General features: G+C 36.9%; 3 protein-coding genes across 4 annotated transcripts in view; 2 read left to right on the plus strand and 1 right to left on the minus strand.

Annotated features, from left to right (window-relative positions):
- The window catches only part of slc39a1 (solute carrier family 39 member 1), an 8,077-nt gene extending 1,152 nt beyond the window's left edge, over window positions 1–6,925 (minus strand). The window contains exons 1-4 of the mRNA XM_056461047.1: window positions 6,579–6,925; window positions 3,907–4,037; window positions 1,610–1,918; window positions 1–42 (exon numbers count right to left, since the gene is read on the minus strand). The exon at window positions 1–42 is cut by the window's left edge and continues 1,152 nt beyond it. Coding sequence (XP_056317022.1) covers window positions 1–42; window positions 1,610–1,918; window positions 3,907–4,037; window positions 6,579–6,693 — 597 coding nt within the window. The 5' untranslated portion in view covers window positions 6,694–6,925. The remainder of the gene's footprint in view (window positions 43–1,609; window positions 1,919–3,906; window positions 4,038–6,578) is intronic.
- Window positions 6,926–18,786: 11,861 nt separating this feature from the next.
- LOC130231677 (stereocilin) lies at window positions 18,787–84,868 on the plus strand. Of its 2 annotated transcripts, XM_056461048.1 has the most exons (29): window positions 18,787–19,305; window positions 22,067–23,179; window positions 27,433–27,457; window positions 27,541–28,033; window positions 32,262–33,137; window positions 37,027–37,089; window positions 39,435–39,560; window positions 42,246–42,412; window positions 43,017–43,203; window positions 43,470–43,585; window positions 43,660–43,792; window positions 43,869–44,051; window positions 45,955–45,993; window positions 47,412–47,582; window positions 47,653–47,802; window positions 48,903–48,961; window positions 53,908–54,031; window positions 60,595–60,677; window positions 60,769–60,904; window positions 64,112–64,308; window positions 64,465–64,555; window positions 67,484–67,643; window positions 71,132–71,301; window positions 71,381–71,536; window positions 74,195–74,337; window positions 74,424–74,572; window positions 74,679–74,776; window positions 82,001–82,148; window positions 84,758–84,868. In XM_056461048.1, exons 1-29 carry the CDS (start codon window positions 19,242–19,244, stop codon window positions 84,844–84,846), a joined length of 5,709 nt encoding a protein of 1,902 aa, XP_056317023.1. In that variant the 5' UTR covers window positions 18,787–19,241; the 3' UTR covers window positions 84,847–84,868. The 2 variants fall into 2 exon arrangements, with proteins under 2 accessions (XP_056317023.1, XP_056317024.1); XM_056461049.1 differs by lacking the exon at window positions 84,758–84,868 and having other exon boundaries at window positions 82,005–82,120.
- A 10,845-nt stretch (window positions 84,869–95,713) lies between these two features.
- Window positions 95,714–144,179, plus strand: part of furina (furin (paired basic amino acid cleaving enzyme) a) — a 194,600-nt gene continuing 146,134 nt past the window's right edge. The window contains exons 1-2 of the mRNA XM_056461050.1: window positions 95,714–96,160; window positions 104,926–105,248. Of these exons, the coding sequence (XP_056317025.1) occupies window positions 105,072–105,248 (177 nt within the window). The 5' untranslated portion in view covers window positions 95,714–96,160; window positions 104,926–105,071. The remainder of the gene's footprint in view (window positions 96,161–104,925; window positions 105,249–144,179) is intronic.

Here is a 144,179-nt window from a genome sequence, read left to right on the forward strand (position 1 = left end):
GATGCTCTTGTGGACCAGGATGGCGATGCAGATCTCCAGTACCTGCGCAGGAACATCAGCAGAAGAAGTCAAACTCATGCTGTAGGTCAGTTGTAATACATTTTTGTCACTGTTTTCTTAATCCTTCATTTAAGCCTTGTGTATTGTTCAAATTGACTACCCGTTTGTTATGTTTGGGGCTGTTTTTGCCCTATTCACTTCCATTATAACCATTTTTTTTTTTTTTTTGAGTCTTAATTTGGCCACAATGTTCTCTGTGTTTCAGCAAATGCAATGATTTTTGGGTCACAAATCTTATTTTGACATATTTTGGGAAAATGCTCTGAAATTTTACAAAAATTTGACAATACACACGCAAATTTACTACCCTTTCGTTATGCTCCGGATGTTTTTGCCCCATTGACTTCCATTAAGTGACATTTTTTTATTGCAAAGCCATGACACCATATAATGATGCATTCTTGTTTGTTGATGGTTTTTCCTGTTGGGTAGAGGTCAAATGTGTCATTTCTACTGTTGATCATCAGTTGGCACCATTAACCCTATAGATAGGCCAGTGCAAAAAAAGTTTCTGGCTTTTATATGGAGTTCTGTGGAGTAAAACAACAGATTATAGTGTGTGTGCATAAATTCTAGCCCATTTTAAATAAGTAGTTTGAACAAACATTATTTTTTGAGTGTATAGCTGTGTCTCATTTCAGATGCTGCATCCTCCGAATGATTCATTTGAAGTGCACTGCGTCATCACGGCATGAAAGTGCGTCCTTCTTTCCCAGGTAATAAAGGATACCGGTGCATCCTTCACAGCGTCGAACATCCCAAGATTAATTGTGAGCTTATAACGGCAGGACGTTTAAAAAAAAAACTCCAGATTAAATGTATGAATTAGGTTTTATTTTACTTGGATATCTAAACACATGTTAAAAACAAAAAGACTATAACATGTCTTACTATAAAGTGATAAATCACGTGGTTGTTTGTGGCTTCGGCCACTGTTTAAACTCGTCTTTCTCCAACCAGGAGTACGCGTTTTCCTTTTTTACCGTCTGTTTCGCTCTATGGTTTAGCTACATGTGGAGAGCGTCACATTACCTTCTCGCGGTTGTCACAAATCACCTGGACAGAGGAGCTTGGCCATACACGCCCCGGCCCAAACCAATTGCATGGATCGAGCACGCCGTTGTTAATATTAAGAAGAAAATAAATATATTTATGCTTTTTTGGGGTGAAACACTTTGGACAATAATTAAACAAAATTTAGGACATCGTAAAAACGCGATTAAGACTTTTTAATAAGTTTTAAGGGCTTTAATTTCCTCATAATTGATTTATCAACTTTTAAGACCCCGTGAACACCCTGTTAATGGAAATGCTAAGATGTGCACAAAAAAAAAAATACTTATGCACACAACTGAGTAGGATACACCTTTTCCCAATAAGAAAAAAATCCTACTGACATCACAGGACAAAACCCTACAAAAACATCATGACTTAGTCACAATGCGACCTGTAAACCTTTGAACCCAAAACATCATCAGTTTTCTAACTGTGTCAGTGGAGTGACTCAACGTAGAGCTGTGTCAAACAAAATCAAAACTCAATAAATCACCTTGGCGTTCGTCGTCTGCAAGCCAATAGCCAAACCCTCGAAAACAGAGTGAAGAGAGAGAGACAGGAAGAGCATGAAGGAGCGGAAGGATGAGTGTGCATGAAAATCCACATGAACGTGATGTCCACTCCCCTCCAGATCATTGACGGAGTGATGTCCATGTGCGTGTCCATTAGGCACCTCTGGTGCGAGAAGAGGAGCCGTCTCCTCATTTCTGTGGCCCTCGGTGCAACTTAGAACTAATTTTTCCAAGATTAACACCATAAAGAAGCCGCAAGCCATGATAAACTCTGCAAGTGGGAAGCCATCCTGGAAGATAAGGAGAATATTCAATGCAAGCTTATTTGTGTAGTGCTTTTACAATAATTATTATTCCAAAGCAGCTTTAAAAAATGTGCACGTTATTACATTACAGTCAAAATAGGAAATGTTGTGTAAAGAAAGTATTTGTACATCCCTCCCTCAAAAATCTCTTTTAAATTCATATTTTCTATAGGATGCTTTACATTAATAATATATTTGTCTATATACAATATATTAATCAGTACCAAAATAACTGAAGGTCTCAGTCTAAAAATTTGTACACACAAATTAATATGTTAGGGAAAAATACCAAACTAAATTTTAATAAACAGGAAAAAAACAATCAAGAGAAACATAAAAAATATAATTAAAAATAAATAAATTTACATATAAAAAATATAATTTTAAATATAAAAATACTAATTTTCTAGACAAGCAAAACAGTCTTGTTTTAAGAAATAATATGCCAATATTAAGTGAGTTATTCCTTAAAACAAGCAAAAGACAATGGGGTAAGCAAAATAATCTTATTTCAAAAGCAAAACAAGATTATTTTGTTTACATCATTGGCAGATTATTATGCTTGTTTTATGGAATAAAACTAAGAAATAGACAAAACTATTCATTTTATTTATGCTACACGCTGTACATTAGTTAACCTGCAGTTATACAATGCACAGTTCCCTTTTCAAAAGAAACGTGCTGGAAATGTGGCAAATATGGAGTTTAGTTTATCAAAAACATTAAAAGAAACATAAAAAATATCAACTTTAGTTGACATTTTGTAGTTCGTAAATATATATTTTAAATGTATTATCTTTCTATTCCTAAAGATGTAAGGTGAAAACTCTTATTTTAATGGATGTAACTGTTTACACGGCAAAAAAAAAATGCTTGATTTTTTTTTTTTTATCTGTTTTCTAGTCCAAATATCTAAAATATCTTTTTAAAAAACATAGTCTTGTTTTAAGGAATAATATGCCAAAGTTAAGTGAGTTTTTTCCTTAATCTGCCAATGGGGTAAGCAAAATAATCTTACATCAAAAGCAAAAACAAGATTATTTGCTTACCCCGTTGGCAGATTATGTTGCTTTTTTAAGGAAAAACTCACTTAATATTGGCCTATTATTTCTTAAAACAAGACAATATGTTTTGCTTGTCTACAAAATGTTTCTTTGTTTAAGAATTTTTAGATATTTGGACTAGAAACAAGTTAAAAAAATTTTTTTAACAGAGTAATAAAACTGATTTGTTTCAATGTACTAAAATGTATGGTCTAGTCACCAAAAATGGGTAAAAAAATATGCATTTTGCAAAAGCAGGTGTACTTATGCTAAACACTGTACATAGTTAGCCTGCAGTTACACAATGCACAGTGTCCTTTTCAAAAAATGTGTTGAAAATGTGGCAAATATGGAGTTTAGTTTTTCAAAAATAATCAATTAAATCTTAATAAACACAAAAAAATTAAGAGAAACATAAAAAATATAAAATTTAGTCGACATTTTGTAGTAAATATTTTTAGTTTGAACTTAAATTGAACTTATTCCTAAAGATGTTAGGTGACCAAACTCTTATTTTAATGGATGTAACTGTTTACACAGCAAAAAAATGCTTTTTTTTGTCTTGTTTCTAGTCCAAATATAAAGCAAAATATATTGTCTTGTTTTAAGAAAGACAATGCCAAAATTAAGTGAGTTTTTCCTTAAAAAGCAACATATTGTTAAATTTTTGGCAAAAAATCTAAGTAAGAAAATAATTTTTTACAGAGTAATAAAACTGATTTGTTTAAATGCACCAAAATATATTGTCTATATTGAATGAAAAATGGACAAAAATATTCATTTTCAAAAGAGGGTGTACTTATTTATGCTGAGCACTGTACATAATTAAACTGCAATTATACGATACACAGTTTCCTTTTTAAAAAAGATGTTGGAAATAATAGTGAATATAGAGTTTAAACAGGGAAAAGCACATTTCCTTGAACTTACATCGAGGTCTCGTTTTTGTAGTTCACCGTGTATGTCAGACAGGTAGTCTGGGATGATGTCTAATAAACAGGCAGACAGAAAGACGCCTCCTGCGAAACAGCTCACAAAACTCAGCACGACCTTGTGGAGCTCTGCAGATAAAGAAACACACAAATCAATGCCACGTTAAATTGATCAAAGGTGCTGATGATTAGTGTAAATGGTGCAAACTTACTTTAATCAGCTTATCAGACAAAGTTAAACAGGTTCTGCTCTAAAAGGGGCTTTGACCCAAGAGAAATAATCATCATTACTAAGCAACTGATTAGTTTACTCACAACCTTAAGTATTACTGTGAAGTCATTCTAAACTAACGGCTTAAAAAGAAACTAACCAAAGTGCTGACGATGATGCTTATTCAGCTAAACTCTGATAACGCCAAACCACATCCTATTCTGGTTTCACAAGCAATTATTTGTGACATCTGTGTCTATAGTTAATAAATACTGAATACGGCGTGATCAAATAAATACACTTATTTAATATTTTACACATTTGAGTAGCCATAGACCACTATGTAGATATAATTCAACTTCAGCATCAGTATTTTTATTTGCTTGTTTAAGCATGTTTAAACACCAGTTTCACTTCCACCCTCATATCCATCTGTTATCTATGAGCGGAAAACCTGTTGTAGACTAAAACTCTTTCTTTATCATGACTTTTTTTTACCCGTTTATAAACTTATGATTTATTATTGGAGTAAGGAGGGTTTTATATTCGCACATTCGTTCGATAACAAGCTCCCTATATTGTTTACCATAGTACTTTGAATATTCGGTCTGAAATCACATGTAAATATGACTTCAAAACAACATTAGCACTATTTATTTGATTGTGAACTATGTTTTACTTTAATAGTCATTGGCTGCTAATATGATTTCACTAATTATTAATTAGCAAAGAATACTTTTCTGAAATTATATTATTAAGGAGAAAGTCAAAATGTGTAAAAATGAAACCAACTTTACCTCAACTGATGTATTATGGTGGTGGTACACAAAGTCATACACAACACACATATACACACACGTGTACAGCTATCTTTATGGGGACTTCCATACACTGCCTGACAAAGGTCTTGTCGTCAATCCCAATTGTAAGAGCAACAAATAATAACTTGACTTCTAGTTAATCATTTGAAAAAGAGGCAGAAGGCAAATTTTTCTGATGAATCATCTGTTGATCTGCCTCCCAATCATCACACACACTGCAGAAGACCTATTGGAACCCGCATGGACCCAAGATTCTCATATAAATCAGTCAAGTTTTGTGAAGGAAAAATCATGGTTTGGGGTTACATTCAGTATGGGGGTGTGCGAGAGATCTGCAGAGTGGATGGCAACATCAACAGCTTAAGGTATCAAGACATTTGTGCTGCCCATTACATTGCAAACCACAGGAGAGGGCAAATTCTTCAGCAGGATAGCGCTCCTTATATTTCAGCCTCAACATCAAAGTTCCTGAAAGCAAAGAAGGTCAATGTGCTCCAGGATTGGCCAGCCCAGTCACCACACATAAACATTATTGAGCATATGAGGGGTAAGATGAAGGGTGAGGCATTGAAGATGAATCCAAAGAATCTTGATGAGCCCTGGGAGTCCTGCAAGAACACTTTCTTTGCCATTCCAGATGACTTTATTAATAAGTTATTTGAGTCATTGCAGAGATGTATGGATGCAGTCCTTCAAGCTCATGGGAGTCATACACAATATTAACTCTTTTTCCTGTTCATTATTTCTGTTAAGTGACAAGACTTCTGTCTAAGCAAAGTCTGACCTTACTGTCCTAATTAAATATCAAGGCATGATCATATTTTATTTTGGTAAAATAGGTGTAATCTAGAGGCCTTTGCCTTTCATATAAGCCACTTCTGATACCAAATGATCAAGTTATTATTTAGAAGTCAAGTTATTATTTGTTGTTCCTAACACTTGGATAGGCAACGTAATGACTTTTACAATGTACAGACTGTATGTTCTGTCCTCCTTCCCCTTAAACCCAAACCTCTCCAGAAACATTCTGCAATTTTACAGTTTTAAAATACTTAAATGTGTATGATTTATAGCGGATTTTCCTTATGGGGACCAAGAAAATGTCTCCACAAGGTCAAAAATGTACTAATTGTGCTATATTTGTGGGGACATTTGGTCAGGAATACACACACACAAACAGGATCATAAAATAACAAACACAACACAAAGTGTAAAAATAAGTACACAAATACTTGGTTTTTAGGTTGTGAGAAGTCGACAAATGAAAGAAAACACAGAGGCAAAGTTGAGATAAAGTTTATATTTGCACATTTTGACTTTCTCCTTGATAATATCATTTCAGAAAAATATTGTTTGCTAATTCTAAATAGTGAAATCATATTAGCAGCCAATGACTATCAACGTACAAGATTGTTCATAATCAAATAAATAGTGCTAATGTTTTGAAGTCATATTTACATGAGATTTCAGACCGAATATTGACAGTACCATGGTAAACAATATAGGGAGCATGTCACAAGTTGTCACTGATCGAATGTGCGAATATAAAACCAATTTTACCTCAATTATACCTCAGTAAAATCGACAACAGCAACAACTACTAAGTTACACCTCAAAAATAATAAACTCTTAATTTACCTGTTCCCCCAGTGACATGAAACCATTTCATCCGCGCAGGAATGAACCCAAAAAACAGGGTTAAAAGCAGCAGGCCGACCAGAGCTCCAACTTTCACCTGAAGCAGGTAATCCATCGTGACTAATACAACTTACTCATATAAAAATAAAATTACGTGTAAATAAACAGCAGACAGAGAAGACTGGTGCCTCTGTCAGAGACTATCTAATATAATACTCATAAATACTTCCATGTAGAGCGCTGTTTGTGAGTGTTAAGCCACATAATTGTGTAGTTTATGTTAGTTTAGCGGTTCATTCTATCAGATTTAACATCTGACTGCTCGACACTTCATGTTTATCAGTCGTTCGCTCCGCCCTTTACGTCATGACGTAAATTTCCGGTTTCAGTCACGTACTTGTACGTATCATCTAACGCTGCGGAATAATCCACATAATTTGTGATTTATTTAAAATTTTTGATGTTATGTTAGATGTATTTAAACAAACGTATCATCTTTACACTATATACGTCTTATGAATATATATTTGTGTATATTTAAAGATCAATTGTAGTTGTTATGAGCCGCCGAGCGCCCTCTCTGGGATTAACTGGCATTTCAACGACAGTGTGTTTATTTCTACTGCTTCTAGTTCAGTGTTTTGACTGCATGGCATGGATCTGCAGTTCCTGGTATGACTAAAACCGCACATGACTGCCTTGTGACAGAAGAAAAAAAGTTCTAGTCATATCAGCATTGTTCTAAAAATGGTGGTTTGTGGTTGTGCGTCGTGGTTTATATTACATTTATTTATTTTACAGTGAGATCTAGAATGGATAAGGGCTTTCAAGTAGTCTACTTTAATATTGTGCTTACACTTTACAACAATGTTCAAATAGTTAATGTATTTAGTAATGAAAACTAAGGATGACAAGCCTTGTAGAGCATATAATAATAATCATAGTTCCACATTTAGTAATGCATTAAAGTTGTGCTGTCTAACAACTAACCGGGTGTCCAGACATTTTTTTCCAACCCATCAGATTATGCTACCAACGCTGTATTTGAATGGTTCTGAGGTTGGGGTTAGGGATTAGGTAGGTTAGGGCGATATTACAGCTTCATACCACACTACTCCCCATTAAAACTTACACTGGTTGCAAAATTTGATGGGTAGCGGATTGCGTCATCAAAATGTGCTACCTACTTTTTGAATGGAAGGTAGGACAACTTCATGAACTAACATTATGTTCATAAATACATTGAATAACACAATACCGTTTCTGTTATCACAGTTTAATTAATGCACCAATGATGTTTGTGTTTATTATTTCTCCAGTCATGTCTCCGATTCCTTCAGCTGTAGAAAAGTGAAGCCAGTTGTCTCAGGTATGGCGGTTGCCATCTTGCACCGATGATGTCAAATGGAGCCAAAGTGTATGTAAATAATCCAGTCTGATCTCATGAGAAACACAACTATATTATGTTTTGTCAGTTTAGTGGCTAATTTGTATAAATTCATTCAGTTTAGTTGTTTGAAAATACAGTGGTCCCTTCGCTATAACGCGGTTCACGTTTCGCTGCCTCACAGTTTCACAAATTTTTTAGTGCAATTTGACAAGCTTTTGTTCTACAGCACATTGAGTTCTGCACCCTGATTAGAGCATTGTGTTCTGTGTCCTGATTGGCTGTACACCACTGTCAATCAATCTCCTCTGTGCCGTGTCTCCTGTACAGTATAGAATGTGTTCAGCTTGCCAAATTTACATAAATCTTCAATCACCAGCAGTGTAACAATGAAGTACTGTACTGTTACTGTATGTTTGCAAGTTTTCTCCCCAACAAACCCCACAATGTTGACGAAACTTTCTGCACCGCCAAAGACACCAGCGGTAGCAGCCAAATGCCAGAGGAAGATGCTAACCATCACACAAAAACGTAGACTTCCGGACATGCTATTGATGGTAGAAGTTACGTGGCTGTAGGGCGCCGCTACGAAATAAATTAATCATCTCAAACAAACGTTTAGACCTGAAAACAGGTTTTGATCTTTGGTTTCATTCTAAATACTTATTTTTCTATGAATGTTTGAACTTTGGGAGTGTTTAAACAACAGAGAAAAGTGTGAAAATGTCAAGGCCTGTCTGAGAAGAGTGCATAAAGTTTGTAGTGAGGAGTTTGAAAGCCTTAAAACATCTATAATCATTGTAAAAAATAAAGCGAACTACTTTATGGATTTGACCTATTTCGGGTTACTTTTAGAACTTAAGTCCTGTGATTAATGAGAGACCACTGTATATGATTTTTAAAAGGAGGCATGGCACCAAACTACACCCCTAAACCGAACCATCATTGGGGGGATAAGCTAATTTTACTAAAACATATGAATAAGATTGTGCAAATTCATGTGAAATAGCCACTAAATCAAAAAGTTAGGAATTGCTGTGAGATATTGTTGAATTGTTATGGCTAATGGTGTCTTCAAGTTAAGTTGGATAGATTGTACAGTTTTTATGAACTGATAACACATGAATGGCAGTATAAAGTCGTATAATTGAGTATAAGAGACTTAAGATTTACTTTAAATATCAGATGCAATAGATCATGCATCTGTTTATTTAGATTTATACTATATTAAGTTTTTTTTGTTATATTACAATAATCCGAAGTTGCATCTCCAAAATTCAACATTTTGAGTAGTTTCTATAGAAAATATGACAATTTGTTTTATTGACCTTATTCTTCGCGTACGAGCAGGTGTAAAAACACTATTTTCTCGCTTTCTCTGTATAGTCATGGACACCCTTGTTTGTAGAGCAAGTAGTTTGACTGTTTTCTGTCATTTATTATTCCTAGTCATTTCTGCCATAGGAAACTGAATTGGAAATTCTGAAACAAGCGCAAAAGCAAGCGCACTTCCACATTTAAGGTCAATAGCACATTTATAGACTGAATATAAACAGAAAAACTCAGTGATGCACCATGCTTATTGATATTATTGTACATTGAAGAGTTGATTTTTTAAACATTTTAAATTTCTTGTATGAAATTCCACCGTGGGCGACACCGTGGCTCAGTGGTTAGCACTGTCGCCTCACAGCAAAAAGGTTGCTCGAGTCCCAGCTGAGCCAGTTGGCATTTCTGTGTGGAGTTTGCATGTTCTCCCCTCCGGGTGCTCCGGTTTCCCCCACAGTCCAAAGACATGTGCTATAGGTGAACTGACCCAGCCGAGGCTCGAACCAGTGACCTTCTTGCTGTGAGACGATCGTGCTACCCACTGCGCCACCGTGACGCCCTTGTTAAACAGACACTGAGGAAAATATAAACAGGGCAGCTAAAAATGAGGGAGAGCTGTTAATTCATCTGTATGTGTGTATATGTATATATATATACACACACAGTTGAAGTCCCCTTTGAAATTTTTTTCTTTTTTAAATATTTCCTAAATGATGTTTAACAGAGCAAAGAAATTTTCACAGTATGTCTGATAATATTTTTTCTTCTGGAGAAAGTCTTATTTGTTTTATTTCGGCTAAAATAAAAGCAGTTTTAATTTTTTTAAAAGCCATTTCAAGGTCAATATTATTAGCCCCTTTAAGCTATATAATTTTTCGATAGTCTACAGAACAAACCATCATTATACTATAACGTGCCTAATTACCCTAACCTGCCTAGTTAACCTAATTAACTTAGTAAAGCCTTTAAATGTCACTTTAAGCTGTATAGAAGTGTCTTGAAAAATATCTGGTAAAATATTATGTACTGCCATCATGGCAAAGATAAAATAAATGAGTTATTAAAACTATTATGTTCAGAAATGAGTTGAAAAAATCTCTCCGTTAAACAGAAATTGGGGAAAAAAATAAACAGGGTGGCTAATAATTCTAACTTCAACTATATATATACGATATCACCTTGGAATTATAAGGTCATATCTGCAATCTGAATGATTTTGAGATATTGAGCTTCAAAGTTTTTGCATTCCATAGCAAACAGTATGTGTGTAACATATGCTTTTTAAATAAAAAGTCTTAAAATGTAAACAACTTATAAAAAACATCCCATAATGTAAATAAGTTTTCATTTATTAAGAATATGTCAATAAAATTTTGACCAAAATGTCAGATAGAACCTTATAATTATTAGGTGACAATATATATATATATATATATATATATATATATATATATATATATATATATATATATATATATATATATATATATATATATATATATATATATATATATATATATATATATATATATATATATATATATATATATATATATATATGGAACAAAAGTGTGTAAGCTAAGCTATATATATACGCTTCTAAGTCTGGATTCACACTTTTTTCCCACTAGACAAGAACCTTTAGTTTGGAACAAATGGTGAATAGGCCTTTTCATTGATATTATTTTAGGTCAGCAGGAATTAATTGTCCCAGCCAGACTGAGAAGTATGATTCAGCAACACTCAGCAAGATGCCTTTTGGTATAGAATGGAGATCAAAATGACAGAATAAAATACAATATCCTACATTTTGAAGTCACTGTTTAGTTCTATCTGAAGTTAGTCTCATAGTATTATTAAAAAGCATAGGGTTTAAAGCATATTTCATGAGTTACAAATATTCTGAAGCACAGTATAATAAACCTAAATCAAGGCAAGTGTATTTATATAGCGTATTTCATACACCACGGTAATTCAAAGTGCTAAACAATAATTAAAAGAATCATTAAAAAACAAGCATGAGAAATAAAAATACAGATAAAAATGTGCTCAAATCAGATGTTTGAACACTGATCAAAATGAGAAAACATCCTGATCTGGCAACTGGTGTTAATTTGCTTTATTATCTGACAAATCCTGTTTGACCGACAGCCGTACTTTTTCAGATTTCACTGTTTATTATTTTATTATCTCTTTACTTAAACTTAACCCTTAAATTTGGTCTCATTTTAGAGAATACAGATGTAAGATTGTAGCTAAAGTGAAAAAACTCTCAAAAAGTTTTAAAGTTCCAAAAGTTAATTAAACAAACGTTACCTGCCTTTATGTTTATGAAAAGATTAAATTGATGAATCCATTTTAATATAATGAATTAAATATATATTTTCCAAAACATGTTTTAGCCTAAAATTGACAGAAAAAATATCAAAGTATATTCCAAATTTAAATATCTCAGAATGAGCTTTCAGTAATATTTTGTTTACCCGCAGTACCAGACATGACCATCAGGTGACCTCCAGTTTCCATTAGTGAACATACAAAGGCGCCCCCTATGTTTTGAGGAATATGAACTATATTTTTTCATACTTTTGGCAATATTTGTAAAGTAGACATCAAATTCTAGAGTAGTGTAGGCAGTTTGGTGGTATCTGATTTCAGTTTAGCCTCTAAAAAACATGACTCAAAGACAAATGCACAAGAGGACAGGAATCTAAATGGTCAATCAGTTGAAATTAATCATCAGCTCTGATATCTATATAGATCTATATGGATCTCTACATTTAGGGGAATTTGGACTGAAAGCCCTGCAGTGACCAAACATTCATCAGCAGAAAGAATCAAAAGAGCAGATTAACCTCTGCTGAGGACAGAGAACCAGTCCAAAGATCACTTTAGTGATGAAAGCACATTTTGGGTGTGATGGTATCACATGATACATTGTAAAAAAATATCCGTACATTAGCAATTTTCTGTATTTTGTGTTTTATTAATTTGTTTTTACCCATTTATGTATGTTTTTGAATTGCATTATGGGACATTGATTATCGTTCCAACGACTTTTAACCTTGAAAAGTTTGAAAATGTGACTTTTATGAAATTTTTTAATGAAGTGATATACTCTCTGGGTTGGTGGTGTATATTACGCTACAAAATCCTTACGCTACAAACTGCCAGTATATTTTCTGTTATTTTACACTTATTTCTCTCTATATATTACTTCTTACACATTATTTCACATTCAAACTTAAAAAATGTCAATAAAAGTCATTTTGTTAAACTGTAGAGCTGAATTTTGATAGAATTGTTGATGAGAGTTGAAAACAAATACTATGGCAGTGAATTGATACTGGTTAAATAAATAAAAAATAACAGAAGAAAGAAACTCAAACAGGTTTGGAACAACAGGGTGAGCAAATGATGACAAAATTGACATTTTTGTGATAGTGAATGGTTACCACTTTAAACATCACAGTTTAGTCATATGCAGAGCAAACAAAGCTGACCGGCCTGTGCCCATTTCAGTGGAGTTAGTCAGAAACTGGTAACCATTGACATCCATAGTAGGAAAACAAATGCCATGATAGTGAATGGTTACCACTTTAAACATCACAGTTTAGTCATATGCACATCAAAACAAGCAAACAAACAAGCTGACTGGCATGTGTGATTTGAGTGTGATTGTAGTCAGAAACAAATCGGTAACCATTGACATCCATAGTAGGAAAACAAATACTATGATAGTGAATGGTTACCACTTTAAACATCACTGTTTAGTCGTATGCACATCAATACAAACAAACTGATTGGCACGTGCAATTTGAGTCAGAAACCGGTAACCATTGACATCCATAGTAGGAAAAACAAATACTATGGCAGTGAATGGTTACCGGTTTCCAAACATTTAAAAGAAACTCAAACAGGTTTGGAACAGTTGAGTATAGGGGAGTAAATGATAACAAAATGTAAATTTTTGCGTGAACTAACCCCTTTAATAAGTTACATGCATTTTTTCTTCATCGGATGTCCTTCCTGCGATTTGAGTGGAGTTAGTCAGAGGCAGGTGGGGTAAAGTTTCTCATTTAATATTCCTGCGGCCAAACTGAGCTCCAGTGACCGCCGCTCCCTCGAGCATCAATAATACAAGAGGAAGTTATTGTTCCGCTGCAGGCGACAGCTACACAGAATTAAAAGGCTTGTGGGGAGGCTCTGCTGGTGCTTTCACTAAAGCCACTCGGGTTTCAGGCTTTAGACAAGAGAGAGATGATTTTGAGCATCAGTGAAGAGCCTGATTGTGTGCTGGCCGTGGCAGAGGGACACTTTTAGTTTTATGACAGCTGTAGGCGAGCTGCCGGCTGACACTGAAGTACTTTCCCATCTACAGATATTGAATTGTTACTAAACTAATTGTTTATTGCACGCCAAACAATATTAAAAAAACGAACACTTTTAAAATCAAAATAGAATGTTTCATCTTTAAAAGAAAACCAAACAAAATGAAATGTCACACAAAATCATAATAAACACACAAATTTAAATGAAAGATTGGGAAATGTATTTTTTATGATCGTTCCCATCTAAAGATATTGAGTTGGTATTAAATTAAAATTTATTTAAAATCATAATAAACACATAATAGAAACACAAAATTGTCACACTAATTATCATTATCACCATATAGAATGTAAATATAAATATTTTGGGATCATTCCTATCAAAATATTCTGAATTGTTATTAAATTGAATTAGTCCACACCAAACAATAGTAAAAAAAAAAATCACTACTGAGATGGACATCAAATTGGGTCGTCTCATCTTTAATCATTTATTAAAAAAAGAAATCAGAAAGAAAACCAAACTAAATGAAACGTCACTCAAAATCATAATAAATACTTGGGGTAAAAAATCAAGACAACAAACATTTTTATGTTGATTCAACAAAGTTTTTTAAAGGTTTTACAACGTTTAACTTGATATTATTTGGTCAGTTTTAATAATGTAAGCTTAACGACTAAAAAAGTTTGATTCACAAAAAAATTCAGCAAGAATTTGTTTACAGTGTATATTTTCTTGGGCTCGTTCCCATCAAAAGAAAATGAACTGTTATTCATTATAATAACTTATTCTTAGATATTCTAATAATACTATATAACTTATTAGTTATTCATTATAATAAATGCGTATTGTAAACACAAAATCATAATAAGCACACAAATTCTCACTATCACCATAAAGATTGAGCTATAGATTTTTTTATTTCCATCTAAAAATATTGAAATATTATTAAATTATTTGTTTATTACACACCAAACAATATATTAAAAAATTATTTTTGACTTCAAAATGGGATGTCTCATCTTTAACAGAAAACCAAACAAAATGAAACGTCATTCAAATTCATAATAAACACACAAAATCATAATAAACACATATTATAAAGTCAAAATCATAATAAACACGTAATATAAACACAAAATTATGATGAACACACAAATTGTCATTATCACCATAAAAATTGGGCATTCCCATCGAAAGATATTGAATTGTTATTAACTAATTGTTTTAACTAATTATTTTAACTAGTTATTAACTAATTTTAGAAAAAATGCCTCAGAAGTGAAACCAATGTATTTTAACGGAAAACAAGTTGAAAGGGTACAGGAATATAAGTATCTTGGTACAATATTTGATACCACATTAAAGTTCCAGCAGAATTCAGAAGCTGTTGCTAAGAAAGTGCACCAGAGAATGTATGTTCTTAGAAAACTGAACTCTTTCTGTGTAGAAAAACGCATTCTGAGAACTTTTTATACCACTTATATCGAGAGTTTATTAAGCTTTTCCTTTTTATGCTGGTTCTCTTCACTTTCCGTTAGAGAGAAAAATCGACTGCAAAATTTAGTCAAGACTTGCTCCAAGATTATTGGTCTACCTCTGAGGAGTCTAGCAAAGTTACATGAACAGCGAGTATTAAGGAAAACTCAAAGTGTGATAAGAGATGACTCCCATCCTATGAAGCCTTTTTTTTGTTCTGTTGCCCTCTGGAAGAAGGTTAAGAAGCATTAAATGCTCTTCCAACAGATATAAATTTACATTTGTTCCAGAGGCAGTCAGGCTTTACAACATTACATTTTAGCAAGTTTTAAATTTACATTTCTAATACATGTGTTTTTCCAAGGTTTTCTTTTTTTATAACTATTTATGAAGTTATACATGAAGCATGCTGGATTGTTATTGTTTTTGTTTTGTTTTTTAACACTGTTTGTAAGCGATTTGTCTGTGTTTGTTGAATCATGAAAAGCTATTACCCTAATCTAATTGCCCCTGGTGGGATTAATAAAGTTCTTAAACTTAAACTTAACACACAAAACAATATTTTAAAAATAATATATAACAAATAAGACTTTCTCCAGGGTGACATGGTGGCTCAGTGGTTAGCGCTGTCACCTCACAGCAAGAAGGTTGCTGGTTTGAGTCCCGGCTGGCTCAGTTGCCATTTCTATGTGGAGTTTGCATGTTCTCTCAGTGTTTGTGTGGGTCTCCTCCGGGTGCTCCGGTTTCCCCACAGTCCAAAGAAATGCGCTTTAGGTGAATCGAAAAAACTAAATTGGCTATAGAGTATGTATGGGTGTTTCCCAGTACTGGGTTGCAGCTGGAAGGGCATCCGCTGTGTAAAACATATGCTTGATAAATTAGCGGTTCACCGCTGTGGCGACCCCTGATGAATAAAGGGACTAAGCCGAAGGAAAATGAATGAATGAGACTTTCTCCAGAAGAAAAAATATTATAGGAAATACTGTGAAAAATTCCTTGCTTTGTTAAACATCAGTTGGGAAAACATGCGCATTATCTATAGTATATCTACAGTGGCCTGTTTTAGCCCCAGTCGAATCGATGACCTTCCTGTGCGACTCCTTTAATCTTAATTACTATGAAATTGCCTTGTGATACACGAGTACACCCTCTTAAAGTTTCTTGGCCTTTCTCTTTTCTCAAATAACATCTCTGTCTCTCTCTCTCTCAGCACACAGTCAGCTGGCACATGACGGGACCGTGCCGCTGAAACATGAAGCTTTGGCTTTTCAGGATCCAATTGAATCTCAAAGAGCGGGGAGGGGGAGCGGATCAAAAAGTGACAAATGCTGACAGAGAAGGATGTAGAGAGAAAGAGTGAGAAATAATTCGCAATCCTAGACACATCCAATCTGTTTTTCACAAATACAAACGGGATTAAATAAGCAGAGCGGCTTGTAGGTAAGTGCATAACATCATTTGAATGAATGTATTTTGATGTATCTTGAAGACAAAATGCAGGTAAGTGTATTTTAAGTCTAATTTGAATTATTTATATGCATGTCATTTTCATTTTCAGGACAAAACTGGCAAAGAACAAATTAATATTTATATATTTGCTAGTTTTACATTTGTTTTAAATAAATGTGTTTTATTTTAAAGGGACAGTTCACCCAAAAATGAAAACTCTGTCATCCTTTACTCACCCTTAACACTTTTTTTTTTGTATTATTATTTTATGAGTAGTTCAAAGCAATATTAACTGAAATTCAGATACATAGAATTGAATAATATCCTTGAGTAATAGGTAGGGCCAGACAGAATCTGCAGATATTTTTTGCTATTTCTGCGCAGAATTTTGTTAAAAATCTGCAGATTTATGCGGACTGATTTTAGGAGTATCATAACTAAAACCTTAATATATAAAATAAAAAATAATACCTTTTTAACTTGTATTTAATGTTTACAATGCAAATTCAATTAGATCCACTTTATTTGGTAAACAAAGCAAGTCTTCTATATATTATATCTACTAAAAGACAGAATATATTACTGTACAAACTGTATTGTAAATAAATCATATGAATAGTTTCATGTTAGTCAATAATATTACTGAAATTAATTTAAAAACAGAATAAATTTAAATTTACACACATTTACACAAGTAAATAAACAGAATCAATGATGGGTTAAAAATCATCAAATAATAACTTGACTTCTAGTTAATCATTTGGACAAGTGGCAGAAGCTCTATTTTTCTGATGAATCATCTGTTGAGCTGCATCCCAATCATCACAAATACTGCTGAAGACCTATTGGAACCTGCAAGGACCCAAGATTTTCACAGAAATCAGTCAAGCTTGGTGAAGGAAAAATCATGGTTTGGGGTTACATTGAGTATGGGGGCATGTAAGAGATCTGCAGAGTGGATGGCAACATCAACAGCCTGAGGTATTAAGACATTTGTGCTGCCCATTACATTGTAACCCACAGGAGAGGGCAAATTCTTCAGCAGGATAGCTCTCCTTCTCATACTTCAGCCTCCACATCAAAGCTCCTGAAAGCAAAGAAAGTCAAAGTGCTCCATCATTGGCCGGCCCAGTCACCAATTTCCCCCACAGTCCAAAGACATGCACTATAGGTGAATTGTATATGAACTAAATTGGCAGTAGCATAAGAGTGTATGCGGGAATGTGAGTGTGTATGGGTGTTTACCAGTGTTGGGTTGTGGCTAGAAGGGCATCCACTGCATAAAAAAGATGCCGGAATAGTTGACGATTCATTCTCTATGGCGACCTCTGAAATAGAGACTAATCCATAGGAAAATGAATGAATGAATGTAGTCATTATATAGTCATGTACATGTAGTCATTATATAAACTGGGTAATAACTAGGCCCACACTGAATCTGCGCGTGCAGATTTCCGCAGATTTTTAGCCCATCATTGATTCTGTTTATTTACTTGTGTAAATGTGTGTACATTTATATTTAATCAGTTTTTAAATTAATTACAGTAATATTATTGACTAATATGAAAATGTTCATTTGATTTATTTACAATACAGTTTGTACAGTAATATTTTCTGTATTATATAGAAGACTTGCTTTGTTTACCAAGCAAAGTGGATCTAATTAGATTTGCATTGTAAACATTAAATACAAGGTAAAAAGGTATTACTTTTTATTTCATATATAGGTTTTTCATATAAGGTTTTAGTTATGATACTCCCAAAACGTATTCCGCATAATCCGCAGATTTTTAACACAATTCTGCACAGAAATAGCAAAAAATATCCGCAGATTGTGTGTGGCCCTAGTAATAACTAATTATTGTCCCTAAACCTACACCCTGAACTGTAGTTACCTTGTACACTGTAAAAAAACCTTCAAGTTATGGTAAAAAAAAACACCCAAAGAATTTTATCATTAAAAATAAATGTAAAATACTGTAAAAATAAACAACATAAAATACTGATAAATAAAAAATGTCATTCAAAAAATACCATTAAATAATTGTCTAAATATATGGTAAACTACCAAAGGTCATATATTTGTTAATACAGTGTTAAGTTAATCTAACAATGAATATTTACTCACTAGTGATTCCAAAACCTTTAGGAGTTTCTTTATTTGGTTGAACACAAAAGAAGATATTTTAAAGAAAGTTGGAAACCACTGACATCTATAGCAGGAAAAATGAATACTATGGAAGTCAATGGTTACATGTTTCCAACATTCTTCAAAATATCTTATTTAGTGTTCAACAACAAAAGGTTGATGCCAGAATGATGCCAGCATTTTTATTTTGTGGTGAACTGCAGTATCTCTTTAACTGCTCCCAGATCAATCTTGCATATCACTCTTCTGTTTTCACCACAACAATTTTGTAGTCAACATGTTGTCTTTGTAATTTCAAGATGAGTAAGGAATTGATCGGATTTGATGGCAGAACTATCCCTTTAAGCTCTTTCAAACTTTTTCTTTGTGAAAGTTTAGCCAAGTGACAGTGGATAGTCATTAAGATTTCATGCGCACTCCACAGCCTGACACTTTACTCTCTGAATGTCTCCGTCAGCTCCTAAAGGAACGCAAATGCACTCTTACCCGCACGACAAAATGATTTTATCCCTGCTACCTTGAGGCGATTGAAGTTAGGATGGGCAAGCTGGGAATTGTTGTGATTTTGCTTATACTGGATCAAGCATCAGCCACTGCTGGAGGTAAGACAATGGATCTTTTTCACAAGACTGTTATGACTAGTGGTGTAAAGAGTACAGAAAAATCATACTGAGGTAAAAGTAGCATCACTTGCTTAAATATGTAGTGCAAGTAGAGTAAACGTATCTGTTGTGAATATTACTCAAAGTATGAGTAAAAAGTAGACCGTTCAAATGTACTCGTGAGTAGTGAGTATTACGCTGTAAAAAGTTGATGCATTTACATGTAATTTGTGTATGTGTGCAAACGAAACATTCTGTAGTGCATCTAGTTATTGCCTAGCAGGCACACAACGTCATGAGACCTTAATATTAGATTAGATTTAGGTCGCAACGTCAGGTTCGTCAAAATTCAGTGTCTAGCCAACTTTAATTTGGTCACCAATAACAACGTCAAATGACATTGATATTTGGTTGATTTTAGGTTGTTAGAAAATGACCAAGATCCAACATCGAGCCAACAACCTAAATCATACTGACGTCAAATACTGACATTTATTTATCAGGTATGGTAACCAAAATCCAATATCTGATAAACGTCATAGTGGTAACGTCCACACAACGTCAAGCTGTAACATCATTAGACGTTGATACTTGGTTGATTTTAGGTTGGACATTGACGTCGGCCTGACGTTGAGTTCTGATATCAACCCAATTTTCATTTCCAAACAAAACGTAAAGTGTCCACGACGTTGAGGTACAACGTCAATCTGATGCTATGTTGATATCTTGTGCCTGCTGGGTGTTTAAGGCCATTTCGGTCATCATATAGTAAACAATCTGTCATCTTCACATCAGTGACATGAATCTAAACAGTCTCTGGGTCAATGTGTGTAAAGATTTTAAACATCTTCTTATACACTTTTAATGCTTCTTAACAGTTTGCTGCCATTTTAAAGCGCCCATGTTTTGAAGTAATTCATGATGCTGCGATTTACCTTCTATGTGGGATTTGATTGGACTCACATGACTGATTTTTCTAATCCCCATAGAGAGGAAATAATAAAGTAGTGACTGCAGGTTGAAGGAAAGTAGTGGAGTAAAAGTACCAACACTGTAGTAAAAATGTACTCAAGGGAAAGTAAAAGTACATATTTTTAAAACTCCTTAATAAATTACAAATCCTGAGACAAATTACTCAACTACAGTAATTTAAGTATTTGTAATTAGTTACTTTGCACCACTGGTTATGATGCATTTAACGATCATCAACATCTTAAATCTTTCAAAGTTTCTTATATTTTGATTTTTAAATTAAAAAGTATGAACATTTATATGTATTTACATATGTATTATATCATCTTTGCATCAAATAACAAAGAAAGAATTACCGCTTGGTGTTTTTAATGCAGTGTCTATGGTTGCAGGACAGTAAATTTGACATTGTTCTCTCTTCTGGCTGCCGTTATCAGTCTCACACAATTTTTGAAAGTCTTGATAACACTCTCGTGGAGTTTTTCTTTTATTATTTCAGCAAATGGGATTGTAAAAAAAAATATTTGTTGTACTCTCCCATTCACTGTGCTCTAAGACCCCGTTTACACTAATACATTTTAGCTTTAAAACTGCGTTTTAGAACGAAAACAATCCACGTCCACGCTGGCGTTTCACCTAGCATTTCTAAAAAGATCTCCGTCCACACTATACCGCTGAAAACGCACATCACGTGACCACACACACTCTGGCATGCACTGCAGCGAATGTGCACATCTGAGCTCCAGGCAGTCAGCGGGTGCTTTGAGCACAGCTCCCCAGGTAAGAGCAGCGCACGTCAGACAGTTCATCAAGGATATACCGCTGGATCTCATCTCAATATAGTTCTTAAACATGATATTTAATTCATCTTGTTTGTATCTGACAACTCTTTGGTCTTTTGAATCGATTACTTGTTCTCAGGTAATGTGTTTTGGCTGAGCGCAAAGTTGTAATATAATAATTTATCTAACCGCGTACACTGATTCTGCACATTTGACTGATTGCTTGACTATATTGTATAAACTTATTGTACGTTATACCTTAATAATGACCATTATTGATTATTAAAACTGATATGCAGCAAAAGAGAGGGTGTTTTGTAATTTTCGAAGAAAGTTAAAGGAGGCAGTAATCTTATAGGCTTCGTTTTGTTATAAATATACAGTGAAGGTGACGGTCATTTAAATATGTAGCTACACAATGCCTCAACATTTTTGATGTCTGTTAAGTTGCTAATATCAAAATGAAAATAGCCAGTTCCTTATATCAGGTTTTCATCTTATTGTTAAGATATTAAAACAACGTAGCCAGGGTGATGCGAATAAGGTTATAAAGTACACTGTTCCCTTTGAAGATTTACCCGAAGTGTCCTCTGGAGTTTGTTTTTCATATCAAATTGTGAAGTCTGAACTTATAAGAAAGGACTGAACTTTGTGCACTTAATACTGAGGGGAAAGGCCCAATCAGATAGGTGAATGTCGTCAGCCACGCCTCCATTTTCAGATGTCTCTGTTTTTTCCCCATCCACACAGAGCAGCAGCGTTTTAAAATGAAAACGGCCTCTTTAGTGTTTCCAAATCGCTCTGTTTTCAGGGCTCAAACTCCGGGGTAGTGTGGACGGAAGGAGTAATCGTAGCTAATGTATGCGTTTTTAAACTAAAACGTAATAGTGTAAACAGGGCCTAAATTTACCCAACTGTGACGATGTCCGCTACTGAGAAACTCGGAAATGTAAAAAAGGGTCCATACAGGCTGTTTGGCAACTCAATTTGTTTGTTTGTCTGTACAGGAAGCAAAAAAGAAGACCAAAGGGAGGCTATTTTAAAAGAGCTTGTCGAGATTTGGAGGAAAGGTGGAGGATGGAACCCACACCGAGTACAACCGCCAGCAGAAAGACGGAAAGATCAACAAATCCAATCCATCGTGAAGAGCATCATGGGAGGTCTCAAATCCCTCGGAGTCCTGCCAAAGAAAAAAACCGTCCCATCTATAAACAAATCCATTGATAGGAATAGACTCTCAGGATTTCTGTACAACATCTCCATGTACTTACAGGAGATGAGCGCCGAGTTAGATGATGGCCAGGGTTTTAGTGACGACCAGTTTTGGGAGAACTTGCTCTATTCCCTTCTCCAAACCGGAAGGGAAGCCTCGCTTGGGATGTGGGATGGGAAAAGTCCTCCGCGGCCCACTTTTAGGCTTCAGGATCTGTTCCTGTCTCTTAGGGGAAGCCAACACTGGGATGGACTTCTAGGTTTGGTGCAAAGCCTTTTAACCCTCTCCGAAAAGCAGCCCCAGAAGCCCATTTTAACCTTTATTTCGCAGAATTGGAAAACCATCAGTGCTTTGCTGGAAACGGTTCTCCAGGCGGTGGTCAGCGGGACGTACGGCCAAGCAGTTGCAGGTCTCCAGGGTTTTATATGTGTCTTGAAAGGACGAAATGATTGCTCCTTTAACCTGAGCTGGCTTGAGCAGCTCATAAGCTTCATGGAGACCAGGAACTGGAAACCTGTAGTCAGTCTTCATCCTGTGAACGTGGAGAGCCATCAGAGAGATGGCACCACCTCTACAGGACGATTTAAACCCTTCCTTGTCCCACCTGAAGTGCTTGAGGAGCAGCTCTTGTTGAATCAGTCTGAGAGTTTTGCTTCAATGCAAACGCTGCTGCTTCAGGCTTTGTCAAGGTCAAACACTGGAGAAAGGGCAGTACAGTTCGCCGAGCGTAATCCTGCCCTCCTGAAGGGCTTGGATAACCTCAGACGGGGATTTCTGCACAATGTGGGCCGCAGCGTCTATGGTAATCTGAGGAGGAAGGTGTCACATATGACCAAGGCACTGCTGGAGGATGTGAGCAGCATGGTTGGAGAACCACAGTACAGTCGACATGGAAGATGTTCTGTAGGCAAGTATGCACACTTTCAATTTGATAACGAATGCATTTTAGCACATGTTTACTTTGGCTGTAACGTTGTAACAAGTTGTCTAAAGAGATTTATTATCTATTATTCTAAAATCATGACTTTGCAAGAATCGAATTTAACCAAATAGTCTCCCTCTTAATTTAAATTCGATCGGAATATGCCACAAATTCAGCCCGATTGATACATACTAGGAAATTGTGTGTTCTTTCTTAAAAGGCAACATAGGCTCATTCTGAAAACGTAGCCCTATATACATTTCTGCAGATGGCGAATTATGTAGGCAGAAGTACGTATAGCTGCATTTCGTCTTTAAAACGAATGCTACGGGGTGCTTACCAGCTGCCCGCTTACCTCCGTATGGATGGTATTCCTGCTGTTACCAGTTTGTCCAGTAGCTCGCCATGTACATCAGCGACCTTGAGCTGCAGAGAGGAGTTGACCACGACGACAGGGTTTGAGTCTGACAAATAACGGTTCCAGAAAGCGTGTAAGACAAAAACAGAAGCCAAAAAATAAAATAAACAAATAAATAGGGTGAGAATGTGGTGAAATCTGAAAACGTGGTAAAAATCACATGAGGGCTTTTCTTTTTCTGGATTGCTTTTTAAAACTGTGGGTTGGGTTTAGAGAAGGGGGTGGGCGGGTCAATCTGTGCTTTTGAAAACACTATTGGTTGGGTTTAGGGAAGAAGGAGGGTGGGCCAGTCGATCAGTCAGTCCGTCAGATAGTCGACAGTGGCCTTTGGTGGATTTATGTGAAAACAGCAGGCGCAATGGCACTCGCGAGACAAATTTGAGATCTCAAAAAGCATACACAGCAGCCTCTGGTGGATTTACAAAAACTGTGAAAAAATTTTTTACCTCTTGGAGCGCATTTGGTGCTCTCCAGAAATGTATATAGGGGTACGTTTTCAGAATGAGCCTGTGTTGTAAAATGAAGGTTACAATACCACTTTGGTTCCTCTAGATCTAAAATATCCATTTTCACTATAAACAAATTTGTGGATTCACATCTTCATTAGAACACGGTGGCGCAGTAGGTAGTGCTGTCACCTCACAGAAAGAAAGACGCTGGTTCGAGCCTTGGCTGGGTCAGTTGGCATTTCTGTGTGGAGTTTGCATGTTCTCCCCGTGTTCGTGTGGGTTTCCTCCCGAAAAGCAAAAATTGTCCATAGTATATGTGTGTGAATGAGAGTGTATGGATGTTTCCCAGTGATGGGTTGCAGTTGGAAGGGCATCTGCTGCGTAGAACATATGCTGGATAAGTTGGCGGTTCATACCGCTGTGGCGATCCCGGATTAATAAAGGGACCAAGCCGAAAAGAAAATGAATGAAGAATAGTCATTAGAACACTGATAGCAATAAATAATCTTATAGTTTTAGGAATGTTCAAACATCTCTCCCTTCATGCATCTCTCTCTGGAAACACTTTCATCTCTCTGTCTCGTTTTCAGTCTGTAATGGGCCGTTTCCACTGACTGGTACAGTACGGTACGGTATGGGTCGGTACGGGTCACCTTCATCAGGCTTGCGTTTCCACTACCAAGGGTACACTTTTAGTGGGTGTCGTGTACGACAGAAAGTTTCAGTCGCTGTTATTCTCGTTCAAATAAATGTCTACAGTAAATCTGTACAGGTCGCTTTATACACATAAATACTTGTGTATAAATGTTTATTACTAACTTTTCTATGAACATATAATTTGATTATAACTGCAGATCAATGACAGTGCGAAATAGCCTACTGTAACGTCTGCAATTATATACATTAATTAAATAAATGCAACATCTATGAACACATACAGACCATTACAGTCTACGATATGTTGCTAATGGCAGACAAACTACACACAGCATACATTTAGTCCTTATTTGGGTTTAAAAACAACACGAAATATAGCCCATAGTCAGTGCAAACCTCTCATCTGTGTCTGTAATCTTCACCAGCACATGTAACCTCCATTAGACAGTAATTCCGTCATTCTGAGTTCATAATTGTCCAAAAGGAGATGATAAACATGGCAGTTTGTTAGTGATTCAGGTTGCTGAAACAATTTGCTCCTGTGTTTTGTCAGGCTTCTCCTTGGTTTGTTTGCGCTTCACTCTCGCGTTTGTCCTTTTGTTTCTGAAAGGATCAGATGACAGAGACACTTCAATTATCAAGCACACGTTATTATCATCAGCTCAAGAAGTTCGTTATATCAAATATAGACGCGATCACGAGCTCCCCCCATTGTGTAAAGCGCTTTGAGTGTCTAGAAAAGCGCTTTATAAAATGTAAGGAATTATTATTATTCATAGGTTCAGCTGTCCGGCTAGTTGGTTTGGTGTGTTCCACACATCAGGTTAATGTCAGAGCTCAGTGGCCCGATTCAGCATGTCGAATAGGCGTCTAAGCGTCTGCTGAAGAGAGCACTCTGACTGGTTATTTAGCAATGAATCAGAGCGTGAGTAAAGTGACGTAGCAAGTAAACAATTCAAGCCAAGAAGAAACACAAACATACCAGCTGTAGTTTTGCTACATTTCTCATATATTTGCAAACAATATGAATTATTAGATTATCAGACAAATTTGCCTGAATACACCAGCTGCAACGACAGCGTGACTGCACACGGAAGTAAGGAGATCCACAAATTAGTATGTTTTTGTCATTATTACGAATTTTTACGACAAACAAGCTCATGTTTTAATATATTCATAACCCCATTCGTGTTTTTCCGTTATGCTTTTTTTTAAAAAGGCCAAAGTAATTTAACCAGTCAGAGTGCTCTCTTTTCTTACCGCTTGGTTTCGAGTGTGGTCCTGAAAAATCTCTGTTCGAAAGGCTATCTACCCCTACCCCTTAGCACTACGGCTTCAAGCTAAAGAGAATTGGGACACCCCTACTAAAGGGAAGGGCTAAGGGGTAGAATTAGGATTGGGCCTAAATCTTTGTTTATGCTTTGTCTGTGCGTGTCGAAAGTTTGGTTTCTTTTTGTCGAACTAGAAAAAAATAGACGACTGCTCCCGGCAGAGCAGAAAGACACGTCCTTTTGTGCAGGTGAGCTTTTGTCCCTTTGGTGTGTTGACAGACAGCTTTTTCAATCCAATGTAAGGCGACAACACAGTTGGGTTTTGTTGGTGCTAGTTGTTTGGCATCAGCTTGGTGTGCCCCGGCCCGTAGTTACATTTACTCACAACAACAAAAAAACTGTGTAAACAAACTAGTTGTGTTTTCCTGACCTCTTTTGATTGACAGAATAGGATCAGATGTTGACTCTTATCAGTTAACAACAAATAATTTCAAGCATTCACACTTAGCTGATGACTGATTAGAAAGCTGTCCCGGGAGAGAGCCCTGAGCTCATAAGATCCTCGTGCCCGGGGCTCCTTCCCATTTGCAAGGCGAGAGGGGAGTTTGAGCTCAGGTAGATCTCGAGAACTCCCCTGCTGTAGCAGCTAATGAACAGATAGTGATTGCTCTTAAGAGATAACTACTTACTAGGAGCATGTCTATGGTGCCGATTTGATGTCAATTAACTTAATTTGCATGTTTTTGGACGGTGGGAGTAAAACCCGGGGGAAACCTACATGAGCACGGGAAGAACGTGTAAACAGAATAGAAATGTTGTCTGGCTTGGTAAGGACTAGAACCAGAGACTTTCTTCCTGTGAGGCAACAGTGCTAACCACTGGGCCACCGTGTCACCCATCTAGGAAAGCAGGAGTAGGGGTGGAAAAAGGGATTCTTCCAAACGAAGATTGATGTTATATGGAACTTGGGGTATTTATATTGAGTTAGGAATCGTCTGATTGGTGAATCATAAATTGGATAATGCGGGACCAGCCGCAAGCAATCATAAGCATGTGATCCTCTCGAAATTAGCTTATAAATAAACTTCACATATACTGATTTAATTAATCTCTAATTAAATTTTATTTAAAAATAAACTCCCAGTTCCATTCTGAACTCTGCACAACTCTGTCTGAAATCACAATGGCATTGCTAGTCATTAACCGGATCTTTGTTAATCCTATAGCCTGGATAATCTCCTCTTTCTTTTATGTCTGTAACCGTACACCTGCGGCATTATGTGCACAGCTATGCTGTTACATCAAGGCCAATTGTATAATACAGTGTGCCGGCTCTCTATTTTCCTCAATTAATCATCAGCACTAAGCCTTCATCATCTGTGATTTGTACCAATAAACTATTCACCCAGAACCTTTTCCATTCACTTTTGTTTCTTTGTGAAGGTGACCTCAGGCAGTTAATATTATGGTAAGTGTCATTCAAATGCATTTTAAGTATATAATACTAAAGATTATCCTAAATTAAGGAAATATGCTGTCCTCTTTGTACAGGGGAATTAGACATAACTTGACTTGGAATGCTCAAGCGATGGGTTTCAGGTCAGATGGTTTACCCAGCAGGCCGTCTTTCATGACTTGTCCATCTTCAGAAGAGGAAACAAGGACTTTAAAACCTCAACCTTCATCTAGAACTAAACTTCGCCAATCCCACATGAACGTTCAGGAGCAGACTGATGGAAACCCCTTGATCTCTGCGGAGATTCTGGAAGCTGCATGTAATGCCTCTATCCCTGGTCTCACCGGGGTCTCGAATTTTACCGTCTTCCTCTACTGTAATCTTTTTGATGACGAGAATGGCTCACAGGACCCTCAAGTCAACCATTTAGGTGTAGACCTGCATGCAACCTGCTCAGATGCTGCGTGGTACCTTTCAGCAGCAGAGGAAGATTTCCTTTGGGTTCACGTTTGCAGTGAATTCTTCGCTCACGAGTTCAACAAAACAGTGTGTGCCAACTCTACATTCTGGCTGCAGCATGCACAACAGGTACATCCAGCTACTTTTGATTTTCATGAATGATCAGCCTTAATACAAAATTCTGTAGTTATTTACGCACACTTGTGATGATCTGAGCCTATAAGTTTTTTAAAAACACAAATTTTGATATATTTTTTTTGTTTATGAAACTTGAGAGGTGCCTTTAATTAAAAATCCAGGTTAAACAACATTTAGAAGATTAAAAAAAAGTCCTAAAAGCATCTTTAAATTTATTCACTTGAATCAAGCAGTTTTGGGATAGTTCACTTCACCACAAAACTTTTTTGTGTTCAACAGAAAAAAGAAACCCAAACAGGTTTACAACGGTATGGAGACACGGAAGGGACGTGGCGGTGGGGAAAAAAATTGGTGGAAGAAAAAAACTGGGTGGGAGAAAAAAACTGAGTGATAGGAAAACATATTTTTAAGGTTTTTGCGTTATCTTGCAAAGATGTTTTTCGTTATCTCGCAAAACTGTTTCTCCACAAACCCTTCCTGTTCACTTCCTGTAAACATTCCCGTTTTTGCTGAAATTCTCCCGTATTTTACCATTCTATCCCACTTTCTTTCCATTAAAGCTGTGCGTCGATCGTTGCCTTTCATATGCAACCTCTTAACCCGTACAATAAACTGATCCCAGATCAACTTCAGTACACGCCATTACATGCCCATAACAGCTGCACATATAACGTTGTATATAGTAATAAACACGTACATACACTTGTCAATTTGTATATTTGCATTCACTACTTCTATTTTAAATATATTTATTATCTGTTTTTTGTCCTGTCTCTGTTATCCTGTTGCACTGTAGAAGCTCTGTCACGAAAACAAATTCCTCGTATGTGTGAACATACCTAGCAATAAAGCTCTTTCTGATTCTGATTCTGCTTCTGATTTACAGAGGAGCAAAAGTGCAGGACTCTTTTGGATTTGGGTGTGTTTAAACAGACAAATACACTGGATAATATGTAAACATGTCCGTCCTGCATATTTTATTTTAAACAGCTAATTTTCTCTTAAATCACAAACAGTTTCAGTAATGTAATGCTTTCATTATAGATCTGTGCATTCTTACAGAGACACCTCTGTTATCAAACTAAACAAAACGAGAGATTCATTTGCTGCTCACTTATTTGATAACAGAGGTGTCACTTTAAAGGGCGTGTACAGAAGCTGGTCTGGGATCAGTTTATTGTATGGAGCGCGTCTTTCAGCGCTTATACATGCATTCACTGGTTAAGAGGTTGCATATGAAAGGCGACGATCGAGGCACAGCTTTAATGGAAAGAAAGTGGGATAGAATAATAAAATACGGGAGAATTTCGGCAAAAACGGGAGGGTTTACATGAATTAAGTGAACAGGAAGTGTTTGTGGAGAAACAGTTTTGCGAGGGAACGCAAAAACCTTACAAATCGGTTTTCCTATCACTCAGTTTTTTTTCCTCCAATTTTTCCCCCACCACCACGTCCCTTCCGGGTCTCTGTACTAAAGCGAAAAAATGATGGCTGGAATTTCAGTTTTGGGTGATCTATCCTTTTAATCCATGTTTTGAGCCGAGATATGATTAATATTATTAAGGGGATAGTTCACCCAAGACTGAAAATGCACCAATTTTTTACAGTGCAGAATATCTGTATAAGATGCAGGGTTCCACACAATTCATTGATTTGTCTTAACACAACTCATTTACATTAAAGCACAGGTGTCAAACTCAGTTCTTGAAGGGCCACAGCTCTGCAGAGTTTATTTCCAACTCTAATTAAACACACCTAATCAAACTAATTGAGTGCTTTAGGCTTGTTTGATACCTTCAGATTGGTGTGTAGAAGCAGGACTGGAACTAAACTCTGCAGGGCTGTGGCCCTCCATGAATTGAGTTTGATATCCCTGCATTAAAGTAACAAATTAAAGTAAATTAAATATAAAACAGGCGAAGCAGTGGCGCAGTAGGTTGTGCTGTCACCTCACAACAAGAAGGTCGCTGGTTCGAGCCTTGGCTGGGGCAGTTGGCAGTTCTGTGTGGAGTTTGCATGTTCTCCCTGCGTTGGGTTGCAGCTGGAAGGGCATCCGCTGCGTAAAACATAAGCTGGATAAGTTGGCGGTTCATTCTGCTGTGGTGACCCCAGATTAATAAAGGGACTAAGCCGAAAGGAAAATGAATGAATGAACATAAAAAAATTGAATTGTCCCCCCAAAAATATATAAACAATATAAATATTTTTAATAAATATTATTATTAAAAAGCTCGTTTTAAATATGTAGTTTGAACTAGCAGCAAAAATAATAATTTTAATATTAAATATATATTATTAAATATCTATATTCTAAAAATATGTTAAAAAAATTTTGTTTTTTTATCTACATATACCCTAATATAAAATTAAACATGTATTTTAGTGAACCAAATTTATATAATTAATATAATTATAGGGCAGCATGGTGGCACAGCGGGTAGAACAATTGCCTCACAGCAAGAAGGTTGCTGGTTCGAGCCCCAGCTGGGTCAGTTGGCATTTCTGTATGGAGTTTGCATGTTCTCCCTGTACTGGCGTGGGTTTCCTCAGGGTGCTCCGTTTCCCTCACAGTCCAAAAAACGTTTTACAGGTGAATTGGGTAAGCTAAATTGTCCATAGTGTATGTGTGTGAATGAGTCTGTATGGGTGTTTCCCAGTGATGGGTTGCAGCTGGATAAGTTGGCGGTTCGTTCCGCTGTGGTGACCCCGGATTGATAGAGGGACTAAGCTGAGGAGAAAATGAATGAATGAATTCAATTACATCTCATTGGTTAAGCAAACTTACTTGGCCTAAGCTTTCGGTCTTTTGGGGGATTTGAGCTGATTCTGACCTATACTGGTTTTAAATGTGTGTTTGACTCTTACAACTTTTCCAAAGTCAAATTTAAGGACTTTTCAAGCTCTTTCTAGGTGCGTTTTCAAATTGTCCCAACATTTTACTGTGGTAAATGGCACATTTGCGTGCACACACTTCATCAAATTATGTAAGATGCTATTTGGTACAATATTCTATAGTACAGCACAGCATATTGTATTCTAAGGAAAATTTTAATATGTTTGCCCAAAGGCCATTATCAACACTGAAATGCTGTCTCTTTTAAATATCATCTATTCACATCTAAGATGTCATATTTAACTTTACAGTTATATTTACTCGAATGATCAGATTTTTTCATATGTATCGAAATATAACATTATTTTTCTTAAAATACAGGCTAAAATACATTGAAACCAAAATGTCCAATGGGTGGCCCCAAATCTTCATCTCTGTCACTAAATTGTTCATTCAGATTTGTTCAAAACGGCTCATTTATAAATGAAGTGACTCACTATGAATGACTCACTCAGAGATTTCTTGTTAACCTTATTCGATAAATGCTTCAATGGTAACGTGCTAAAAATCATGTGACATTTGCAGTAAAATCTCAAAACATAAATTCTCAGTTTAAGTTATTATTATATTGAAATATCTGTTTATACTTTCCAAAACAACTAGCCACAGGGTTATGACTATCAAAAAAATATCAATCTGTAAACATGTTTTATATTTTAAATGAGGAAAATAAAAATGCGTTATATATGACCAAAAAGCATATGTGAGTTTACAGTATACAACATACTTTGTAGAAATTCTGTAAATTAAACTGCACAACCCAAAAGAAATAATGATAATCAACAGGTAAGAGTTGCTCACTATAGAACAAAAACCTCAATAGGCCTATATAAAATGGCTAATTTTGCCAAACGGTGAGAAGTTTGCATTCTTGTACCAATAAAAAGATGATCATGAAATTTTATTCTGATAACTTCTATGTGCAACACCAGGCGTCAATTAAAATACATGTTTAGTTTTACATTAGGATATATGTAGATTTAAAAAAAACGCATATTTTTACCTATTTTCAGAAATATTTTCAAAAAGTTCAAAGTTTGAAAATACGTCTATAAAAATCTTACTTATGTTTCAAATGTTCAATATTCAAGTTAAGGGAAATTCAAGTTAAGAAATTAAAATAAATTCAAAACATTTTAATAGCATATAATAATTTATATATATAATAAATTATTAAATTACAATTGTCAATAATTAAAATGTAACATTTTAAATTCAGATTGTTTTGGCACATTATTAGCTCCATATAGGCTAAATGATGCTGTGTGAACTATCCCTTTAAAAATGTTTTGTATCACTAACGCCTTTACTGTGAAATTCTCTCAGGTAGAAGCTACAAGGTATTATCAGTACCTCAACCAGTCAAGTATTGATGACCTCTGTCTTCAGCTCTCCAATGAAGCTCCTGCTAAATCTCCTAAAGACGACACTGAAGATTGCTTAGCTCTGCTAAACAGCAAAACTCTAACTGCCCAGGACTTTAGAAAATGCTTTCTCCCCAATAACACAGCCCTCATCACCTCTTTATGTGGAAACGAGTCGTCTCAAATACCCCAAGATGGCAGCTGGGCTGCGGAGTATTGCTCCAAAGTCACAATCAATCACGAGCCACCAAAACAAAACTGCGACTATTCAGAGTGGAAGCTGGAATATTTCACAAACTCCACCGCCCTTGAGCTTTGTAGCAAAGCAGGTCTGAAGGACTATATTTGTAAAAACGCCACGCTTTACCTCACACTACTTCAAAAGCAGCCTTCACTCATAGATGACTGTTTGAACTCTGAGGAGAAACTCGGCGCCAAATGCGTCCTCCAGAGGCTGTTTGACATGCTGCCTGCACCGTATGACTTTGACACTTCTCAACTTTGCGTGAACCCCTTGCCTATCCTGCAAGACGCCATTCATAAGCTTACTTTATGCGAGGGGGTAGTGGATGAACGCACGGGATGGTTGGCGACGGTGAGTTACGTGCTTCGAGTTTTGGATTTTGTGGTCGGGCTTTCAGCTGGATTTGAAGAAGGAGAGCTGGAAGTGCGTGAGGGTTTGGGTCAGGCCATCCTTCTGTCCAGCCTGCAGGACAATGCCTCTTTTTGGGCTACTCTACGACCCAATGCGTCCCTGAGTGTACTTCACACTGTTGGCATCTTTCTGAAGAGAGAGCAAAACTCCACCTTAAAAGAAGATCTTTTGAGCTGCTTCAGTGTATGTCATGCATTTCAATGTTTTCCCACACTGTAAATCATATCTGTAAATGAGCAGTTTTCCATATTTTTTCAATTCAATTCAATTCACTTTTATTTGTATAGCGCTTTTACAATGTAGATTGTGTCAAAGCAGCTTCACATAAAAGGTCACAGTAAATTGGAACAGTGTAGTTCAGTTTTCAGAGTTTAAATTCAGTTGAGTTTAGCTCAGTTCAGTGTGTTGTAATAATCACTACTGAGAGTCCAAATATTGAAGAGCAAATCCAACGATGCGCAGCTCTACAGATCCTGAACCATGCAAGCCAGTGGCGACAGCGGAGAGGGAAAAAAAACTTCACTAATTGGTGAAAGTGAAGAAAAAAACCTTGAGAGAAACCAGGATCAGTTGAGCACGACCATTTTAATTTCTCCGCTGGCCAAACGTCTTGTGCAGAGCTGCAGTCTCAGCGGCGGAGGCTTTAAGCTGGCCTCAGCGAAGACTCGTCTGTCTCTGGAGCGTCACAGGAATCAGTCTCATGTTCTCCACTCCTCCATGACCACCACAGTAGCTGCTCAGGATACGGCCTGGTCCAGGATATGGAAACCTTGGGATCATCTCGTCGTTGGTCTTGGATCGAATCAGTGACTCTGCATAGTCTGAGGGCCTCGGGAAGAGTATCCCCAGGTGGAAATGGAGAATAAAGAAAATAATTAGCGTAGCTGCTGTTCATAGTGTATATAAACAAGATGCAGAACCTGTGTGGAAGCCCGCTAAGTGGTGCACTAAGTGTATGCTTTACCAAACAGATAGGTCTTCAATCTAGTTTTGAATTGGGGGAGTGTGTCTGAGCCTCGGACGTTATCAGGAAGGCTATTCCAGAGTTTAGGAGCCATAAATGAGAAGACTCGACCTCCTTTACTCGACTTTGCTATTCTAGGTACTACCAGAAGCCCTGAGTTTTGAGATCTTAAAGAGCGAGTTGGATTGTAGCGAGACAGAAGATTGGTTAGATAAACCTAGATTATTTAAAGCTTTATATGTAAGAAGCAATATTTTAAATTCAATACGAAACTTAACAGGCAGCCAGTGTAAGGAGGATAAAATTGTGGTGATGTGATCAAATTTTCTAGACCTGGTAAGAACTCTGGCAGCTGCATTTTGTACTAATTGAAGTTTGTTAATAGAGGATGCTGGGCAGCCAGCAAAGTGCATTACAGTAGTCCAGCCTAGAAGTCATAAAAGCATGGACTAGCTTTTCTGCATCTGAGATGGATAGCATACTGCGTAACTTAGCGATATTTCTCAGATGAAAGAAAGCAGTTTTTGTGACATGGGAAATATGATTTTTAAAAGTTAAATGTTAAATTTTGTGATTCATGTTTTTATTTTCTCCTGTTTATTTAGGCTATGCTTTTGATTAGGAGATTATGAGATACGCATTATGAGACCTTGATCTTTCTTCTTTTATTAACATTTATAATATTATCAATTATACATTGACAATTTGGTGGTGGGGGACTGGATTTCATCAGACAATATGAGGCAATAGCCCCTTTTACACATACAGACCTTTTCGGAAAAAATTACCGGCAATTTTTCGGAAAGGGATCATGTGTGAATAGCCCTTCTTGAAAATACTGGTAAATTTGTTCCGTCAATTTTCAGGAAATAAAAGTTGTAACATTGGCGGTAATTTGCTGGAATGCGTGAATGCAGAGGGAAAATTAAAGTCTAAATTGGCTATGCGTCTGGCCAGAAGTGTGATATGCACATCAATATAGCAGCATTTTTTTATGATACTGTATAACAATAATTAATGTTTTTACAGTACTGTGATGGTTGGGGTGGGTGTAGATGTTAAAAAATACAATTTATTGAGTAATTTAATAAATATTATAAATAATACTCAGTACAACTACTTTTTTACGTTACTGTGACGGTTGGGTTTAGGTTTGGGGTGGGGGTAGACGTTAATAAAATACAATAAATGAGAAATTTAATAAGTAATATAAATAATCATCGTTAACTTCCGTCCGCAATTGTATCTGATCTAGCAACAACCCAATCAAAATTGCTGGAAAGAGTGTGTCCATGTTGAGAGCGCGCTGAGGCATCTACTCCAGCCAATCAGAACATTCATGCGTGTTCACTTCCGCCTTTGAATATTTTTCCAGATACATTTAGCTGCTAGATGTTTGTCAGATTACGTTTCTATGTTCCTTCTTAATGCCAACTGTGTAAAAAAATATCGATAAACTGTTGTTTGTTTATCTTCAAGCTCTGCTTCAGTTGCTTGATGCAGATTATGTACATCTCGACATGTGAAAGTGTTCCTCCATATGTTTTCATCGAAGTTGTTCACATTACTTATCCGTTCACAGAATTTGTAATGTAGTCAAATGTGTAAACATTTAGCTGTGACTCACGCTTCTGCCTTTGGATGTATCTGGGATAAAGCAGCTGCATGAACGCTAAAGCTTTAGATAAAAGTGAAACCATCAACAAAAGCCCAACCACTTTTATGTTTAAAAATACAAGCACAGCCGTTTAGAGGTCATTTCTGGTTAACGATGTCAGCGTTTACCTGTATTTTGGAATGGATGTGTGAATGGTCTTTTCCGGAAAAACTCCGGAATGTCCTTGCCTGTGTGAACAGCGCTTTTTTGAATTTTGAAGTCATTCCGGATATTTTCTGGATATTTACTGGTATCACTGTGTGAAAGGGGCTAATATGCCTCAGTGAATGCCTCAGTGAACCAAATTTATTTAATTCAATTACATGTCATTTATTATTAAAACTTGTTATTATGTTTTCAGTGTTTTGAGGGATATTGAGTGGTTCTCAATGACATTTGTGATGTTAACTAAACAGTGGCAGGTTTGCATTCCTGCACCGATTAATGGGTGACCATGAAAGACTACACGCATTTTTTATTTTATTTTATAATTTTTTTTTTTGTTTAACTTCCATAAACACCCACATGCCAATTTTACAAGAAACATGTTTTGTGAACACACACTGTTTGTTGGTGCTCTAAATTTGCCGGTTTCTCCTGACCCTGCTGAAAAAAGCAGCTTAAACCAGCCTGAGCTGATTCGCTGATTTTAGCTGGTCGACCAGCCTGGTTTTAAAGGGGTTTTGGCCATTTCCAGGATAGTTTCCAGCCATTTCCAGCCTGGTCCTAGCTAGTCAGGCTGAAAAATGACCAGCTAAAACCAGCTTGACCAGTTTGGTTTAAGCTGGACAACTCATACAGCTGGTTCTGCATGGGCTCGCAGCCTGGCTAGGCTGGTCAAGCTGGTTTTAGCTGGTCTTCTTCCACCCTGACCAGCTAAGAGTAGGCTGGAAATGGCTGAAAACCAGCCTGGAATGGCCAAAAGCCGTCTAAAATTAGCCTTGTCGACCACCTGAAAACCAGCCAACCAGCCTAGGCTGGTTTAAACAGTTTTATTCAGCATTTTTGCTGCAAACATGCATTCACAATAGTATGAACCACTATATAACACCCCCCCCCCCCCCAAACCCTCCTGTTATTCACACTTTGGTTTAAAGTGATATATTCACTGGGTTGGTGTTTTATGGTACTACAAAAACCTTGTAATAAGCTGGCAGTACATTTTCTGCTGTTTTACAGACTTATTTCTCTATATATTATTTGCTAAACATTATATTATTTCAAAATACTAAAATGTCAGTAAAAGTCAACTTGTTAAACTATAAATTGAAATTTTCATCATCAAAGTCGACAGAGCAGAGATCAAGGTCCCATAATGCAATTCACAACCGTAAATAAATGGAGAACTGTTAATTAACAGATATGTTTTTACAGTGCATTGCTAGTGTTGTCTTATATTCTCATGCACAGTTTGACGCATTCAGTTTCAAAAGGCTTTTTCTCCTCAGCAGCCTGTCCTGTGGGACCTCATTCAGAGGGAGGGAAACTCTTCCGCGTTAAGATTTTTAATGCAGGTATAATTCATTCCTCCCAGTGCTCAGTTATCTAGTGAGTTAAGCTCAAGGGGTTTTGAAGGTTTTTGATGGTGAAGAAATATAAATATGAAAATCTCCTGGCAAGGAAGTATTTTTCTTAAATATAAAGGTGTATCTGGATGTATTTATTAGCCCTCTTGAATAATTTCCCCCAATTTCTGTTTAACAGAAAGAGGATATTTTATAAACACATTTCTAAACATGAAACATTTTATCTTTGCCATGATGACAGTACATAATATTTCACTAGATATTTTACTAGTATTCAGCTTAAAGTGACATTTAAAGGCTTAACTAGGTTAATTAGGTTAACTAGACAGGTTAGGGTAATTAGGCAAGTCATTATATAACAATGGTTTGTTCTGTAGTCAATGAAAGATATATGTATTGCTTAAGGGGACTAATAATTTTGACCTTAAAATGTTTTTTTTTTAAATATAAAAATATAAAATATAAACTGCTTTTATTCTAGCCGAAATAAAGCAAATAAGACTTTCTCAAGAAGAAAAAATATTATCAGACATACTGTGAATAATTCTTTGCTCTGTTAAGCATAGTTTGGGAAATATTTGAAAAAGAAAGAAAATCACTGAGGAGGGCTTATCATTTTGACTTCAGCTCAATATGCTTGTGAGAAAGCCATGAAATTACAAACACAACATGTTGACTACAAAATTATTGTTGTGCTAAAAACCGAATGATTATATGTTATGTGATTATAAGTTTGATCTGGAAGCAAAGATGTAGTTCAACACAAAATGAAAATTGTCATTTGCTGACCATTCATTTGTTCCAAAACTTTTTAATAGTTTTTTTTTTGTAGTTGCTGTTGTATTAAACACAAAAGATGATATTTTGAAGCATGCTGAAAACCATTGTATTTGTTTTCCTTATATATAAATATTGTAGTCCATACATATAAATTTGCGGCACAGAGGCTCAGTGATTAGCACTGTCGCCTCACAGCAAGAAGGTTGCTGCAAAGCCACAGCAAGAAGGCCTGGAAGGGCATCCGCTGCATAAAACATGGTGGAATAGTTGGTGGTTCATTCCACTGTGGTGACCTCTGATTAATCAGAGACTAAGCCAAAGGAAAACAAATGAATGAATATATAAAAATTGCAGCTTAAATTTGTTTGTTAAATCTCAACTTATTTCAATTAAACAGACAAGAAATATATAGTCAAACTTATAGCTTAACCATTAGTTGAATACTGATTAACTTCTTAAAATAAGTTAAAGTGACATTTGTTTTCATGACTTTTTGTCATGTCTTTTTACAGTGTATGTGAATGTATATGATTTTGAGAAAATTATGAAGTTACAAAAAACAAAACATGACTACAAAATTATCGATGTACCAAAACAAAAGATAAGGGCGGCATGGTGGCTCAGTGGTTAGCACTGTGGCCTCACAGCAAGAAGGTCACTGGTTCAATTGGCATTTCTGTGTGGAGTTTGCATGTTCTCCCTGTGGTGACGTGGGTTTCCTTCGGGTGCTCCGGTTTCCCCCACAGTCCAAAGACAACACCAAGCAGCAAACCGAGCTGTTTTTAACGTTTAAAAAATGAATGGAAGTGAATGAGACCGGAAGTCTCGAGCCAAAATGATTCACATGGCTGCGCCCACTCGTACGCGGAGAATAAGGTGAATAAGTGAACTGGGTAAACAAAATTTGCCGTAGTGTAGTGTGTGTGTGTGAATGTGGGAGTGTATGGGTGTTTCCCAGTGCTGGGTTGCAGCTGGATTGGCATCCGCTGCGTAAAACATATGCTGGAATAGTTGGTGGTTCATTCTGCTGTGGAGACTCCTGAATAAAGGACTTACCCGAAGGAAAATGAATGAATAAAAAAAAAAAGATATTTAAAGTTTGATCTGAAAGCAGTTGAGAATGAAATCCTGTCATCATTTAGTGACCGATGACTTGTTCCGAACCTTTTTTCTTGTTGTTGTTGTGTTGAACACAAAAGAAGACATTTCGAAGAATGCTGAATATCGGTAACCATTGGCTTAATATTTGTTTTTCATACTATGGAAGTCAATGGCTTCAGGTTTCCAACATTCTTCAGAATATCTTTTTTTGTGTTCAACAGAAAATGTGTGAGTAAATGATGACTGAATGTTAATTTTTGGGTCAATTTGTTAATTGTATATATATTTGACACATTTCTTTTCATTGTTCTGGATACCCTCAATATAAACAGAACATGTTAACAATATTGATAGCACTTTCTATTTTGTGTATAGATAAATATGTTATGATAATGTACTATTTTGTCAGTACACATTTGTCAATATCTAATGACACTATTCATATGCTTTAGGAGTATCTACAGATGCCCAGAGAGAGCATTCGCAGTGTGGTTCTGTCCGCAGAGAAAGATGCAGTGAAAAGATTTCTGTCCCATGTTCATCAGAGCTGGGATCAACTTCATGTGGAAACTATACAGGTAAACATGACTGATTTGTAATAGTTTTATTTTCCAGCATGATAAGATCCCAAACACACTACTAATAGAATGAAATTGTATTTGGAGAGAAAAACAGCTGATGAAACAAAGAGAGTGATGAAATGGCCTCCACAGAGTCCAGATCTGAATATTGTATTGGCGATATGATAGGCAGTATGAGATTCACCTGGAGAGAAAAATAGAGATAGAGCATGCGAAATCTAAGGAAGAACTCTTAGAATTGCTGAAAGATGCTTGATATTAAATAGCACATCAGTTCAGAAAGGACTTAACAATAAAAGTTCAACCTGTTGCTTGGTGCTAAAGACACCATTGTTGATGCGCAAATTCAGATGGAGGGCAGGACGTGGTTCTTCTACATAGGAATCGCTATCAGAACATCAAAATGTTTCCGTTTTGTGTTGTTTATAAATGTTTAAATTGGCTAAAATAAGAAATGCAGAACAGCTTTTATAGACTTCCAAAAGTTTTAGCACATAAATGGAAGAAAGATCAAGAAATTGGCTGAAAAACGGAAAAAAAGGTGGCATGTAATAACATTTTTTAATACATCCATGTGTACAAACTTTTTTTTGAATGTAATAATTCGTTTGACAGCACCAATAAAGATTACAGGCCTAGCTGTGTGTATAAATATGTTAATGTGTTTTATAAAAATCAGATACAAACACCACCACATATATAAAATCCAGGAGAATATAAATAACGTACCCTGCCATGTAATCGCTGCAATAAAATCCCCGTCTTGTTTTGCAATAATCCAAGTCTTTACTGGCGTTTTGGCAGAATAAACAAGTTAATGTTAACATTGAGATGCGCAGCAGCGGTGTATGTTTGTTGATGGTAAGTTTATCGAGAGAACAAAAAAGAAGTGAAACCTTTACAACAAAACTGGACGGTTATTATTGTGGAGCACTGTTTACCTCTTACAAAAATAAAGAAATAAAATATAGACTCTGCGTCCACACTTTTGCTTCATCTGTTATTTTGTGATGTCTGGAAGATATCCACATGGGGAAAAATACTCTAATAATTTATAATAAACATGTTTTTGAAGCACATAGTAAAGTGTATAATGTGTACAACCATTTGTTAATGAATGCTACAGAATACTGTAGTGTAAACTGTGCATTGTGATTTATAGCATAGAAAACTGAAGCCTATTGAATAATTTGTTTATTTCTACAGTTGTGTTGTACCACAGCAACAATATAATTACAACGACAGTTTAATTCATGTAATTATCTATAGTATGCTTCCAAACACTAATATTTACTATAGTATTTTTCATGTAACGTAATTATACAGCATGGAGCACTTCGATGACCGGCAAACATATGTTAGTTTAGTAGAAAACTCAGCCCTCTTCATGATATAAGGATCATGCCCAGCATATGTGGTTATTTTCTATTTATATCTCCTTTGAAATATGGTATAAATCGCAAAAATACAGACTTTCCTCTATGTCTCCCATTCATTTTTTAACTTCCTGGCCTCCTTCTGAATTTTGTGCATCATCAGAACCACGTGATTGAAACCGACCTATTCCAAAAGTAATTTCGTTCTGAATATTGTGTACATATTTCCCATATTTCACCCGAGAGTTATGCCCCTGGCCCTGCGCTTGCTTCATACCTTTTAGACAGATAGATTTGTGCAGAATTCTTAGGCCCAATCCCAATTCTATTTTTTTTATCCCTTCCCCTTGACCCTTGAATAAGAGTGTGAAGGGTTAGGGCTTTAAAATTTACCCTTAAGAAATGGGACACCTGCACATGTCATAATACTGTATATCATCGTGATCTCTTGCTTCATATGAGATCGACTATCGCGACTCCAGTTGTGTTATTTTGTGGTATTTTTCTTCAGGAAATCACTGAAGGCATATAATCTGACGGCATCATAATGATATAATGTGGCAATAAGATCATAACTGTACTGCACATTTACACAGTGGCCATATTCACCTATGTAAACACAAGAAAACAACATTAACATTATAGCAGACACTGTAAAAAGCTCATTCTCAGCCACTAGACTTTCCTGACAGGGTATTCGAGTATCATCGAGTGTCAGAATGTTGTGGGACTGCTGTACAGGAGTTATTATTATGGATTATAGATCGCGAAATTTAGCGTTTTTTTATTTTAGCGCTTTTTTTTTTTAAAGCATGACGGTAAAACATGAACGCGGTTATGAATGTATGAAAACCTGTGCTTGTTTGTTGTAAAAATTCGTAATAATGACAAAAAAACACTAGTTTGTGGATCTCCTTACTTCCATGTGCAGTTATGCTGCCGTTGTGGCTGATGTATTCTGGGAAATTTTCTAACCCTTTGGTTTCGATTTTTCCTGAAAAATCTCAGCTCGAAAGGCTATATACCCCTTTCCCTTAGCCCTACTCCTTCAAGCTAAAGAGAATTGGGACACCCTACCCCTTCACAGGAACGCGCAAAACGAGGGGTAGGGGTAAGGGGAAGGGTTAAGGGGTAGAACTGGGATTGGGCCTAAATCTTTGTTTATGCTTTGTCTGTGCGTGTCGAAAGTTTGGTTTCTTTTTGTTGAACTAGAAAAAAATAGGCTGCTGCATCCCACTGGCATGTTTGCTGGGTAGCAAACAAAGCAGAATTTGTATTATTAAATGCGTAACTGATGTCCTCACAGGTCTCTCCAAAAGAACAAGCGGCCATGGAAAGTATGACCGCTGCTTTCATCCACAAGTTTCCTCGAGTCACACCTGAGCTTTTCATCGACCTCTCCCAGTTTATACCATACATGTCCGTCTCTGACATCATGACCTTCCCTGCCTCTCTCATGGTCAATGAAAGTGTGTAAGTGGATCCTACTAACACTTCATCAGTCTCCACATTATGTTATTCTCCATGTGAGGGAGAGCTGAAGTCAAATTATTAGCCTTCCTGTGATTTTTTTTGTTTTCTTTTTCAAATATTTTCCAAATTAAGTATTTTTTCACAGTATTTATTATAATATTTTTTCTTCTGGAGAAAGTCTTATTTGCTTTATTTTGGAAAGAATAAATGCAGTTTCTATTTTTTAAAAAACAATTTGAAGGTCAATATTATTAGCCCCCTAAAGCAATATTTGCTTTCGATAGTCTACAGAACTAACCATCATTATACAATAACTTGCCTAATTACCCTAACCTGTCTAGTTAACCTAATTAACCTAATTAAGCCTTTAAATGTCACTTTAAGCTGAATACAAGTATCTTGAAAAATATCTAGTCAAATATTATTTACTGTCATCATGGCAAAGAGAAAATAAATCAGTTATTAGAAATGAGTTATTAAAACTATTATGTTTAGAAATGTGTTGAAAACATCCATTAAACAGAAATTGGGGAAAAATATTCAGGAGGGCTAATAATTCTGACTTCAACCGTTTATGCTTATGATTCATACTAATGTTCATCAGACTGATGGCCATAAGCGATCACAGCTCTGAGATGAAGTCTCTACAAAAGCAAGCCTTTGTAAAACGCCTGCTGCAGTCCAGTGTTGCTGGAGAAGTCCCTTCGTGGCCTCCATATTTCCTCAGCTCCATTCAACCTCTTCTTCCACATCTCCCAGTTAGTCACTTTCAGCAGCTCACATCTCAGCAGGTAAGTAACATCAGTAATGCTTTAGATTATAGCCCACATTGCTATGGATTATATAGCTGTCAACAATGAACAATATATAATACCTGACGAAAGTCAGATTCAATGATTTATGCTAAGCTACAGTAAATTAAAACTTTAAGTTAATTTTGTATGTTTTTAAGTTTAATATTTGAGAATATAAAAATATTTAATATAAGAGGTTTGAGTCAAGACAATGACATTTTTGAAGAAATTCTGAAAGTAACAGCTGAATGTTTGACCTACAGCTCATGCCATTAATGGAGATGTTGGGGAACAGCAGTCTGGATGCCACAAGGGGGCGCCATGTACTTCGTACCGTCTTCGGCAGGGGAAAGAACCTGACGAGTGACAACATAATGAGGTACAAGCACAAGTTCAATAACATTTGACCTTTACATATTGAGTTTTGACCAAATGCAATGTTTCTCACAATAGGTTAGGAGGTCTTATATGTTACGTGAACTCTGAAGACTTACAACACCTTTTGTCTTCGTCAAATCTCTCACCTGTCCTGTGGCAGCAGCTAGCCCAGTGTGTATCAGAGAGACATGTCAGCGCAAATGGAAGAGTAAGCCTTCATTTTTGAGTTAACATTAATATAGTATTTATAAAGTATTTTTAATGTAGTTTTCCTTTTCACACAGTTGTCACACTGGCTTGGGAACGCTCTTAAATCTTTAAATGCCAGTATCCTATCAGCTTCATTAATGGGCTCATTACATGGGATGCTGCCGCAAATGGGTGCTTCATTTTTGGAACCGCTGCCCTCAAATGAGTTGTTGAATCTGGTAACTCTACCGGATGTCCCAACTTTCCCACCTGCACAGGTAGGAGAACTACGATGCAGGGCTATGCGATAATCAGAATAAAACAGAAAATCGTTTTCGATCCAATTCAATTCGCAGTTTTGCTGTTGTTTGAACAAACACATTCTAAGCACAAAATGACAGAAACTTTTGTGTATTTGAAAATTTAAACAAAAGATCATATTTATTTGTGCTTTTTATCTGTAGACTTAGAAAACCGCAAATCAGGAGTTTAAACTTTAAACTACTAGTTTAAAGTGTCAAAGGGGTGGTCCACTACAATATCATATTTTAAACTGTAGTTGACGTGTAATGCAGCAGTGTGAACGTAAACAACATCTCTGAATGTAAGACGCTCAAAGTTCAATGCGCAGGGATTTTTTGCACCGGCTTTTACAGAATTAGCTTAGCAAAGCCTACAGCGAACGAAGTATGAGGACTACAAAAAATACATCCGGGTTAATGATGTCATAAACCCTTCAGGTTACACGTATACACCAAGCGCAGCAAAGGGGCGTGGCCAGTGGTGCTGTAATGTTATAGAAGTGTAAGCTAAAATGGGGTCCAAGCGCTGCTGTTTCCACAGAGCGTGTTCTGTTTCTGTATTTGGACACGACACAAAGAGAGAAGTGCTTACAGTTTAATTTTAATTATGTTCCAGAGAATTATAAAAAAATACATAGCTAGCATTTGACAAAGGACAGCTTCCAGAAACTCTCCCAGTTCAATGCTGGATTTGGCGAAGCTGTGGATTGTAAGCCACAACCTGTAAGTGTTTTTATTTGCTAAAATGTATCTATTACATGCACAGTGTCTAGTGTCTAGGATGTAAATAAGGATGTAAACAATGTGAAATTCGAAAACATTGCTAACAATTTAGCTACAAATTCATGTTTATCCATAAAACCTTTGTAAACACACATACACTCTTCACCAACGCTGCAGTTTCTCTCTATGTAGCCACTTTCTCTGTCTTCTACATCTCAAATAATGAACTTGCAAAAGATATGAAAACGTTTTGAATTACTTACACATGCTTATAACCCGAATATATGTGAAAGACAGTTGTCAGATTTTATTTTAGAGAGCAGGCATTAGGTTCAGCTGTGTCATTTTCATTTTCTATCTGATTCAGGCTCAAACAGATAAGGCTAACAGCTACTCTGACTGACAGTGTTTACACAGCGCGTGCTAGTTGAGGCATGATGCTTCTTGGTGACGTGGAGCCGATCTGCGAATCTCAGCACATTATGTTAGCTGACCAATCAGAGCCTCTTGAGGAAATATGGAGATATGACAGTCGTTTTCATGTTAGATGAGTATTAGTATATAATTTAAGTAAGATATATGAAATAATAGCATGATTTTTTTCAAATGAAGCATGAGCATCATTTGCTTTACACCCCATAAACAAAACCAAGCCTTAAAAATACACTCTGGACCACCCCTTTAAAGAGCTTGTTTTTGTTGACGCAAGATGTATAGGCTCCGCCCTCTTCTGGACAGGGAAGGAGGAGCTCATTTGCATTTAAAGAGACACACTTTTTTTTCTTCTACACCAAAGATGGTATTTACAACCTTGTGTAATAAAATCTATGAGGCATTTTGAACTGGAACTTCACAGACACATTCTGGGGACTCTGGAGATTTATGTTGCATCTTCTAATAGGATTCTTTTAACTTGACAAGAACAGTTTGTCAAGAGAAACATTAAAGGCTGCCTTAAAGCCTGAATTGGGATTTGTAGGGTTTACTCATGTGAAGAAACCCTCAAAGTGTGGAAACTCACAGGCTACGAAAAGAGCCCACTGTGCTAAAGTCAATTCTGAAAACACTGACAGAATGATATTATAAATGGAAAGTGGAAGTATTGTGCATAATTTGACCTGTATAATAATGCCCTTTCCCATTTCTTTGAATGCAGGCATTTCAGATACTCCACAAAATAGCAGAAGAAACAAATGTAAGCGGTATACCACTCCATTTGTGATACTTCTCTAAAGTGAGGCCCTGTTTCCACTTGGCATTAACATGCATTTTCAGTGATTCTATCACACATTTTCAGCTGAGGTGCATTACTGTTTCTTCCTGCTATTAGCATGAATATAAATGCATCTCTTTAGGCCACTCGTGTTTACATTTCATAGAAATTCTTCTTTCTGTGCAACATTTTGTAAAAAAATCTGTGGATTTATGCTGAATAATTTTGGGAGTATCGTAACTAAAAACTTAAAATATAAAATAATTTTTTTAACATTTTTAACTTTTATTTAAAGTTTACAATCCAAATCTAATTAGATCCACTTATTTGGAAAACAAAGCAATTTCTCATGTAATATTTCTACTAAAAGACAGAAAATATTACTTTACAAACTGTATTGTAAATAAATCAAATGAACGTTTTTATATTAGTGAATTATATTACTGAAATTAAATTAAAAACTGAATAAATATAAATGTACATACATCAACCCAGTAGCCAAAGCCATATCTCCCTGCAGCTCAAGACCAGTTACTCACTGAAGCTAAGCAGGGCTGAGCCTGCTGGTCAGTACCTGGATGGGAGACCACATGGGAAAACTAGTTGCTGTTGGAAGTGCTGTTAGTGAGGCCAGCAGGAGGCGGTCTGTGTGCGGTCCTAATGCTCTAGTAAAAGTAAAGGGGACGCTATCACTATACTGTCACTGGGCGCTGTCTTTCGGAATAGAGGTTAAACCGAGGTTCTGACACTCTGTGGTCGTTAAAAATCCTATGGCACTTCTCGTAAAAAGTAGGGGTCTAATCCCGGTGTCCTGGACAAATTAACTCCATTGGCCCTTAACCATCACCCAATCATCCCCATCCACTGAATTGGCTCTATCCCTATCGCTCTTCTCCAGCTGTAACTGGTGTGTGGTGAGCGCAGTGGCGGTGTTGTCCTGTGGCTGCTGTTGCATCATCCAAGTCGATGCTGCACTCTGGAGGTGGTGTGGAGAGACCCCCCTCATGACTGTGAAGCGCTTTGGGTGTATGGCCATACATGATAAAGCCGCTATATAAATACACATTACATTACATTTCATTACATCGACTCGATGGGCTAAAAATCTGTGGAAATCTGCGCACAAAAATTTCGTGTAGGCCTACTTATTGGGCAACTAAATTACTTTTCAGACTAATAAATTAGAAAAGTAACTTAATTTAATTAGTAACTTTCTTATAATCTTTATAAGATATTAACTTTATAATCTTTATTTCTTAATAAGTAATTTACCCAACACTGCCATGCTTTTACACCAGTATTTATTGTCATCGACTTTTGATCGGTTTATTGAAAATGCATCTTAATCTAAAGTGTAAACAAGGCCAGAGTCTTGTATTTACAGTTTCAATCCTGTTTAGTTCAGTGCCAACACGCTCTGCAGAATGAAGCCATTGTTTCCGGGTCTGGACCCTGTTTTCTTGAAAAACTTGGTTATATCTGAAACTCCATCTGATTGTGAGTGTTGGAGTTCCCTGCTGTCTAATCTGCGTCCTGCTCATCGAGCGATGGTCCATTTTGCACTTCAACAGGTATGTTTTTTACAAATCAATCAGCATTTGTACTCATGCATTTGGTATAAAACACATTGTTTGTTTTAAGGCTCTGGAACACATAGCTGCAAATGTAACCCAGCAGCTGCAATGCCTTATACCGTTCGTCTCCTTGAAGAAATTAATGTCGGATATAGATGGCGAGACAGTTCTTCAACATATATCTCTGTATAAACATATGCCCTGGTCTCATCAACAGGTACAACCCCAATTTCATATTTTTTCTCTTGGCAAGCTTGCTCTTTTCTTGCTCACACACTGTCACTAGCCATGTTTCCATTCAAGTGTGCAAATTTTTGAAAATAACACGAATAATTTGGGTATAAAGCTCTCACTTTCTTGGAAATCATGCACGTTACCAGTAATATGAAAATAAAATAATTCAATGGGGGAAACCACTGTAGCTCTTTTTTTCATTTATAATGAATGGCTTTGCACTGAACCCTGAGAAACCACTGTAGATCTTTATTGTTCATATATAATGCATGACTTGAGCACAGATGACACCTCTGAGACGTCATTTACTAAATGAAATATGAATAACTAATTATTTAGTAAATAATAAAGCAACATTTGAAATAGAGAGCACTGTAATTGACCGGATGGCTAGTTCAGACATCCAATCACATGCTCTGTTGAGCCATAGTCACATTTTTTGTTGCACATCAAGAACTTTTTTTTTTAATATTTGAAGGAATATCAAGCAATATTTTTAATAAATGTGATTCTATTGTATTATTTGCATGTCTTTTTAACAAATGCAAAGTATCTGTCAAAATGCACATAAGAAATGTGTGGATTGAAACATAGCTACTGTTGCACAACATGTACAAAAGCATACATTTTTCATTATACAGTAAGTCTTCAGCTGTTCAGTGGCAGACTTTATTAATAATAATTGTAAATGAACATATTTGATTGTATAATTTGCATATATTTCATATACTTGCCCCTAAATGCATGAAAAAAGCATGACTAAAGAAACTGTGGCCATTCAGTGTTAGCACAATGTACATTACATTCAGTGCCCTGTACTGCGCTTGCCAGACAAAGCAGATCTCAAATTCTTTGGTGGATTATTTGTCATGCTATGAAAGAACCTTTCAGCAAATTAATAATCCGAGCCCCTCAACTGCCATCAAGCAAATTGATCTTAATGCGGTACAATAGCCTCCACCAGGCAATATGAATTAATTATCACCCACATTAAAGAGACTTTGTCTCAGCCAAAAGTGTATCAGATACTACCTTGAGGACGATCTAGTTTCTCAGACTCACTTGTTGTATTTGACACAACAGGCTCAAATGCTGTTCAAGATAATTCAGCGGACTGTAAACATCACAAGAGAGTCAATACTGTAAGTGATATCAAGCATTATTATACTTTATGTTTGTTGACTCTAAGACTTGCAGCAGATGTAGTTTGATATACTGGAGACAGGGTTTCTCAAAGTCCCTCAGACCTGTAGAGAATTCAATCCGGACCACCTCCATTTTGTATTTAGGAGCACTACTGTAATTGTATGCGCTGTAAAAAATGTCATGACAAATAGTCAAGACAACAAATCATTTTATGTTGCTTTTTATGTTAACCAAGGTTGTACAAAGGTTAACTTCATGTTTTTAGTCAGTTTGATTGATGTAAGTTGAGATGATTAGAAAAATTAAAGGTAATTTAAGATAGCAAAATTTGTTTACAGTGTGTAAGAGATTAAAATTATTGAAAATTATGTCAAATAATTTTAAAAGATGATTAAACAGAGAGCTTTGCGTTCATTTTTCCCCAGTTCAGCACAAAACTGTTCTGTTTGATTATAGTAATAAGATAGTTGGGGTTGTGAAAGGTGGAAATGTCAAACGTCACTATTAAGCAAAAGTTTACAAAAAAATAACAGCTTAAATAAGCCTGAGATAGTTGGCTGGTTCTGGTTGATCAGGCTGGTTTTAGAAGGGGTTTCTTCATTTCCAGGATGCTTTTAGTTACTTTCAGGCTGGTATAATCGAGACAAAGCTGGTTTTGCCTGGTCATTCCATCTGGTCTCCTAGTCTGGGGTGCGTTTTCCAAACAACAGCGTAACTTGCGGCTAAACCATCATAGTACGATGCACCGTTTGGGAACAGATTGTAAGTTATAATGTAAAATGCCCATAATGATGCTCTAAACGGGGTGGTAACAACTTCTTTAGAGAAGAACCCCATAATTTCTTTGTGCAAATTATATTGTTTTACATGCACACTCAAAAAAAAAATCCAATATTAGTTTTGGTAATAACATGCAGTCATTTTTCATATTAATTGAAATATTTGTAAATGGCACATAAAGGACCTATATATGTTTCCTTTACAAATATTATTCAGAATATTACATATTCTATTCTTAATTAATATAAAATCACTTACAAAAGCTAACACATATTCTAATATCATATATAAATCATATAAATAAATGACGAGGCTATTTATTAAGAAATTAAATGTTATATTTATTATTTATTAGGAAATAAAATATACTACTTTAATAATATTGATTATTATTATTATTATTATTATTATTATTATTATTATTATTATAATTATTAAGTAGGATATTGCTTATTAATTTTTATAATTTGAAAAGTCTACTTTTACAATTTGACACTTGCAAAATGTTCTAACCAACAGGCCCATGTCATATACAGTACATAATAAACAACCTACTGTAAATAAGCTACTATAAATTAAAAGCATTAACGTTTGCTATGTTTTTTGTTTTCACAAGATTTGGAGACGTAACATAGATTCTGCTTTTAAATAATAGGTTACCTATAGCTTTCGTCATGACCCACGGCTGTGTTCAAAATGACATTAATGTTTTCAAAGTGCACTGTGAAGGCAACGCAACTCTCAACATAAAGATCGCTAAAACTGAACTGTAAAAATACTTTGAAGTAAATTACACTTAAGAGAGATCACTTTAATGCTTTTGTGTGAAAATGGTAGAATGTTCTAAATGAATAGGGCATAGGGAGGATAACTGGCAATAGAACACAGCCAGAAACTATGTTTCTACAGCTCCAGAGGTGCAAGCATACACTGAAAAAAATAATTCACAGATGATTTCTTGGATTTCTTTGGATTTTTTTTTAAGTTAAATGGTTGTAAACAATTTTTTTGGGCTGAATTTAAACAAACAAATTAAGATGAACATTACTAAATTTAATTTGTTTGATTAAATTCAACACAAATAAATTGTAACAGTTTTGCAGACATAATTTTTTTCAGTGAACAAGTTTGCGACGCATTTTGCGAATGTTCGTTGAAACGATGGATTTGGGAAACACCAAAGCAACAAACTATGATTGTAATGACGGAACTTGCGACCTTGGTTGGCTAACAATGGTTTTCGGAAACGCACCCCTGACCAGCTTGGAAGTGGCCAAAACCCCTCCAAAAAACCATCTATCCCCTCGTGAAAAAAACTTCCAACCAGATTAAGATAGTTTAAGCCGTTTTTTCAGCAGGGTAGAATGCAAATGGAACACTGACAGCACCATTTCTCACATTAGACTGCTCTGTATTTTTGCCCCATGTTACTTATGACTCAGCAGGCACACAACATTGTAAGACGTTAATATTAGGTTAGATTTAGGTCATGACGTCAGGTGAACAAAATTCAATTTAAATTCAATCATTTTGACGTCCAATAACGATGTCAAATTACGTTGATTTTTGGTTGTGTTCGAAAGTGACCAAAATCTAACATTTGATAGATGTCATAGTGGTAACGTCCACACAACGTCAAGTTGTATATTGATTAGACGCTGATATTTAGTTGATTTTAAGTTGACTTTAGGTTGGATGTTGGACATTGACGTCGGCCTGACGTTGAGTTCTGACGTCAACCCGATTTTCATTTCCAAACAAAATCCAACGTCCCCACGACAAGTGTTAGTGTTAGTGTCTGATTTTTATATGGTGTTGGTTTGTTTTGTTTAGATTAAGATTTGCTGGTAAGGAAAAATTCATTCCTTCACTTTTGCTATTTATACAACAACGACAGCTTAAATAGGCCAGAGATAGTTAGCTGGTTCTAGTTGATCAGGCTGGTTTTAGAGGGGGTTTGTCCATTTTCAGGATGGTTTTAGTAACTTCCTGGCAGGTTTTAGCTGGTTTAAGCTGGACAAGGATGGTTTTGCCTGGTCATTCCAGCTGGTCTCCTAGTCTATTTGGTTGATTTTAGGTTGAGTTGGAAAGTGACCAAAATCTAACGTTTGATAGATGTCATAGTGGTAATGTCCACACAACGTCAAGTTGTACAATGGTTAGACTTTGATATTTAGTTGACTTTAGGTTGACTTTAGGTTGGACGTTGGACATTGATGTCGGACTCATGTTGGGTTCTGACCTCAACTCGATTTTCATTTCCAAACAAAATCCAACATCCCCACGACGTTGGGGTATGTTGATGTCCTGTGCTTGCAAGGGACCTACCTCTGGTTGTGTTTTGTTAATAAAAATAGCTGACACTTAAATTACCACTTACATTGACAGTTTTGTCCTTGTTATTAATGCATTATTAAATTTTAAAGCCATTTACTTTCTTTAAATGGTTGATATACAGATGTGCATGTTTATTTATAGATTTGGACTTTTGATTTAACAGTTTTCAGTCACGTGACCTGTGCGAACACCTGGCGGGCAAAAAAAAACAATGGGCCATAATGAGATCTACACTAAGATCTCCATAAAAACACAGCCCAATCCAGTCATATTTTCATCTGTTTCAAGCTACGGATATGTGGATCACATATCAACAGAACAAAACTGTAAATCGTGGGCACTTTCTATCCATATATTGCACCGGCAGCTGTTTTTCTGGTTGATCAGGCTGGTCTTAGAGGGGGTTTGTCCACTTTCAGGATGGTTTTAGTAACTTCCAGGCAGGTTTTAGCTAATTTAAGCTGGACAAAGCTGGTTTTGCCTGGTCATTCCAGCTGGTCTACTAGTCTGACCAGCTTGGAAGTGGCCAAAACCCCTCCAAAAAACCATCTATCCCCTCGTTAAAATCATCTAACCAGCTTAAGATGGTTAAAGCGATTCTTTCAGCAGGGTTGTCAGCAAATGTAATACTGACAGTGCCATTTCTCACATTAGACTGCTCTGTATTTTTGCCCCATGTTACTTATAACCTACCTCTGGTTGGGTTTTGTCAATAGAAATAGCTGACATTTAAATTAACCACTAAAATTGACACTTTTGTACTTGTTATTAATGTCTTTTTAAATTTAAAAGGCATTTAATTTATGTAAATGTTTGATTGTTGCGTGTACAATAGATTTATATATTTGGACCTTTGAACTGATAGTTTTCAGTCACGTGACTTGTGCAGAGTTGTGCAGAGACCTGGCAGGCAAAAAACCAATGTGCCGTAGTGGCATTTACACTGAGGTCTCCATAAAAATGCAGCACAATCCCATCTGTTTCCAATCTGCTGTATTTCTATGCCTTTTAAGCTATGGATATTTGGATCACATATAAACAGAACGAAACAGAGATATGATCACAAACTGTGAATTGTGGGGACTAGTGATTCATATACTGCACCCGCAGCTGCTTTTAAATCATTTAAAACCCTCATGTACGTGTCAGAGCTACAATTCGGCAATGTTTTTATCTATCTTGTGGATATTACTTAGAGATTTAGTCATTATAGTGACGCGTTAAAGTAGAGCATTAGTGTCTGCTTTTTTTGGTTTAGATTAATATTTGCTGGTAGGGAAAAATCCATTTATTCACTTTTGCTATTTATACTTTGCCGTTGCATTTCAGTTTATACTCTGATTGCACGTAACCTGTAAATTAGAATAGTAAATGAACAAAAAGCATACAAACGTACTGGTAATTATATACCATAGATTGTTATGGGTCAATGATGATGCTTACATTCGGCACAAATCCATACATTACTTCTTTCTGGCTGCTCTTCTATGGGGGAATTCTGTTGAAGCAAACCCAGGGGTGTCTCCTCATTAGTTAGTAATGCTATATTTTATTGCACAACAATTATCTGGCTTTTAGATAATAAAAAAGAAGAGAGAAATCACTCAGCCTATGACTTGACGGTCATTTTTTTAGACGGTCATTAGAGTTCCCCTGTTGGTGTGACAACACGTGAAAACTATCAATTGAGGCTTTGAGAAGCCCTGCTATAGAATATCATCATCATAGTCTGGAACTAAACATCATTATTCATGTATGCAGTCACAAAATTCCATTGCATTCATTTTAATCACATTAATTTAAGTATGTTTCTTTTCCATTGAAGGGATTTAGGTCGTATTGCTGGTGGCATGAGCTGTGAATGGCTGATGCTGTGGGTAAATGACTCCGGCTTCTCTGAATTATTACAGTTCATCACTAAATTGCCAGGAGGACTTAGACCTGGTTTGGTAAGAATATAAGCACTTTTTTATATTAACATTAAATCATTTGCTGTAAAAAAAATCACCATTGTAATGTTGCAATGTTTTGATTAAATAATGTAGCAGTATAATAACTCAGCAAGCATTTAAAGTTTAAAAGAAGTCTAATAGACATCACTTGTCATGGATTGGTCAGGCTCTCACGACCCCCACTCACGAAGATCACCATCACCTGACTTCTAATGAGCACACAGCTGCATCACATTCACGAGCACCAGATAAAAGCACAGCACTCCAGTCGCTCATTGTCCGGGCTCGTCTCGACGAAAGCGGACAACTGAGCGACCACTCAGCGTAGTCATCCTCAGCTAAAACAAACGATTTACTTACCTGTTCTCTTTGTATTCCTCCTAGTCTTCCTGGTCCTCCCGAATCGTCCTGTCTTCCAGTCCTTCCAAGTCTGTGTCATCCTCTGTCAGCTGTATCTGGTGTGTGCTGTCCATCCTCGTGTATTCCTGTTACCCAGCCACGGAGGAAAAGACCCCAACATCATTCCTGATCCTCCTGGCTATCCTTCATGTGCTCCTTGTTGTCATTTAATAAACACCCTAACGTTTCCTTACCTCTGTCTCCTGTCCGCTTCATAACAGAAGCCCGGACCCATAACGACGACAACATGAGCACCCCCGATCACCTCCAAGAGCTGGTGGACCAGTTGAAGCGGATTCTACAGCCACCAGCTCCACTTTCCAACGCACCACCAGCACCGAGCACTTCCGCCTCCACAGTTTCTTCTTCGGCCCTTCCTTCCAGTCCCATGGCCCGACCAGCGCCCTACTCAGGCGGAGCGGGGGAGTGCAATGGTTTTCTGTTACAATGTTCCCTCATATTCGAAATGCAACCTTCTCTATATCCCACAGATAAGTCGAAGATCGCCTACATCGTATCTCTACTCTCTGGACCTGCACTTAAATGGGCTGAGACGATCTGGAACCAAGCCGGGCCGGTCATGAATTCCATCACTACCTTCACGGAGTATTTCAAAGAGGTGTTTGGACGTTCTGATGGGGAAGTAGCCGCTGGAGAGCAGCTGTATCATCTAAAGCAAGGTACTCTATCTACACAGGAATATGCTCTCCGGTTTCGCACTCTAGCAGCTGCAAGTGGATGGAATGAGAGATCGTTGTTGACCACGTACCGGCTCGGCTTGGAACCCACTCTCCGAATCCAACTGGCCACATTAGATGATACAATGGGTCTGGAGAGATTCATCCAACATTCTCTCCGATGTTCCGATCGTCTCCGTTCCTATCAACAGGACACCATCACCCCCTCGTCTGCACTCCTCCAATCGCCTGAGTCAACAGCCTCTCCAGAACCAGAACCCATGATAATAGAGTCTGGAAGACTGACATCAGCGGAACGACAGAGGAGGCTGACCCGGGGTCTGTGTCTATACTGCCGGTTGTCAGTGGACACACCCGTATGGAGTGTCCCCTTCGTCCCATTCGGACTTCAGTGAGTGTATTCAGTACGAATATTGAACAATGTAAACCACTTACTACCACCGTACAAATAACTACTGCCTCTATTTCGCTCCTTGTCACAGCCCTCATCGACTCCGGGTCAGCAGGGAACTTCATCTCCCAATCCCTCTGTCGTCAACTCCACCTCCGTACTGAGGCGTCCTCGCATATATACCAGATACAACCGATAACCCAGTGCACTCGATCTTCGACCCGTATCCATCGACAATGCGAAGACATCCTTCTTCAAGTGGGGTTGTTACATCAAGAGAGGATTCAATTTCTGGTTCTGGAGGGTGCAAATATGGACATCATTCTAGGGCGCCCGTGGCTGGTGAAGCACGATCCCATCATCTCTTGGGGCACAGGAGAGATAAAGAAATGGGGATCTGGATGTACACCTGCCTGTTTTCCAAATCTCCCTCTTCAAGGTCGGAACCCCCATTTCTTTGTTTGCAACATCGGTCGAGAGCCCTCCTGAGAAGCAGTCTATCCACATTCCTAAGGAGTACAGCTCCTTTCATGATGTCTTCTGCCCCAAGAGAGCTTCCCAGCTACCGCCGCATCGGCCATGGGACTGCGCGATCGACCTAGTTCCAGATGCCCAGTTGCCAAGAGGTAGGATCTACCCGCTCTCGCTTCCAGAGAATCAGGCAATGGAAGATTACATAAGGGAGGCTCTGAGTCAGGGGTACATACGTCACTCAAAATCACCAGCCGCCTCAAGCTTCTTCTTTGTGGCCAAGAAGGACGGAGGGCTGCGTCCATGCATCGACTACAGGGTCCTAAATAACGGTACAGTAAAATACCGATATCCCCTTCCTCTGGTACCAGCCGCTTTGGAACAGCTCCGAGAAGCTAAAGTCTTCACTAAATTGGACCTCCGCAGCGCGTATAATCTGATAAGAATACGTGAGGGGGACCAATGGAAGACAGCATTCGTGACCCCTACTGGCCACTATGAATATGAGGTCATGCCTTACGGTCTGGTCAACGCCCCCTCCGTATTCCAAAACTTCATTCATGAAGTCCTCCGGGAGTTTCTTCACCACTGTGTAATAGTGTACATAGATGACATCCTCATTTACTCCCGGAGTGAGGCCGAACATCGCCAACACGTTGCGGAGGTCCTACACACATTGAGAGAACATCACCTCTACCTCAAAGCGGAGAAATGCTCATTCCACCAGAAGTCGATTCATTTCTTGGGATACATCATTGACCAAACCGGTATACGTATGGATGGGAAGAAAATTGAGGCTGTTCTATCCTGGTCAGAACCCACTTCCATTAAGGAGCTCCAGAGGTTTCTTGGGTTTGCTAACTTTTATAGACGGTTTATCAAGGACTACAGCAGGATTACATCACCTCTCACTAATCTCCTCAAGGGTAAACCCAAAGGACTGGAGTGGACCAAAGAAGCAGCCGCAGCCTTCCGCCTTCTTAAGAAGGAGTTCACAAGGGCCCCACTCCTGACTCATCCTGACCCAAATCTTCCTTTCGTGGTGGAAGTGGACGCATCCACCACCGGCGTCGGGGCAGTATTATCTCAACATCATGATACACCGCCCCGACTGCATCCCTGTGCCTATTTCTCTCGGAAGTTGAGCCCGGCGGAGCAGAATTACAGCATAGGAGACAGGGAGCTTCTAGCAATCAAGCTAGCCTTGGAGGAGTGGCGTCACTGGTTGGAGGGAGCCAAACATCCGTTCCAGGTGATCACAGATCACAAAAACCTCCAATACATCAAAGAGGCCAAGAGACTATGTCCACGTCAAGCCAGATGGTCACTTTTCTTCTCACGTTTTGATTTCTCCATTTCCTATCGTCCAGGACCCAAGAATCTAAGAGCAGACGCTCTCTCTCGTTTACACGAGCATCACGATCATGAAGAACTCCCAACGAAGATTCTTCCCGAACACATCTCCATTTGTCCGATCACCTGGAACGCTCCTCCAGTCGTTGCCACTCCGGAAGCCCCTGCTCCGCCGGGATGCCCTCCTCATCGGCAGTTCATACCACCTGAACACCGGGTAGATCTGATCCACTCCTTACATACCTCGCTAGGCACTGGACATCCAGGGATCAACAATACTCTCTCGCTAGTATCCCAACGATTCTGGTGGCCAAACATGGCAAGGGATGTGAGGCAATATGTTCAGGGCTGTAAGGACTGTGCCCAATCCAAGAGCCCACGTCATCTACCCGCTGGAAAGCTCCATCCCTTGCCGATTCCGAACCGTCCCTGGTCACACCTAGGAGTGGACTTTATCACTGACCTCCCTTCGTCAGAAGGTAATACCTGTATTCTAGTCATAGTAGATAGATTCTCAAAGTTTGTCAAACTAATCCCTCTGAAAGGTCTTCCCACAGCCTTTGAAACTGCCGACAATATCTTTAATCAAGTCTTCAGGTCATTTGGTATTCCAGAAGATATTGTGTCGGACAGAGGTCCACAGTTCATCTCACGTCTATGGAAAGCCTTCTTCAAGCTCCTAGGTGTGGCCGTCAGCCTCTCTTCTGGATATCATCCCCAAACCAACGGGCAGACAGAGAGGAAGATTCAGGAGGTGGGACGGTTCCTGAGGACCTTCTGCAGTGGTCACCAGAACTCCTGGAGCCAGTATTTGGGCTGGGCAGAATATGCCCAAAATTCACTGCGGCAACCCTCCACCGGACTCACGCCATTCCAGTGCGTCCTGGGCTTCCAACCACCGCTCTTTCCCTGGGATGGCGAACCATCTGATGTCCCCGCAGTGGATCACTGGTTCCGGGAGAGCGAGAGAGTCTGGGACGAGGCTCATCAACATCTGCAGAGGGCAGTCCGTCGAAGCAAGGTAACCGCCGATAGGAGAAGGTCTGAAGAACCCAGATACACACCCGGACAAAAGGTGTGGCTATCCACCCGGGACATACGCATGCGACTGCCCTCTCGCAAGTTAAGTCCCCGATTTGTTGGTCCCTTCACCATCGTGGAACAGGTTAACCCCGTCACCTACAAACTACAATTACCCTCTCACTACCGTATTCACCCTACATTCCACGTATCACTCCTGAAACCCTATCACGATCCTGTTCTTCCCTCCACAGAGCCTGACCACGAAGAGGAACCCCCTCCTCCACTGCTCCTAGAAGAAGGAGCCGTCTACGCAGTGAAGGAGATCTTGCGTTCCCGACGTCGTGGTGGCCAGTTGGAGTACCTGGTGGACTGGGAAGGGTACGGCCCCGAAGAAAGGACATGGGTTCCCAGAGCTGATATTCTCGATCCTAGTCTCATGGTGGCGTTTCATGAGAGCCACCCTGAGTTCCCAGCGCCTAGAGGCAGAGGGAGACCACCACGGCGTCGGAGGTGTCGGCCCTCAGGAGCGGGCCCTGGGGAGGGGGGTACTGTCATGGATTGGTCAGGCTCTCACGACCCCCACTCACGAAGATCACCATCACCTGACTTCTAATGAGCACACAGCTGCATCACATTCACGAGCACCAGATAAAAGCACAGCACTCCAGTCGCTCATTGTCCGGGCTCGTCTCGACGAAAGCGGACAACTGAGCGACCACTCAGCGTAGTCATCCTCAGCTAAAACAAACGATTTACTTACCTGTTCTCTTTGTATTCCTCCTAGTCTTCCTGGTCCTCCCGAATCGTCCTGTCTTCCAGTCCTTCCAAGTCTGTGTCATCCTCTGTCAGCTGTATCTGGTGTGTGCTGTCCATCCTCGTGTATTCCTGTTACCCAGCCACGGAGGAAAAGACCCCAACATCATTCCTGATCCTCCTGGCTATCCTTCATGTGCTCCTTGTTGTCATTTAATAAACACCCTAACGTTTCCTTACCTCTGTCTCCTGTCCGCTTCATAACATCACTTGGCTGAAACAAGGCAAAATTTGGGCTGTCTGTGAAAATCAAATGGACATCTTAGAATATCCCAAAACTAGACTAGTTTACAAAAAGACCTGAATAAATGACTACACTATCTGACAAAAGTCTTGTCGTCGATCTCAGTTGTAAGAGCAACAAATGCAACTAATTTCACTTCTAGTTAATCATTTGGAGAAGTGGCAGAAGGTCAATTTCTCAGATGAATAATCTGTTGAACTGCATCCCAATCATCCCAAATACTGCTGAAGACCTATTGGAACCCGCATGGACCCAAGATTCTCAGAGAAATCAGTCAAGTTTGATGAAGGAAAAATTATGGTTTGGGGTTACATTCAGTAAAGGGGTGTGTGAGAGATCTGCAGAGTGGATGGCAACATCAACAGCCTGAGGGATCAAGACATTTGTGCTGCCCATTACATTACAAACCACAGGAGAGGGCAAATTCTCTAGCAGGATAGCGCTCCTCATACTTCAGCCTCCACATCAAGGTTCCTGAAAGCAAAAAGGTCAAGGTGCTCCAGGATTGGCCAGCCCAGTCACCAGACATGAACATTATTGAGCATGTCTGGAGTAAGATGAAGAAGGAGGCATTGTAGATCAATCCAGAGAATCCTGATGAACTCTGGGAGTCCTGCAAGAACGCTTTCTTTGCCACTCCAGATGACTTTATTAATAAGTTATTTGAGTCATTGCAGAGATGTATGGATGCAGTCCTCCAAGCTCATGGGAGTCACACACAATATTAACTCTTTTCCCACTGCACCATGACTTTATATTCTATACTGTACATTATTTCTGTTCAGTGACAAGACTTCTGTCAAAGCAAAGTCAGACCTTACTGTCCTAATTAATTATCAAAAATCAAGGCATGATCATATTTTATTTTGGTAAAATAAGCGTAATCTAGAGGCCTTTGCCTTTCATATAAGCCACTTCTGATACCAAATGATCAACTAGAAGTCAAGTTATTATTTGTTGTTCCCAAAACTTGGATAGGCCACAAGACTTTTGTCAGGTAGTGTACATGTGAAGTCTGTCTAATCCATTAGACATCTATTAAACACAAAATTGCTTGATGGAAAAATAATGTTTCATTATTTAAAAAATACTAGAAAATCCCATTTAGTGTCTCTGCATCAAACATGCAACGGCAGAGAAAATGAACAACCATTTTATGTTTCCACAGAGGAAATGCATTGTGTTGGAGTTACAGCAACAGCCTGATATTGATCTAAATGACTTGGACCCCTCATTTGCTGCAAGCTTACCGTGAGATCAATTCTGTGCTACCCACAATCCTTTTGTTTGTTTTACTCTTCTTTTTACCTGCAGGGACTTATTGTTGTATTTGGTCTCAAAGGTTGACCATGATGGAGCACCTGTCTAACTCCTCACTCATAGGTGTACTGGAGCATGTTCGACAACACTTCATCGATTTCCTTCAGCTTCCACGACACAAACAAACAGCTCTGGCAGAGAAAGCTATTGACGTACTCGTAAGACTGGAATTATTGCAGATCTTCAACATTTCATGACTGAATCCTTTATGTGCACAGTGGATATAAATACAGTGGAAACAGTATCTTTGTGAAATGTTATTGCAATATAAAACTTTTGACTGGGTATTATAGCTGAAACATTTTTGGAGTGCCATGGTATTTTTAACCTTATACTAAACATATTATTTGTTAATATAAATGCATAATTATTTATAAATAAAACAATAATTATATTTAATAATTACATAATAATTACATTTATATTTATAAAATATAAATGCATAATTATTCATTATTTCTTTTCTGTTTAATATAGTACACATTAAAATGTTTCTATAAAAGCAGCCATTTCTTTGTTTTTCAGTGTCACATTGAGAAATCTTTCTGATTTTATGTTAAGTAAAACATTTCAAAACATACTAAAAATATTAGGTTGAGTTGCTTAATATAAATTTTTTGTGGAAACTACTAATAAAGGTTGAAACAACAGCATATATTTTGTCAAAAGCATGTCACAAATGCAAATCGTTTGATGTCAGTTGACTACTTTGATTTTAAAACATCAAATTGACATACAACATTGCTATAAAAACACAAAATATTTTTGATTTTTACTCTCACCCTGCTCGCATACTGTTTTCTATCCTGCCTTCTGAAAGGTGCTTCCAGTTCCCCCAGACAAAAACCAGCAGACTGAACAACAGCTTTTTCCTCAGAGCCTTCTCCCTTTTGAACTCTGCCCCCCCCACTGACTCTTTTGCCCCCCCATACCCCCCACACTCTCCTAATAACTCACACTCCCCATAAACACTGCATTATTTATTACATAATACTGGCACAATTAAAATTGCACATACTCATCCCACTACATTGCACTAATTCATCTTGAATTGCACAAACCCACTGTACATATACATTTGTAATCATGTTCGTATCTATCTGCATATCTCTGATTATAAATAGCAACCTGTACATATATTCATCTATTTTGAATCTATGTTCATAGTTAATACAACCTGTATATAATGTTGATAGTACATCCATCTGTAAATATCACCATAGTTTTTCTATAACTCCTCTGTATAACTTACACCTGTATCCTGCGCTTGCTGCTATTGCACTGCTGGTTAGACCTAAACTGCATTCTGTTGCCTTGTACTTGTACATGTGTAATGATAATAAAGTTGAATCTAATTTAATTTGACACCCATTTTAGATGTCAATTTGATGTCGTTTTGACATCAAAGTAGTGTGTAGGGAGACAAAATCCAGTGCAAATTTCTAATATGGAATTAAAGCTTTCAGATAAATAAAAATGTACTTATATTACAATACTTTTTGTGTCAGTAGTTTGGTAGTCAAAAAGATATCAATGTGTGGATGTCAAATGGATGTCAAGGTTTTGACATCAAATTGATTAGCATTTTTGATGTGTTTTTTTGACATTATTGTCAATTTGATGTTATATAGACATCAAGGTGCCCACTGAGTTACTGCAACTCAGAGATACCCAAACTAGAGCCCACGGGACAATGTTGGGGCCCATTGTAACCTTTGATTTGGCCCGCCATCCTATCTGAGAAGAGATCAACTTTTATCATTTAACATAACCTTCCTTTTGTTTGTTTGTTTTATTGTTCAGCTTCAAAAAAGCCAGCTGAAGCTAAATGGTTCAGTTAAATGTATTTGTAAATTAATCTGATTTGTTAAAATGTAAATATTATCACTCGACGGACAGAAAACATCAGGGAGCAAATCAAGACACAAACAAGTGTTCAATTGAACTTCATTCTGTCATAAATGGGATTGTTTTTAATATAAGTTTATGATACAATATTTAAAATTATACTGCATGAGTTAAAATGAAGCAATGCTTTCTTTTTTTTAATATTATTAAATAAATTAGGAAATTATCCGTGGCAACTTTAACGTAATACAGTTTGGTATACACTCATCGGCCACTTTGTTAGGTACACCTTACTAGTACCAGTTTGGACCCACTTTTGCCTTCAGAACTGCCTAATGCTTCATGGCATAGATTCAACAAGGTACTGGAAATATTCTTCAGAGACTTTGGTCCATGTGCTTTCAGAGATGCTCTTCTGCATACCTCAGTTGTAACGAGTGGTTATTTGAGTTACTGTTCCCTTTCTAGCAGCTTGAACCAGTCTGGCCATTCTCCTCTGACCTCTGGCATCAGCAAGGCATTTGTGCCCATAGAACTGCTGCTCACTGGATATTTTCTCTTTTTCAGACCATTCTCTGTAAACCCTAGAGATGGTTGTGCGTGAAAATCAGCAGTTTCTAAAATACTCAGATTAGCCCGTCTGGCACCAACAACCATGCCATGTTCATCTTGACCATGTCTACATGCCTAAAGCTGCGGTCACACTTTCGCAGGTTGCTGCGGTGCAAAGTTCAAGCTTGGTGAACTCTAACCTGCTAAATCGCATCACTTGCTGCTTGAGACCAATCGAGGATCAAAACAGGACCTCTCTGGGCAGAAATGTAAAACATGGAGCAATCGCTCGCATTTTTAAATGTCTAATAAGCTTGTTTAATCCCGCCCCTTTTTTGCAGCGCCACACGACAGAATATCGCAAACTCAAACTCTAATGTGACTGCAGCTTTAATACATTGAGTTGCTGCCATGTGATTGGCTAATTAGAAGTTTGCGTTAACAAGTCGTCGGACAGGTGTACCTAATAAATTGGCTGGTGAATGTATTTACCGTCGCCCCACCACCCTCAATCAAGTTTGGTTCTTGGCCCTTTATAAGAAAAAGTTTAGGCACCACTGCTGTAACTTCCTGTCATTTATGCTGAGTACAAGAGTTGAAATGAAGAGTTCAAATGCAAAAACCTCTAAGTGCCGTCTGAAATTTTCATCTAAAATTGGCATTATACTTAACATTCAGTGTTGTTTTAATTTAAAGGCCATAAAAAAACATATTCTTTGCCATAAAAGTGAAAATACGGATGCTACATAGAAGCCTGAAAAAAAAAATGCTAGCTTTAGGTGAAAATTTCAGATGGCATTTAGAGGCTTTTGCATCTGAACTCTTCAAGTATTAAATTATTGCATAAATGTAAAAAAAATCAACCTACATTTTTGAACAGGAATGTATGCCACTCAGATTTTGCAGACTTTGATAAAACACATTATTGTTCTGCTTTCATCCTGTTTTTCAATATCTTTTTAAAGGGCATCTCTGAAGATGGCCTCACCGGGGCCTCCTTGGACATCCTCGGCCCTCTTTTGCCCTTTCTGGACAGGGATGTGTTAGATGACATCGACAGAGATGCCCTGAAACTAAGACTGGAGGAGCTGAAACAGTATTGCCTGCCCTCTGACACCTTCAGACAAATATCAGCTTTGCTTACAGAGAAGAGCATGCTGGGGTGAGACCTGAGACGAAGTTATTCCATTTTCATTTTTTTTTGACAACCTCTCTGTCCTGACAGCAACTGCAAAATATTGTGTTTTTGTGTTGTGCAAGCAAAATACAAATTGCTTTTGTGCTGGGAATCTGACAGTGTTTCTGTGGTTTGCAATAGAGAACCAAAAACATGGACGGTTGGAGATGTCGAGCATGTGGGAAGACTTCTGTTCACGCTTTCACCTCAGCAGATAAAATCATTACCACTGGTAAGCACAAAACACAAGCATTGTTGTTAAAGTCTGCATGAAAGTGAAGTTGTGACCATTTAATTTCCCTTTTATTATTGATGTACAGTTGAATTATTAGCCCCCCCCCCCCTGTATATTTTTTCCCAATTTCCATTCAACGGAGAGAGGATTTTGTCAACCCATTTCTAAACATAATAGTTTTAACAACTCATTTCTAATAACTGATTTATTTTATCTTTGTCATGATGACAGTAACACTTAAAACACTTAAAACACTTAAGCACATACTAGGTTAATTAGGTTAATTAGGGTAATTAGGCAAGTCATTGAATAATGATGTTTTTTTTCTGTAGACAATCAAAAATAATACACTCACTAGCCACTTTATTAGGTACACCAAATAAGGCCAATCACATGGCAGCAACTTAATGCATTTAGCCATGTAGACATGGTCAAGATGATTTGCTGCAAACCGAGCATCAGAATGGGGAAGAAAGGTGATTTAAGTTACTTTGAACATGGCATGGTTGCTGGTGCCATACGGGCTGGTCTGAGCATTTCAGAAACTTCTGATCTACTGGGATTTTCACACACAGCCATCTCTAGAGTTTACTGAGAATGATCAAAAAAAGAGAAAATATCCAGTGAGTGGCAGATCTGTGAGCGCAAATGCTTTGTTGATGCCAGAGGTCAGAGGAGAATGGCCAGACTGGTTCCAGCTGACAGAAAGGCAACGGTAACTCAAATAACCACTTGTTACAACTGAGGTCTGCAGAAGAACATCTCTGAACACACAACACGTCTAACCTTGAGGTGAATGAGCTACAGCAGCAGAAGACCACACTGGGTGCCAGTCCTGTCAGCTAAGAACAGGAAACTGAGGCTACAATTCACACAGGTGCACCAAAACTGGACAATAGAAGATTAGAAAAACGTTGCCTGATGAGTCTCGATTTCTGCTGCGATATTTGGATGGTAGGGTCAGAATTTGGCATTAACAACATGAAAGCTTGGATCCATCCTGCCTTGTATCAATGATTCAGGCTGGTGGTGGTGGTTTAATAATGTGGGGGATATTTTCTTCATTTCTTCATTACTTCATTAGTACCAATTGAGCATCGTGTCAACACCACAGCCTACCTGAGTATTGTTTCTAACCATGTCCATCCCTTTATGACCACAGTGTACCCATTTTCTGATGGCTACTTCCAGAAGGATAACGTGCCATGTCATAAAGCACGAATCATCTCAGACTGGTTTCTTGAACATGACCATGAATTCACTGTACTTATTGGCCTCCACAGTAGGGCTGTGTGATTAATCGGAATAGAATCGCAATCGCAATTTGAAACATTGCGATTAGCTAATCGTAAGAGGCTGCTATATGAAATGTATATGTTTAATATAATTTCGCCCACCCAAAGCAAATGCATGACTGCCGTCTGTGTGTGACAGTCTTACTAGCCAATTGAGTGAGCTCATTTTTGTTCTGCCCGATCAGAATTGCGCAACCGATCTATGTGGAACGCCCACAGTAAAACAAACTAACAGGAAAGCGCGGACAAGTTAAATGATGGCGTTTGCCGCTTCAGAAGCATTAATAGATGAATTTATTTCAAAGAAAAACGGCAGGTCAGTAATATGGGAATATTTTGGTTTCAAAGTCACAGACACCGAACAAAAACAGGTCATTTGTAAGAGCTGTCGCAGAATTGTTGCCACAGCACGAGGAAATACAACAACCAGCATCTAAAAAAGCACCACAGACGGCTATATGAGGAGTGTGTTGCTAAAAAGTCAACTAAAGTATTGCCAGTGACGCTCAATCTAGTAGCGAGCAACAGCAAAGTACAGTTTCAGAGTTGTTTGCAGCTGTTGCACTATATGAAAAAACATCACGAAGGCACCTGGAGATAATTAACACCATAACTCACTACTGTTTGCTCAAGAAAAAAAAATTGTGTTTAATTTCTGAATATTTACAAACAAATTTGAATAAAAATTGGAGTTTGTTAATATCTTTTCAGTTCCTTTTTTTAACTAACACACACTGCATTTTAGCAGTAAGAAGCTACGATACAGATTATTGAGCTGAAGCTTGACTACAAAATTAAATCTCATATCAAATCAAAATTGCAATATGTTTAAAAAAAATATATATATATTTTCCCCAAATCGCACAGCCCTATTCCACAGTCACCAGATCTCAATCCAATAGAGCACCTTTGGGATGTGGTGGAACGGGAGATTGGCCTCATGGATGTGCAGCTGACAAATCTACCGCAACTGTGTGATGCTATCATGTCAATATGGACCAAAATCTCTGAGGAATATTTCCAGTACCTTGTTGAATCTCTGCCATGAAGGATTAAGGCAGTTCTAAAGGCAAAAGGGAGTCCAACCCGCTACTAGTAAGGTGTACCTAATAAAGTGGCTGGGGAGTGTACATTGCCTAAGGGGGCAGGTTTCAGATGAGAAAAGAATGTCATTTACTTTTAGTAGACATTATGAAGATACATTTATTTAAATATTTATATATATAAATACTTTATTCAATGTTTGATTTCTTGGGGACTTTAAGGGTGTGTTTACACTTAAAAGTACTCTTGTTTTATTTTGTTTTGTCTGGACTGACAGATTTATATTTCAAAAATGCTTTGTGCTAGGCATAACGCATCTTGTGATCCTGTACTGATCCCATTACACTATACGTTGCATTCATATCTCAGTTGAGTTCACTTAGACATTTTTTTAGCCTTCTTGGACCTCTCATTTGGTAGACTCCAGGTTTTTTATGGCAGTATTTATACTTATTCTTACAAATTACACTAACAAAGCCATCACACAAAAGTTTGTTTTAATCAAACCTAACCTGCCAAGTGTGAACACAAGCTAACACCGTAGGCTCAGGATATCATCACGTTAAGCCTACATTTTCCCTTCAAGGGTGATTTAGGTAAAGACACGGTTGAGCAGGTTCTGATGAGCCAGTGGATTTGGAAAAACAGCGAACTGGGAGAGGCTTGCTGGGACTTAAAGGGATTACAAGAAAAGATGAACGCCCTCATCCACAGGATCGTTAAAGGTCGATGGTGGATGAGAAGGGGTGAGTCGTGTTCTGTGTTCATTTATAGAATCCCTCAGATGTTCACTTTGGAGAGGTACTGTAAACCAAGTAATTTCACTCGGTGGCTATCTTTCAAACGCCTCTCGGGCAGTATGTTCCCCATTTGTCATTCTGTTTGAATGGGGAAACATCAGATTCTCCAAAATTGCTTGCCAAGCTTACGATTAAAATTCATATTAGGAACCGCCAATAAAATTAAACAACAACCGTCTCTTTATTTTCATTTCTAAAAGTTCTAATCTCACAAAATCTGCAGAAACTCATGTCTGGTCTAAGCCCCTCACCTGGAGAATTTTCAGTCTATAGCGATCGCTGATTGGCTCCTGTACTAGAAGGCGGGGATTCATTCGCCGTATTGACCGTTACACTTTTCCCCATTCAAAACTATACGAGTGACGTGCCTTGTGTATTCTAGTCTTTGACATTATGCATGTCTCTGTTGTTTAAAGGTGCATGAACTAAGAAACTAAAATTTCCTCGATGTTTTGACATATAAGAGCTCACAATACTATAAAAACATCCTGCAAGTTTCAGAGCTCAACAATTTCTGGTTCTTCTGAAATCAGCTTATTTTAAAAGAAGTCTTGACAAAACCACAGATTCTGGAATGTTCTACTCTATGATGTAACAGAGTGGATAAGCTCCGCCTCCATAGACGACTGATGCTAAAGACTATAGAATACACAAGACATGTCAGGCATACCGTTTTAAATGGGGAAAAGTGTAACGTCAATATGGCGAATGAACCCCTGCCTTACATTACAGAAGTTAATCATCGATTGATATAGACTGACAATTCTCTAGGGGAGGGGCTCAGACCAGACATGAGTTTCTGCAGATATTGTGTGATTCGAACGTTTAGAAATTAAACTAAAGCGACAGTTGTTGTTTTATTGGTGATCCCTAATCTGAAATTTATTCGCAAGCTTGGCAAGCAATTTTGGAGAATTTGATGTTTCCCCATTCAGACACACTCTAGCATGCTGCCCGAGAGGCGTTTCAAAGATAGCCCCTGAGTGAAATGACTTGCCTTAAAGGGACTTTGTTGATGCTCACTTCTACTTTACTTCCTGTTTATCTCTGTTAATATGCAAAAATGTCAGCCAATCAGAGCAGTGGGCATTTACCTCAGAGTCTGAATCGGCCATGCCCATTCAAACAACGTTTTAATAACGAGAGTCAAAAACAACTCAGGAAAATAGTCGATTAATTCAATTCAATTTAGCTTTATTTGTATAGCGCTTTTACAATGTAGATTGTGTCAAAGCAGCTTCACGTTGAAGATTATAGTGAATTGAAACAGTGTAGTTCAGTTTTCAGAGTTTAAGTTCAGTTCAGTTTAGTTCAGGTCAGTGTGGTTTAATATTCACTGCTGAGAGTCCAAACACTGAAGAGTAAACCATTAATGCGCAGCTCTACAAGTCCTGAACTATGCAAGCCAGTGGCGACAGCGATGAGGAAAAAACTTCACCAATTGGCTAAAGTGAAGGAAAAAACCTTGAGAGAAACCAAGCTCAGTTGGGCACGACCATTTCCTCTATGGCCAAACGTCTTGTGCAGAGCTGCAGTCTAGGTGCTGGAGAACACTGGACCTCAGCAAAGACTCGTCTGTCCCTGGAGACTCACTGGAATCAGACGCATGCTCTCTATTCCTCCATGACCACCACAGCAGCTGCTACGGCCTCTGTTCACAGGTCTTGGATCGCTTCAGTGGCATTGCATAATCTCTGGGGGCCGCCGGATGAGTATCCCCAGGTGGATACTGGGTGATTACTTCAAAATTATGATATTCATTCATTCATTTTCTTTTCGGCTTAGTCCCTTTGTTAATCTGGGGTTGCCACAGTGGAATGAACCGCCAACTTATCCAGCATTTCCAGTTGCAACCCATCACTGGGTAACACCCATACACTCCCATTCACGCACATACACTACAGACAATTTTAGCTTACCCAACTCACCTATAGCTCATGTCCTTGGACTTGTGGGGGAAACCGGAGCACCTGGAGGAAACCCACACGAACATGGGGAGAACATGCAAACTACACACAGAAATGCCAACTGACCCAGCCGAGGCTCGAACCAGCGACCTTCTTACTGGTGACAGCACTACCAACTGCGCCCCCACGTCGCCAAAATTATATTTTTATGTAAAAATCTTGGTAACGATATACGTAGACCACATAGAACAGTACAAATAAAAAACGAGGTAGTTCATGACTCCTGAGTTCAATAACCAGCTAATTTATAAAAAAGCTCCAAGAAAAAAACTGTTTTATTTGACAGTAGTGTTCAGTGCTCTCTACCCCCTGCACACAAGAAATCGTCTGAACTTGAAGTTTACTTCATTTTAAAACGAGATTTGGACTACACTGTTTGCAGAATCTTCAGATGAAACTTATTACAGAATTGTGAACGGTTTACTGTAATCACGAGTTTTCATAAAAGTCACGTCTTATGCACTTTAATACCATTTGTTGTAGTGATTGAAAGTTCGGATCATTTACTGACTCGGACCTTTGAGTCTCGTTAATCAAGATGAACAAATCATTTCGTTCACTTTGCCAAAATATTATTCAAATAATATGAGTTGCTCCCAAACACATCTACAACTAGCCCAAACATTGATCACGACAAACAAGTCATAACTAGAAGAAAGAGAAAATAATCATTCACTGTTCACCCAGGTCTTTTGTCACTGATTACATTCACATGGACATCAGTCATCAAATTATATGCCTTAATCTGAATAAGACAATAATATGATTAAGGTGTTTACATGAGTTGTTTTTTTTCAATGTTCCTTTCATAATCCTGTTTGAAATAATTCGTCATTGCGTCACCACACTATCCAGATTTCCTCCGGAGGTTCGTGTAATTTTTTAATTTGAGGCATTCGTTTACGTGACACTAACAGTCCCATATAAGCTTAACCAGTGCACACAATCTGAGCTGAAAGGACCTATGATTAGTTGACCTTTTGAGTCTTCAGGTTTTTGAGTCCGTCATTCATCACATGACAGCATGTAAAGAGATGACTCAAACTGAGGACTCAAAAAAAATGAACAAATCAATTTTTTTTTCGGCTCTGGCTGCATATGATTGGTTTCTGTCTTTCACGTGATGAATGAACCACTCAAAGATGATCGAAGACTCAAAAAGGAACTAATCTTCCCCCCCACCTGTGCAATGTGTGAATGAACTAATCACTCCCTGAGAGGACTCATCGTTCTCGAGGCACATAAAAGACTTCAAAATGAATCGTTCAAGAACGACCTATCACTGGTTTGAATTGTACACGCTCTTTCGAACTGTAATCACGGCAGAATATCCTGTGATGTCTACTTTGCAGGGCACTTACAGTCAAATGGAACAAAGTTTAAAAGTAGTGAGATTAACATAAGATGTGCAGAGCAGGACCAGGCTTGAGAACCGCTGCTGTAAACCATATATTGTTTCCTTACTAGGGCCCATCCCAAGCTGTGCAGACATTAAAGGGACATTTCCCTCAGCCTGGAGGTCCTATCAGCTGAAACGAATGAAGAGGAGAGAACTGAAGACTTGTGTTGAGTTCATCGGTCAGGATGACACACTTGACGACGAACAACGTGAAGCACTTTGGATGGAACTCAGACCAGTTAAGACATTTGTACACCAAATGCTGTTCAGTGATTATAAAATGAAAAACAAATCTCACACAACAATCTTTCTCTTAGGTGTATAAACCAGTGAAGCAGCTTAAACCAGAGCAGGTGTTGGAACTGGGTTGTATAGTGACAGAAATGGGCGAAAGAGAGCTGCAAGCTGTCGACTTGTCCAATTTGGGTGTAGTAGCCCATCTTGGGGACCTCAATGGGTGGAACGCTAAGAAAGTATGTGTTTTATTTAAATTTTTTAAGATTGACTTGAATTTAACTTGAAACTTAAAGGGATAGTTCACCCAATAATCAATATTTGCACACTATTTACTCATCCACAAGTGGCTCTAAACCTTTACGAGTTTCAATATTCTGTTGAGCACCAAAGATATTTATGTTACGACCCTGGTCTAAGATCAAGGTCGTATCATAAATAAAACACTCGACAAATAAGTTAAATTCTTTTGACTTTAACACAAACAACAGGTCCGAATTGGGTAAACTACACGGTGGTGCCAATATTGGTGACCTGAAAAAAGGAGTCAAAGGTGGCAGAGGCGAGAGCTTCTCGCCGGCCTTCGAACGGCATAGTAGTTTCTGTCTCTACCTCTACGCCACCTGCCTCCGACAGATCAGGCAGTCTTCGCTGCGAAACCAATTCTCTATAAAACACATCTTTTAATTCTTTTTTTGAAGCCTTATGTGGCACCACAATTTTAACGAATTCTGCTTTCCTAAACAGATCATCCTTACGGCAGCGATCAAACTGTTCCGTGCTTGGAAACAGTGCAAAAGCTTGCCCACTGTGCGTCCACAAGAAGGGTTCAAAAACCAGGACGATGTTTTCGATTGTACACTCTTTAAATGTTACCCACTTTATGTTCCTGAAAAGACAAACCCCCACTTTGTTATTGATAAACAAAAAAGTCCCCACGGACAAATGGACGAGCCCCCAAGAAAGCTGAAAGTAAGAAAAACTAATTCTATGGAAGTCAGTGGTTATAGGTTTCCAGCTTTCTTTAACATATCTTCTTTCAGGGTGTCTGTGGAGTATAATTTCTTAAATTTCACAGTGCTTTCACACTAGCACTTTTGATCCGCACCTGATTTTATTTGACGTCAGAGTTCAGTACGTTTAGCTAGCGTGAACGAAGTCTTCTGAACTTGGGTGCAGACCCCAAATCGTACCCAAGGTGGTCTGGCGTATGGTTTGCACGAACTCTGGTCCGGTTTACTTCTGATATGAATGCAATCGTACTAAATAACAGAAGTGAATTGCCAACAGTACAACAAACTTTAGTTTTCACAACGTTCATTTGTGTGTTTATAGACCCTTTTACACATACAGACCTTTCCGGAAAATTACTGGCAATTTGAACAGGCCCTTTTTGAAAATACTGGTAAATTCTTTCCGGCTATTTTCCAGAAAGAGAAGTTGTAACATTACAATAGTAATTAGCTGGAATGCTGCGCTGTGTGAACGCACATGCGTTCACGTCTAGAATGTGCTGACGTGAGACATCTACTTTAGACAATCAGAACACTCAGACGCTTTCACATGCGCGCTGTTTATGAAAATAAACATCTTTGAATATTTTTCCAGACACATTTAGCTGCTAGATGTTAGTCAGATATTGTTTCTATGTTCCTTCTTAATGCCAACTGTGGAAATAATTATCGATAAGATGCTTATGATAAGCCGTTGTTTGTTTACCTTCAAGAACTGCTTCCTTCAGTTGCTTGACGCATCGCATGTGCACATGAAGCAGCCGGTGAGCGCCAGCACACAAACATGTTATGTACATCTCGACATGCGAATGTTTCTCTATATGTTTTCATTGAAGTTGTTCACAATACTTATCCATCCACAGAGTTTGTAATGTAGTCAAAAGTTTACAAATACAAGCACAGCCGTTTAGAGGTCATTTCTGGTTAATGACGTCAGAATTTACCGGTATTTTGGAATGGATGTGTGAATTGTCTTTTCCGGAAAAATTCCGTAACGCCTGTGCCTGTATGAACAGCGCTTTTTTGAATTTACCAGTAAAGTCGTTCCGGAAATTTTATGGATATTTTCCAGTATCGCTGTGTGAAAGGGGCTTATGTCTACCTTGGTGACAAGTGGGACTGACCCAGTTCAAACACAGTGATAATGTCAGCTTGTCTCCTCCAAAAATGAGTTCTGAGGATATCACGTTATGTTCTGAACGTTTTTAATAAAAAAATAAATAAAAATGGTAACAAAACCAAAAGATTCAGTAAAAGCAGAACGACTACGGTGTGTGTGCGTCTTTCATTTCGGCACCTTTGAGTTCGTGGCGATCACCTAGTAACAGCAGCTTGATGACGCAAGCGTACTGGGGTCAGAAGGAATACAGTATGAACACAAACCAGATGAGAAGGTTGCAAGGGGGTATAATCGAACTTGGGTTCGGACCAGGCAATCAAACCAAGTGTGAAAGCACCCTCAAAAACAACATTTTAGGCCTTACAATGTCTTAAATTCATTGAATGTTGTTTTGTAGGTCTTAAATCATTTTAAATGGGTCTTAAGTGTCTTATGTCCACATAAAGCTCTCCAATCAGGCCAACACCCAATCACCAACAATCCATCTCAATAAAACTTTTAACACAACTATGGGACTTTAGATAAAATCCATAGTGTTTAGCAATGTATAAGTCTGAAATTTCATTCATTTTTGTCTTAAAAAGTCATATATTTGACTCTGAAACCTGCAGAAAGCCTGTTATTTAGTGTTCAACAGAATAAGGAAATGCAAACAGGTTTGAAACAAGTGAAGAGTGAGTAAACAATGACAGAATTTTCAGTTTTGGGTGAACTATGCCTTTAAACCGAGGAAGATGCTTCACTTCTAGTTCATTATTTTACAGATGAGAGCAGTTGTCCTTGGCATAATGAAGAGACTTAAATGGAAACCTGAAGAACTTGGTGTTGTGGAGCTCGTCTCTCTTGGACATTTGCTTTGTGGTTTCACTTCTTCGGAAATTTCCAGACTTGACCCGTTCAACCTGAGGTCAGGGTAAAATGATTTGATTCCAAACACAATACGTTACGCTTCGATATATTTGAGAGCTTTATATTGTGCCGTGTGTCCGTTAGTGTTGCTGCTTTGTTTCTGGGGGAGATTGTGCTGCCGTGTTCTGAGCAGCAGACCGAGGCGCTGACGTCACGAATATCCAATCCTCTGGGCTTTGGTCCAGTCAGCAACTGGGGCTCCGAGGTCTTCACCGAGATTGGGACTTTGGCAGGTGCTGACTGTGGATTCGATTACAATCAGTTCAGCGGACAATATACACATGGCAAAATGGGCAAGCTCATAAAGAGAATAAGACAAACTGGTTTCTCTGTTCACAGCCGGGCTGGAGGACATGGTATTATCTGCACTTATAAAAGAGCAAGTGGAAGGACTGACGCCAGCAGCAATATCCCTGATACCACCACGAAAATTGGCTGTGAGTGTTTTCATTCATTATTTAGGACAGCATTGTAATGGTTGGTAATCTAACAACCTTAGTATGGCAGACTACACTTTATGGATATTTTATTGCAATACTTATGTGCTTTAAGAGGTGTCATTGGGGCGGCACGGTGGCTTAGTGGTTAGCACTGTCACCTCACAGCAAGAAAGTTGCTGGTTCAAGTCCCGGCTAGACCAATTGGTGTTTCTGTGTGGAGTTTGCATGTTCTCCCTGTGTTGTTGTTTATTTCTGTTGTTTAGTGCAGTGTTTCTCAACCACGTTCCCGAAGGACCACCAGCACTGCATGTTTTGGATGTCTTCTTTGCCTGTAACACTCATTACAGGTCTTTCAGTCTCTGCTAATAATCTAATGATCTGAATTAGGTGTGTTTGGGGACATGTGTCAGGTGTGTTGAGACATGGAAAATGTGCAGAGCTGGTGGATATCCAGGAACGTGGTTGAGAAACCCTGGTTTAGTGCACCAAATCTGTGTGATAAACATGAATCGATTGCTAAACTTACTTACTATCCTTTAGCTTAGTTCCTGATTTATCAGCGGTAGCCACAGCAGAATGAACCGCCAATTACTATGTCATATGGTTTATGCTGCGGATGCCCTTTTAGCTGCATCCCAGTACTGGGAAACATCCATACACTCTCTCATTCACACACACTCATTCACCTTGACCAATTTAGTTGACCAAAATCGTAAACTACCCCATACCCCCAGTAGACTTTAGTACTTTTTAAACTATAGTACACTATACGAACGTGCCGTAGAATATGACGAACTTGGTGGCATTTCATTGATGGATTTTTTATTCTAAGAGGTTGTAAACATTGATTCCTTCAATAAACTCTCATAGGCTCTAAGCAAAAAAAGCACACTCAAAAGCGAATACTGTATGTAGTTAATCAGACGTTATTAATCAATCCTATATAGGAATGTGGTGGTGGCACACTGAGTGGTGAAGAACAGTAATGAATAATAATTAATGATCCCCCTGATTATTTATTTAATATTAAAATATTTATTTGTTTCGGGCAGGTAGTAATATACACTTACCGGCCACTTTATTAGGTACACCTTACTAGTACAGGGTTAAACCCCCTTTTGCCTTCAGAACTCCCTTAATCCTTCGTGGCATAGATTCAACAAGAGGAAATATTCCCCAGAGATTTTGGTCCATATTGACATGATAGCATCACGCAGTTGCTGCAGATTTGTCAGCTGCACATAATGTGAATATGCCGTTCCATCATATCCCAAAGGTGCTCTATAGGGTTGAGTTCTGGTGACTATGAAGGCCATTTGAGTACAGTGAACTCATTGTCATTGTCAAGAAACCAGTCTGAGATGATTCAGGCTTTATGACATGGTCCGTTATCCTGCTGGATACAGCCATCAGAAGATGGGTACACTGTGATCATAAAGGGATGAACATGGTCAGCAACAATACTCAGACTTGCTGTGGTGTTGACACTATGCTCAATTGGTACTAATGGGCCCAAAGTGTGCCAAGAAAATATCCCCCACATTATTATACCACCACCACCAGCCTGACCCGTTGATACAAGGCAGGATGGATCCATGTTTCATGTTGTTGACGCCATATTCTGACCCTACCACCCGAATGTCGCAGCAGAAATCGAGACTCATCAGACCAGGCAATGTTTTTGCAATCTCTTATTGTCAATTTTGGTGTGTGAATTGTAGCCTCAGTTTCCTGTTCTTAGCTGACAGGAGTGGCACCCGGTGTGGTCTTCTGCTGCTGTAGCCCATCGTCTCAAGGTTGGATGTGTTGTGCGTTCAGAGATCAGAGCTCTTCTGCATACCTCGGTTGTATCAAGTGGTTATTTGAGTTACTGTTGCCTTTCTATTAGCTTGTTGATCCTCTGGCATCAACAAGGCATTTGCGCCCACAGAACTGTCACACACTAGATATTTTATCTTTTTTGGACCATTCTCTGTAAACCCTAGAGATGATTGTGCGTGAAAATCCCAGTAGATCAGCAGTTTCTAAAATACTCAGACCAGCCCTTCTGGCACCAACAACCATTCCACATTCAAAGTCACTTAAATCACCTTTCTTTCCCATTCTGATGCTCAGTTTGAACTGCAGCAGATCGTCTTGACCATGTCTACATGCCTAAATGCATTGAGTTGCTGCATTGTGATTGGCAGTTGGGCAAGTGTACCTAATAAAGTGGCTGGTGAGTGTAAATTAATAATAATACACTACAAACTGCATTGTGATTGGCAGTTGGGCAAGTGTACCTAATAAAGTGGCTGGTGAGTGTAAATTAATAATAATACACTACAAACTTGGTGTAGAAACCTTCCTAACATATGTCAGAATAAATTTTAATTAATTGGCTTAAGTCAATAATTAAGTTAATTATGTTTAATAAGAATTTCTGTGTGGAGTTTGCATGTTCTCTCCGTGTTTGCGTGGGTTTCCTCCGGGTGCTCCGGTTTCCCCCACAAGTCCAAAGACATGCGCTATACAGTAGGTGAATTGGGTAAGCTAAATTGTTTGTAGTGTATGTGTGTGAATGAGTGTGTATGGGTGTTTCCCAGTGATGGGTTGCAGCTGGAAGGGCATCCGCTGCGTAAAACATATGCTGGATAAATTGGCGGTTCATTCCACTGTGGCAACCCCAGATTAATAAAGGGACTAAGCCAAAAAGAAAATGAATGAATGAAAGTTTAATAAGAGCTTACTTACAGTTCCGCACATTCTCCATTTAGAAATGAGACCCCAGGAGGGATTAAATCAGTCACCAGGTCTAGTAGCGCCCCTATGGGGTTACAGTAGCCCAACAATTAAGCCATTCTGGCACTGAGCCTGCGCACACATGTATTCAAAAGTCTGTGGTTTAGTCCTTCAATACTAAAACTGATCTTTTGTAAACTAAAACAGGGTCTTTAGCTTTTCAATACGTTCAGATTTCACGAGTCAAAAATGTCTATAACCTAGGGCTGGACGATATGGCAAAAATCTATATCACAATATATTTCTTAATTTTGGTCGATACGATAGAATTCCGATATCGATATGGACAATATTAAAAAGCTAGGAAAAAACTGCCAAGAACGCAAACAATGGATGTCTGTACCCACAAATGTCTGCAAACTAAATTTGCAAAGTCTATAATATCTCCAGGCTCTTACAACTTTTTTAAAATAAAAAAAATATATATATATTTTTTAACTTTTTATTTGTATTTAGCCTTTACAAACAAGAAATGTGAAATAAACAATCAAATAAATGAAACTCTCAGACTTATATATGTGTATATATATATATATATATATATATATATATATATATATATATATATATATATATATATATATATATATATATATATATATATGTGTGTATATATATATATATATATATATATATATATATATATATATATATATATATATATATATACATATACAGAGAGAGAGAGAGAGAGAGAGAGAGAGAGATAGAGAGAGAGAGAGAGAGAGAGAGGGGAGAGAGAGAGAGAGAGGTAGTTCGTTTTTTCTTTGTATGTGGAATATTTAACAATCAAAATAATACCAAAATCTTCCAATTATGACATCTACAAAAAAACATAGAAAGAGAATAATAATTATAATAATAAAAAAATCTAAAAGAGTATGGGCTACATTAATATTTGCAATAAAAAAAAGAGTTGTTTGAATATATTCATAGTTCTGGTTGCTTTTCATCTTGAAAGTCCTTTAGGGTTCTATCTGTCTTTATATATTTGTGTATAATTACCCAATTAAATTAAAAAGGTTTAACATAAAATATTTCTTATATATTTTATATAGTCTATTAATATAGACTAATATTTTAAAATATTTTCTATAACACATTTTCATTATTTAACAGATTTACTTCCTCTATTAATCGTATTCTTTCATTTCATCAGCTTTACAATAACCAATTCCTAATAATTATATTTAATTTTATTTTGAGTTTTAAGTTTGCGCGAGTGCTATATGCCAGCATGCAGCGAGTTTATGTATGTGAGTGTTAATTTAGGTGTTTATGCGAGGATCGAGTATATGCAAGGATCGAGTTGTACGTGTGTGTGTTAATCTGGGTCTTTTTTGCAAGGATCGAGTTTATATCTACGTGCGTGTGTATGCATGCATCAAGTTTATATGTACAGTATATGCGCTTCATTCATGTTTCATTCATGTTTTGATCATTCAGTAGTATAGGTGTATATGCCAGTAATTTATAGGTGTATATGCTCGTGTTATGTATGTGTTGATGAGCGAAGTTTGATTTATATTCTACACGGCGCCTCATAGCCATCTGTGTTTGCTTCATTGCCTTCTCTTCTGACACCGCTGGTTTGAAGCTGCAGAGCACAGAAACTATGAATTTATCGAAATTTAAAAAGCCGAACCACTTCCACACCACTGCATTAGTCTTTCCTCTCTTATCAACTATTTCGTCTGCATTCTTACTTGTGGAAGCTTGTTCATTCACATCTGTATTCAGGGCACTCATTTTGTAGCTAAAACTTTCTGCGACGGAGCTTAACCAACTGCTGAGCGCTGGCAGCGCGTCTGTGACGTACATCATCGCGCAAGTGACATCACGCTCTTTCTGACGGCTGAGCACTGATCATCATTCAGTGACAAGTGATAATGTATAAGATTTGATATACATATAATAATATATATATGCAAATTTATAATCCCGGAAATGGGTTTAAAAATCATAGCAGTTATTGAAAAAAAATTTATCGCGATATATAGGCTATTGATATTGAATTATTGTCCAGCCCTACTATAAGCTGGTATAACCATAGACGGAGCGTGTGTAAGGCTGGGGAAGGCTTAGTCTCCCCCTGGCCAGAGACCACGGAGACAGCAGCAAAGAAAAAAAATGCATTGAAGACATGTAACAGGAGTAAGGCGTAATTTAATGTTGATGATTAACGCAACACTTTAGTTATTGTAAGTTTGTCAATCAAATTTTAAGTACCCCTCCGCGTAAAAATGAAACTATCCAACCCGGCACGTTGCACTGATGAGCACTGTTTATTGCTGGAGTTAGCAGCTGCTCTAAAAACCAAACCAAAAGTGCTGGCCAGTGGACTATTTTGTTTTGCTGGTCAAGGACATAAGTATTAAAACGACAAATGAGTATTACGAGAGAGGTATAATCATTCTGGTTTAATTTGTTTTCAGCATGGTAGTTTCATTGAAACGTAGTCTAGCCTATAGTGTAGTAATCTTGTTTAGGCAATCGTTTGGAGTTTTATATTTTAAAGGTCAAATATTTATTGCTGAGTTACAAGTTCGGTTTTCGATTGGCCTCGTGAAAAGAGAATGATTTCATATTCTCGGGGCCGGCGTGTCCAGAGACGACCTAGGCGGCCGTCTAGGGTGGCAGAATAGTGAGGGCTGTGTCCGCGATAATGAATTTTCAGCTGTTTTACTTCTGTCTTCAGTCACACGATCCTTCAGAAATCACTCTTATTATAGTAATAAAAGTAGTAATTATAGTATTATAGTAATAAAAGAAACAAGTAGTAATAATTTCGGTTAAAACTGCATACAGTAAGTAATAAATAAATATTTAATAAAGAAGTATTTAACATTTTTTTAATATTTTTTTTTTTTTATAATTATTTTTTAGGGGTTTTCACCTTTATTTGGACAGGACAGTAGAGAGAATTGACAGGAAAGTGTGGGGAGCAGAGAGAGGGGAAGGATCGGCATAGGACCACGAGGCGGGAATCGAACCCGGGTCGCCGCGAACACCGGAGTGCATGTGTCGGTGCACTTTTCCACTACGCCATTGGCACCGACAACATTTTTTTAATATTTAATAAATGCCGCCTTGATGAATACACTGTAAAAAATAAATCCGTAAAATTTACGGTAAAAAACCAACAGCTGTGGTTGCCAGTAATTTACTGTTAAAAATACGATACAAACCATAAAAGTAATTTCTGATTTTAACAGTAAACTATTGTATTTCATTAATTTATAGGTGTAATGCGTCTGTATTTTGAATAACCAATATCAACACATCTTTTGTTACACAGTTAGACACATTAACAGCCATATGCAGGTGGTGATGAAAAAGTTACATAATGAAATGAACCAAAGCTCATCACAAACGACTTTCCCACAAGCAGAAAAGTGTATAAGTGTATAGAAGGTGCTCAGTGTCATTCCCACAGCTACTAAACACCAGTATGGTAACGCGCATAAAATTAAAGTCATGAAATGAACATTGTTTATCAATATTAGATGTAACATAAATCTCTAATGTACATAACTGATGGGGAAACAACTAAAAAGATCCATAATAATGTCAACAAAAAGCATAAAGAGTGATGTGCCATGCAGGGAATTCTGGGAAAGTCAATTTACGGTTATTCGCCGTATATATTAAGGAAACATACTGTTAACCAGGTTACGGATTTTTACTGTAGCATTTTTACAGTTTTTTATCGTTGAAATCACAGCCATTTTTTACAGTGTAGAATAATTTTAATTAGATTTTGAAATAAAAGTAATAATAATAAAAATTTAATAAACTGACCCCAAACTTTTGACTGGTAGTGTAGATCAGTGGGTTACATAATAAAATAATTTAATGTGCGTGTTGAATATAATAGACGTTTGTTGATAGGCGGTGCTTTTGTTAAAACCTCTTCTTGGTCGGTCGCAAATATTTTTAAATGCATTAAAGGGCAGCGCATATATTAGCCTTGGAGTTTGTTCACCCTCTGCCGATGGGTATAACCTTAACAGAAACTATAGGTTTTAAAATGAAAGTGCACTAGTGTAAATGGCCCTTTAGACTAAGGAACAATGAATGGAAGACCCTAAAACACACATCATGATTTTGCCATGTACGATGCGATCCTGGATCTATGTTAATCTTGAAACATTATTTATGTTAGAAAATGTAATCCATACCTATTCCCCACCACTAACCTCAACCATAATGGTCAATTATTCCCAAAAAGGGGAATAATAGTTGGATAACAATCATGTAGAAGTGCATAAACCTAACCGTACATAAACGTATCCCTTAATTTTGATTGACTGATTGGAATGTTGTTTCAGGATCAACATAGATGTTAATCCAGGAACAAGTCTTTCTTGGTAAAATCAGGTTGGCGACCCTAAAATGTTGCCAACAGTTGTTTATCAGACATACCTCTCATTGTTTCAGGTAGTATTCAGTGCCACACAGCTGTCTTGGCTGAGCTCTGAACAAGCGTGTGCCGTGACAGAGGAGCAGTGGGCAGAATTAGACAGCGAACAAAGACAAGCGCTTGGGATGGCTCAGTTTGAAGGTGAATTCATGCTTGGACACAGAGGTAAGCAGCGCTCTGCTTCTCCTGATCTGAGAAGTCGGCATGAAACGGAAGTTGATTTGACCTTTGTTCCCATATCGGGACGTACTTCAAATTAAACCGTTTTTTTTTAAATGAGAAAACAAATGAGTTGGGCTGCACAATATATTATATATCGCAATGTGCACATCTGCAATAGTCACATCACAGATCTGCAATGTTGAGTCTGGATTTAGTTGCCCAAGAGCTGAAAATCATAGGACCACTGCTAAGTATAGCCATAATAGAAAGTTTATTGTTTGCATGTGTTTTTAAGGCTCATGAGTGAGCATTTCAACAAAAAATTATGATGTTTGGAGGTGTAAGAAAGATTTATTGTATTTAATTATTTATATTTATAATTTATTTATATTATTTATATATTTTTGTCTTGTTTCTAGTCCAAATATCTACCTTTTAAAGGAAAAACAGTATTATTTTACTAACCCCATTGGCAGAACTCTACATGTTGACTTATTTCTACTGAAGATGAAAAAATGAAACGATATTTCTTGATTTCTGACGTACCTGAATACTGTTAGACCCCCCAGAAACCTGTCAAATAGAGCTATTTAAACCTCTTGTGAAACTGTATTCATATCTCAATATTTATTGCAGAAAAATAAAATACTGCAATATCAGATTTTTACAATATTGTGCAGTCCTAAAATGTAGGGTGGTGCATGATTTTGACCTTTTGAGAACTGAATGGATTGTTGAAAAATGGGCGTTGTGAACAAAATGGAGGAAGATTTGAATGCCAGTTTGTACTGGGGGAGTTGTGGAGGATTACTGTGCATCAGAATCAGAATGTCCACCAGAATGTTTTAAGATGGCCAATGATGATGAGAACGAGGAACTAATTTCTACAGATGGAATCGTATCATATTTGTTCAAATCACTGCCTCCCACAAAGGCAGAGCAGAAACGAGATTTCATGTGACCAGAAGTGAAGAAAAGGCATTTTAAGGGGGGAGGGTTGTACTAGAAGAGATACAGATGCCAGAAATTAACAAGAATTAATTACATTATTTATTAAATTACCCATTAAATGTATTTTATTAACGTCCACCCCAACTCAAACCCTAAACCCAACCATCACAGTAATGCAAAACAGTATTTATACCAAGTATTATTTGTATTATTTATTAAATGATCAATTAAATTGTATTTTATTAATATCTACCCCTACCCCAACCCTCACAGTAATATAAAACAGTAATTAAACCAAGTATTATTCATATTATTTAATAAGTTACCTATTCTTATTAATGTCTACCTCAACCCAACCCTAGCAGCAATATAAAACAGTAATTATACCAAGTATTATTCATTATAAGTTATCCATTAAACTGTATTTTATTAACAACTACCCCAACCATCACAGTAATCTAAAAAGAGTAATTACTCCAAGTATTATTCATATTATTAAATTATCCATTAAATTGTATTTTATTACTGTCTACCCAACCCTAAACCCAACCCTCACAGTAATGTAAAACAGTAATTACACCAAGTATTATTCATAATATTTATTAAATTATCCATTAAATTGTATTTTATTAACGTCTACCCCACCCCAACCCTAAACCCAACCATCACAGCTATGTAAAACAGCAATTAAACCAAGTATTATTCATATTATTGATTAAATTACCCATTAAATTGTATTTTATTAACGTCTACCCCACCCCAATCCTAAACCCAACCATCACAGCTATGTAAAACAGTAATTAAACCAAGTATTATTCATATTATTTAATAAGTTACCCATTCTTATTAATGTCGACCCCAACCCAACCCTCACAGTAATATAAAACAGTAATTAAACCAAGTATTATTCATTAAATTATCCATTAAACTATATTTTAATAACATCTACCGCAGCCCAAACCCTAAACCCAACCATCACAGTAATGTAACACAGCAATTAAACCAAGTATTATTCATATTATTTATAAAATTATCCATTAAATTGGATTTTATTAACGTCTACCCCACCCCAACCCTAAACCCAACCATCACAGCTATGTAAAACAGTAATTAAACCAAGTATTATTCATATTATTTATTAAATGACCAATTAAATAGTATTTTATTGACGTCTATTTTATTGTTTAACAAAATAATGAAGTGCACAGATACATTGTTTATAGCAGATAAAACACTCCCATATACACATAAAAAGAAGAAAAGTATATTTTGATTTGCCGACTTTAATCTCCTGTAATGTAGTTATTGTTGAAGTCATAACCATATATGCTTTGGTAGCTAAAATGTATAAGGGATAGTTCACTCCAAAATGTAAATTCTATCATCATCATTTACTCACGCTTCACTTGTTCCAGCGATGTTTGAGTTTCTTTCTTCTGTTAAAAAAAACAGCCATTGACCCCCATATTATTTTTTGTTTTTACTATGGATGTCAATGGCTGCTTGAAACAATTGTAGTATGTGCAACAGGAAAAAGAAAATCCTAAACGTTTAAAACCACAGGAGGTCGTACATGTTTTTGAGTGAACTATCCCTTTATTTGTTGGTTTGTCATAAATCTCTAAATAATTGTACTAATAAAAGTCTATTCATCTCTGCAGGCAGGAACCAGGCGGCTTCGTTAAGGTTTACCGGCTGCTTCACAAAATGTTTATTATTTCTTGTCTGTACATTGTGGATTCTCTTATAACGATTAAAACTAAGGCTATTTATTTGTTCCAGTTTTTTGAATTCTTACATTTGTAATTAAATGGCAACTCAAAACCAACAACTTACGTCATAATTACAAATAAACACTGAAGTCGGCATGACTAAACAAATGTTATAGATCTTATTGTGAACACTTTATTCGAGTATATACAGTTGAAGTCAGAATTATTAGCCCCCCTGAATTATTAGCCCCCGTTTATTTTTTTCCCCAATTTCTGTTTAACAGAGAGAAGATTTCAACACATTTCTAATCATAATAGTTTTAATAACTCATTTCTAATAACTGATTTATTTTATCTTTGCCATGATGACAGTAAATAATATTTGACTAGATATATTTCAAAACACTTCTATTCAGCTTAAAGTGACATTTAAAGGCTTAACTAGGTTAATTAGGTTAACTAGGCAGGTTAGGGTAACTAGGCAAGTTATTGTATAACGATGGTTTGTTCTGTAGACTATCAAACAAAATTGCTTAAAGAGGCTAATAATTTTGTCCTTAAAGTGGTTTTAAAAATTAAAAACTGCTTTTATTCTAGCCGAAATAAAACATTCTACAGAAGAAATAATATTATTAGACATACTGTGAAAATTTCCTTGCTCTCTTAAATCATTTGGGAAATATTTAAAAAAGAAAAACAATTCAAAGGGGGGCTAATAATTCTGGCTTCAACTGAATATCTAATATACTGACACACTCTTTAACAACCATTGTGTTGAAGTTTGAATTATTTTTCAATAATCTGTTACAATGAATTTCATTTTACTATTCAGAAATTGTTTTACTGTGTTTTTATACCAAATAAGACGGTGGCTAAGAGAGCTCAAACACGCTGCAAGTAAAAAAAAACACATGCAAATATAAAAACGCTTACAAATTAGGAAAACATCTTCATCAGTTTGACACGTACTCCAATTTTCACAATACAGTCGTCCCTCATTTATCACAGGAGTTACATTCTAAAAAAACAGCGATAGCCGAAATCCGAGTAGTAGTCAGCTTTATTTTTTACAATGATTATAGATGTTTTAAGGCTGTAAAACCCCTCGCTACACACTTTATACACTTTTCTCAGACAGGCATTAACATTTTCACACTTTTCTTTCTTATTTAAACACTCTCAAAGTTCAAACTTTCCTAGAAAAATAAGTCCAGTATTATAGAATGAAACCAAAAATCAAAACCTGTTGTCAGACGCAAACCTTCATCGCTGTCAGCAAAAGGTTCATGAAGTGTTTTAGCTTTTGTTCGGTTAATGTTGGCATCCAGCGTAATGTTCTTTTTCCTGCAGTCACTGATCCACAAAGCGAAAGCAGAGTCCATCCAGGGCATCGTACACCTGATGCACCGCGCACATGACAGTTGGAAGACACACAATATGGCCACATTCGCATGTTATTTAAAATGAAATTATTCAGATGGCACTCTTTGGCATGGCAGAAATATGAACAGTGTCCTTAGTTGTAGCTAGACATCGCAGACAGTTGCTTACTTGTGGCGACGGTGTGCGTACCCTGATAGAAACTAGATGTTTGCAGGGCGCTGTGTGGCGCGGCGCATATGGTGTGCGACCCCCTTTACGATGGTCTTGCTGCTGACAGTTACAACCTTTTTCGCATCCTTGTTGAAACTTAAACTGCTAGTGATCTAAGATTTATATTAATCTGGCAAGCTGAAGTCATTCTGTACTGTACTGGAGACACGGAGGAGATGGTGATTGACAATGGTCTATAGCCAATCAGGATGCAAAACACAATGTGCCATAAAAAAAAGCATGTCAAGTTACACCAAAAAAAAAATCTGCGAAACCGCGAAAGATGAACCGCGTTATAGCAAGGGACCACTGTACATATATGTTGAGACAGGAATGTGTTGCAATTCATTTTATTTTAACATCTTGATCCTATGTTTTTATTCATTCATTTTCCTCCGGCTTAGTCTCTATTTCAGAAGTCACCACAGCGGAATGAACAGTCATCTATTCCAGCATATGTTTGATGCAGTGAATGCCCTTCCAGCTGCAACCCAGTACTGGGAAACACCTATACACACTTATTCTCACACACACACACACACACACACACACACACACACTGACCAATTTAATTTACTCAATTCACCTATAGCGCATGTCTTTAGACTTGTGCGGGAAACCGGAGCACCCGGAGAAAACCCACATGAACATGAGGAGAATGCAAACTCCACACAGAAATGCCAACTGACCCAGCCGGGACTCGAACCAGCGACCTTGCTGTGAGGTGACAGTGCTAACCACTGAGCCACCATGTCGCCCCAAACATTTTCTTGGTTGTATATTTGTAGTTCTGAGAGTTTCGGTATAAAAGTAAAGTGTCATTTATTGGTAATTGTGCGATTCGTCAGATTATCATTAGTGGTGTAACAGATCACAAATCTCACGGTTCAGATCACGATTTTTGATTCACAGATTGGATCATTTTTCGGATCAGCAAAAAAGGGAGACGATAATTGTCATTTGCTTTCCATTTATACAAAAATATTACTGCAAAAACCATTGGTTTAATAAACAGAACTTAGAACCTGTAATTATAATAAAAAATAAAAATCGAGAAAGAACCAGTTGAAAAAAGGAAAATATTCAATACGAAAAATGATCTTTGCTACTGTTGCTGATAGTGCTAAATATAAAAATCTTGTACATTTCATATTTATTGACTCAGCAATTCACACAAAACTTCACACATAAAAATGTTTCATTATATCGTAGGTGGATCATTTCTGAAAACCTATTCAGTGACATAATTTTGATGGTTGTTTGTCGCCACCTGTTGGTTACACAATGTAATTGCTACAACATTCACCAGCGTCAAGTTTCATTAAATGGTGATTTTAATCTTTACCATAAACATCAGTGTTTACATCTGAACTATATACTGTTCTCCCAGTACTTCTGTGTTATTTAATTGTTTGTAACTAACTGAAAAAGTGTTAAAGGGCACATAGTTTACCTTTTTTATGATTTAATATTAATATTATGGTTCTGTGTGCCAGTTTAGGTTCAGTTTAAAACACAATTCAGATTTTTTTATTATAATGAGTTAAAAAATGTCATGTTGGGGGCGTGTCCACAGTTCGCTGATTTAGGGGTGTGTTACTTCACATGTTGATTAGTTTTGGCTTCCTGCCCAACGTAACAAGGGGGCGGAGCCATGAGATCACCCGTTCTGTGTTTGCAACAGAGACAGGCAGACTGAGAGGAGCAGTAGTGAGAGGTACAGCATTCAGTCGTACATATACGACTCGGACACAGTCCAAGCAGAGAGTACAAATTCATTTGTGTCTTTGTATAGTTTTACAGCCAACTGTGTGCTAGTTTCAAGTACCGAGCTTGTACACCGAGACAAATAACCACACATACTGAATTAACTTTGACTGAGGCACGGGATGCGTCACTCGAAGCCGCGACACGGCACACCAGACACTCTCTGTGGCGCGGCAGAAACATGAAGTGTCCCGAATCGTCGCGCCACGCATCTTAGAAATCTAAACATAGGTTTCTATCAGGATACACACAACGGCGGCTGTCCGCGGCACCGTTGTGTACCCTGATAGAAAACTTTGTTTAGAATTTTAAAATGCATGGCACAGCGTCAGGTACAGCAGCACCTAATTAAGATCACAGGGAGCTTCTGGGATCGTGAGAAATGCAAACGGCTGAAGTATAAGGTAGACTCAATGAGAAGTACACATGTTTGCAAACCTACCTAAAGATACAACCAATAATTCCGATTAGAGCGATAATGTGAAGAATATTGATCTTGTGTTGAGCCCAATGAGCCTTGCATCTAAAAATAGAGCAAGGGTGTTCCTTTAGTGATATCGCTTCGACTCACACTGAAAATGGCGGACGTGAATCAACAAACTGAGGATATGATGACGTGCCTGTCAATCAATATTGGTGGGCGGGGGGACCGCTCTCCTACGTAAAGTTGCGGTCGGTTTGAAAACAGCTCCAATTGGTCCACCGTTTTTTATGTTGTTAAATTGAAAAAAAAAGCACTGGGTGTGCTTATATCACCCCAATATGACGGTCTATACACCATACCTACACACATGTCTGTCCAAACAGCTTGAAAAGTTGATTTTTTTACCATAAGTGCCCTTTAAAGCTGAATCTCTTTCCATCAAATGCAGATTTGAATTCAGCGTGAAGGATTAATGCAAATCATTATCATTCATGTTGCGGGTCTAAATTGAGATCACGATATTTTAATGTTTAAGTGTGCAGCTTTACACTGAATGCCTTAATGCAGGCTAAACAAACAGTGACAGAAAACACCTTTAATAGCCTAAGAAAGCATTTAGGTAGGTCCCACATCAACTTTTCGTCATTATATTTTACAGGGAAGCCTGTATGCTTTCATACACGTGATTTGAATGACGCGGGAGGCGATCTCGCTGCAATTGTTATAAATGTTGGATCAACTTACAAGTCCAAAAAGGTTATTAACCTGCGGGTCACGTGCATTTCGAACCGTGAATTGTGATCAATACGGATCACGGATCAACCGTGATCCGTTTCACCCCTAATTATCATTATTTTTAATAAGTGTGACGTCACACGAAGTGGCTTCTATGTCCAAGTGCTATATCAAACCGAATGGGGAGACTCATCAAATGGTAATAATATATGTTTACAAAGTGATGTAATACATTCGAAAATAGCGATCGCAATATATATACGTCCATGCCTAATACCCGATGGCCAGAAACTGATTATTTTTTATAAATTGTTAAAATTTTGGTTGTTGTGATGCAGCAAGTCCAGAGACTCTTGTGTACACTATGATTTTATATAAAATTCACTTTAATGTGTGATAGGACTAAAAAGTGTCCATAATCAAATATTTTCACAATTTAAATGAGTAGCAGCTTGGACCTGGAAACGGTTTTTTATTTGTCAGGACTTAACAAGGGGATTGGGACTAAAATTATGCAAACAACAAGGAACTGTTTGGCGGACATTAAAATATGCAAAAAACTCACCTTTCAGATCTCCAACAACACCATTGACTCTAAACAGGAAGCAGCTATGTCACTTTTGGGGTCCCACCGACACATTTCCGTTGTGGTCTGCTCTATTTGCAGTACGTTTCTGTATTTGCATGTGTTGTTAAAATATGCGTGTGTCAAACTTATGAAGATATGTCTCAATTTGTTATCGTTTGGCATGCGTTTTTCTTAACTTGCAGTACATTTTAGCTCTCTCGACCACCGTACATACTGTTTGCTTGTGTATTTAGTAAATAATGGGTAAAACCTGTGCAGAGCAAGCTGTTGCAGTTTGATAAAAGATATAACTAAATATAATGATACACGCTTTAAATAATTCTAACAAAACAAGTATATGAGAAAATAATAGTCGATTTTTGTCACGTTTAGTAGCAAGTAAACACACACACACAGGTAGTTTCTACTACTCTGCCATGTTCACCATTTCTTGCTAAATTCTGCATACACAGATTCATTAAATACTTCACTAATACACAAGCGAGACTCAAAACTGTTTTTCAGACCACATGAAAAGCATTTTGTTTACATCCAACACTTTTAACTTTGCAAACTAATAATGACAATAATTCCAGAAAAAATAGCTATTGGATTAAGGGACAAAATGCATTTCAAAGTTCCTAAATAATGTCTTCATAATGAAATACTGAAATGTCCATAATGAGTTGTCAGTCCGCTGAATTGCCTTTCACAGACACGACTACTGACAAATAAAACATAGCTTGACCTTTGGTCATCAAACCGGCCATGCTTGAATATTACTATAATGACAAGCATGTAGGGAAATATGAAATCTACGCTTTGAAAAGTGATCCCGCTCGACGTGACTATAATGAGTTTGGGCTTCAGGAGCTTCATTAACTGGATCATTAAATCAGCTGTGGGTTGATGCTGCTAATCTAATTGATGGGCGCGCGGGAGAGGACGCGCTTACCCGCCTAATTTACACTCCGATAGAAGAGCTGATTTCCTATATGGTACTCCAGGAGTGGTAAGGCTGACTGCTGTTGTGCTGCTAAATAGAAAGTTTGTGATCAAATAATAGGTAGCCTACTTTGAAGTGCCAGTGCAGAGATCCAACGTAGTTTATTTTGCGTGCTAGCAGCAGCAAGTGGGTTGTAAAATAAACAGCGCATGCGCAGATATTTAATTTTTAATTTAGTTGTTCTTATGTAAACACTCTAAATGACGATAAAGTTATGTTTAAGTATAACCTATTTTATTCTGTTAACTACTGATTACATTTCTTCCAAATATACTTAAGAAAACAAAAAGTACCATCTTTTCAGACATGTTTGTATACATTTTCGAAATGAACACCAGTGTTTAAACTAATGTATAAATAATATGTGGTGGAATAACACTGCTTCTCAATCACAACACATTTGTCACCAGTTGTAGTGAAAAATAAAAGCTTTTGAAAAGAAAAACTTGATGGAATACAAATATTTCTCAAAACTTTACTCAAACTATATACACAGAGAAATTAAGATTTTTTAATTGGTCTAGTTTTTTTCCATAAACCTAGGTTCTTGATTCTGATATTCTGCAAATAACACACTTGCACAGCCTCTTGGCCCTTCACCCTTGTGTACTCCGCCCACATACAGCGACAAAACACTTTTTCAGGTTTTCACAACATAATACTCAATACCAATGACAATACTCACTACTCTTGAGTACTTTTAAAAGGTGGAAGTGATGGTTGACATTACGGGAGTTTTCCGGGAGAAACAACAAAACGGAAGGGTGGCGGGAGATAGGTCTGAAATATGGGAGACTCCCGGGAAAAATAATTTCGGGGAATCGGGTTTAGTAACACTGCTTCTCAATCACAACACATGTGTCACCAGACAGGCTGATGGCCGCCATCAGCCTGTCTGAGCAAAACAAAGAAGCGGTTGACGTTCCGCCACAAGATGGCGACAGAGACCGCATAATAAGTCCTTAGAGGAAAAACAGCATTTTCTCAGCGTAAATTTCAAACTAAAACTGAACAAATCATTATAAATCAGGTAAGTGACATTCTAAGTCGATCTCTCTCTTTTGCGTTTTATAGTGCTGTATTTATGTGGTGGCGAGGCTTCATTGAAACAGTCGAAGCAAATGTGTCGAAGCTTCGAAACGTTTCGAAATGCCACTTTACAGTGCCTAGTGGTCATTTTTTTTATGTATTGCACTGGAATAGCTTCAGCAAAGAACAGTTGAGCAAATTGAGGTATTAAAGGGCACATAGTTTACCTCTTTTTTTATGATTTAATATTAGTATTATGGTTCTTCTAAGTGTGCCAGTTTAGGTTCAGTTTAAAACACAATTCAGATTTTTTTATTATAATGTGTTCGCTGATTTAAGGGTGTGTTGCTTCACATGTAGATTAGTTTCGGCTTCCCGCCAACGTAACAAGGGGGCGGGGCCATGAGCTCACCTGCTCTGCGTTTGCACAGGCAGACTCAGAGAAGGAGTGAGAGGATCACCATTTAGTCGTACATGTACGACTCTGACACAGACCAAGCAGAGAGTACAAATTTATTTGTGTCTTTGTACAGTTTTACAGCCAACTGTGTGCTAGTTTCAAGTACCGAGTTTGTACACAGAAACTAATAACCACACACACTGAATTAACTTTGACTGAGGCACCGGATGCGCCGCTCGAAGCCGCGACACGGCACACCAGACACTCTCTGTAGCGCGGCACAGACATGAAGTGTCCCGAATCGTCGCGCCACGCATTTTTGAATTCTAAACATAGGTTTCTGCAGCGGTCCGCGGCGCCCAGCCGTCGACTTGAGTGTGCCCTGATAGAAACCGATGTTTAGAATTCTAAAATGCATGCTAGTTAAGATCACAGGGAGCTTCTGGGATCGCAAGAAATGCAAACGGCTGAAGTATAAGGTGGACTCAATGAGAAGTACACATGTTTGCAAACCTACCTAAAGATACAACCAATAATTCCGATTAGAGCAATTATGTGGAGAATATTGCTCTTGTGTTGAGCCCAATGAGCCTTGCATCTAAAAATAGAGCTAGGGTGTTCCTTTAGTGATATCGCTTCGACTCATGCTGACAATGGCGGACGTGAATCAACAAACTGAGAAGATGATGACGCGCCTGTCAATCAATATTGGTGGGCGGGGGGACTGCTCTCCTACGTAAAGTTGCGGTCGATTTGAAAACAGCTCCAATTGGTCCATCGTTTTTTATGTTGTTAAATTGAATAAAAAGCACTGGGTGTGCTTATATCACCCCAATATGACAGTCTATACACCATACATGCACATATGTCTGTCCAAACAGCTTGAAAAGTAGATTTTTTACCATAGGTGCCCTTTAAACCCCACTTTGTAGAGTTGAGCCATCAAGTGATTTATTTGAGCAGTGAGAGTTCCAGACTACCATGCAGGGATAGTGGGTTCAAATCCAGGCTGATACAGCTATTTTGAATTGCTTTAATATCAGTTTGAAATGCTCTGTTTTTGTATTGTTTTGTTTCAACATTGGTCTACCATCCAAATAAACACTTTGTGAATAAATATGTCTTGATTTGGTCATAAAACAGGGTTGTTGCTAGATCAGGCATGGTTGTGGACAGAAGTTAATAGGAATTATTTATATTATTCATAAAATTTCCCATTTATTGTATTTTATTAACATCTACCCAAACCCTAAACCCATCCATCGCAGTACTGTAAAAATATTAATTATTGTTTTACAGTGTTACAAAAGTTATGCTAAATTGATGGCGTATCCGCAGCTGTATCCTATCTAGATTACACTATAAAACAGTAACATTATTAAAATACATAAAATCAGGATTTCGGAGCATTTGTACAAGTCAGAATTCAAACCGCAGTCAAATGAAGCACAGAAACAACACGCACTTGCACAGTCCACTTGGCTATATGAGACCGAATGTTTTTCTGACCCTCTCAGTCAAACGCAGGTTCGTCACGTCTCGAAGCACTTCTGAAATGATTGATGCTTTGAATCGCTTTAGTCACGTGACCAGGTGTTTCGAAACACTATTCACGTGATCTGGGTGTTTCGGATCATGCTTCGATGCAGTGTTTTGAAACGCTTGTGCTTCGGGATCTCGACACTGTCTCAAAACGTCAGCCTATGTATTTGTACCATAGCAATCTGGTAGTGTTTGCTTAGCTCTGGCTTTTTCAGGGTTAATCATTGTGATATCCTGATTGCAACAGAAAAATACTGGGAAATCTCTGTAGACTGATGGCATTTCATGCTGTTCAGCCTTATAATATTAAAATGTGAGCAAAATCACCTGTTTTGTCATCACTTTAGATATTACGCTAGAGAATCATCCAAGGCTCTAAAGTGACGTTTGTGAAGTAGCTATGGTTTCTGCTGTTCTGACATCAGCTGCAGATGTGAATGAATGGTGGAAGAAAGTAGTTTCTCTTACAAAAGGGTATTTGAGACTCTCCGTGTTTGATTTTCTTTTTGTACTGTACACACAATTATGCTGTCAAACTGCCGTAGCAGTGTGATATGGCTGTATGTCAGTACTGGAGTTGGGGGGCACTCAGCCTGTGGCCTCGATCCAATGCATGCCTTCCCCTAGTGCCAATATACAGCCATATTGCACTGCTACTCGTGTGATATTGCTCATTTGTGTGTGTGTATATATATATATATTTCAAATTTAGCATGTTCCTACATCACACTTTTTACTGATTTATAAGGTTAACAATAACATATACAATTTACAATTTTAAAGTAAAAAATCATAATGTATTTGAGTAAAAAAAGTGAGTTGAACATGATGTACATTAATGTCACTACTTTGATTTGAGTAACTAGATGCATAAGCACAGCATTAAATTACTTCACAGAGTTTGTCCTACAAAAAATATCTCCACAAAAATTTAACATTGATATGGAGTTAGAATGCTGTTTTTGTGAAGGCTTTAATGAAACTATTTCACATTTATTTTGGTCTTGCCAATGTACTTGACTTTTTTTGGATTAATGTTGAAGCTTTTGTTGCTCATAATATTTTTTAATCATTTTCCTTATCTTATAAAGATGTGTTTTGGGGTTATTATGTTAAGGATCGCTCTTTAAAAGATGCTGGTTTTATTATAAACTATTTTATTATTATGTAAATTTCACAAACATAAATCCAAGTTTGCCAAAAGCAAACCTCTCTTTATGGTGCTAGAAAAAAAGATTCAAATGCATAAAAAGGGATTTCTTAATCTAAAATTAGAAAATTAAAACCTCCTTCTTTAAATTTTTTTACATAAAATGTAAATATGCACATCCTGTAGTAAAAGTGTATTTAATAACTAAAATTGGAAAGATTTGTGTAATATACTTGTATGTAATTTTGTTAAGGATGTACCCTATTCTCTGTGTTTTTTTTATTTAATTTAATTTATTTTTTCTAATTTATTCCATTCTTGTTAAGAAATGTAAAGTAAGTTTGTTGTAAAAGAAAACTGTACATGCTGGTTTGTGTTAATAATAAAAAAAATGCATAAGCATAGCATGAAAACTATATCCAGGTGCATCATTTTCGTGTTCCCATCAATGTTAGCTTCAGTTTTAATATGACCAAACTTTGAATAAAGCATTATTAATTTTAATAGCATTATGACTTAATAAATATTGACATCAAATATCCAGCAACACGCATGTGTTTTATATGAGCCGCACAGGCGTATCCAGTAGATGGCGCAAGGAAATCAAAAAATACCGCGTGACGCGCTCAAGTGGACGCGTCCTGACGTCGCTTCTAGTTGCGTACATATGTGACGTATTTCCTGAGAAGCTGTCCGTAGACTACCTCTCCACTCCAGTCCATTGGATAGAGGTGTATTTTTATATCTTGTTTGTTTACTTGATTCCGCCGTTTGCAGCGTTCCGGCATGCGTCCATAACTATGTTGGCGTGCCGGTCCAAAGGTGGCTCAGTCGAACCGGGTCTTAGTGATGCCGTAGCGTCGCGTTGCGTGCGACAGAGCAAGCAAACCTATCGCAAAGTTTCGCTATTGTACAGCAGATGAGTGCGCGTGGACTTTAGGACAGTCCAGTACGTCAGGACACCTCAGCCTGTCCTCCTGACTACACTACTTTGTTGGGATCCTGAGTTTAGCTTTGTTTTGGGGACATTGTTCGTCGTCAGTCAAACACGGAGGACTTTTCGTCGTGTCCGCGGACAGGTTTAGTGGATTTACCGTGTGTCCAAGGAAACGGGAGATTACACGCTGATGCTGTTGAGGTAAGAATTTCATTCAGTAGCCATTAACTAACGTACTTTAAACGTGTTGTTTAGTCTAGTTTTGATGTAGGATTGGACTTCTTCCGTATTAGTGAACGCTAAGTAGTTTACAAACAGTGTTGGGAATAAACTAGGCTAATAGATTATAATTTAAAGACACATTTAGAAAAGGAAAAAGTAACGTTAGTTAAATGTGTTACTTGGTTAACTTTTAAGGAAAATAATGCGAAAGTATGTGGTTTTGCTTTTCGAAAGAGTCTTCATTTTATATTACGTTAGTACTTTTTACTCAACACTGTTTACAAACTTGCGCGACCACCGCTAATGAATGTTTAATGACCAACGTTAACCTTTTGATATATAACGCTACCTGTCTTCGTCTTATCAGACGTTACGTTAGGCCTACTTTAAAAAAAAGAGACAATTATGTACAGCTGTTACAGCTTCAAACGCGGATAAACCAAACACACGTCTTCTCTAAACATATTTGGACACTAAGGATGTCTTTCCATTGTGATGGATATCCGTTGGTTTCTTATTTTGCTAGACAACATAAGCATGCTCTTTGTAAAACGTGCATCATGAATGTTATTTCAGCTTTTAAATGAGTACGAAGGATATTTGGAAACTTACACAGCAAACAGTTATAATTAAATGAGCAAATTCAATTAAACTGTGTTTTTGAGAATCAAAAGAAGGTCTTTAACAAAGTGTTAAGTCTTAATTTGTTTTCCTCAATTTAGGCAAGGCAAGTTTGTTTGTATAGCACATTTCATACACAATGATAATTCAAAGTGCTTTATATAAACAAGAATAAAAGACACAAGAAAATAAAGGAATCAAAATAATTAAAAAGGAATAAATTGAAATAATTTCTTTAAAGTTATTTAATAATTTTAATTCTTAAGAAGTTGGAAATCACAATAGGAACTCTTAAATTTATAACATCATGGTAATAATTGTTGCATTTTACTATCAGAAAATCGACCGACAAACATAAGCAACATAAGTTCCATGTAAAACATGCATCACATGAATGTTACTTCAAATGAGAAGGAAAGATATTTGGAAACTTACACGGCAAACAATTATTTTTATATGAACATAAAACTTCATATTGCTTATTCACCCCAATTCTTGTATTTTTTTGAGAATCTCATTAATTGATATATAAATACGTATTTAATATGTATTATTGTAGAACGTTTTAATACTAAAAATCACAAAAATGCCTCACAGTTACTAATGAGAGAAGCGTAATTTGTTTGCAGGTCTTTACCAAGTGTTAAGTCTTAATTAGCTCTTCCTCTATTTTATTTTTCAAGTTTGATTGTAGCACATTTCATACACAATGGTAATTCAATGTACATTACATAAACAAGAATAAAAGACACAAGAAAACAAAATGATTAAATTAAAAAATAATTACATGTAAATCAACTTTTTTTTTTCTTAATAATTTGATCATTTTAATTAAGAAGTTGGAAAGCAAAATAGGAAGTCTTTTATAACGTCATGGCATTAAATGTTGCATTTACTATCAGAAAATGATTTTCCAATACAATTATATAATCATTTTAAAGTCAAGATACAATCACTTGAAATATGAAGTTTAAGTCTTGTTTTGTGAGGAATTAAAATTAAGTAAGTAAAAAAAAAAAAGCAGGAATATATGTCAGTATAAGAACATTACTTTTCAATGTGCGTTTGATTCCCCACACCACATTAGTTGGCAGGTATTTGTTCTTGTTTTAATAACCAAATACAAGATCTCATGTAATTTTCCTTTGCAAGTAAATTTATCTTTATTTTATAACCCTTAGATGTTTGCACTGGAAAAATGCATGCATGCATGGTTAGGGTTACAATAAATGTTGTTACCATATGCTTGTGTTTGGGAGCAAAGTTATTTAAATTAAATTCGACACATATTGGTACAAGATGCATCTTCAAACCTTTTCATGTTGGTAATATAACTTGTCTTCTCCTTAATGTACATTTAGAGATGCTTGCAATGTGTTTGCCCTCATAAAATTGTCTTTATTTGCTCTGTAATTTCCTCATAAAACCTGCAGAAACAATATAACACTATATTAGATGCCCCTTGATTTTGATTCTGCTTTTACAGCCTTTATAATTAACTTTTTAATTGTGGATAACATCATTTGCAGGTGCTTTATTCTGTCTATTATCAAGATATGTTGTCTGTTGTGTCTGAGTGCTAACTCTTTAAATAGACTCGAAGTATAAATTAATTGATAGTGAAATGCCTTTGCAAACTCTTATGGATTAGACACTTGTATCCTTTGTCAAAGCTAATGTTTCTTTCCTGTTTCTGGCGTTTTTCTCACTGCTGAACTAGTTAAATTGATCATGCTTTTATTCTCTTTCCTCATGAGACCAATGTTTCAGCCATTACCAATCCCGGTGTAACACTTGCCAGGAAACAAAGTTTGTCTCTTCTTTGGGGAAAAAAAAGAAGCATTCGCTTGTGTTTTGAACCGAAGAATGGATTGCATATGCACAGCTGCCTTGGTTTCCTCTGGTTTTCACATAAAAAAACAGACTTGTGAGAATCTAAAAGTTGCATCCTGTCTCAAGTTCTTTCCAAGTGGCTCGCTTTTACCGTCAAACACCTCCCTGTTGGGTTTTCGCTCCCTGTAAAGTGTTAACCATGTTGTGATGTCATCAAGAGTGGGTGTACTTTGAAATCAGGGCTGGCATAGTTTTAAATTGCTGTCAGGAAAGTTACGCACTTCTTGTTTGGTTCTTAGCCTAACCTAATCTGGGTTAGACACATGCTCTGAGCTCAAGTGAGTATTGTGTTTTCTTGTCTTTGACCTGAGAATAACATTGTAGGTTGAGTCAGTTTAAGTCAACTTGTAAACAGATATTTACTTCAACATTTTAATGGTTTTTCTTTTTTTGGCTTTTACCAATAATGTATATTTTTATTTTTATTTTTTTTTAAAGGTTTTTGGTGATTTTTTTTATTTTTTTTATTTTTTTTATTTTTTTTATTATTATTATTATTATTTTTTTTATTTATTTATTTTTTTGGAACTTGTTTTAATGTTTGTGAAATAATTTGATAGTTCTAGGAGTAAGTATAGTCAGAATTAGTTTATGCATAGTGATTTGATAATATTTGGACAAGCTGTCAAACATTTGCTGTGATATTGTTGTGTTCTCGGATATTGTTTATCAATTTGTGGTGATCAAAACTGATGTAAGCTGTTTACTTGACAGTGAAGCTGAATTAGTCTTACTAAACTCGTAATACAATTAAAGGCTTTATGTAGCCTGAATTCTGTCATTTGGATTTATTTTTTTTTGTTACTCGTGCTGTCAAATCTGAAATAGAAAATACAGATTTATCAATGATATCAGTTAAAACGCTAATTTATTTTTTTTGTTGCATGAACGTTTATGCTTTTATGCAGCATTTTATGTTTTAAAAGCAAAAGAATGTACAGATTTTATTTCCTGATGGTAAAATTGCGGTAGAACAGGTACTAGTGCATCAGCCTCTGGATTTCAGTGAAGTGCAGTTTAACACAGCTGACTGCATTCTTGCTGCCATTGTTATGGTGATCCTGACATTGTGAGTCTTTCAGAAAGCACGTAAACGGGGACATGTCATTTGAACCAACACAGCCATGCCATGTTGAATAATAGAATAAAAACTGAAAACAAATGCAAGCACCTTTAGTTATGTTAAGAAGAATGGGATGGTGAACGTAAGACGAGTTGCTTATATGATCTTGCAGCATAATTTCAGTCGTCCTTATTTATACACAATTATTTTTGCTGCTTGTTTAAACTACTTATTTAAAATGAGCTGAATTAACACCATTCTTAAAGGGTTTTTTGGGACAACTTAATTGTTTTATGTTCAATCAATTTAAATTTGTGAAGGATTACGTTAACCTAATTGATTTGTGTTGGGACAACATGAAGGAATTGTGTGAAACCCAGCAGTTTTTAACAATGTACACTCAAATGACTTCCTGCTTAATCAAACTACTTATTTACAATGAGCTGAATTAACACAATTCTCAAGTTTTTTTTTTTTTTGGGACGACTTAATTGTTTTGTTCAATCTACTTATATTTGTAAAAAACGATTAAGTTAACTTAATTGATTTGAGTTGGGACAACATGAAGGAATTGTAAAGAACCCAACATTTTTTTACATGAAGCAAAATAACATTTTGTCCAGTGAGACTGTGCATAACGAGTGTTTATGCGAGTAACAAATGGGCCATTAAGGGTGTGGACAGGTCAACTAGACTCAACATGAATTTCTTAATCCACGATTAAGAAATCATGCATTGAATCATCTTGTTTTGCTGCAGCAAACCAGACTTTTATAGAACTTTTTTCCATGCGGCAAGATCAAATAAATTTCAAGCCAACTCATCCTTACTGTTAATGAAAGTGGTTTCTGGAAAAACACATTTTCTCTCTCTACCTTTTAGACAGACGAATGGAGCAAATGCAGTGTGACTTGAATGCGCTGCTTTATTCCCTAATGCAGTGGCTTAAGTTGAGCCTCAAGTCAACAAGAATCTTGCATCAGCGTTTGCTTAGTCATAGGAGAGGAGAAGCAGGACGATGATTTTGCGGTGAAACAACGGGTCTGTCATATCTGAACATGGAAGCTGAATAATGTTTCTGTGGAAGAATGACTTATTAGCTGTCTTCCTTCCAATCTTTGGGTTACTGACTGCTTAGCAGCAATGATGATGACTTTTATGGAAGTCTGAAAGTTAGCTTTTTCCATTTCAGGGTCAAGACAAATTGAAACTTTTATTTATTTTTATATATATTATAATATTTTTATTTATTATTACTATTATTATTATTATTATTATTATTATTATTATTATTATTATATTTATAGGCATATTTTGAGCAGTCAAATCAGGAGTGTTTAGCTCTGCATGCTTTTCAAATATAAGTTGGTGTTAAAGTACTTAAAGGAATATTTTGTGGTGATTAATTTGCTGGTGGTTGCAGAATTTCTTTAGTAGGCTTTAATGCTTCTTCATACAGTTTTCAGCTTTATCAAGCAGCAAATCATGTGAGCTGAGCTCTGTCTTAATTCTGCACAAGTTTGTGCAAATTTGCTGTTTCTCAAGTCACCTCAAATTGTCACATCTGTTTGAAAACAAATGCCTTCTGATCCATTTTCTGATCCATGTTTTTTGTTGGAAAACCCTTTAATAAACAGGCAGTGAGGGTTTTTGGTTTTGGAAAGCATATTTCATGTCTGATGTCTATCCTAGACATTCATCTATTCATTCATTTTCCTTTGGCTTAGACCTTTATTTCTATCCCAGACATACCCAGGTAAACAGAAATGAACATTAACTCTTCATAGCCTCATTGATATTTGCATTAAATGAAATGACTAAGAGGGCTCCAGATTAATGTTTGAGAATAGTGGAACCAGTGCTTGTGATGCCAGGATGTGGCGATTAATGAAATGAAATTGCAAACGCTTTGATCATAACTGTGATTTGTGGAAATAAATCACATGTTCTGTGTTCAGTAGGAAATTAAATAGACAGATTAGAAGTAGGGATGTCCCGATCAGTTTTTTTTTTTGTTTGCCCTCGAGACTTGATTTTGAGTATCTACTGAAACCTGATACGATACTTATAATACATAAAATAAGAAGAAAGAAGAGCAAAGAAACAGCTCTAGATTGTTCATTTTATTTAATTCACCTTATTTTAGCATTCATCAATTGTTTGTGTGTTGTGTTAAATGTAGCCTTTTCCACCTCTTGCAATCCCAAGATTGCATATCTCACAATTTGCTATGGCAATGTTGTCGTCATCAACTTTATAAGACCTCCAGACCACAGACATGCTTGCGTTTTCTGCTTTAAACTGTTTCCGTGTACTACTCTGCAACAAAGTGATGTCATGCTGCACGTATTTCTGTTTGAAGTCAAGAAAGAAGTCTAACTCCATTCCACCGCATAACTATAGATGTTTAAAAATATTGATTATATATTTGAGTCCTGATCGAGATTCCAATCAAGTCTGAAACTGTATGGTCGCGTCTGATTACTGAACGCGTGATCTGATCTGGACATTCCTAATTAGAAGTGATAATTACATGTTCAGAATTATGTCCTCCTGCTATTTCAAATATGGAGAATAGTTCAAATAGGAACCGGTTCTTACTTCTAGCCCGGCAATGTTTTGGTGCTACTTGAGAATCACTTTTCCTGATTTAGAGCTGGTGCTTTTTGTGTTGAATGATGGATTTAGAACTAGGCTTTAAATCAGCATGCCTTGGAGCAATTCCAGAGTTATGGATGTGACATTTGCAGTAAAACCTTAAAACGTGAATTGACATCCTTTCTATGTTAACATTTATATTGAAAAATCTGTTTATATTTTCCAAAACGACTAACCACAGAGTTGTAGGATCAGGAAAATGTCAATCCGTAAACATTTTTTATTATTTTAATTGAGGAAAATAAAATGTGCGTTATGGATGTGGCCAAAAAAGTCTGCAATTTACAGTATACAACATACTTTGTAGAAATTCAGTGAATTAAACTGGACAAACCAAAAGAAACAATGCTAATCAAATGGCTAAGCTGTCTCTATAAAGAGCAAAAATTATAGATTTTTATTTTGTTTTGGAGTCATTAAGAAAAAGCTTTATAAATGTGACATCTCTCCTATATGGATATGGCTGAAGTGAAATTGCCACTTGTGTGACTTGGTAAATCAAATACAAATGTTTGAAAACATTGACAGACAATTGAGTATTTTTACAGTAAAGTAAAATACAAGCCTGCACAAAAAACTTGGAAAGGGTTTTGCTATTTTGGTAAACTAATTTTTTTCATGGCAAGGCTGACATTTGCATGGAATTGCCCCTTGGTTGAAAACAGTTATAAGAAATTCACAATTAACTGTAATTAGTTGAGAGCAGCTTGAGCATGGGGTGGGATCAAGATGCTAATTTTTCATTAACAAAAATGGTTCAATCTGAAAAAAATCTTTAACAGCCTCATACCGCACACAAATATAACAACCTCGCCATCATGGTAAAAAAGCCTAATTTTAGGTTTTTGTTTAATCATTTAATATATGTCATAGAAAGTTAATCTAGTATGAATAAAATGCACGTCTAATGCCTTGTTGACAAAAGCACAATTTTATTGCATTACTAGTTTTTGACGAATGGCAGCACTGTGTCATTTGGCTGTAAAAGTAGGTTAATTTGTGGTAAGGCTCCTTAAGGAACTCTAACAGCACTGATTGGCGTTCACGTCCAATAGTAGCTCATTTTGCGCTTTCCTTATAAACCAAGATGATAAATGGTCAGTGCATTGCTCAGTTCAAACAAGCAGCACTGTTTGCTTTTGGTGTGATCAGCGATGTATCTCATAGGCGATGTTATGTCTTCATTTATCAGTTCTGCGAATCCGTATTGGCTCCAGAACCACTTTTAAAATTTAGTTGCACTGGCTGGGAATAAGAGGCATTTACTCCAGAGCCCTGACTAATGTCCTATGAACTGATAGAAACTGAACCCCTTTAGCTGCGTGCATGCTACCAGAAAAAGCTAAGCTTGTTTGTTTGGCCGTGCTGTTAATTTGTAACCAGTTAGGCTACGTTCACACTGTGAGGCTTAGTGGTCAAATCAGATTTTATTCTCAGATCTGATTTTTTTATTTATTTTTTTTTTTGCATGGCTGTTTACACTGCTCTTATAAATGTGGCCAATATCAGATTTGCAGTGTGAACAGATCATGGTCCTAGACTGACCCGCATGTTCAAAAGTACAGATACGGACATCACAAAATGTCTAATTATGCACACAGTGTGTATGCTGTATGAAGTAAGCATGTTGTCAGATCATGCTTATATGATTATAAGCATTTTCACAGACAACTGTGATGTATTTAACTGTAAATGATTGTTCTGCTACTACTAATGTGTATTTCGGCATTTGAGACCTAAAATAAATCTCTTGTGATTGAAAACACTGATCATTTGTGATTTGACAACCGTGGAGCGCGTCTTTTTGACCACCAGTGTAGTGAACTCATAAAGGGTTAATGAGCAGCCTCAGACTGAACTGTCAAGGCAGAGTTGGTTTATCTCTTTTTGCAGAGTTATTTGATTTTACTTCGTTATAAACAGCAGACACGTGCAGAAGGGGGATTTGGGTGCTCAAGCACCTGCCTTTTTTTCTTTTGGAGCGAAAGTTCCCCGTCCTTTGCACATGGATCCCCTATCCGCAACACCCACGATGCTCTTCAGATTAGCGATCAACCCGTGCCTCAATCGTTAACCAGCTTAGTTTTGCCTTCAAAATCTTTTTCAATATAAATAACCTTCTTTCTGTGATAAAGTAATTGCCCTGTGTGCCGTGCTGCTGAGGAGTAGATGATGTTTGCAGCGCAGAATGATGACGCATGTCGCTCAAAGATCATGTAAAAGTCGCATGAAATTCGACATAACCGAATCTGATGCAAAACATCCGATCTGTGACTTCATATGAAAGTGGCACAAATCTGAACTGAAAAGATCAGATTCCATGCGGTCTGGGCTGTTCACACTGTCATTACCTGGGTCACATTAGGGGGAAAAATCAGATTCGGGCCACATTTGCCTGCAGTGTGAACATGGCCTTAGTCAGTTCCACGCTATTAAATCTAATTTGTGATTCATATTCTCTCGTCTAGTTACTCAAATGTCTCATTCTCGTCTCTCTCGCTCTCCCCAGGTGATTCCTGAAGCCTTTCTGAGTCCATCTCTCTTAAACGGCTCCATCTCTACATGTGCCGGGAGCAGCACGGATTTAGCGGACCGCTGTGCTGACAGACTTGGTGACATTAGGAACTCCTGCCTTGGTTCTCACCAGTGTATCTGATGGATCTCAGGCTTGCCTCATTGACGCTCTGTACACTACTGGTTCTCCTGACCTCTGGGCCACAGCCATCCATTGGACAGAAGGTTTACACCAACACATGGGCCGTCCACATTGAGGGAGGAGAGGAGGAAGCCGATCGGATTGCTGAAAAGCATGGCTTTGTGAACCACGGGAATGTGAGTACCTGCAAAGTCCCTTTACGGCATAGGTCTCAAACACGATTCCTGGAAGGTCGCAGCTCTGCACAGATTTGGTCCAATCCTAATCAAACACAAATGATCCAATTAAGCAAGGTGTTCAAGACTACTAGAGACTATTAGGCAGGTGTGAGTTGGACCTAGTTAAAGCTAAACTATGCAGAGCTGCTGCCCTCCAGGAATTCAGTTTGAGACCATTGATTGACGGCAAGTCATTTAACTCGGTGGCCATCTTTGAAATGCCAGTATGCTTGGCCATTCTGTTTGAATGGGGAAACATCAAATTTTCCAAAAACTTCTTGCCAATCTTACGATTACACTTCGAAATAGGAATTACCAATAAGATTAAACGGCAACTGTCTCTTTGTTTAATTTCTAAACATTCAAAATCTGCAGAAACTCAGGTCTGGTCTGAGCCCCTCCCCCAGAAAATTGTCAGTCTATATCGATCAATGATTGGCTCCAGTACTTGAAGGCAGGGCTTCATTCGCCGTGTTGACTGTTACGCTTTTCCCCATTCAAAACTATTGTGTATTCTAGTCTTTGGTACTAGGTTCAGATGAGTAACGTTGTATGTTTGAAAAGCTGTTTTTGGGTTGTGCATTTGTCTGTTTGCTTCTGTGTTACTTTCAGAATGAAATGTGTTGATTTAATGAATAAATTTTTCATTTTGATGAGCAAAGATGTGTAAAGATGCAGTCATGACAGACAGATTTTTTTGCTTGAATATTTAGCACTACACAGTATATACTTCTATCACGTTTTCATAAGAAGTAGGATATTTTTTTACTTGAAATCTGTGTGATCTGGAAGTTGCGGAGACTTATTTCAGTAAATGTTGATGTACTTCCAACTTAAATGGAATATTTAATAGTAGTCGGGGCTTTCTTTTTGCACTTCATTTCCTCATAGCAAACTAACGTTACACTGTAATAAATTCCCAGAATTTCACAACAATACTGTAATTTTCACAATACTGTAATTACATTAGTGTCACTTTACAGGATTTAACTGTAAAATTTAACATTCAGAAATTTGTTGTGAAATTAAGGCAGGCATCAAATTACTGTAAATAGGCGATATCTTTTGCACGTTATAGGAATTCAAACACCATTAATAATTTATTCCAGAAAGAAATTAATACACTAATATTCATGATAGTACAGGCACTTTTTGATATTTGGAAATATGTATAGAATTATTGTTATGAATTACCTCTCAGTAATGTACTGTGAATTTACATACAGTACCTTACTGTGAAAGTAATGCAACTATTAGCCAGTAATTTATTGTAAATTTTAAGGTAAAATATTTTAGTGTAAGAGGGGCAATAAATTTGCTCATTTTGATGAGTGGAGATGGGTAATAAAGTAATGAAAATCTGATTTATTTATTTATTTTTTGCTTATATTTAGCACAATACAAAATATACGTCTAAGGAAGTTGCTGAGACTTTTATTTCAGTATATGTTGATGTACTTCCAACTTAAATGAAATATTTAATAGAAGACGGGGCTTTATTTTTGTGCATCATTCCCTCATCAGATTTTTTTTTTCAGTGGATTAACTTGCGCGGTTTAACTATTTACCTACAAATAACTATGTGTGATGGCAAAATAAACATAGTAAATTTTGATTTCACACAGCCTTTAGGAATTTTAATGGACAAAGAAGACGTGAGAATGGGGTCATGGTTGTCAGTCATGTTTTAAATCATTTAATTCTGTTTGTGTTCTTTCAGTTTTGAACGAGTCTGTTTTCTGTAAGCAAAGTCATTCAGCTTTTTAAGGTTGACGTTTTAAGTGACATTTGGCAGATGGGCTGTTTCCTTGTTTGAACTGGTTGGTTAAGTTTTAAAATTAGCCTCTTTCTGTTGTTCTGTACAACACTATTCAAAGGCTTGGGGTTGCCAAGGCTGGATTTATTCAATCCGATGTACATTTAATAACGATCTTTTGGAAATATTTATGTTTTCTTTTTATATATTTTAAAATGTTGTTTCTATTCAGCATAATTACTGAAATCATTCTAATATGCTGCTTTGATGCTTTTTAAATAATTATCACTTATTATTAGGGTTGCGCAATATATTGTTTCAGGATCTATATCACAATGCACATCTGCAATAGTTGCATCGCAAGAAATTCAATGTTGAGTCTGAATTATAGTTGACCAGGAGCTACAGTATTGCTTTCAATTACTGAATTTTCAGAATTTATTCGATTTTTATCCAACAAAAAAAAGTCCAAATATCTACATTTCAAAGTGAAAACAAGATTATTTTACTTGCCCCACTGGCAGATAATTTTGCTTGTTTTAAAGACGCTTATCATTTTGAAAAAAAGAAGAAGTTGAAAACAAACAAATAATTTTACTTGTTTTAGATATTTGGACTAGAAGCGATACTAAGCAAAGTAATGTGATTTTTGCATTGTGATTATTCAGTTTGAAATATTTAGTAGGAGGCAGAGCTTTATTAATGCGTATCATTCCCTTATAGCAAACTAACGGTAAGAGAGGCGTCAGACTTTGAAGATTATAGAAACAAACTTTTTTCAGTAGATTATCTTGCGTGGATTAATTGTTCACCTACAAATAACAACGTGTGATAGCAAAATAAATATAATAAAAAATTTTCATGTGTATGTTATGTTTTTCAATGTGTAAAGCTTTTCAAAGTAAAAAAAGCCTTTTTTTGCATTGTGAATATTCGATTTCTGTTCCTGAATACTGTTAAACATCCCAGAAAATTTGTGCTTTTATCTTGTGGAACTATATTCACAATATTTGTCGCAGAAAAATAAGATATGGCTATCAAAGTTTTCCAATTTAGTGCAGCCCTTATTATTATTGATGACGTTGTTGTTGTTGTTGTTGTTATTTATGATGATGATGTTGGTGTTTGATTGTTGTTGTTGTTGTTGGTTTTTTTATCATCATTATTATTATTATTATTAATGGTTATTACAGTATATTATTAATGCAGATTAATATTATTTTGAAAGTTTTTTTTTTTTTTTTTTTTGTTGACTTTATGACCATTAATTTGAAAGAGAAATTTGTTCATTTAACAAATTCTTGGTGAATAAATATTCTAATGAACAAAAAAACCTCAAACTTTTGAATGGTACTGTCATGTTGCTGCTATAAACCTTTGTCACTTTCATTAGAATTACTACCGCAGTTAGTAAATATGCTTGTCGGTCCCAAAGACCAGCTACCTGGAAGTGTATTTTTAAAGCCAAGATCTCTCAACATCCTTCTGTACCATGAGATTTTAATTAGGAAATATGCAGATTTGTCCTTTTCTTCCTCTCATTACCCCATTCAGAGGGAAGTCATGAATTTTGAACATTTCCTGCATGTTGCGTCTGAATGCTTCGGCTCTCTCTGATGGAATGCATAAAACATCATCCTCTTCCACCAGTTGTCATTTGATATTCTCTACTTGTAACAGGCCCTTGAGTGTAGACTTGTGTGGAACGAGCTTCTACCTCACTTCTTGATCAAGAAATACCTTTTTTTTATTCACACTCAATACCACTAAAGTTTTGTTTCGATAAGATGAGTTCTGCAACTTCAAGCTTATGAGCAACCCAAATCAGATAATTCAATCCCCATAAGTAATTGAAAGCCCATTATACGAGTCGATTAGTCAATTCATTAAGTTAGATGATTAATTTAAGTGTGTATAACAGCCCACCTTTCCAGTAATGGGTTCACTTTAAAAGACAAACAGCCCAGTGTCCAGATGGTACTGTAAAGCCAGGTGATGAATGGATCCCTGCACGCTTTGTAGGGGGCACTGAATGTACTGCGGTTTGTAATTGCTGAAAATGAATGCCTCCGGGTTCAGTCCTGTGTCTCTTGAGAAATAAACTAATAACGCTGGCATTTTTAGTATTGCAAGCGAGCATGAGTGCACAATTTATTATGTTTTTAATATAGCTCGGATTCATAGCTTATTCATGATGACTTGTCACTGACTGATGTTTTCTCAGCTGACCAAAGTTCATCACAATGGACATATTTTGGCTTTTATCGTTTGTAGGACTGGAATTGGTTTTATTGGACCTGCCAATTGTCTTGTGGTGCTTCCTTAGGCAGGCAATGCTAATTATTGCTATTAAATGGGTTAAAAACCTCATTATATTGGACCATGTGAGTTGAATAAAACATCATAAAGACGTCTCTTTTGAAATCTATTTCTGGTGGGAGTTAATTTATGGTGTTCGTCATTCTAACACTTGACCAGAGCGCTTTAATTCATGGTAAAGAACTAAACCTATAATCTGTGTGATATTGGAAAAATCTGACCTTGAGATATTTAGTTTTTCTGATTTTATATATATATTGTGTGAAATTAATAAATTTTTAATAGATGACTTGAATTGCACTATTTGAAAATAAATCATTCATTTACAGGGCGTCCACAGGGTCTTAATGTCTTAATACCTTAAAGTCTTAAATCTACTGAAGTATTGTAGGTCTTAAATCTTTTTTAAATCTTTTAAATCTTTTTTTTTTGGGTGAATTATGCATGAAATATAGTAAACAAATAGGCTGTATGCACACAGACTTTTAATTTTCAGCCAGGCAGCCCAAAGGCTTCTGGAGTACTGTCTTTCCATTACTAAATTGTCACGTTTAAGATCTGATTTCTTTAAAAATCAGCGATCTTCACTGCCTGTTAGATATATATGATATAAAGTGGGTCTCAAATTGGACAAAATGCACTGCAATAAATTCCATTTCCCTCCGCCATGTCTTTAAAATGTGACCGTTTATTTTACCCCAGTATTTTCAGTGGAATTTCTGTGCTAGCCTTTTGCTACTGACGGCATGAGTGGTTACATGGTGTTTTATCTCGTTTTAAGCTTGAACAACTAAATGAATGCTTCAGTCTGTTTAACTAATTGTATTGTAATTACATTACAACATCGATGCTGTAAAAACAACCTTGAGAAATTGAAAAGTCTCATTAAGCTTTCACCGGAAGTTTATCGTTGGCTTTAATACTCTAGCTGTGCATAGAGTCTATTGGAAGCATAAATAAATACAATTAAGCAAAACATTAAAAGTGAAATAAACAGTGCTTTATGGTTTTCCAAAGAGTCGAACAGTATTTAGTTACAGAAACTTAATAATCAAATTGATTTAGTAAAATATACTCTGTAGTAAAATATACTATTTAGTCAAATAACTCTGTGCTCAAAATGACTTTTGGTGGTTGTTCAAACTACTTGCTGTCAAATAAGCTAAAACGACACAATTCTTAAAGTTTTTTTTTTGACTAATTGTTTTGTTCACTCCACTTAAATGTGTTAAAACTATCAAGTTAACTTGGGGCGTATTCACACTAGGTACAGTTGCCTTAAACCGTGCCGAAGTGAGAGTGCCCCCTCCCATCTTCCCCGATGGCCTGCTCTCACATTGCATATTTTATTGGGTTTTAACGATACAATCATATTAATAAACACAGTATTGGATGACATCAAGTACAACCGTAAATAAGGAAAGAAAAAAAAAAGAAATTTTACTGAAATAAATACAAAAATCAGATAATAATTAAAACAGGCTACTCGCACTGCGTTTTTAGCTTGCATCTTTGATATACTATGACGGTTTGTGTTTATTGAAAAGTAAGAATGATTAATAAATCCATATGAGGCAGTCTCTTAAAAGTGACGTCTTCAGTTTTGTGCTCCGGTGCACTTTGCACTCACACTACAAGTGTACCAAAGCCCAACCGAACCGTGCTCTGGCACACTTCTTCCGGGCCAGGGCCGTCCAACTGAACCACACCTGGGCCCGATTCGAAGCACTCCCACTTGTCAAACAAACCGGGAAATGCAACCGGGCACGGTTCAGATTAAGTTGGATGATTAGTGTGAGTGCACCCTGAATTCCTTCATGTTGTCCCAACACTAATCGATTGTGTGGAACCCAGCATTTAAAAAAAAAAAAAAAGGTGTGTAGTCTCTATTGTATAAATTATTATTTAATAAATTTAATAAACTTTATTATTCTTTAATAAAGTTACAATTTTTTTAAATGTGTGCCTGAATACTTTAAACTCTTTTGAAATGCTCTTCAAATGCCTTTAAAACTCGTGCAAATGATAAACGTTGACTTGTGGTTAAACTCTCCATAAATCACATGCATTCTGAACTGTAGTGCTGATCAACTGTGATCCCATCTTAATATTGCACCCTTTACTGAGACTATTGCTGATGCGCACGCACTGCTATATCGATATATTGTGTAGGCCTGATCTCTAAAATATTGTAATGGCATTTACGGTTTGAAACCATGAGCTTTCATTAAAACTGCTGCTCTCGGTCATAAGAAGTGGAAAACTTGAAGCCACATGATGCATCGGAGCTTGAGAATGTTTTTGTTGGACTGTCGCGCTGTTATGGATCACTGTAAATCATCTCTGATCTTTTGTAATGAGACTGTAGCATGGTTTTTCTCGCTGCGAGTCGGCCGTACAGGAAAAATCACACCTGGCCGAGCCCCAAACCCACATTGTGTGATGAGACATGCTGACAGTGCTTTTGGCCCGGTTTGAAAAGGGTATCGTTTGGTTACACCATTGCCGGGGGCTTAACGTTTTTAACATGTCTCGTTTGTCTTTCAAGTGGAGAATATCTTCTGCAGACAGAGAAAAGCTTCTGATTTATCCACAACACTGCCTTGCTCTTTTTCTTGCTTTTGTGTAGGTTTTACCCTCACTCACCTGGTTTTATTTGGTGATGTAATAGAGGAATGAATATGTTCTTATGCTCTTAAGTGTGGCAGTGTTTAAGTCATAGGTAAATATGAAAAGTAAATAAAGTCAATATAATTAAGCTTTTTCTTGTTTGAATACACTGCCTCACTAAATCAAACGGCTCTGTAAAGTCTACGCGAACATATCCTGCAGATGTTCAATGGGCTTCAGGTCATTTGGTGATCACTTTAAGTGTGGTTTAAGACCCAGCGGACACCCTGGTAAAAGTGGCTTCTTTAAGTCTTAAAATGTCTTAAATTTCAAAAACAAAATTTCAGGCCTTAAATAGACTGAAATACTGTGTTTTAGGTCTTAAATCTTTTTAAATGGGGTCTTAAATTTGCTTTGTCCAGTTAAAGCGACTCTGAGGCTGACATCATCTGATCACCAACAATAGATCTCAATAAAACTTTATTTCTTTGTATGTAAAATTTTTATTTATTTTTTTATTGCAAAAAGATGCAGTTCACAACAACTGTTAGACATTCTTACAGCTAATTCCCTGTTAAATTCCCTGAACGGGGAAAGAAACTAAAAACTATTACATGATTCCTCACGATGATACCGTGCCATTAGAAAAAAAGTCCTTAGTGTTTAACCCTGTATACGTCTGAAATTCCATTAATGGTCTTAAAAACGTCTTAAATTTGACTTGATGAAACCTGCAGAAACCCATCTTTTAAACCCATGTCCACCTATGTCTTTTTATATAAAACACAACACATTGATTATTTATGGTATGCTTGTAGTTAAGAGTCTTTGACATGTTTAACATTTGGAGAAGCAGATTAAACTTCAATAAACATTAAATCGTACATGCTCAAATATAGGGTTGGTATTTATTTACATTTTATTTCACTGAATGAATAAGTAGGTGTGGGTGGATGACCAGTTTAAGGTGTTAATATCACTAAACATTTGTGTTATTCCATTCCTGCGGTTATATGCAAGGTAAAAAATAAACAAAAACACTTATTGTCGAAGACTACTTGTATGTATGTATGCATTTATTTATGTATGCATTTATTTATTTATTTATTTATTTATTTATTTATTTATTTATTTAGGACAAAAGTGTCTCCAGCAGCAAAGGACCTTTCACATCAAAAGCTAGTGGTCAGCAAACAATTATAGAAACAAATCGCTTATTCATAAAATCGTCCCCATTTCTAAGCATGCTATGCACCTGAACAATGCAGTGGTTTACTTTATAGCCAACAAAAGGTTAGTGTTTTTTACCCAGACATTTTAAAAGAACTTATTTTATTGTAGTAAATACAATATTGTGAAACCGTGATGTTTTTATACAAGGTTATTATGCCATCATAATCTTATATCGGCCCATGCATATATATTGCGTAGATATTTTTGCAATCTAGTTATTTGAATAGATTGTTATTTCAGAAAATCAACAACAGTAGTTCTAATAAAGCAACTTACGAAATGAATTAGCACCTTGTTAAATATCAAACTTGGTTGAGCTGATCAAGACTAAACATTTTAAGAAATCATTTATTTATTATCCTTCGGCTTAGTCCCTTATTTATTAGGGGTCACCACAGCGGAATGAACCGCCAACTATTACAGCATATTTTTTTTATGGAGCGGATGCCCTTCAAGCCACAACCCAGTAGTGGGAAACGCCTTACATTTCTCTCTCACGGGCACACACATACACTACATCCTGTTTGGACTGTGGAAGAAACCGGAGCACCCAGAGGAAACCGATGCGAACTCAGGGAGAACATGCAAACTCCACACAGAAATTCCAACTGGCCCAGCTGGCACTCGAACCAGTGACCTCACTGTGAGGCTGCAGTGCTAACCACTGAGCCACCGTGCTGCTCCTTTAAGACATCATTTCATGTTATTTTGCATATTTAACTTTCATTTACCTAGAAATTTTACAGAGCTCCAATGTGAATCAGTCATGTCACTTGACGCCATCAGGACCTAGAGGTGGCTGTTAGTCGGCAGAGGCTGTAGCACTACTGAAAGTATATTGCACACAGAGGACTTCTGTACTCACATTTGCAGTCGGTAATTCAGACCAGTTAATCTGAATCACAGGAAGAATTTCACCTCAGATCTTTCTACGAGTGTTCCATTCAGCGCTGCTTTCAGTCCTGTTCAGCTTCACGCTGTACGAGTTAGCCACACTCACTTATTTACATGTGGTTTTGTGTTTCGACTGAAATGTGAACACAACAGACCAAACGACATCTAAACAAACCAAAAACAGGACTTCATGTCAGGATGCACAAACATCAGAATGTTTCTTGATTTATTTTGCAGTCACAATGTTGTATTTCAGGTTCAGTACAGAGAAACGCATTCCTTCCAATAAATATTTGTGTAGCATATGATTCTGGGTGCTGTTTTAACCCTTTTACTCCACTTTTCAGAAGTTTTAAACTGAAAATACCATCACTATTACACCTGACCAAAGCAGCCAAGAATATAAAAAAGTTCATGAATTTGCAGAAGGAAAAAAAAAAGCACCAATTTTATTAGAAGCTTTGATGACTTTATATGCACATTAAACTGTATGCATAAGCCTCACAGCCTGTCTAATAATGAAGTAATCTTATTAAAAGTGTATTTGGACATGTTTTGATAAGCCAGCGTGACCGAGGGGATGGAGTGCATTAATAAATGGGGGTGATTTGGTCGCATTATTGAGGGGTGCCGTTATTAGATTTACGAGCGAGCCTGCGAGTGCAGTGAAGTCTGCGAGGGGAAAATTTGCGTTGGAGGTGGATCCCTTCAAAACCTGGACTCCATCCAGATACCTCATCTCATTATTTTCCTGCTTGCTCACTCAGGATTCAGTTTGTTACCTCCCTCTGGGTTTGGAGTTTAGGCAGCCTTTGCTCGACGGTTTCCTAGAGTCTTTAGGATTGCAGGAGACCGTATGAGACGGCTCCATCTGTTCCGTTTTAGTTATCTTAACTATCATTCTCTCTGTTTATAATTCACAGATGCTCCAGGAATGCCTGTTTATTGTTGTTTTTTTGTGTCGTGTAATGTCGTATATTGTACATGGCAACTATCCCACAAGATACGAATCCCACCCAAAATCGCTCTGAGATTTTCTGTGAGAAAAGTCTGTTTTATTTGATTATAATGTTGATGGAAAACAAGGGCTTGGATTACCAGAAATGAATCTGTTTGAAGGATTTCACAGCTGTGAAACCAGACGCTTGCTTTGCAGGTGTTCACACTGAAGTCGAGGGAAAGCAAGATCCTGACGTTTTATGGCACGTAATTGTAGCAGAACTACACAGCAGTACGTTCGCTCCAAGGCACCAGTTGAATTGCAGGGCCCTGCTTGATATAATGATAATGAGCCAGCGTAGTTGACTGACTTGATATGTAGACGTGTTACTTTAAAATGTTAGTAATGCTCTGCGAAACCGCTTCAGGTGATGTTTGAAATGGAATTATAGAAATGCATTTAGTGCTTTGCCTACTAAACTACATCCTGCTTGCTTGTAAAGTTCAGTCGCATTTACTAATTCATGCAGTCCTGCTGTTTGCTTTCTTCCTCATGTTGCAATTTTCTTTATTTTTCATGACTAAGAGACTCATTTAGCAGTTCCTTTTCACTGAGGCCTTGTTGTTTTCCAGAAGAGGACAGCTGATATTTCTGATGTTTTATTCTCGTAAGAGCTTCCAGCTTTTTAGTCCAGCTCATAGGCTAACACAAGACAATGTTTAAGTTTTGATTGGCTGTTTCTTTTGAGGAGCGGTCATCAGATGTATAAAATCATTCTTGATTGGATTATTCCACTGTGAGAGTTTAACTTCTGATTAGAGATTGGAATTGGTAATCAAAGCTTGGCAAGTGGATTTGTAGTGATTATGCATGAGCTTTGCTGTTTTTGGTTCTGGTTCAGCATTACCAAAACAATTATGTAAAATGATCTAAAAGAGTTAAATGTTTTCAACTTTTATTTATTATTTAACACTGTAATTTAGTTGGGGAAAAAACTCAATTATTTTGGGTCTAACAAGTTGATGTCATTTAAGTGCACAGAAAAAAATCCAAAAGGATTTAAAATAATTAATTGATTGCGGTGTTCAATAATAAATAATTGAAAAAAAAACTCAATTCTTTTGGGTGTAACAAGTTGGTGTAATTAGTTCTCACTTTTTAAAATGCACTGGAACAAATACTGTAAAGATCTAAAAAATAAATTTTCCCACTTTATTTATTAATGGACACTAATGAATTAATTTGAAAAAATAAACTATTTTCAGTCTAACAAGTTGACGTCATTTAGGTTCTTTTTACAGTGTACTGAAAAATGCAATTGGATCTAAAAGAAATATATATATTTAGATGATAAATTAAGATGAGAACTTAGTTATCCTGGGTGTAACAAGTTGAAGTTATTTGTGTTCTCACTTTTTACAATGTACTGAAAAAATATAATGTAAAATGATCTAAAAGAATTGCATTTTCTCACTTTTATTTATTAATGAATAAATTAATAATTGATTGCAGTGATTTATACATGAGCTTTGTGGTTTTTGTTTCTGGTTCAACATTACCACACTGGAAAAACAATTATGTAAAATGATCTAAAAGAATGAAATGCTTTCATATTTACATATTATTAAACACTATAAAGTTGAGAATTAATTCTTTTCAGTCTAACAAGTTTACTTCAATGAAGTTAAAAATGCTATATATATGAGCAATTCCATACAAATGTCAACCTCACCATGAAAATAATTGGGTTTTTACCAAAATATAGAAACCGTTTCTGCATTTTTATTTTTATTTAATTTTTTTTCTTTTTTTTTTTTTTGTGCAAGCAATTATTTTACAGTGCTTTTAAAAATACACAATGTCTCTGATAATGTTTTCAAACTATTATATTTGATTTTCCAAAGTCACAAAAGTGCCAACATCCATAACGAAGAGATGTCACATCCAAAACGGAGCTTTTGCCTCATAAATGCAAAAACTGTCAAATAAAATAAAAACACTCGTTTTTGTTCTATAGTGAGCCAACTCTTATCCTTTTGATTAGCATTGGTTCTTTTGAGTTGTGCAGTTTAATTTACAGAATTTCTACAAAGTATGTTGTGTACTCTAAACTCGCTAACTTTTCATCACATCCTTAACGCATGTTTATTTTCTTCATTTAAAAAAGAAAAATGTTTACAGATTTATATTTGTCTGATCCTTTAACTCTGTGGTTAGTTGTTTTGGATATAAACAGATGTTTTAATATAATGTTAACATCTACTTTCTTTGTGAATTTACGTGTTCAGATTTGCTGCAAATGTCACATCCATAATGCTGGAATTGCTCATATATAAAATTATTTTTTTACTGATTTATTACTGAACACTAACAAATTAAGCTGAAATTTCAATTTTTTTTGGTGTAGCAAAAAGTTGAAGTAATTTATGTCCTCACTTTATAATGCACTGAAAAAATACTGTAAAAGCATCTATAAGAATTACATTTTTCAACTGTTAATGAACACTAATAAATCAATTAGAAAAAATATGTTAATTTGGCTCTAATAAAGTGACATCATTCAAGTTCTCACTTTTTACAGTGTAATCGGATGTAAAGTAAATTTTCAATTATTTATGATTGAACATTGTAAATTAAATTAAGTTAAACTCAAATTGTGGGTCTAATAAGTTGACATTTAAGTGCATTGAAAAAAATGCAAAAGGAATAAATATTTTTCAGTTATTTATTATGGAACACCAAGTTGAAAACTTTTTTCTTTTGGGTGTAACAAGTTGATATTCTGACTTTTTACAATGCACTGAAAACAATGTAAAAAGATCTAAAAGAATTCTTTTTTTTTTTTCAATTTATTTATTGTAATAAGCTGAAAAATACATTTAGTTTGAATCTAATAAGTTTACGTCATTTAAATTCTCACCTTTTACTGTGCACTGAAACGAGTGTCAAAGGACTAGGGATGCACCGAAATGAAAATTCTTGGCCAAAACCAAAAAAAAAAAAAAAGGAAAGCAAGGCCGGAAACTGAAACACCGAAAGAAATTATGCCAATTATTAGCACAATTCCATTTATGGTTATGAATGTGTACTATAATGTATGCAATTGCAATGCCTTGATTATAGTAGAGTTTAAAAATAAAATGTTAATTTAGCTCATTTTACTATGGTTTACCACAAAAGCATAGTAAAACCATGGTTTAACTGTAGTTCATTTTGTGCTTGTGGTTTTACTACAAAAACATATTTTAACTATGGGTACTATAGTAATAACATGGTTAATTTTCGTAAGGGTTTGGTAAGGGTGACCATTAAGAAGGTCTTTGCTATGCTCTTAAGGAAATCTCTTACCTCAGGGATTTTTTTCCACCCTTCAGTTAAATTACGTTAAAGGAATTAAATAAAGGACTTTCATGCAAATTTTCAGTGGCCGAATATTCGGTGTATCTCTAAAAAAAGACCTAAAATAATTCAAATAAATAGCTTTTTTTATTTATTTTTTACTTTTATATATTTAAAAACTCGATTCTTTTGGGTCTAACAGGTTGAAGTAATTTAAGTTCTTGCTTATTACAGTGCATTCTTACATCAGCATATTAAATACCATGATTGTTACTTTCACATTATTTTAATTTGTGATAGTGGGACATGGTTGCTGCTGTTACTGCATGTCTCAACATCATTAACGGTCATGGCTTTTTGAAAGAGCATGTATTACTAGTTATTTTTCTGCTATTGCATAAGTTTTACAGCTAAAATTTGACATTTTGGATGAGGAAATGTTTCTGCATTGCATATTACCTCAACTAGTCAAAAAGATGAACGATTGTCAATGCATGAATCAAACTCACCCAAAATGCCCTCAATTTCTGACATCAGTTTCCCGGTGTTCCTGGATGTGGGCAGATAACGTGGAGAAGACTTCACTCTGAATTCTCGCCTCACTTCTCATTTGCATAACTTTGCATTAAGTTAATCCGAGCTCCTGTTTCTGCAAATTATTTCGCCATGCACTACACCGTGTGCTTTACTAAGCATGATGCGATGAAGCAATGATCAATGTTTGTTCAAACCAGACTCGTTTTATGGCTAAGTGACAAGAAATGGGACTCATTGCTACTAAAGCACGCTCAATCAACTGTACATTACACATCAGGTATGTTGCAGTTATGAAAAGCCACGCAGCTTTTCCACCTCTATAGTGCACAGAGACAAATTAGTTGTCATTGGGAAATTGTCATGTTTGGTTAAATAGTTGTATTTCCTTTCCTATTGTGCCAGTTTTGCTCATGTAATATGTTTTACTTCTAGTACAAGATGCTGTTTATATTGGGTCTGGATGCAAAGGTTATTTTACCCCATTACCTTGTTTACCTTCCCTGAAGCAATATCGGCTTTATGGGGAAAGGATTGCAGAACATCCCAAAACAAAGCTTGTCTTATGTCCTCACACAAGCATAATACTATTTTGCAAAAGAATGTTTATGTGCCTTCCCAGTGATTTATGGCTTTTGATGGGTTCCCATGCCTCTCTTTGGAACTGTGGGGATCTTGAGTCGGAAAACAGTGCCACATTCATGGGAACCGCAAAGCATGTTTCAGACTTGACATTTTTTCCTTGTAGCTGTCGTGGTGTGTGTGTGTGTCTGTCTGTGATTCTTATGTCTTATTTATTAATATGTTAATAAATAACATTAATATGTCTTCTTTAACCCTTTGAAAATATGAAAATTTAAAGGGGGTGGTCCACTCCAAAATTACATTTCTGTCATTTACTAGTGGTGTAACCGATCACTAATCTCAAGGTTCGGCTCACATAATGTTTTTTTTTTTCAGTTTTGGATTGGACCATTTTTTTTGGATCAGCCAAAAAGGGGAGGAGACGAATGTAATTTGCTTTCAATTTGAAAACAGTACTGCAAGAGGCTTTTGGTTTTAACAAACAGAACTTAGAACCTGTAATTTTATTGCAAATAAAATGAAGAAATATTCAGCTGAATAAAAATAAATGGTAAAATATTGAGTACTGGGAATTCACTGCTACTACTACTGTTGCTAATAAGCTAAATGTATTAATCTAACATAATCTGTACAACCCATATATATTTCTAGTGTCATTTCCACTAAATAATTCAGTTATTCACTCAAAAAAAAAATCATGTTTCATTGCTAAATGTGTCGTTTTTGATGAATTATTAAGTTACACATTTTTGATGGCTGTCACCACCTATTGGTTAAATAATGTAATTGCTGACTACAACTTTCATTTGAGCTTCAGGTTAAAAGCATATAACTGTGATTTTAATCTTTACTATAAACATCAGTGGTTTTATATAAAATATAAACTGTTATCCCAGTGCTACTTTTTGTGTTTTCAGATTTGAATGCAGTGATTTGAAGGATTAATAAACATGCAAATCACCATCATTTATAATTTGTTGCGTGGGTGTTGAGATCCCGATCTTTAATGAATAATCGTGCAGCTTATACTGAATGCATTGATGCAGGCTAAACAAGTAGTGACAGAAACCACCTTTAAAACCTAAGAAACCAACCACATCCAGAATAACCCACCACAACTTCTTCAGTCATCATTGTATTTTACAGGGAAGCCTAAATGCTTTTATACATGTGATTTGAATGATGTGAAAGGCGATCTCTATCTCTCTGCAATTGTTGCAAATTAAGGATTAATCTACTAGTAAAATTTTAATTCGTGGGTCACATGTGTTCCAACCTGCGGGATGTGATCAATTTTGATTCGTTACACCCCTATCATTTACTCGCCTTTCATTTTGTTAACTGTAATGTCTGCTCAACTATAGTTCCAACTGCATTGCAGATCCCTGCAATGTGACTAATGCGGACTTGCACATTGTGATATCAATGCTGAAACGATGTATTATGCAGCCCTATTTTGAAGAATGTTAGAGAAAAAAAGAAAAACAGCCTTTGACTTGGTAATTTCGTTCCCACTATAAATTTCAATGGCTGCTAGTTTCCAACATTCTTCAGAATATCTTGTTTTGTGTTCAATCAAAGAAGCCCATACAAGTTTAGAACTGCTTTAGTGTAAGTAAATGGTGAGGGAATTTTAATTTGAGGGTGAACTATTCTTAAGGCAAAAAAAGAGAATAACCTAGAAGGAAAGAGGAAGAAAATGATGTCTAATTAGCCCCTGGAGAGTTTTAGTCCTTGAGAGGAAATGGTTTGTCGTATAGTCCACCATAGTCCAGACTTGACCCTCTCTTCATTGAGTTGTCCAGGTACTTCTCCTGCCAGTGTCCGTTTTATATAAGCCATTTATTTAGTTAAATGTTTTATCGATCGGCGCTTGGCATCTCTTTGTTTAAAAGAAATTGATTTCCATTTTCTCCGAAAGTCCATTATCTTTTTCATCAAAGAGCAGTAAAGAGGTGTTCTTACAAGATAAATATTGCATCACAGCTCTGTGTTTTGTAACTCGGCATGTTGGTGCAAGCACGCTGAGAAGCTTTTAACTGTAAACTCGCCTTCTCCATGAAGCGAAGATTGAACCAATACAACCACGGCGCTCATTGCTTTTTATTTGAAACTTTTCATCTTTTGTAGATATAATCGAGAGCATTGTAGCACTCCAAGGAGTAGAGTTAATCAGCTTCGTTGTCTTTATGCTTGTGCTTGCCTTATGGCTTCCCCCTGCCCCCTGTAGACGATCACTGAGCAGTTGGATATTTCTAGTGAAAGCTAATGAGCTATAAATGTTGACTTGTCTTTTGTTATATAGGAAGGTGCAATCATTTGGGTGGGCAGTCTTTTAGAAATCCGCAATCTTTGTCAAGACCACAGTGCAAGATCTTGAACTCTTGGAGTCAATAGACATTGACATATCGATCTACACGAATGTGCATGGTTGTATTCATTTGTTTGGCTTGTAAACAAGCAACTAGCTCTTTTCTGTCTTTACTACCTGATTAGTTGAAGTTTAGAAATAGGAGCCAGTGGGTTTTCTTGTTTTGAATGATTGGCTGTTGATGATGGAAGTTTAATTTGAGATGAGAAGATTAATCAAGGTGTGATTAATTGTCATTAAGTTGATAAATTGATCAATGATTGACTGCAAGGCAAGTTTATTTATTTAGCACATTTCATACACCATGGTAATTCAAAGTGCTTTGCATAAACAAGAATAAAAGAAACTAGAAAATAAAAGTGTTTAAAAACAGATTAAAATATGTTGAACGGGTTTTTAAAGGAATGACAAGGAAGACATACTATTGCCATCTGTCAAATGTAGCACAGTGCTCATTCAGTAAAGGCACAGCTAACCAGATGTGTGTTAAGTCTTGATTTGAATGTGCCTAATGTTGAAGCACATCTGATCATTTCTGGAAGCTGATTCCAGCAGTAGGGGGCGCTATAGCTGATGGCGGATTCACCCTGCTTTGACTGAACTCTTGGAATTTCTAGTTTATTTGATCGTAAAGAGCTGAGTGATCTGTTGGGCTTGTATTCAGTGAGCATATCTGTAATGCATTTTTTACAGTGTAGCTGCCGCCCACCCCCCCAAAAAAATTGGATCTGTTTGGATCTCGAGGAATCATACAGTCTTGCCTACATCAGCTGCTTTAATAATATAGCAGTGTGGAAAGTCTGGCTTCAAGTGCTTCTAATGCTACCATTGCAGTACAATCTTAAGCAAGCATAAAGCCCATTTGCTCTTTGTAATAAAAGTACCACCTCTTAAAGTTTGGAGTTGGTGTTTGTTGGAAATCCAGTTACATTTGCAGACAGCTAAATAGCCAGTCTGTTTCATAATATAGTGACGTAATCCATAAAGTTTTTAAATTTATGTTTTCAAGCAGCCTCGAGTGGTGTTTTTTTTTTTGGTTTTTTTTTCCCATTTCAGTTTGGAAGGCTTTCTTACATGTGTGAAAAGATGTCAACAGATGTAAGCCCAAGCATCCTGCCAGACTGTTACAGACTACAAGTCATCCGCCATGTGTCTGCGGCAGCTTCACTGATTAACACAGTTCCCCCGAGCTAACCAAACACTAGAAGGGCAGTTTTTTTTTTTTTTTTTTTTTTTTTTTTAAGTTGTTTTCCTTTTTTGAGTTGAACTGTTTTGGTATAGTAACCATACTTTAATAAAGCACTTTTGTTGGCTTTTTCTATTGAAACATGAAGACATTTTTGTAAAACTATTTTTAAAACAAGAAGTGAATTAATTTTTAACAGGATAATTTGAAGATTAATAAACAGTTCAAAAGTATTTATTTATTTATTTTAAAGGTGTTTTGTAGAACAAGTAAGCATTAAATTGATAGTAAAAAGTGATATTGAAGACATTATAATCATATAGCAAAACAATTTAGCTTGATTTGTAAAATTATTTAGCTTGAAATCAGAATATTAGTTTGATTTCTAAAGAATAAGGCATTGAATTGTATTAAATAAATCATTTTATTAAATGTTATTTATTGAGTGTTCAAAAACACCAAAAATCTCTCAAAGTGTGAATATTTTTACTTATTAATTTTCACAATATTTCTTTCCATGCAATACAGTAAGTGAACGATAAGCATTAAAGGTGCCCTATAATGAAAGTCTGGGTATACCAAGGCATAGTAGAATAATAAAACATCAGTATATGGAAATGGGCATGCTGTGAGCTTCAGATATCACCGTTTCCACTGTTTCGTGTAAATTCCATGAGTGTAAAACCTGATTGGCCCGTTGTCCAACAGGAAGACAAAATTGTTGTCTCACCAGAAAACGTTTGGCTTGTCAAACGCAGCCTGAGACGTGCATATTAATGATCTCTGAGCTTTATTTTTTTTTTAAACATTTTTATGAACTCAGAGCTTGATGACATGTCTGCTCGTCAGGTCCGGATAAACTACCCAAATTAGGCATGCATGCAAATGAGGAAAGCATGGCTCATGAGTCTCATCACAGTTTGTAAATAGTTATTTTTAAGCGTTTCTTTCAGTTATGTATGTGGTACTTATTTCGAAATGCGTTTACTGTGAATTACTGCGTGACCGTACGAGACCTGTTTCAATACATCTTTTGTTAATTTATAGTGTTTGAGAAATTTGATGCGTATGTTTTAACAAACGAATATAGACTGCTGAATCGATGTGTCAAATCACTCAGCTCCACTGTCCTCTGTTCATGCAGAGGTTAATATTAATTCATGGCCGTGTTTTCTTTGACTATAGCGTCAAGTTTAATTATAATTTCGCCTTTATCCACAGCAGAACTGGTGAGCAACTTAGACCTGTCACATTAATAAATATATTGACTTATCGTGCAATACTTGGAGATGACCTCAATAATTTTAGCCGTTGCAGTATTTACAAATTCACTAATGACGTTAAAGCCATTTTACAATGACATTTACATTCTACCTCACTGCTGTAAAAGTTTATAATTGCACATTTACCTAATAGGACATTTAATAGTGTATATAATAAGACCTTTACCTCAAATTATAGAATCTAATAACCTTAAGAATAAGTACTTTTAAGTGTTTATGGCTATTTGCTGTCATATAGTCATTATTTAATCAGTGGCATAAAAATGGCACAACAAAAAAAATCCTTATTGTGACTCGCCTAATGTTACTCTGATGGGTTTATATTTGTCAGTGTTCAGCGTGCATTATGTTTATATGGTCAGTCATGGACCTTCTGATTCTATGGGTATATTATGGAGTATAATATAATTATCCGTTTCTGGAGAGATTTTTTTTTTTTTTTAATTTATTTATTAAAGCCATAAACCTACTAGGTAAGTATCAGAGAGCAATTTAACTTATTAAACAGCAAAATCATCAGAGTAAAATTTACTTCGTTCAGAGAGCATTTGGTCCCTCTTTAAATAAGGACAAACAGGTTGGTGTAAAGTAAAGCTGCTGTTTGTGCAGTTTGAGTGCTGTTCTCTGCTGAGATTTTGAGAGATTCAATGTGATTTATTTCAGCTAATTTCATCCAAGGCTGTGACTGAAGTCAGTTGTAGTTTTCCATTTCTCTTCTGTGTTTCTGCTTATTAACAGCTGGTGTGCATCATCAGTGCTCGATCATCACCTAATTATTTCTTTCATTGTCTCATTAACTTGTTACTTTTACCCAGTTTAGATAGTATTTGGTCCCTCTCTAAATTGATTACATTTTACTCAGAGGATTTTGCTGTGAACCAATGCAGTGTATGGTACATTTAGATTGGCTAAGTTTGCTAAATGTAATTTATTTATTTTTGATAGTTGATCTAATTGAACTCCACCTCTTTATGGTGATCTTTCTGCATTTTAACAGATGATTGGTTTTGTTTGAATGTTTCAGCACTCCAGATTAACGCAGTCAAAGTTGTCAAACATTACCATGTTTATTTATATGAACACAAGGCTTTCTTGTTACTCATTTAATGAGCAGATTAGTTGAGTCTAAGTGATTTTTTTTTTTTGAAATCCAGTCTTGCCCAGTTAGAAACTAAAGGAAAAGGTATCTGATTATGTGGCGAAGTATTAAATAATGTTGTTCAATAGCGAACACCGATAGCCCTGAGAATCTTGGAAACGCCTCAAACTTCCAAAACAAGCTTTAACTTGAGGTTGCAGATGACAGCAGGGTAATGATACAACCGGCTCAGGTTTGGTCTGGGCTTTAACCACACCTCAACACCTCCACACAAAACATCTCCTTCAGTTTCAGAGAGCTTACACCCCACCCCTGTTATAATAAACCATTGTTGCAAAGCTGCAACCGGAGCGAACGCTCTCATTGTGACGGATTTGAAGCAGTGCTAGCAGAATTCATTGTCTTCTGCGGTGTTGCAGCTTCAGCAGCTCGTCCGGGTTTCCCAGAAAAACCAAAGTGAAGCAGAGTGAAAGATAGACCTCACAAAATGTGGAGTCTGAACCTGAAACCGAGCCCATAACCAAAGCCAGATGTGTTTAAGGTGTGAGCTTAATGTCCTTTTTTTCGTCAAGCGCCATCACCCTGCCGCCCACTCTGGCTCTGTTTCTCCACAAACCATTTAATTAAGCCATGGCATAGTTGGACATGGTTGGATGGAGTGAGATTTCATTAGATTGTCTGCATTTTTTTCCCCTTTTTCACCAAGGTCTCGGCTCAATTTGTCAAGGCCAGGCTTGTGAGCACACCATGCCCCTTGGCCTGTCACTGAGATAAATCGTCTGCGAATGGAAAGGAATTGCTTAAACGAATGAGTCCTTGGGGCGAAACTCAAAAAAAACAACGTCTTGACATTGCTGAGCTTGTCGGCTGGAGAAGTGTTTGCGCTTAATGTAAGGTCAATGATTAATTTTTAATTATCCAATATATTTTAAAGACTTCAACCATTGATTAGGGGATATAGAAGTGTTTGGGGGGGATAAATGTTTATCTAGGAGAAGAATAGCAAGTGTTCTTAATCTTGGCAAGATGTGTTGAGTTGCCCTTTAAGATGTTTTTGCTCAAGGGACTGAATTGGCAGCTGAATACTTCCTCTGGCGGGTGCTGACCACTTCCTGTAATGTCACAATGTCACTCTCCAAAGGAAGACTGCTGTAAGCTGTCTGCTATAAAGTGACCTGTTTTGGCTTAATCTAAGGCCTCATCATTTTTTGTGGCCTTAGATTAAATTAAATAGATATTTATTGAGATCTGTTATCACTGGCGTCTGTGATCAGACTTTTCTCTCCTGGGATTTCCTGGGAGTAAATGCATTTTAACTCCATGTGTTAAAGTAAACTCCAGACATGGGAAAGCATCATTGTAATTTAATTCATGGCTTTTATTGTTTTTTAGTTTTTTTTAATTAACTAAAATGTTCAGGAAGAAAAGTCTTTTACGTTTATTTGTAAAGATTCTTCCAATAAAACGTAATAAAAGCACAGAGACTAAATTAAAAATGGATTAATTCAAACATTAATCAGTGGAAGACACAGTAAGTAAAAATACACTGCTCTAAAAAAATCAAGTGAACACTTAAACAACATTATGTAACTCCAAGTGTTCCCTTTATTTTATTAGAGCAGTATATAATTAATGTGCATTATAGTGCAGTTTTTAACAAAATTATTTTGTAGTTTATCAATGTTGTGCGCACAAAATGTACTCTGTATAGTCACCATTAACAAAAAAAAACAAAAAACACCAGCAGTATCCATTTCTGTCAATGATTTTGGCCCTTCGACCCTTAAATGACTGTTTTGGCCAGAGATTACTGCACCTGCAGCTTTAAAAGTTGAAACTCTTCAAAGCAGGATGGATTCTGATTGGCCATCAATGGGTCATTCGTTAGTTCGTTAGTTAGTTCATAAGTTCATTCGTTAGTTCGTTAGTTGGTTTGTTAGTTCCCCTGCTCGGCTTCGACTTAGTCCCTTATTTATCGAGGCTCGCCACAGCGTAATGAACCACCAACTATTCCAGCAAATGTTTTAAGCAGCAGAGGCCCTTCTACACCTATACACTCTCACATTCAAACACACACACTCATACACTGGCCAGTGTTGTTTACCCAATTCACGTATAGCTTGCAGAACATGCAAACTCCACACAGAAATGCCAACTAGCCCAACTTGGACTCGAATAAGCAACCTTCTTGCTGTGAGGTGACTGTGCTAACCACTGAACCACCGTGCTGCCCAAGTATGGCACAAAAGACACAGATTTCCAATGAGCCTGGGTTAAATCTATTATCTACATCCTCTAGTTCAGCAGACTGTTATGACCCAGTATTTGTGTGTACATTGATTGTTAGCTTGGCTTCATAGGCAGACAGACGTCAAGGAATTTGCGTTTGGTACACCACTATCAGCATTTCCTAACATTCGCCCTGTTATTTTCAATCTATAAAGACATTCAGATGCAAGCATCTGCAAGCCCAGGTGTGTGTTTGTGTACTTTTGTGGCTTTTAGGGGGTTATGATTTTGTAATTAAGTCTCTCGCAATAAAAGCAGTTTAGTGTTGCTTAGGGCTATCTAGCTACTAATCACAACAGGAGAATATCCAGAGGAATGTAAGATGGTCTGCATTTGTAAGGAGATTAGATGTCATAACTATTTTAATTGAAGCTAGCTTTATTTGAAGCACGCAGTGTTTGTGTACAGCCTGTACCCCAAGTTACTCCTCACTGGGTTAATGCTTTGACATTTAATTAGAGGCAAAGTGGTACACTCAAACTTTGATGTTCTTACATGATAAATCGATCCTGCTTGGTTTTCCAAACAGCAGTTTTGGTGTGCTGAAATCACAGCAAATATGAATTTGCATTGCAAATTAGCTCACTGACATTGGGCGTTGCTTAAAGACCTGCTGTATGAGATTTGCTTTTTGAAGAGAAGTCCCAGAAGAACAGGTGACCTCTGCGGAACCAACTCAATTAACAAAAATTAGCATTTACAAGCACACAAAATGTGTACCCAAAATTCATCACTGCACAGTGCTTTAGATCTTTTTGGCTCTGTTCTAATTTGTATTCCTTCCATTCTAAGGTCATATGCTAATTGTGTTTTGGTAACAAAATGAGCAAACTCTTCACAGATCAGGGCTGCATTTATGTTTCAAGTTTGGGGTAATTACAAAATGCTTTTTTTTTGTTTGTTTGTTTTTTTTTTACAAGAAAAGCTATTTATGCTTATGTTTGCATGTTGGCAATTTGCTCAATTTCAGTCAGTCTTCATGGTGGTGGTGTTGTTTTGTAAAGAAGTTCAAATGCCCTGTTGCACGTTTAGCAATCTCAAAGTTTTTTTTTTTTTTTTTTTCCAGATGATTTTAATCTCTGCATGAATGCTAATGATGCTTAATGAAGTCATTTTTTTTAAATAAATAAACAAATGTGAACCTCATGAACTCTATGAGAGTACAGTATAATTCAGAAGAAAACAACCCTAAAAGGTGCTCCAGTTGTTGATGAAATTACTTTTTAATGACTTTGTAGAACACAAGGTCAGTTGCTGAATTACTTTGCACAATATTCACAAATTCAATAATAAGAATTAAAAATCCATTGGTAATTAACATGAATAAATTAAATCTTAATTTAAAGCCTAAATCTCATCAGGAGATCATGCCAATTCGGAAGACTCTGATCCATTAAGCTGCTCAATTTTTATGGAATTTTAATTGTTGATCTTTCTTAAATAGTCAGATTTTTCATTTCATTAAAAATATATTGTGCCATTTAATTCCAAAATGTGTGCAGTTCATCAGTCAGTGAATTTTTTAGAAATATGTTCAGCTCATGCTCATCGAGAATATGTGCCCTGGGGTACATTTTTGAGAACTGAGAAATATGGCACAGATTTCCAACGAGCCTGGGTTGAATATATTATCTGCACATTCTGGAATCAGTGGACTCCAATTCTGAGAATCAATTTCTCACCATTGTTTTTTTTTATTTTTTTTTTTAATTATTATTTTTTAATTCTTTTATTTTTATTTTTATTATACTCAAACCAGCAGTTTTTAATACTTTTAATGGCAGCAGTAAATGAGCTAAAAGGTAGCTCAATCACATAAAATTCATTACATGCATTCTGCACTAACATGTCTAAAATAGATGTGCAGAACTGTCAAACAGCTACATCAAACCACACTGAAATAATAGCATTCTAACACTGAAATAAGAGTGTGTCGTTTATCTGTCCATCAGATTTGTTTTGTTATAATGAAAGAAGGCTTTCAGCACTGTTCAGAAGAAAAATAAAGTAGAATTTGATTTACAACAAAAATAAGATAAAACCCCTTATTTCATGCTCTTAGTGTTTTATTTATTCAGAGTGCAGCTCAAAACCTTCTGTTGTGTATAATTCAGTTTCCCCATGTAATGCTAACACATGCTGTTTATGAGACGTGTACAACAAACACCATTTGCGTATCAATATCTGTGTGCATTATGTACAGGAGTTACAATAGGTAATTATCAGCGATCCATATATTTACATGTTTTTTTACAGTCTATATGCCATAACCACCTTGTAGAAATTGTGCAATGGTATGTCTAGCGCAGATATGGTTATTTGAACCAAATTATTCACGCAAATCATCTGAATCTGTTCACAGAATTCTATCCGATCATTATTAGCAAGAAACTATTTACTGACTTTTTATTTGCCATTTCAGCACTGAATTTTGTAAAAATAAATCCAGTAAGTTTTGTGTATTTATGCAGAAGGATTTTGACAATATGAGCTGAAAATAAAATAGAAATAAGTTCCTAACTTTTATTTAAGGCAAGTCTTAGTAGAACCACTTGTTTGGTAAACTAAGCTACAGCAAGTACTACAGCAAGTATCTACTAAGCAATACCTGCTTCCTGCTTCGCTACTGTTCGGACGTCTTTGCCTACTGCTCCGCTCTCTGCTCACTTGCTTTTATATCTTAAACCCTAATTTTAACTTGAGCCTATCAGCACAGTGCTCAAACGACACAACTTGATGATCAGCATCGATTCTACAAACTTTCTGGAATATAGCTTTACTAACAAGAGGGGAATTATCGTCTAAACAATCCTCCCGCTACCAGCTATCAGCTGCTCACATTCCTGAGACGGGAAAACACGGCTGTGAAAATGCCTCTGGATCGGATTAATTCAGATTCTCACTGCTGTACAAACTGCCACAAACTTCTACAAAAGATTGCAGTTCTTGAAACAAAGTTACTTGCGATCCAACCAGAACTGCAGCGTCATTGTGGACGCTCACAGCAAATAGCCGGTGAGTCCCATAAATCTATTCCTACCACTATTCCGAGCACTGAAAAACAGATTAAAGCTGTTGAAAATGAGCATTGGCATAAACAAGGTGCGAGACCAAAGGGTACTCACGGGGTCAGATCATACGCTGCCGCATTAGCGTCCTCTACCCCAAATACAGCTCGGACTCAAATACAGCTTCAGAACAGATATGAAGTATTGAGTAATATGGGTGAAGAATCCCCAAATGCAGTCAGACAGAGATCGCATGACTCAGCAGCTAACTCTGCATGGAACAGAGGCTCAAGGCCGACTAGACAGCGGCATTCTGCTCCGATCGCACCTGAGATAAGAACACTAGTTGTAGGAGATTCAATAATCAGGAATTTTAGGAGCAAATCTACAATGACATACTGCTTCCCTCATGCAACAGTTTCTGATGTAAACAAAGAACTTAAGGAAATTCTGAAGAAGCACAAGACTGCAAAACGGATTATCATCCATGTGGGGAAGAATGATATTCGGAAGGAACAGTCAGAACTGCTCAAGAGAGATTTCTGTGAGCTCTTGGAAACAGTTGAAAGAGTGAAAATTCAGCCGTTCATCAGTGGACCGCTCCCTGCAAGAGGGACAAACATGTTTTCACGGCTGCTTGGTCTAAATGTATGGCTGCAGAAAGCATGTAACAGGAAAGGACTGAATTTTATTGACAACTTCAATCTCTTCTGGAACCAAAGACAACTGTTGACATCAGACGGCCTTCACCCAAACAAACTTGGTGCAAAGGTACTAAAGGACAATATCTTCTTCTCCCTCCATCATCCATCAGCTGTATGTGCCACTGACCTCAATCCAAATGGCACATACACACCCAGCAAATGTCCAGATGACCACAGGACCTCAAATCAGCTCCCGAGTGGACTTGGGGCTGACGCATCACCCAAGGACAGTGATAACGCCACGCAGCCAAAACACCCACTGTTGATAGAGACACTATCGCTGGCCCTCTGCTCAACACAGACAGACTGTGACGCATCAGAACAGCATCATGTCTCGTCACTAAAAAATGATCCTCAGGAAAACACCCAGGAAAACATATTTCAGCACCCAGAATCTCCAGAGCCACAGCCTCTGTCACCAGACACGTTCCCATTATCACCTTGCTCGCCTCTCTTGGGTTTCTCAAAAAAGATGGAGGAACTGGTGCATGCTGGAACTAAACTTTCACACTCCATCGCCGCAAGCCCCCAGTTACCAACCAAAAAGCGGCCTGCTCCACAACCACCTCTGAGCCCACGTGGAAGAGCCCTCCGACATTTGCCCCACCGCCAGGGCCCAAACAACAACGCACCATCCTCAGCTGGTGAACAAAACTGCTCTCCATGATGTGTCTCGGGTGCCTGCTTAGATAACAGTGTCTTTATCAGATGTTTACAGAACAAGCAGGAACCCAGTGTGCCTGTAGCTTTCTCTACACATATATGTGTTGTATTACGTGACAGAAAACCGAAGACTTGTTCAGGCCGTATAGCAAATCACTCAAATCTTGTGTCTATTAAATATAAATCTGAGACTACTGTAGCAGAAACAGCTAAAACTGTTAAGTTAGCACTTTTAAACATCCGATCACTTAACAATAAGTCACTTTTAGTCAATGATTTTATCAGCTCAAATTGCCTTGATTTTATGCTTTTAAATGAAACTTGGCTAGATGACAGCTGTAGCGCAGCAGTTCTGAATGAAACAGCTCCTTTAAACTTTGACTTTTTGAGTGTTTGCAGAGCCAATAGGAGAGGTGGAGGCATTGCTGCCCTGTTTAAAGATGTCTATGAGTGTAAACAAGTGTCATTTGGTGACTTTTTGTCTTTTGAATATCTGAGTATAGCACTAAAAGGTGCTCCACGTATCTTACTGATCATTATCTACAGACCTCCAAAATATTCTCCAGCTTTTATTGATGATTTTACAGAGCTGTTATCAATAGTAACCTCTGAATTTGACTATTTTACCATTGCTGGGGATTTTAATATTCACATTGATAATCCAGAAATCAATGCTGTAAAAGAACTGATGACTGTTTTGAACACTTTTGATCTGACTCAGCATGTTCAAGGACCCACACACAATCGTGGACACACTCTTGATCTACTTATAACTAAGGGTTTACACATTTCATCAACTGTTGTTAAGGATGTTGCACTATCTGATCATTTCTGTATTTTCTTTGATATATTGATCACTCCAGCTATAAAAGACAGATCTGTCTCTGTCAGAAAGAGATGCATCAATGAGAACACTAATGAGCAGTTTATGAAGGCCATATCGCTAGCACCAAGTATATCTGCAGACTCTGTTGATTCTCTTCTTGATTTGTTTAACTCTAAAGTTAAGAATGTCATAGATGACATTGCTCCTGTTAAAGCCAAGAAGATAACTAGCAGCCAAAGGGGTTCCTGGACTAGGTCCCCAAGAATTCAAATGACGAAAAGACAGTGCAGAAAAGCTGAGCGTATGTGGAGAAAGACCAAACTAGTAATCCATTATAATATCTATAAAGACAGTCTTCGTGCTTTTAATATGGAACTAAAAACTGCTAGGCAGACTTTCTTTTCAAGCCTTATAAACAGCAACGTAAACAATGCTCGTAAACTCTTTGCAACGATAGAGAAACTCACAACCCCCCCCAGTCGGATTCCCAGTGAGCTACTCTCTGAAAGCAAATGTAATGAGTTTGCTCATTTCTTTACTGACAAGATCAATAATATCAGAAAGGCAATCAGCTCATCCAATCAGCCAAATTGTGTCGACGTCAGACTAGCTCAACCACAACTTAAGAAATCAGACATTATGTCCGATTTCATGGCAATTAATGGCAAAATCTTAGAAGAGATCGTGCAAATTATGAAAACATCAACCTGCAGTCTCGACACGCTCCCCACATCATTCTTTAAAACGGTATTTACCTGCTTAGAAATGGATCTTCTAAAAGTGGTAAATGCTTCACTTCTCTCGGGGATTTTTCCTAACTCACTTAAAACTGCAGTTGTTAAACCCCTCTTGAAGAAGAGCAACCTGGATAACACCATATTGAGCAATTACAGGCCCATCTCAAATCTCCCTTTCATTGGCAAAATCATTGAAAAAGTTGTTTTTAACCAGGTTAACAAGTTCTTAAACTTCAAGGGGTGTTTGGACAATTTTCAATCTGGTTTCAGACCACATCACAGTACAGAGAGCGCCCTTATAAAGATAATCAATGACATCCGCCTAAATACAGATTCAGGCAAACTAACAGTGCTGGTACTGCTTGATCTCAGTGCTGCATTTGACACTGTCGATCACAGCATACTTCTGGATAGGCTGGAAAACTGGGTTGGGCTGTCTGGGACGGTCCTCAAATGGTTCAGATCTTACCTTGAAGGGAGAGGATACTATGTCAGTATAGGTGACCATAGGTCAGGGTGGACACCCATGACATGTGGAGTCCCACAAGGCTCGATTCTGGCACCACTCCTGTTCAACCTTTATATGCTCCCTCTGAGCCAAATAATGAGAAAGAACCAAATCTCCTACCACAGCTATGCTGATGACACTCAGATCTACCTAGCCTTACTGCCTAATGACTACAGCCCCATTGACACCCTCTGCCAATGTATTGATGAAATTAACAATTGGATGTGCCAAAACTTTCTTCAGTTAAACAAAGAGAAAACTGAAGTCATTGCGTTTGGGAACAGAGATGAGGTTCTCAAGGTGAATGCGTACCTTGGCTCTAAGGGTCAAACAACAAAAAATAAGGTCAAGAATCTTGGTGTGACTCTGGAGTCAGATCTGAGTTTCAATAGTCATGTCAAAGCAGTTAGTAAATCAGCATACTATCATCTCAAAAACATTGCAAGAATTAGATGCTTTGTTTCCAGTGAAGACTTAGAGAAACTTGTTCATGCTTTTATCAGCAGCAGGGTGGATTACTGTAATGGCCTCCTCACTGGCCTTCCCAAAAAGACAGTCAGACAGTTGCAGCTCATCCAGAACGCTGCGGCCAGAATTCTGACCAGAACCAGGAAATCAGAGCACATCACACCTGTCCTCAGGTCTTTACACTGGCTCCCAGTCACATTTAGAATAGATTTTAAAGTATTATTACTGGTCTATAAATCACTAAATGGCCTAGGACCTCAATACATTACAGATATGCTCACTGAATACAAACCTAACAGATCACTCAGATCTTTAGGATCAAATAGATTAGAAATCCCAAGAGTTCAGTCAAAGCAGGGTGAATCGGCTTTCAGCTACTACGCCCCTCGCTGCTGGAATCAGCTTCCAGAAATGATCAGATGTGCTCCAACATTAGGCACATTCAAATCAAGACTGAAAACACATCTGTTTAGCTGTGCCTTTACTGAATGAGCACTGTGCTACGTCCGACAGATCGAACTACTATGTTTTTCTCTTCTTTTTAACTCTTTTATAACACATTTTATCAGCTTTTATTTTATTTTATTTTTATTCTGTTTGTTTTTATTTCTCTTATAATTGTTTCTTTTATTCCTGTTTATGTAAAGCACTTTGAATTGCCACTGTGTATGAAATGTGCTATATAAATAAACTTGCCTTGCCTTGCCTTGCCTAAAGGCAAATATTTCTTTAAAAATTGTAATGTGCATCAACTAAGCTTTTGAATATTAGATCATCATATTACTGAAGTTAATATACAAACTGTATAATAACTATATTTATACACGTTTACATAAGGAACTACAAAGATTGAAAGATGGCCTTATTTAAAGTTTTCTCAGATTCCATGTGGTCCTATTATGATCTTTAGTAGCAAAGAGACTCAAGTTATTAATCAGTTCTTTTAACTGAAAAGAGGAATTGATTAGCTTTTTTTGGAATTGACTCTCAGCCTCAAAATCATTCTCACTTGTTCTGAAAATGAATGCTTTTCTTAAGTATTTTGATGTAAATGATGACATTTTAATTTGAGTTGAACAAACTCTTTACAGAGTTAGTTGTTCTAAGCTAGCTGCCATATTTCTTTCAGTTACAGTGGAACAAACCCCTGATCTTGGTCTAGGGGAAATGGGGTTTGGCATTTTAAGGTCAAATTAAAATGAATTTTATATACACTCACCGGCCACTTTATTAGGTACTCCTTACTAGTAGCGGGTTGGACCCCCTTTTGTCTTCAGAACTGCCTTAATCCTTCGTAATCCTTCAACAAGATACTGGAAATATTCCTCAGAGATTTTGGTCCATATTGACATGATAGCATCACGCAGTTGCTGCAGATTTGTCTGCTGCACATCCATGATACGAATCTCTCCTTCTGCTGATACAAGGCAGGATGGATCCATGCTTTCATGTTGTTGATCCCAAATTCTGACCCTACCATCCGAATGTCTCGGCAGAAATGGAGACTCATTGTTTTTCTAATCTTTTATTGTCCATTTTTGGTGAGTCTGTGTGAATTGTAGCCTCAGTTTCCTGTTCTTAGCTGACAGGAGTGGCACTCTGTGTGGTCTTCTGCTGCTGTAGCCTATCCTCCTCAAGGTTGGACGTGTTGTGCATTCAGAAATGCTCTTCTGTATACCCCAGTTGTAACGAGTGGTTATTTGAGTTACTGTTACCTTTCTGTCAGCTGGAACCAGTCTGGCCATTCTCCTCTGGCATCATCAAGGCATTTGCGCCCACAGAACTGCCGCTTACTGGATATTTTCTCTTTTTCGGACCATTCTCTGTAAACCCTAGAGATGGTTGTGCGTGAAAATCCCAGTAGATCAGCAGTTTCTGAAGTACTCAGACAGGCTCATCTGGCACCAACAACCATGCCACAGTTGAAGTCACTTAAATCACCTTTCTTCCCCATTCTGATGCTCGGTTTGAACTGCAGCAGATCATCTTGACCATGTCTACATGCCTAAATGCATTGAGTTGCTGCGATTTTATTATTTTTATTTTTTTATTTTATTATTTAATTGTTTTTATTATTCATAATTCATAAAAGTGAACAAAAACAATGCATTAATCAAGAATAACAAAAAGAAGGTAATGCAGAAATGTAATATTTGCAATATATACAATATTGTTTGAGACGAGCGCAACGGCCCCCGAACAAGAGAGCTGGCAGAAGAAAACAACAAAACCCAAACAATGTCTAACCCCCTGGAAAAATATAACTAACTTAATGAAAACAAAGTAAATAAACAGTTTAGTTTTCTCATTTTTTTCATCCTGCTAGTGAAATCGAGTTTTCCACATTTTATCCTCTTTTACAGTTCCAGTTAAGAGACTCCTAGTAATTACCTTGAAATTAAAACCCCTGGTTATGCTGCTAAAAGATTGGCACATTTGATTTAATTTGGTTCTAGTTTAGTATTGTAAGCACATAAAATAAATAGCAGCAAATGTACAATTCTGCAGCACTTGTCTTACATTGCCCACAATGAGACAGTCTGGATTCTTGCCAGTGCGCTTGAATTAATGGGCAATTTTGGTATGCGTTCACCCAGGAGTGACAATACTGACTAAGTACTGCAAAAACAAAATGCGTTTGGTCTGCTAAAATAATGATGCCTATAAAACTTTTTTTGTTGAGTTAATTTGTTTTGTAGTGGAGAGCCGGCTCAAATGCAAACACTCATCTGTTATTCTAATGGAGGAGACTGACCACAGGAGATAATGAACTTCTGAAAAGGATGAGGAGAGTTTTCACTGTCTTTTGGATTCCTGTATGGAAGCGATGAATCCTATTAATAGTATATTGGCATTCTCTCATTCAGTGATCAGCATAACACTTGAGAAAATGCAGAACCAGTGAAAAACAATTATTTAGTTCTCATGACGTAGTTGGCTAATGAATTGGTTAGTCAGGGTAATTGTATGTGGTCAGGAAGTGGCTCGATATCAGCTTTTTATTTATTTTTATAGCGCAGTTAATTTCACCTTTCATTTTGTTTTCAATATTGAGTCCGCGTGTAGCCATATGGTGCAGCTAATTAAAAAAGGATTGTTTCTCTTGGTCCATTTTCTTTTTCATTTGAGTTTTTAATTGGCTCCCTGATACAAAAATTCTCATTTAAACCGGCGTACACACTTAAACAACAACAGTGCTTGTGCAATGTCAGAATAATGGAAGAGTAATAATGATCTAATCAAGAAAACGTAAGGCATTAGGAACATTATGTGGAATAATTACTTGAGCAAATATCTGATTTGTTGCAAATCATTTTATAATTATTAGCCATTGTAATTTTCTGTTGGATTTATTGACGTTACGTTGATGGCACATTTTTTCCCCCAACTTTATTTATAGATTTTCACAAAAATGGCAAAATCGCACATTTTGACATATCGTCACCTTAGAATTATAAGGTTCTGTCTGACATTGTCAATTTAGTTAATCACATTAAATGACAACTTTCGTACATTGTGTTTTTATTTTTGTTTACTTAAAAAAATAAAAACAACAACAAAAAAAGGAACTCTAGCTTGGCTCTATAAGGTGATTTCGAGCCAATCCTTGTTTCAAATGCATGCACGAGGACCCATCAGGATCACCTTTCTTTGTCATTTGGCCAGACTGCTCTGTTGACAGCAGGAAAGACCAGAGAGAAACACAAAATCAGAGTTGATTAAATAATTCCACACCACACAAATCTAAGAAGAAACCTGAAACTGAAAAGATGTGTAAATGTGATGATTTAGAAGCATTTTTTGACATTAAAATGAAATGTTAAATTTTATATTGTTGAAAAAGAAACTTATTAAAATTTTAATATATTAAATTTGAAATATTTTTATTTGTGTGCATATATAGTCAGTGAAACGGTTTTCAGTGTTTATTAAACTCATTTGCTCATTGTCTGTTTTCCTTTTAAAGTCTTTAAATTTGATATTAAGACTTGAAGGGCAAATACTTAATTTATGGGACATATAATTCAATAAATATAATTCAATAGTTAATATAAAGCATAATTCAATAGAAATTCCCCTATTAATTACATAAAATTAACAGCTGCCATGGATAAGATACCTAGCACAGCCTTGTATGCTTAAATCGAACAAGACAAAATATTCATCCTAACACATTAAATAAATGTTAAGCTGAGGAAGTTTAACCTCCCAAAGGAGCTGCTGAAACAGTTCTACACCTCCATCATTGAATCAGTCATCTGCACATCAATAACTGTCTGGTTTAGCTCCGCTACTAAATACGACCTCCAAAGACTACGTCGAATAGTTCGGACTGCTGAGCGAATTACTGGTACAACCCTTCCTACTCCCCAAGAACTGTATTTATCCAGAGCGAGCAGAAGGGCTGCCAAAATCACTCTGGACCCCTCACACCCAGCACACTGCCTCTTTGAACTTTTACCTTCTGGTCGACGCTACAGAGCACTGCGCACCAGAACAGCCCGACACAGAAACAGTTTCTTCCCTCAGGCAATCCATCTCATGAACACTTGATGATGATAATTGCGGAACCAACATCACTACTTGCCATACACTTTTATACACATATACACTTATTTAACCACACACTTACATGCCAATTTGCACATAATAGCTGCACGTATCACGTTGTATATAGTAATAAACATGTACATACACTTGTCAATTTGTATATTTGCACTCACTACTTCTATTTTTTTTTTTTTATATATATATATATTTATTATCTGTTTTTTGTCCTGTCTCTGTAATTCTGTTGCACTGTAGAAGCTCTGTCACGAAAACAAATTCCTAGTATGTGTGAACATACCTGGCCATAAAGCTCTTTCTGATTCTGATTCTGAAATGTTAAAGAATGTAAAAATGTAACTTTCTCAAGCATTAACATATTGTTACGTCAATTTAAATTTTTTGTGATTGTATTTCTGTGAAAAATATCATTATTGATGGCACATTTTTAACATTGTGTTAAAACCTTCTCCTAAATGGAGTGCGTTTTCCTGGAGGTCAGCTATTAATGTCTATCCTCATAATCTATATATGTGTATTTATATCTGCTGTCTCTAACTCTAAGTCGAGGGAAATGATTCCAGCAGCTTTGGCTTGGCTTGCCCCTCGTTGGTTTGGCATTTTGAATTCCTTCATGGAGATTTCTATTTGCGTCCATAGAGCTGATATTGTCCTTGGAACACATCGCTAAACCGCTGTTTGTTTTCGAAGACAAGCCCTCAGTCTGAGGCTCGCTCTCCAGACGTATTAATCTTTCTCTACAGCAGGAACGATCAACAGAAACCATTGATTAACGGCACAGTAAGGAGTCATGCTACAGGGACTGGCCACCTGCAGGACATTTATCTACTTGTCTCGGCCAAAACCACTGATAACGCTGATCTCATTGTGATGATACCAGCAGCAGTGGCTTTTGCTGCTGTTTTGGATGGCTTATTCTTATAGCCATATGGTAGATCTACTTGTCAAAGTCATTGAGTACGTTTACATGGACACCAATACTCCGATTTTAATACGATTAAGACAGTATCATGTAAACAGTCTGATTAAGAGTCTATCATGTAAACGCTTTTTATGACCTTAATCTGACTAAAGTTATCAAATTAAACAGAAATGGAATTAAGACATGTGGAGTTTGCCTATTTTACTCCCAGTATTGAAGTGCAGTATAGACATGTAAACACCTTAATCAAACTATTACCATTACTTTTTGCTGCATTTTGCACATGGTAGGTTTCAGACAACAAACAAGTGAGAATAGCTTTAAGCAAAAGAGCACAATTTTGGTGCGAGCAGGAAACCATGACTATGCTCTCATCCAATACCTCAGAGCTGGTCATGGAGACATGAGTGAGAAGTTAGTGAATGAAAAGGCAGAGTCTGTTTGTTGCTGGAGAATTTGTATCTGTCACTGTTTGTTTGTATGCATTGTGTAAGAAATTAACTACAGTTCAACTTGTCACAAAATTAAAAATGAAACGGCCAAAATCCCACATGGTGTCATGATGAACATAAGATGTTGTACACTGGAGGAGACTAGCGTTGAATGGGGATGTAATGACATTAATGAACTATGTACTAGAGCAGAGTTTCCCAACCCTGTTCCTGGAGGCACACCAGCAGTACACATTTTGGATGTCTCCCTTACCTGCCCCGTTAACATCAGGTTCTTCTAATGTTCTACTGAGTTGATTCAGGTGTGTTTGATTAGGGAGAGATTGAAAACGTGTACTGTTGGTGTGCCTTTAGAAACAGGGTTGGGAAATACTGTACTAGAGCATAAAACAGGAACACGAAAGAAACATTCATAACAATTCATGTGAGCACCCGGGGTTCAACACTATGGATTTTTTTCTACTGGGTCGATTGGGACCAGATTTTTACTTGCCCTTCCAAAATTCTCTCTGGCCCCACCAAAAAAAACTTAATGGCTATTTCTTCGCCACGTGTTTTAAATATGTTATTATATTTGCTTTAATGTTATTCAGGACATCTTAAAGATCCTCAAAAATAATGTCTGTGAATGTCAGATTTAAATGTAAAAAAAAGTTGATAAATGGATAATGAGCAAAATTCAAAGTGCCGTCTCTTTTATCGCGAGCTTCAAGGTTTGGATTTCGTTAATTGCTAATTCCAATGAAAAAGGCCTGTGACCTGTCTGCTTTTCATGGAAACTGACAGTGCAAAACTTTTTTTTTTTTCTTTTTTTTTTTTGTTGTGTTGTACCCATGTAAACAGACATTTTATTTTAGCCTTATAATTTGATGTTGCTATATCTTCGTTGTACTGGTTGTTACCAGGTTACAGAAAAAAAAAACGACACATGTCTCACAACATCTAATCAGATAAGAGGAACCGAAAAGCAGTATGGTGTTTACGACATCACAGAGAAGGTAGCATTTAAAGGCTTAAAAGTACAATCGATTCCAAGACTGTACGCAATTGACAAATAGATGCAGGTAAATTAAACTTGAGTGATAAGGCAGCACTGGCCTGATCGGGCCAGTAACGATCCTGTCTACTGTCCCAAGCGTCTCGCACGCTGGCCCCAGGCCATCGGGCAGTCCTTATTGTTGAGCCCTGAACACCCGAATCATATTATTGTCTTATTCAGATGTAGGCGAGTAATTAGATTACTGATGTCCTTGTAATTGTAGTTATTGTCTTACCTTATTGCTCACAAAATTATCAAAATAAGAATGCATTTATTTATTAAATTTTTTTACGGTTTCACCATGCAATGTTCTGACTTTCTGAACTTGAATTGTTTTCATAAACTTGCTCTCTTTGGAGGTTGCGAGAGCTCCAGGATTTCATCTAAAATATCTTCATTTGTGTTCTGAAGATGAATGAAGGTCTCAGGGGATTGGAACGACACGAGGGTGAATAATAAATAACATAATTTTCATTTTTGGGTGAACTATCACATTAATGTCACTGCCAAAACTGCAACTAAACCGTTTTATTTAATTGTGTGACTTTACTGTGGAAAAACAATCATAATCAGTCATTGGCATCTATTTTAAAGAGGTTTTTTAAGTCCCTGCTCTGGCTCATCCAGTACTGCTGCTCATGCTTTTCTGTGTTAGTTCCTCAGAGACTCAAGTAACCTTGAAATAAGGTTAAAGCTTCAATAGCAGATGAATAATAAGCCCGATATGGGTTGGATAGTTAGCTAGCTGTCACAGCTAATTCTCACCAACATCATGCCAGCTTTAAGACACCACAGCCCACCATTTTAAATGCACTGTTGAATCAAAAATAAAATTCCTGTTATTTAATCTCCTCATGTCATTGTAAACCAGTTTTTGAGTGTGCTTTTTTTTGTGAACCACAAAAGATGTAATTTTGGGTAATATAACAATGTTATTTTGTACCAAATAATGAAATGTAATATACTCTGGGTGACCTATCATTGTATGCATCAAAGGCATTAACTGTTTCCTTTCCAATATACACTGGCCAATTTATGAGATACATCATTTCAACCTTTCATTAATGGAAATATTTTACGATGTCAATCACATGATCTCAAAAACAGTGGATTTAAGCCACTGTTACACTAGAGTTTCAGTTTGCGATGTTCTGTTTCAAAAAAGGGCCAGATAACAAGAAGATTAGACCATGATAAAACAAGCAAATTGCTTAGTATTTAAAGTTTTGGTTTAGAGGTCAAGTTTTTGGTCTTATGCAATCTCACGATGCTATTTTGGAGGACAGAGTTCACCAATCTTGAACATCAGAGTGCAGCTACGTGCGAAACTTGTCGCACAAGCTTGCTTTTCCAGACTGCCGAATTCACATATGTATAAATAGAACTCTATGATGCGAAAAGTGCAGCGTGACCATGGCTTTAGGCATGGTAGATGTGGCAAATGATGATCTATTGCAAATCAATCTGAATGGACAATAAAAGATTTATGGGTGCTTTCACACCTGCCTAATGTAGTTCAGTTGAAATGCACTAGAGTTACTTTTCATGGTTGGTGCGGTTTGAATCAGAATCAGAAAGAGCTTTATTGCCAGGTATGTTCACACATGCGAGGAATCTGTTTTCGTGACAGAGCTTCTACAGTGCAACAGGATTACAGAGACAGGACAAAAAACAGATAATAAATATATTTAAAAAAATAGAAATAAGTAGTGAATGCAAATATACAAATTGACAAGTGTATGTACATTTTTATTACTATATACAACGTTATATGAGCAGCTGTTATGTGCAAATTGGCATGTAAGTGTGTTGTTAAATAAGTGTATATGTGTATAAAAGTGTATAGCAGTTGTGATGTTGGTTCCACAATTATTATCATCAAGTGTTCATGAGATGGATTGCCTGAGGGAAGAAACTGGTGCGCAGTGCTCTGTAGCGTCGACCAGAAGGTAAAAGTTCAAAGAGGCAGTGTGCTGGGTGTGAGGGGTCCAGAGTGATTTTGGCAGCCCTTCTGCTCGCTCTGGATAAGTAGTTTGACTGGGCAGGCGTGAATGCAGCAATCGCACTCCATTGCTCACCAAAAGCAGACTAGATGATCATATCGAGAACTAATTGAATATCGCTTTCAAATGAACATTAAAGCAGTTTGTTTGTGGTGAGAACATGAACTTGAACAGCAAGAATACTGTGTATTTTTGGACTATACCACCTGCGTAGTTAACTTTCGCCTCGCCCCATAATACAAAGCGCAGCAATATAAACAGATTATGTATTATACATTGACCAGGGATATGTCAGCCAGTATAGTCGTCTCTCCATACTAAAAAAAGCATTGTGTTGTCTGTTGACTTTTTCTCCTTTCTTTGTTTACTTTTGGGAGTTCTGTAGGAATATTTGTTCACATTGCTTTTTGATTGGTCAGAATTAATTTAGTAAATGCGTTCAATGACACATCTGTCCAAAGGGTGATGTGGATGTTGTCACATGACTGCATTTTGGTTTGCTTCAGACCAGAGCAATCACTGTGGTGTTAAAAAAAAAGGAAAATAAATAAA

This window comes from Danio aesculapii, chromosome 7 (genome assembly GCF_903798145.1).
Source record: "Danio aesculapii chromosome 7, fDanAes4.1, whole genome shotgun sequence".
NCBI classification, from domain to species: Eukaryota; Metazoa; Chordata; class Actinopteri; order Cypriniformes; family Danionidae; genus Danio; species Danio aesculapii.

Bases quoted from the DNA above. Each gene is read 5' to 3' on its own strand.
- LOC130231677 (XM_056461048.1), top strand. From the start codon at position 19,242: ATGGGCAAGCTGGGAATTGTTGTGATTTTGCTTATACTGGATCAAGCA. The intron at 27,458-27,540 runs GTAAGTGTCATT...CTCTTTGTACAG, and splicing joins CTCAGGCAGTTAATATTATG to GGGAATTAGACATAACTTGA. The intron at 74,338-74,423 runs GTCAGGGTAAAA...TGTGTCCGTTAG, and splicing joins CTTGACCCGTTCAACCTGAG to TGTTGCTGCTTTGTTTCTGG.